The sequence below is a fragment of the Xenopus tropicalis genome, chromosome 8, assembly GCF_000004195.4.
Source record: "Xenopus tropicalis strain Nigerian chromosome 8, UCB_Xtro_10.0, whole genome shotgun sequence".
NCBI lineage: Eukaryota > Metazoa > Chordata > Amphibia > Anura > Pipidae > Xenopus > Xenopus tropicalis.
Window position 1 is genome coordinate 68,747,543 of NC_030684.2, and position 133,324 is coordinate 68,880,866.

General features: G+C 38.8%; 2 protein-coding genes across 12 annotated transcripts; one reads left to right on the plus strand and one right to left on the minus strand.

The window, feature by feature from the left end:
- Positions 1–18,498: 18,498 nt before the first annotated feature.
- On the plus strand, positions 18,499–63,016 carry fhl1 (four and a half LIM domains 1). 4 transcript variants are annotated; one of them, XM_012968216.3, is made up of 8 exons: positions 18,528–18,592; positions 19,757–19,791; positions 30,366–30,432; positions 50,705–50,886; positions 53,117–53,291; positions 55,552–55,721; positions 58,688–58,874; positions 62,391–63,016. In XM_012968216.3, the coding sequence occupies exons 4-8, from the start codon at positions 50,731–50,733 to the stop codon at positions 62,543–62,545; spliced, it is 843 nt and encodes a 280-aa protein (XP_012823670.1). In that variant the 5' UTR covers positions 18,528–18,592; positions 19,757–19,791; positions 30,366–30,432; positions 50,705–50,730; the 3' UTR covers positions 62,546–63,016.
- Positions 63,017–64,080: 1,064 nt separating this feature from the next.
- Positions 64,081–108,071, minus strand: map7d3 (MAP7 domain containing 3). Of its 8 annotated transcripts, none has more exons than XM_002932621.5 (21): positions 107,943–108,071; positions 101,201–101,299; positions 95,497–95,577; positions 93,121–93,284; positions 91,561–91,675; positions 89,372–89,467; positions 87,803–87,901; positions 81,323–81,421; positions 80,108–80,206; positions 79,164–79,289; positions 78,363–78,487; positions 77,431–77,564; positions 74,760–75,010; positions 74,171–74,306; positions 71,477–71,657; positions 71,061–71,165; positions 69,540–69,593; positions 68,532–68,595; positions 67,837–68,047; positions 67,343–67,638; positions 64,081–66,426 (listed from the first exon to the last, which is right to left on the minus strand). In XM_002932621.5, the coding sequence occupies exons 1-21, from the start codon at positions 108,040–108,042 to the stop codon at positions 66,419–66,421; spliced, it is 2,643 nt and encodes an 880-aa protein (XP_002932667.4). In that variant the 5' UTR covers positions 108,043–108,071; the 3' UTR covers positions 64,081–66,418. The 8 variants fall into 8 exon arrangements, with proteins under 8 accessions (XP_002932667.4, XP_004916993.3, XP_004916996.2 ...); XM_004916936.4 differs by having other exon boundaries at positions 67,837–68,044; positions 78,363–78,511; XM_004916939.4 differs by having other exon boundaries at positions 67,343–67,635; positions 78,363–78,511.
- Positions 108,072–133,324: the final 25,253 nt, after the last annotated feature.

Genomic DNA, 133,324 nt, shown 5'->3' on the forward strand with positions numbered 1-133,324 from the left:
CATATGAGCTTGTTTGTGCAATGTATTTTTATAGAGACCTACATTGTTTGGGGGTATAGTTTTCCTTCAGAGGAGCTAGCAATTTGCTTCTGACTTTTTTGTGATTTACACATATTCATAGTCATTTTGTTGACAAGATCAAGGTTGGGTACTTGTGTTTAATAAACCTAATGGGAGTTAATCAAGATCATCATTAGCTGATTAATGTTGTATGAGTTTGAGGAAAGTTACAAAATTTTCAGTGTGAATGATTGGGTTCTAATAGATGTGTCCCCATCAGTGGGATAACCTTGGAAACACTGCTTTTTTTTCCAGTTTTATCATACCGAAAGTCGCACATTGCTCTTCTTTGTGGCAGTTAAAAGCAGAGCTGTACCCCTAAACAGACGCTGCCAAACTGCATCAAAGTAATTGATGATCCATTGGAATCAAAGAGAAAAAGGGATTTAGGAATAATAGTGGGTAACAACGTTCTTAGCAGGATGTGGCACTGGACTGTAGGGGACCCTGGAAATTTGAGCCCAGAGGTAGAAGTGTGCTTTTCATTGTATTCTGGCGAGACAGCATCTTCTTTGGAAATTGTTTGCTTGTTTTGTATACGTGCCTTCACAGTTTCATCAGGTTGTCCCATCTACAGTTTATTATGGCTAGACTATTGACGTGTATTTTTTCTACATTAGAAACAGGGCTGACAGGTGAATCACATTTACATTTTTTTTTCTAATCCAGCACTTTTTACTTTACTCATCACTTATTTCTTGGTAGTTTAGGATTCCACAGGTTTACAGACCAGTAAGAGGGTAGTTAGTAATTTCAATGGCTGCAGCCCGTGTGTTTCCAACTTGTTAGTGGTCACCCATAGGCGAATACATAAATGTTGTGAGCCTACAGGGGTCTTTCATCTTTATTTTCTATTTATCCATTTGAGTTCAACGCTCTCTTAGTTTCCACATATCCTATTTATAGTAGATGTGTCAAAGTGCTGTTAAGTAGGGTGTCTTAAGTATCTTACTATTTTTTTTAAATCATTATATTTCATCTCTGCACTGGTTACTAAAATTTTCTGTTTATTTTTGATATTTCAGGAGAGTGGTGTAGTTTCCCTTTTTGTGTAAATATAGATGTGCTTTACAGCAATAGGGAATGCAATAGGGACTGTATCCTAAAAAATCTACACTGAATATATTTTCTATAAAAACTTAATGGGTGACACAGTGACTTGCAATTATTAGCACTTCCGCTCTGCAGCTCAGGGTTCCTGTTTAATTCTGGCCTGGGCATTATCTGCCAAGTGCTCTGGCTTCCGCCCACACCCCCAAGAGAGATGGAAATGATTTTGGACATTTTTATTGGCAGTTATCCAAGCTGTCTCATATTCTCCTGCAATATTTATTCACTTTCATTCTGAGTGTGAGCTGGGGGTTAGAATAAGTATTAAGTGGTCACTTTCTTGTAATACCTCAATGAAAGATATTCGTTGTATTTTTTTTAATCTGTAAAAAAAACAGCACAAGGTAATGCATGTTTGTGGTACAAAATCATTATTTAGAAAAGTAGGCTTGAATCATTCAAAGCCAAGAAAAGTATTTGTACAACAGTGTAGTTGTATTGTTTGTATATTTTGTTATTGGCCTTTAGTACTGATTCTTTAACTTGCTGCAATTTGTGGTGCATCTTGCAGTTAGCATCAGCCCAGAGAAGTAAGTTTGCTGGCCAGTGCTATTAACTTGGTGGTTTTATGCTGTTTCAGATATATATATATATATATATCTATTTTCTTAAGTCGTTATAATGTAAAATATTTTGAGTTAAAGCACTTACATATTTTCCTGCCACACATTGTTAATAATGTTACAAATTTCTCATATCACCCCAAAAAAACCTAAAATATAAAAGAATAGGTAAGACATACCCACAATGTGACTTATTAGAGTTGATATATTGTGCAACAGTAACTGGAAACTTGGGGGAGGGAGTGTATATCTCTACACAATGCCCTATTAGATGGAAAAATATGGATAAAAACAAGGGCTTTGTTCACTCAGTCTGAAAAGCCAGTGCAGGTGTTGTGCATGTATAAACATTGTCCCGGAAGTGGATGAACAAGCTGGTACATCTGGGTAATGAAAAGGTTTGAAAAGAAAAGCAGGAAGCAACAGAAGGTACAAGAGAGAAAAAATGAAAGTGTTGGAAGATAAGAAGGAGAAGGTGAAAGGAATAAAACATGAGACAGGGAAAAGGGCACATGGGGGGATAAAGTGAGTAAAAGAGAAAAGGGAAGATAAGAATAAGAGAATAAGAAAAATGTTATAGAAAATTGACATAACAGAATACCAAAGAAGATGAAAAAGGCTTGGGTTCCCTTGTATTTGTGTAGTACCTCAGATAATTGGTGCTTTAAAAAATAAGTCAAAATGGGTATGTAATGGTTTTCTCTACATTGCGCATCTCTCCAACATATTCCCAAGTATATGGCCCTCAGGACTGAAGAAGTTGATCAGCACTGGGTTACATCTTAAAAAACCGTTATTACAATTCCTTTTCCTTTTAAAATGCCCCTTTTATCCCTTTAAACACTATGTTCAAAGAAGAGGGGTTGTGGGGACAGTGGAAGGATAATAAAATATACAAGTACAATGGAAATGTGACTAACCAAATTAGCTAAAATCATACAAAAGAGAGGGGAGATTAATCAATGCACATTCCCTGGTCCCCTGTTTCGCTAGTCATTTAGTATCTGTGCAAGCTCATGCATTTTTAAAAACAGGGATTTTAGTTCCCCTTAATGGTAGTCATATGCCTTTAAAAAATAAATGTTGGTCTGGGCAATCGCTCTCTTTTATAAGTGGTAAGGGGGGAGTAAGCCTGTGAAACCAATGTTTTGGTCTTGGCAACCTCTCCCCTATAAATGCTTATGGCATGGGGGGAGTTTCAAGCCCAGTGAGACCAGTGCCTTGGTCAGTTGGCACTTATCCCAAGAAATGCTACTATGCAGGGAGGTGCCAGCCTTTGGTAATATGACCAGGGCAAATAGTTAGGCCCACCATATGGGGTTTGTGCATTGATCACCTCTCTCTTTAAACACTGTATCGGCTAGCTTTCAGCTCACATCTTCCACCTCTATTTGTAACCACAGAAGCATTCTATGTCAGATTCATCTAAACAATCTGAGCAGTGACTGATCTCTCACTTTCTGGAAGTGCAGCAACTGGTTCTTTGGCCAAGATGTTGTGCAAGCAGTGTAAACATTTTTGTGCTATCATTCTAGTTTTGGTAACTGAAGACTAATGGGAAAGAACTGTGATTAAGGAACTATGGCAGTGCAATAGTATTAATGGACTCTTGGCTGATGTAAAATGTCATGGCTGTACTGCAAACATACTGGAATGTGTTACTAAAATATTTTGTTCAAATTGGCCAGATAACCAAGGGAATTTCTGCTGCACTCTCTTTACAAATCCCCTGATCTGGGGCTGACATTTCTCAGTGGAATATATTTTCATTTTGATTCTCTTATCGCATAATATTCCTTTTTTTTTCCCCAATGCCATTTCAGGTTCTTACACAAGATAGACACACTATTCACACTATTCAATCACACACCACAGTGAGGCCACAGTCATATGTAGTGTACCATCCACTTCTCCTCCTGCATTTTACAGGAAATTGGAGTAGGGTTGCCACCATTTTTGTGATGTAATACCAGCCTTTGGAGTGGGAGTAGGAGTTGATGTCATGTGGAGGCGGTGGAATAGGCGGGCTGGGTGGGGAAATGGGTGAGGCTTAGGACTGTCCTTATAACAGGAAATCTGGTAGCAGAGAGGGTCAGGGAAGGAAAGAATTTATAGGGTATTACAAATAAACCGGCAATTACATTGGGGTAAATTTGTAATTCTGGCCACAGTCCTAGCTGGAGATTTATTGGCTGGGCTGGTCAGATACCATGCTTTGTGTAGCTGCCCTGACAGACACATACATGAAGTGGAATTCAGTCTAAAAACATGAACACATTAAAACAAGGCAGGACCCAATGTGCAGAAAACATTCAGAAAATGGATCAGCAAAAGCCAGGGTGCAGGGCTCAAGTTTAGTAGATGTTATTAAATCAATGTAATAGAAGCCTGAATAGCTAGATAAAATATTCATTTGATTTCATGCATAAAAAGACCAAACTGGGAAATTAACACAAGCAAAAAAAAAACACAGGACAAGCTTTTATGATTTCATGATTTTCATAATCCTGCTCCTATTATAATATATCAAAGGTATTTTGTTTGGCGCTGTTTCTTGTGGAGACCGTGGAGATCAATGCACCCTACCTAACCTGTAACTGTTTACTATTCTTATGAATGATAAATGTACTGCCAGCCGCAAATGGATCGTTAATGAAAAAGTGAGGAAAGGGTGTTCTCAGTGTGGTAGTTCTACTACGGCAGTGCTATTAATTTAATGTCTGTTACAGGTTTAATTCCTCCAGGTCATGGGTGGATGAAAATGATAATTCTAAAGCAACTGGACTTGCTTAGTATTCTTGAAAACATTTCACCACTCATACAAGCAGCTTTTTCAGTTCAACAAAGTAGCTGAAACTCAAAGCTTTGATGCCATTGCAATGGTACCAGGATTCTCATTGAGACAGTATTGATGTATTCAAGTTAAATGAGTAGCAGTGTCACAGGCTCCCTTCTCTGTTGAGTGATGCTTGTTCCACTATGGCATACTGTACATGGCCTCCTTCTCCCCTTTTTTAAAGTAGAAGGAAAGGCTAATAAAGAGTTAATCTCAAGCTGCAAGCATACCTTCAGTTCTCTCAATAGTGCCCTTAAGTCTCCCCATATTTCTCCTGTTCTGATGATCAGAAGCCTCATAGGAAAAAAAACACGCTGAGCTCTGTAAAGAAAGTTCCCATAACTCCGGTGTACGTGCTCAGTTTATAAGACTATGAGAAAGCTTCCTGCTGATTGGCTCAGATCACACATTCCTAAGGGGGGAGGGAGTTTTTAGCATTCATGAGGGAGGGGGAGCAGGAGAGAGCAGCGTGTCTCTGGCACAGGAAAACAAATCCTGTTTCTTTTGACAGAGAACTCAGTGCAGCATTACTGTGAGTGCTTATGGCTGTTTTACATAGACTTTTCTGATAAAGCTTACTTTACCTTTTACCTTTCCTTCTCCTTTAAACAATCTGTCTTCTCGGTCTAAAATATGCACATTGCTGTCCTCAAAGGAGTGTTCCTTTTAAATAGATTACAGATGAGTTAGTTACTAAGCAGTTGTTTGGCCTCCCCAGTGTATAGATCAGGGCATATTTCACTACACCAGACCAGAATACACCACATTACTTTGTGCTTAGGTATCACGTCTTTAGGGTGCATTTTCTTCAGTCCCCATATGTTGTTTGGTTTGAAAAAACACAGGAATGCAAAGTTTGTTAAAAATCCAGTTACAGCTTTATTCACATGCATTCCTCACTCACAGGCCTCATAACAACATCAATGATCTTTTGTTTAAAAGGCTTGTTTTCTTTCACAGCACTGCTGGTCCAAGAGAGAAAAGTGATTGGAATAGTAGATACAAATCTAGTCCTTAGTGTTGCAGAGTATTAAGGAAGTATATAACTTCTTTTTAGTTGAGACTAACAGCTGTCTGTGCCAGTATATAAAGTATCCAGTCCATTTGTCCAACTAAAAAATGCTCTCTCCTTTCCACATCTGTTTGGAAAATCTAACCACAGGAATTTAGAAATTACTCCTGTATCCTCCTTCCCCTGAACAATGTTGAACTATACTGATTGTTTTGAATAGTCTGCATACACAAAGAGCTATTACGTGGTAGAGAAATCAATGTGAATATTCTTTATCCCTAGAGGATACAGCCACACGTAGGACATTAAAGCAATGTATTTTTATCCACACTTGACGTCTGTATAGACACTATAAACCAGTGCACAGACTAATGGAGACATAGTTAGGATTCTGGAAGTCTTAATCAAGCCATACACTTAAAGCACTGGGAAAGGTAGATTCACTGGTGGGTTGCCAACCCCCCACCAAGTGAATTCACCTGTCCTTTTCCTTTAAACTAGGCATACAATTGTCTATATAAAGCTGCAGACTTGGTCCCTCCAGATTAAGTTGGCAGCTTATAAACCCACTTTTTGAACAGACAAAGACAACAAGACTTCTTTGCTCACCCATTATCAATATATATAGGACATTAAGACATTCTGTGCATTAAGCTACCAAGAAATGCCCTCCCCTTTAAGCAAAATAGGGATTGTTTGTCCATATATTGCAATATACTTTAAGCTGGTCAGTTCTCCACTTACTTTTATCTGATTCTTTAAGAATTCTACTATTTAATTATACCTTTTACACAGGGACTGAGTTTTACTGCAATTTGCTTGCTCTTAAGATTAAAACCCTCAAATGGTTGCCCTTTTATTGGCCACCACTGGGATCACCTGACTGTAGCTGGGAAGGGTGGGAGCTGCAACATGGAGCTGACCACTACTCATTTATAAACTATAGCAAAAAAAAGTTGTGCTCACCACTAAATTTTAAACCATTAAGTGGCGGTGCAATGAGGCTGTGACTTCAAAATTCATACAGACAAAGAAAAGAGGTCTTCTGCACTCATTAAGCTACCAAAAAAGCCCTCCCCTTTAAACAAAGCAGGGATTGTTTTCCCATATATTGCAATATATTTAAGCTGGCCAACTACATCAGTCATCCCTGCTCTGGCCAGTCGTACAATCACTTTTATCTGAAAATTCCATTGGGTAAGGACCACATTTGTGCATTTAGGCAGCCCTCTTCCAAAAGTCTCCAAAAGCCCCCATTATGAACATATTGCTGCCAAATTGGTGCTTGTTTGGTTATCAGATCTTACAATGCATGCCAAATTTAGTGATAAAATCTTACAAATCAAATCATTGGATTTTTAAATGTAAAGGTTGACTGTATGATCCCGATCGATAAATATGTACCATGGATCTACCATGAATCCTGTTGAGAGGAAATGCCTGATGGGTTTAACCGACATACAAAGGGCTATACACACTATGGCTGCATTTCTATGGTTCTGATCATTTGGTAAAGAGCCCGAACAATCAGAACAGCAGGAAGTAAAAGGAGGAGCCACAGTCATACATGCAATGAAAATCAAACAATGCCTTACTTTGTATGATTTTATTGGTACTTGTTCTTCAGTCTCCATTCATGATTTTATGCTACCTATGTTCTCAAACCAAAGCTCAGTGTAATCCTGTGCCTCTTTACTCATTATTACTGAAATTGTAGCAATACAATCTGTCATACGAGTGGTATAAACATAGAAATGCAAGTTGGAAGGATGCACCCTATGGGCATTGTGGTGTCATTTTAATGCATATATTCTTACACATTAATATTTGCACAATAAACTTTTATTGGAGGATGTTAATGAATGAACGCTCACATGAATTCGACTGTGATACAGATAGGAACAGTGCACTGAATTTTGGTAAACAACGTATTATAAGTTAATTATTAGTTCAGGAGTGGGTGCGACCAACAGAACCATACATCCTAATGCTAGTAGTGCTTAGGGAGACAAATACAGGTCCTTCTCAAAAAATTTGCATATTGTGATAAAGTTCATTATTTTCTGTAATGTACTGATAAATATTAGACCTTCATATATTTTAGATTCATCACACACACCTGAAGTAGTTCAAGCCTTTTAGTGTTTTAATATTGATGACTTTGGCATACAGCTCATGAAAACCCAAAACTCCTATCTCAAAAAATTACCATATTTCATCCGACCAATAAAAGAAAAGTGTTTTTAAAACAAAACAAGTCAACCTTCAAATAATTATGTTCAGTTATGCACTCAATACTTGGTCGGGAATCCTTTTGCAGAAATGACTGCTTCAATGCGGCGTGGCATGGAGGCAATCAGCCTGTGGCACTGCTGAGGTGTTATGGAGGCCCAGGATGCTTCAATAGCGGCCTTAAGCTCATCCAGAGTGTTGGGTCTTGCGTCTCTCAACTTCCTCTTCACAATATCCCACAGATTCTCTATGGGGTTCAGGTCAGGAGAGTTGGCAGGCCAATTGAGCACAGTAATACCATGGTCAGTAAACCATTTACCAGTGGTTTTGGCACTGTGAGCAGGTGCCAGGTCGTGCTGAAAAATGAAATCTTCATCTCCATAAAGCTTTTCAGCAGATGGAAGCATGAAGTGCTCCAAAATCTCCTGATAGCTAGCTGCATTGACCCTGCCCTTGATAAAACACAGTGGACCAACACCAGCAGCTGACATGGCATCCCAGACCATCACTGACTGTGGGTACTTGACACTGGACTTCAGGCATTTTGGCATTTCCCTCTCCCCAGTCTTCCTCCAGACTCTGGCACCTTGATTTCCGAATGACATGCAAAAGTTGCTTTCATCCGAAAAAAGTACTTTGGACCACTGCGCAACAGTCCAGTGCTGCTTCTCTGTAGCCCAGGTCAGGCGCTTCTGCCGCTGTTTCTGGTTCAAAAGTGGCTTGACCCGGGGAATGCGGCACCTGTAGCCCTTTTCCTGCACACGCCTGTACACGGTGACTCTGGATGTTTCTACTCCAGACTCAGTCCACTGGTTCCGCAGGTCCCCCAAGGTCTGGAATCGGTCCTCTTCCACAATCTTCCTCAGGGCCCGGTCACCTCTTCTCGTTGCGCAGCGTTTTCTGCCACACTTTTTCCTTCCCACAGACTTCCCACTGAGGTGCCTTGATACAGCACTCTGGGAACAGTCTATTCATTCAGAAATTTCTTTCTGTGTCTTACCCTCTTGCTTGAGGGTGTCAATGATGGCCTTCTGGACAGCAGTCAGGTCGGCAGTCTTACCCATGATTGCGGTTTTGAGTAATGAACCAGGCTGGGAGTTTTTAAAAGCCTCAGGAATCTTTTGCAGGTGTTTAGAGTTAATTTGTTGATTCAGATGATTAGGTTAATCGGTCGTTTTGAGAACCTTTTCATGATATGCAAATTTTTTGAGATAGGAGTTTTGGGTTTTCATGAGCTGTATGCCACAATCATCAATATTAAAACACTAAAAGGCTTGAACTACTTCAGTTGTGTGTAATGAATCTAAAATATATGAAGGTCTAATGTTTATCAGTACATTACAGAAAATAATGAACTTTAACACAATATGCAAATTTTTTGAGAAGGACCTGTATAGGGCAGCAAATAGTTATTCTTCCCAAAACTCATCCTAATTGACTTTCAATTTTGACAAACAAATTTGGGTTAGCACTGGAGTATTTAGGCGAACAAATGGGCATAAATCTCTCCCTAACTGTACAAATGTTTGAGCTTCAGTAACCACTGCTCCAAGCCCCCCTGAGGGGCAATGCCAACAGTTTGGGAACAAGTGCCCTAACTGATTATCCTGTTAAGGGCAAAAGCACACAGAGTGGTCTTGGCCACCTTGCTTGTAGTTTTTCTCCGTACTGTAAATGCTGCTCTAAAATGTTCCCTTCCATTGCTTCCTATGTAGAACTGCAACAAAACACCTGTACTGGCATTTACCTACTATTTACATAGGCTCCAGTGTGGGAAAAGACATGGCAGAGACAAACCCCAAAAAGCCTCTATGTGCCATTAGCCAACTGCCATTCCATCTTTTTCCCTTTTGTGTGTGCATCAGAGTTCAGCCAAACAAATTGTGAGCCTGCATGCTATTAAGCTATTTCAGGTACTAATGAATCACATGTTTTCTTGTATTGTTTTTATTAGAAAATGTTTTTCTGCTTTTCACAATCTCTGCCAGAGTAAACAATGTGATGTATAAATAATTACTATACTGGGAGGCCAGATGGATCTGGAGGCTTTTCATTCCTTAACTAGGCAGTCATGCACATAAGGCCTAAAGCAGATTGGTTTATGGTTTATAGCAAGTCAGCATCTATATATAAAGTAGGTCTAATGTTACTAACATGACATCTCCCATCCTTGACTTTAAAGCCCACAATATACATACAATTTCAGCAAGTTTTGTTTCCTTTAGAACCAATAAAATGAGTAAATCATTTCTCAGCTGTTGGAAAGCACAAAAGTCCGGAGCATAGACTTATTATATGGTATAGCCTTATTATATGCCTTCTACACATTCCTGCTGAATGTTCCCCCTGAGTGCTGCTGATATGAGCTCTGTTAGGCAGGACCCTCCTTACCCCTTGTATTGCTTATGGGTTATATTTTTTGCATGTATCTATATCTTTAATGTATACACCCTTCTATTGTACAGCGTTGCATAATATGTTGCAGTTTTATAAATAAATATTATAAAAATAATAATAATGAAAAATCATTGGAATATATTCTACTTAGGAAAGCCTGAAAGCCCATGCAAGAAACAGCTGAGCTACTAAAGAATGCACTGAGGATTATGAAAAGGAAGAGGATCAGATGCAGAATATAAATAATGATGAGTATTAAAATGATGAATAAAGTTTTCTCAGAAGCTTGACATGTTTTTTACTTTGTGGAGCAGACAATTAATTTCTAAGGTTCCTTACAGACACATGTGGTTTCTATTTGCTGCTGAAATGTTGAATCTGTTCATTGCTCTGTTTCTAGAGTCCACTTGCAGATCCTGAAAGCTTATCTGTGTGCAACATCTGTGCCTATGTTGCCCATGCCAATCGAGTAATGTACTATCCCCCCAGGTAAAATACTACTGTGTTCCATAAGTCAAGGATCTGTCATTGTCCATTCTTTAGACATAATATTTATATGTTTCTTAGTGGCACCCAAACCCCCGTCTCTCCACCTCCTTACTATTGTTTGGGACTGAGCATAATTCATTCACAAATGATATATGATGCATCCATTATGCATATCTGCCCCCCGATTGCCAGATGTCTGGCTTAATGCAAGAAAGCTCACTTAACTTCTACATCTTTTGCACCAAATTTCTCAAAGTTCTTTAATGATCTGGTGGTTACTGGCACAATAAACTCAGTAAGCGTGCCTGCCTTATTGTAAGTGTTGGGTGTTGGGTGGTTTCTCTTGTATGTGTAGATGGGACACTGCCACATGTCCAGGGACCTACATAAACTCTATAAAACTATTTTTTGATAAAATAAAGAGAGTGCAAATGTGATTTTTTTTTTTCTTTTCAGAAAAATGTTCCAGACATTCAAGAAGGTTTTATTATTTTGTACAATAGATTGAACTGCCAGGAATTTTTCTCAGTTCCCCAGTTTGATCTGTAATAAATCAGCCCTTAAATCACTCAAAACCCATGAAGAGTAAAAATAACAATTTATTATAAATTGCCTTTGAGTACAACTTTCTTTATCATGCTAAAATGGATTTAAAGGTGAACTGCCTCTTTTTGCAGTTTACTAATATTGCTATATATTTGTGTGTTGCTTCCTAGTTTAATTTCACAAGTAACATTTCTTATCAGGGTTCAAGGGGAGCCCTATAATGATTTTGCTGCAGAGACCAGTAACTTCTAGTTAGATCTCTATAGAGCGAAGGCAAGCTGTATGTAAATGATTGCTGCCTGGGGTACAGATTTGCAGGACAAACTGAAATCAATGTATGTTCCCTAAATTGTACACATTGTCTTCAGGTGTTAAAACAAATCAACTTTAGTTTAGTAAATAAACTTACTACTGTTGCTGGAATTCTGCCTTTAAGATTGCATCACAGTTAACATGGAATAACTATTTATCCAAATTATAGCAGATCTCCCGATAGGGCTCTGGCATTGCTACGTAACTGATTTAGTATAATGTTATTTCCTGCTTCAATATTTGTACAAATAAGATTAGCTCCTGTGTAAATATTGCCCTGGGTTTCCTTGTAAACTCATTTTGTGTAATGTTATTTGGTTTCTGGGTGGCGAGGGCACAATAGGGAGCTCCTTGGTAAACAAAGGGATAATAATACAGTTTACAGACCCTACAATGGATAGGGGTGGAGGCAACTACTGTTGCTATCAATTCATTTTTATTCCTCTGTTTCCCTTTTGTAAATAAATGGAATTTTCTTGGTAAAAGTAATTTTTCTCACACTTTGATATGTGTTTTACCTTCTATTGGCAAGAGGCGTTGGCACAAAGAGACAAGATGGAGATCAGACAGGGACATCACTATATCACTTTAATTACTTGTGGAAATTTCTTCTTGCTTCTTTGCCGTCTCCCATGCAGTGGGGATGGACACCACCTGCAACCCATACTGGCTGGGGAAGGGATGAACTGCACAGGAATCATTAACAGTGGTGGTCTTTTTGTGTTGAGGCTCCCCTTTGTTGAGCCACTGGACAGCTCTACAGGCTTAGCAAAGAGAAGGAGTTGCAATGTAACAATGTACTACTGGTCAGCAGCTGTGGTAACAGAAATACAATCTTTTATCCCCCTTTTCTCCCTTACTCTCCTGTACAATCAAGCTCTTGGTGTCTAGAACATGATGTGAAGCACTTTTAGAAAAGCTCTCTTTTCTATGCACATTTAATTTCACTCCTTGCTGCTGTGGGTGTAATAAGATTCCACTGCTGTGGTTTGGATTAACATGGCTAAGTGCAGCCTTTGGATTGATTTCCTGTCCCTGTTTATACAGGGAGGAAACAATAATCAAAACATGCTGAAAAACAGTAATGGAATTGAGCAAGAAAACTTATATACAGAAAGCTGAACAGAGATGGATATAAGGGTCTGGATCTGCAAAAACGGGAATGCGTCTGTATGAGTCTGCATGTTTTCCTGCTTCTAGTGTTTAAAGGAACAGTAACGCCAAAAATGAAAGTGTATTAAAGTATTTAAACTATAATGTACTGTTACCCTGCACAGATAAAGTTGTGTATTTGCTAAAGTAACGGTACTATAGTTTATATAAATAAGCTGCTGTGTAGCCATGGGGGCAGCCATTCAACCTGGAAAAAAGCAGAAAAGGCACAGGTTACATAGCAGATAACAGATAAGCTCTGTAGAATATAATGGGGCTTTATCTGTTATCTGCTGTGTGCCTGTGCCTTTTCTCCTTTGAATGGCTGCCCCCATGGCTACACAGCAGCTTTGTTTATATAAACTATAGTAGTCTTTCTGAGGCAAACACACCAGCTGTACCAGTGCAGGGCAACAGTACATAATGGGCCCGATTCACTAAAGTCCGAAATAAGGAGTGCTATTTATAGCATGCGTTAAAAATCTTATCACTTCTTATTTTTCGCTCGATTCACTAAAAGGACACTTGTCATAATTAAGAAGCGATGTTCTTGGCGTTATTTATCTTGCGACGACATATTTTCAAGCAACGTGCTGCGTAATATGTTGTGCGCTGCGTAATATATTGCTTGAAAATATGTTGTCGCAAGATAAATAACGCCAAGAACATCGCTTCTTAATTATGACAAGTGTCCTTTTAGTGAATCGAGCGAAAAATAAGAAGTGATAAGATTTTTAACGCATGCTATAAATAGCACTCCTTATTTCGGACTTTAGTGAATCGGGTCCAATATCGTAATTATTTTTATACACTTTCATTTTTTGGTGTTACTGTTCCTTTAAGGCAGGCAAATACCCAGGCACAATCCAAGCTGGTGGCCAGTTGATTTAAATGGCAATAAATTCAGATACATCTATCCAAGGCCTTGTGTCTCTGCTGTGCATCTGCTGGAAGTCTCTTTTATGGACACAGAAAAAGATAATGGAAATTATGATAATACAGAATTGAATGTGTGCATAGAAGAATAACTTCTCCAAAGAATTTCTCTTTGCTGAGCAAAATGAATGGTAATCGAATATAGTAATTAGAAATTAAAAAAAAAGGCCACTGCCAAATAATGAAATGAAATATGTGAAATACTCTTGACCAGAAAGACACACCATGATTTCAAAGAAGCTGTGAGAGGAATGCAAGTATAGAGAAATGCTCCAAAAATACAAAATGGATTGCTCAATGAGCATTTCTTGTCCTAATGTTTAACCAATAATTTACTCTGATCAAGTAATTACTTTTTATGCATTTTCCAGCACCTGCCCTGGCTTTAATTGCCCTTTAATAGGCATAAAATGCGCACTGCAAGCAAGAGTACTTCAGCACAACTGGTTTGCATTTGGGGAGCAAAGGAACACAAATTACCATGTTCTTGACCCTAGTGGCTGCACCTTCAATAGTACACGAGGCCCCATTCTTCAAGGATATTGCCCACTTGAGAATGGTTATAAATATATCAAGCATCAACTTGGCTAGTGAGCCACAAAGCGAAGCTGGCCTTTGCATCAGGTCTGTACTGTAAGGGAGCAAAGGGAGGATAGATTACAAATACAACTTGATTTGTAGCAGAACCTCACCAAGACCTTGGTGAAGCAAAAGACATCTATTTTAGTTGAATTTCCAGTAGTTTGCTAAGACTCGCAGACTCAGTACTTAAGTCCTAATCCACCTCTGCAAGGCACCTTATTGGCTATATGGCTGCAACAATCCTACATCTTTCTGCCTGGTATATATATCCCACTTGACATAGACACACGTACTATGATGTGTAATTTCTAAAGTTTTTTTTTTTTTTTTTTTTTTAAACTGCCTTCCATGTGCCAAAATTCTGATTTTCCAAACTAAATTTTAGTGGAAAATGAACATTGACAACTTTCATTTCTTATTGCATATCCTATTTCAGTTATTTGCCTTACCCTTCTGTATCTTATAAGCTTGTAATTTAGTAAACTAAAATATTTAAAACACAAACAAACACAAAAGATAAAAAGACATTCTCTAAAAAGATATTACAAAAAGGCAGCTCCATGTAACGCTAAAATATTTTCAGCCCAGTGTATTTGGGATCAACTCCTTTTATTTCAAAAGAATAACTTTTTAAATGAGCATGTTGGAGAGTATAGTATATGTTAAACCACAGCAACTAGATAAAAATGTAACTTCTGTAGGGACCCATAGGGTTAAGCTCCCTATGGCTTTATCCCCTACCTCTTCACATCGCTACTGTTACATAGTTACATAGTTACATAGGGTTGAAAAAAGACCTGTGTCCATCAAGTTCAACCCATCCAAGTAAACCCAGCACACCTAACCCACACCTACCAATCTATACTCACATACATAAACTATAAATACAACCACTAGTACTAACTGTAGATATTAGTATCACAATAGCCTTGGATATTCTGATTGATCAAGAACTCATCCAGGCCCCTCTTAAAGGCATTAACAGAATCTGCCATTACCACATCACTAGGAAGGGCATTCCATAACCTCACTGCCCTCACCGTGAAAAACCACCTACGCTGCTTCAAATGGAAGCTCCGTTCCTCTAATCTAAAGGGGTGACCTCTGGTGCGTTGATTGTTTTTATGGGAAAAAAGAACATCCCCCAACTGCCTATAATCCCCTCTAATGTACTTGTACAGAGTAATCATGTCCCCTCGCAAGCGCCTCTTTTCCAGAGAAAACAACCCCAACCTCGACAGTCTAACCTCATAGTTTAAATCTTCCATCCCCTTAACCAGTTTAGTTGCACGTCTCTGCACTCTCTCCAGCTCATTAATATCCTTCTTAAGGACTGGAGCCCAAAACTGCACTGCATACTCAAGGTGAGGCCTTACCAGGGACCTATAAAGGGGCAAAATTATGTTCTCATCCCTTGAGTCAATGCCCTTTTTTATACAAGACAGCACTTTATTTGCTTTAGTAGCCACAGAATGACACTGCCTGGAATTAGACAACTTGTTATCAACAAAAACCCCTAGATCCTTCTCCATTAAGGAAACCCCCAACACACTACCATTCAGTAGATAGTTTGCGTTTATATTATTTCTACCAAAGTGCATAACTTTGCACTTATCAACATTGAACCTCATTTTCCAGTTTGCTGCCCAGTTATCTAATTTTGTCAAATCGCTCTGCAAAGCGGCAGCATCCTGCATGGAACTTATAGTTTTGCACAATTTAGTGTCATCAGCAAAAATAGAAACAATACTGTCTATGCCCACCTCCAGGTCATTAATAAACAAGTTAAACAGCAAAGGCCCAAGGACTGACCCCTGCGGTACTCCACTAACCACACTGGTCCAATTAGAAAATGTTCCATTTACAACCACTCTTTGTACTCTATCCTTCAGCCAGTTCTCTATCCAATTACAAATATTATGTTCTAGGCCAATATTCCTTAATTTGATCATTAACCTTCTGTGAGGTACTGTATCAAACGCTTTAGCAAAGTCCAAGTAGATGACATCAACTGCCATTCCAGCATCAAGGTTCCTACTCACCTCCTCATAAAAGGCAACTAAATTAGTCTGGCAAGATCTGTTACGCATAAAACCATGCTGGCACAAACTAATAGTATTGTGAACTGCAATGTATTCAAGTACCCTATCCCTTATTACCCCTTCCAAAAGTTTTCCTACTACTGATGTCAGACTAACAGGCCTATAGTTTTCAGGCTGAGAACGGGATCCCTTTTTAAATAACGGCACCACATTAGCAATCCGCCAGTCTCTTGGCACCATGCCAGACCTCAATGAATCCTGAAAAATTAAGTGAAGAGGTTTGGCAATCACAGCGCTCAGCTCATTTAATACCCTGGGATGAATCCCATCCGGCCCTGGACCTTTGTTTACCTTTACATGTTCAAGTCTCTTTTGAATTTCCTCCCGAGTGACCCATGCGTCAGTAGCTAAATTACTAGAACTGGGCATATTACAAGGGAAGCCTTCATTATCTGGCTCCTCAGATGTATAGACAGATGAAAAATAAGAGTTCAAAATTTCAGCTTTTTCCCCGTTTTCATCAACCAACGTACCCCCCCGTGATAATAAAGTTCCCACCCCTTCTTGCTTCATTTTTTTACTATTCACATAATTAAAAAATAATTTTGGATTCTTTTTACTCCTAGCAGCAATATCCCTTTCCATCTCTATTTTAGCTTGCCTGATAGCTTTTTTGCATGCTTTATTTGCTTCCTTGTACCTGATGAAAGTTTCTGCTGTCCCAGCTAACTTGAATGCCCTAAAAGCACGTTTTTCTTACCAACCTCGACAATAACACTTTTATTCAGCCATAAAGGTTTTGCTTTGCGATGCCTCTCCTTGCTTACTAGGGGGATATACTGTTGCGTATACCTACAAAGCAATGTTTTAAAGATGTTCCATTTTCCTTCTGTGTCTAACCCCATGAAAAGCCTTTCCCAGTTGACACATTGCAGAGATGCCCTTATACTGGCAAAGTCTGCACGTCTAAAATTGAGTGTTTTAGTTACTCCCTTATAGCGCTGTCTCTGCAGCATTATCTCAAAGGAGACCATGTTGTGATCACTGTTCCCCAAATGCTCACCCACACAAATGTTAGAGATAAGTTCATTATTATTAGAAATCACCAGGTCCAAAATAGCGTCATTCCTAGTGGGTTCTTGAACTGCCTGAAATAAAAAGTTGTCATTTAGCATATTTACAAACCTACTAGCTTTTTCTGACTTAGCCACCCCATTACTCCAGTCAATGTCCGGATAATTAAAGTCCCCCATAACAACAACTTGACCCAGTTTTGAAGCCTCCTCCATTTGCAACAATAGCTGGGCCTCATCCCCCTCATCTATACGGGGTGGTTTATAACATACACCAATGATCATTTTCTTTGTGACCTTCAGCCCTACTGAAATTTCTACCCAAAGAGATTCGACGTTTTCATTGGGCAGAAGCCCTTGTACTTCTGCCAAATAGGGGCAGAAGTACAAAGCCATAGGGAGCTTAACCCTATGGGTCCCTACAGAAGTTACATTTTTATCTAATTGCTGTGGTTTAACATATACTATACTCTCCAACATGCTCATTTAAAAAGTTATTCTGCCCTTACCTCTACCAAGAGAAGGGATTAACCGGTGAGCTGCCTCCTACCACTCTGTTGGCTGTCTTACCCTGCCCATACCTCTTCATGAAAAGGGATAAACCGGAAGGCACCATACTTCATCTGCTTTAACATCATTTGTGCTATCGAATACCTGTTACCTCATCTGAGTGAGTATTGATATCCCTGCATTTACAATTCGGTCTTGGAGAAATAAACCGTTCCTTTGTTTTTCAAGAGCTCCTGGCATCCAGTTTCTATTCTTAAACCTGCATTACCATCTAATACACTACACAGTGGCAGTGGGAGGTATAGTTCAACACCATCCTCCAGTAACTTCTCCCATTTAGCGGAGGCCCATCCTGATGTATGAGAGTCCAATGTACCTACTAGCCTGGTTTTGGTCCAATATAGCCCAAAATAGTGTTACACTTCCAAACTGGAGAGCTGTAAAAGAAGGAAATTAAAAACACTTAAAAATCAATAATATGGATCTATTGCCAATTGTCTTTGAATATCACTCTGTAAACCTCAGATAGTTTATAGGTCAGCCTGTTAGAACAGTCAGCACTGACGTGACACATTTATGGAAAGAGGTAATGATATGGTTTGCCTTTATTAGGCTTGCACAAACTTGCACAAACCTCAGTTGCATTACTAATGGCAGCCAACAGGGGGCAAGGAGCTCATTCTAAACGGAACTCTTCCTCTGTTTCACTCATTCTCTGTACTTGGAACTAACAGCACACAGTAAGTTTTACTCATGCAGATTTACCAGCTACCCTGTACATACTGCAGAATACTTCTTTCACTCTTTATGCTTTAGCTCTAAATGCATGAGTGCCTGCTTTATAATGATATGCCTGTGGTGTCTGCTTGCTTATACACAACCTGCTGGGCATTTATGTAAAGAAAATACATATGTGTGTGTGTTGTGCCCACTTAGTGTCTTTTTTTTTAATACAACTTGTAACAAATTTGTATTTGTGCAACACAAAATCTCCATTTGTATATTTTAACCTCAGACAATATATGGCCATCTAGAGCTTGGCAAACTACAACTCACATCATGGTTTTTGGAGGATGCTGGGAGTTGCAATTCAGCAGCAGCTAGAGGGTCACAGGTTACCCAGTTCTGACATATAACGTTATATATTGAAGATATAGGCCTATATACAGAGCTGCATGAAATAGGTAGAGTATTAATATAAGAGAATAATAGGAGAGGGGTATTATATATATATATATGTGTGTGTAAGTAATGCATTTTTAATTTTAGGCCAGAGATTTTCTTCTCAAAATGTAGTCATATGTGTATTTATAGAGTTCCACTGAGATATTTATTGCTTGGCTCTAAAGCTAAACACCATATCATAACAGATAGGTACATACAACCATGTAATTACAAAACTGTTTGCATGGCTGGAGTTAAATATGAGGGGGACTGCAAGACAGAGGGGGAATTCACAATAGTGGAGTAAACTGAAACTGGAGTAAGAAATATTATTGGAATTAAATTGGAGTTAAAAGAATATCAAATTCACAAGTGCCTTAATCTATTTCATGACTGGAGTGGTTTTAAACTCTGTGGAGTTAAATTGTATTTCCAGAATGCCAGTTTGCCTTAGCTCCACTTTTGTGAATTCCCCCAGTGACTTTGGACTGCAGTCTTGGATATAATGACTTAAGGGCATTTCTACCTTCCAGCTGTTTGGGAACATTAATGGGAGGTTCCTCTGCCAGCGTATTGCAGCTGGGATTTGTAGTTCATTATAAGACAATGTTTGCAAGTTGGGTTCCTTATGAATAATAATAATGACATAATAATATGTCATTTAAAATTTGGCCCCTCTGAAGCTAAAAGCACAAGGCAAAGTCCCTTCATTCCTGAAAAGCCAACCTGTTTTTTTCTAGGGTGAAGCTGGTGTCTGGAGAAAACTCCATTCAAGGTGAGGGATAACCTATAAGGGCATATTTGTGCCATAACCTGGGCAGAGACAGAGAGGGTTATATATTTAACTGGCTAGATGTCTCATTCTTTTACTGTATTAGCAACAGATAGTGGCAATTACAAGAGATGACTGGATTCATTTGGAGCAATAACATACTTTCTAGCTCACACCGTAACATTTACCATTAAGCACTGGTGCTCACCATGTCCAAAAGCATCTCCAACAGTGCCCCGGTGATTAAAACGTTGTACCAATAAAAAAAGGCTATTGAGCTGGGCCATTCTTGGTTAAGTCTACCTAGCTCATTTAATTAAGCATAAGACACTGTGGAAGCATTGTGACTGGGGTATTAAACACCCTTTACTTTGTAGAAAATGTCTGTGACTTTGCTAGTTTCGCCACACACCCCTGTATTGCAGTCCATGATTTTACACTTGTGCAAGAAAACATCTAAACGCCTCTTAAAGGCATTTTAAGAGTTATTAGAATTCTATTTTGGAAGTATAAAGGGGGGTGGGCTCTTGCTCTTTTATCTCCCCTGTGAGGAAAAAGATCCCCCATTATCTGTCTGTATTGTCCATTCTCAAGGGCCTTTTCTCCAGAGAAAACAACCCCAACCTTAACAGTCTTTCCTCATATTTTAAATTTTCCATCCATTTTCCCAGTCTAGTTGCCATAGGCGGATTTTCAATAAGGCTTGGGGAGGCTAAGCCTCCCCAAACCTGCTCTGGCACCCTAAAAATAAAAAAATAAAATAAAAAAACCTGGCTCCGTTTCTGCGCTGTCCTGCAAATCTTCTCCTGTCCCTGCAAGCTCCGGGTTCTGCTCTAATCAGCTGTGCTCTGATTGGATCTTTCTTCTTGTACATTCTCCAATCAGAGCACAGCTTTCTTGACAGACAGTAAAATTGACCAATCAAGACACAGATGCAGACAGGGATGGGAAATTTTGCAAACTGCAGAAATGAAGACTTAAAAAAGAAGAATCTGCAGACTGTAAGTTTACCCATGAACGAGCTTTGAACTTTGCTGCAGTTTTCATCCCACAGGTACTATACTGTATATGTTCTAAATGCTGACCCACTAGCTGGAATTAAATTGTTTTTTGTTATCTGACATCTATAATATCCCCTACCCTAACAGATGGAGGGTAAGTTAATTTTTCCCCCTGACAAAGCTCATTGTGCTTTTATATATTTGTTATGGTTTTTTGCACATTCTATTTTTTTTTTACTTTTGTCATTGTTTTTTTAATTTATAGTAAGTTACAGTGGGGCCAATGCTGTGTATCAGTGCCAGTGTTATAGTGCCAGGGCCTGAATATCTGCCATCTGTACCCACTGCTCCTCATGGCATATAATGTGCTGGTTTTGTATATAAAGACTGTGTCTCGCTGTATATAACGTGCCTGGGATGTCAGTACCTGCTGCCTCACTTTCTATAAAGCTAACTTAAACACATCTAATGGGGAGGTTCACTTTTAAGTTAACTTGTAGTATATTATAGAATGGCCTATTCCTAGCAACTTTGCAATTGGTCTTCCTAGTTAATTTTATATAGTTTTTAAATAATTTGCCTTTTGCTTCTGCCTCTTTCCAGCTTTCAAATGAGGGTCACTGACCAAAAAGTATTGCTCTGTGAAGCTACAGTTTTATTTTTCCATGCAGGCCCCTTAACTATTCATATTCCCATCTCTTGTTTAAACCACTACCTGGTATATAAGACCCTAGCAACCAGATAGCTGCTGAAATACCAAATGGAGAGCTGCTGAACAAAAAGCTAAATAACCGAAAAACCATTAAAAATAAAAAAGAGGACCAATTGCAAATTGTCTCAGAATATCAGTGTCTACATCATATTAAAAGTTAATTTAAAGGTGAACTACCCCTTTAATCTAACTGAACACAAATGTATAGAGAACCCCTAACAGAAGTGCACGTATGAATGCTTTTACATCCTAAGCATTTTAGGGTAAAAAAAATTCCCCCCACCCGTACTTTTGCACAGTATCCCTGGGAGTCAGTGGGAACTGCCAGAGGTAGTTGGGAGGTTAATTTTTTACACCAGCAGTGAATCCACTAAGTGTCACATTAGCTGTAGGTCCGTCTGTGTATGGGCCATCTTTAGCCTCCCCAAACAAAAAAGTCACCCTCCGCCTATGCTAGTTGCATATCTGGGCACTCTCTCCAGCTCATTATTATGTTTCTTAAGGACTGGGGCCTAGAACTGCTCTGCATAGTCAAGTTAAAGAAGAAGGAAAGCTTAAAACACAGTGGGTGCCAAATGTAAGGCACCCACCCAGTTATTAAAATCACTTACCTAATGCCCTGGGTTGGTTCTGTTTTCTGCTTATAGGAGCAACGTTCCAGGGTATCAGGTAATTTATTATAATCATTGGGGGGAAGACAACATTTGGCGCCCCCTAGTGATTTCACCTTTCTCCTAATTACCTTTTAAAACAAAATGATGTAAAGTAGAGAGCTAACTTACATGTAATTTACAGAAGCAATGACTGCATTGGTGTTGCCTGCAAGCACTTTTGCCTGGTGGTTTTTACAAAGCTCTGTGCAAGCTAATTTTATATTATCCATAATGTTTCTGCAGCTCTTTCATATTTTGATGTCACTGGCCCATTAAAACTATAGTAGCTGTAGTACAACAATTACTAGATAGCTTCATGCTAGATACACTGTGTAAGATTAGAATAGGGTGTATATTTGTTTGTATGCTGTAAAAGTTAAACTTGAAGAAGATATATTAATGGGGTTATGAAGTAACTGGGCAAAAGTATCCCACGGAAACCAATCAGATTCTAAATGTTGTGCTTTAAGTATCTACTGAATTTCAGAAAATACCTATATTACTACCAACCCCCATTGTGCAGGAGATGAGCTTCACCTCAGGTCTCTACCGCTGTAAATCACTTTATTTGTTTCAGCGAGCATACAAGATACGGTATATGGTAGATATTATCTCACATTCTTTTGAAAATCAAAGATCTCTATTGATTGCTTTATGTTACTGGTTACTAATATACAGAAAAGGTCAGAAAACAGAATGTAAGGTTACTTACTACCAGGTGTTTCCAAGCTAACCCTGTTTCTGATACTTCCATGTGATCAACAGTGACACAATTATTTCATAGATATTTTTATTATTATTTTCTGAATGCTGTGAAAAAACAAAATTTTTTGTGTAGGCACCCTTGTGTGCGCATCGCATCTAAAAATGTGCATTTGGAGGGGGAAGGGGGCTATTTGCATGTTCTCCCAAGGATAGTGCTGTTACTGGATTCTGTAATGTTGCAATAAGTAAAACTATAGGTACAACTAATACCTAGAAGTAACCAAAAGAAAGATATACTTAGGGGCTGATTTACTAATCCACGAACGGTCCGAAGGCGTCCGAATGCGTTTTTTTTGTAATGATCGGTATTTTGCGATTTTTTCGTAAATTGTCGCAACTTTTTCGTAGCCGTTATGACTGTTTCGCAAATTGTTGCGACTTTTTCTTAGCATTACGACTTGCGCGAATTGTCGCGACTTTTTCGTAGCCTTCGCACCAAGTACGAAAGTTTCGGATTCATTTAAGCTTCAGTATCGTGACTTTCCTTGGGCCAGGTTGGAGCTGCAGAGTGCCATTGAGTCCTATGGGAGGCTTCCAAAATCATGCAAAGTCTGAAAGTTTTGCCCGCCGTTTACGAGCGCTCAATACGAAAAAGTTGCGACAATATACGAGCAATTCGTAATGGCAACGAAAAAGTTGCGACTTTTCGCGCAAGTCGTAACGGCGACGAAAAAAATTGCAGAAAATACGAAAAAGTCGCAAAATGTTTCTTTCCAATCCAAATTTTTCCCATTCGGATTCGAATTCGTGGATTAGTAAATCAGCCCCTAAATGTTATTGTCAGTACTGCTAGAAATAAGCTGTTTGTAACAATATTAGAGGTGCTTTGTGAAGAAATTCAAGGCTAAACTGTTGCCTGGGTTGATGGAAAACTATCCTACAGCCAGCTACTATTATTTGCATAATAGGTCCCATACTTGTATTAAATTGAAGGTTTCTAAGGGAGCAGTAAAGCATACACTGGGGAAGTTTTCACAAAGCAAGACCTGCCAAATGTAAAGTGAGCAAATCATCTGGAGATCAATATATCAAGCTAACTTTAGAATGAGACAGAACAGGTCTATCCCATTTAGATAAAGTAGTATTAAATGTTTATAATCATGGAGCAAATAATATTCACATTTAAGGCTGACAACTAGAAGAAAGCCTGAAGTGTGTGCTCATTCTGAAGTTCTCCCTAACAGCTTTGAGGCAGTTAAGATGCAGAATTGCAAGAAAAAAGATCTATCAATTAAGTAAAAATGTTAATATTTTTTTTTACAATGTTTATTCTTTACCATCAGTGCAGATTGTACTCAACCCTATCCATAGTTATTTAAGCACAATAGGTCCTGTGCTGTGTTGGTTTAATGTAAGTTTGAAAGACCCAGGAGCTGACCCTGGATACTTGCCAGTGCTATGCCATGCATAATGCTACTCTGGCGTATTGTGTTTTGTATTCTCATGCCATTCAGGAAACAGGAAGGAAAAGATAAAGGCAGCAGTGAATAAATACTTGTGGCTCTCAAGCTGACGTTGAATTCTAGCTAATAAAGGCAGGAGTGGTAGAGAGTATTTGACTTGCTGGTTGTTGCCACGTTTATTATCAGTATGTTTTGCTGGTGTTTACCTATTGCCCGGGAAAACACATTTTAATAGCCTTTTGCTCTGAGGCTCTGCTTGTTTTGCAGTTCCCTGAAAGGAGCAAGGCGTGGGCTATGCTCTTTAAAATAGAAAGCAAGACAAAGGGCCACTCCACTTGAAACCACACACCCTTTCTCTCACCAGAGCCCAGTAACATGCTGATAATAAAAACCAGCTGAAGCATTAAAAGGGATATTCCATCACATATATTCCATAATTAAAAAATATGACAAGCTTATTTGAGCAACGGGGTTAAGTTGACTTGTGTGCCCTTTACTATAGTAGTTTGAAGCCAGTATTATATTTATTATATCATTTGTTTGTTGAATTTGCCCTTTTGTGAACTTTGGAATTTGTAGGGATGGGCAGAGCTCTGTTAATGAGTCAACCAAGAGGATAATTCATGAGGATAATTCCTGTGAATAACCAGTGTAGAAATAGAGCTATTTTTGTTAACTGTGTTTATAAAATGCCAACACATTTTGCAGCAGGCTTATTTATAGTATATAAAGTATAATCACTGGTGGTTGTTATATACAAACACTATGTCATAGAAATCAGGCCAGTACAAATACCAAGGAAGCAGTATTCAAAACAAAATTAAAGTCTGCCGTTGCTTTTGAAATCCCTAAATGAGTAAGTACAGGTATAGGATCCCTTATCCGGAAACCCGTTATCCAGAAAGCTCCGAATTACGGAAAGCCTGTCTCCCATAGACTCCATTTTAATCAAATAATTCAGAATTTTTAAACTGATTTCCTTTTTCTCTGTAGAAATAAAACAGTACCTTGTAATTGATCCCAACTAAGATTTAAATAATCATTATTGGATGCAAAACAATCCTATTGGGTTTAATTAATGTTTTGTTGATTTTTTAGTAGACTTAAGGTATGGAGATCCAAATTACGGAAAGACCCCTTATCCGGAATACCCTTGGTCCCGAGCATTCTGGATAATGGGTCCTATACCTGTACCAGTAATGCATCAAATATTTGGTTATGATCATTTCATTTCATTGTAGGCATTTAATATCTACAAATCAGAAGGGACTTACGCAGCATTTAGAGCCTATAAAGCTTTAATCAAGAAGGCATTTTGCTTCACTTGCAAAGATCAATATATTAACAATATAAACACATATGGGGAGAACATGAGTCCATAAAAATGTAATTATTTTGCTTAAATGGAACTCAAAAAGCAGCCAATTATAACAAGTACATAGCAGTAAGCCACCTGATAAACAGGTGACTAATGCCCTAGATCCTGAATTAACAATATAGTAATACAAATAGTGAGCAGTTTCACACATGGACTGTTTATTTGGTGCACAAAAGTGTATCAACAATTCAGAAAAATGAACCATACCAAAAGGACACCTCAGTGATCCGTGGTCCCCGAGCACCTCCCTCATAACATGTTTAGTGTCACTTGATGCTTTATCAGAAGTATGTGATGAAGTGTCCAATGACTTTAAAACCATTAGGAGGGAGGAGCTCAGGGACCATGAAGCACAAAGGTACTTTTGTCCTATTTTATTTAAACTTATATACATTTATGATTGTTTTGTGCACCAAATTAAAGTTTGATGTGATACTACCAACTATATGTATTCATAACACTAAAAACTGTGTTTGGCGATTTCAGCTTGTTCTCCATCTTGTCACACAGTTGAGATCTGAGAATGTGCCTATTTATAAACTCCATAAAAAGCAATGTAGAATTACAATGTACATTTCAGTACATCAGATCTTGAGTATAAAAATGCATGTAGTTATAAAGCTGCCTACTAGTTACTCACAATATTATAACTACAAGAAAAACTTGCATACAAAAAGTTACACAACTTGGCACAGAAACTGGTTGCATTGAAAAACTTATGTAAAAACCTTTTGATTTTAGTGGGTTTCTCTCAAAAGTCTAGAATCCAATGTGGTGTAAAACAGTGGCATAAAAACATGCTTGTTTTGGCATTTGAATGTCTATGACTAGGAAAGAGGCTGCTATTACATATGAAATTTACATGCAAGAGAACCTTGCCATTCTTTTGGAGACTTTGAAGGTACTGGTACTTGGTAAATATGCAATTGATTTGGCATTATTGTTTGGTGTTAATATTTTTAAACGGACTATGATAGACAGGTCAGCTTATAACAAGGCTTAACCAATTTATATTTCCAATTTATATGGAAATGAGACAAAAAAACATGAAATGGGATTTCTGGGATTGACAATATTATAACTGATGAGGTGACCAGTGGGTAGGGAGTAATGTGCTATAGGAGCCTCTCTGCACACAGTTTTACATATATGAGTTAGAAACTAAGTAACTGCACTTTCTATCACTTGGAGTATAAGTAAAAGTTAACTTTCATTCTTTTAGGGTTTTTTGCAGTAATGTCTTTACGGCTGCCAAACCTCTTCATCATGTCGTGTATATCTTAAGTGTGAGAAGTGACAGCAGACATTTTTTGTGAGACACAGTCAATTGTCTAACATAGTAAATGCTTGTTTATTGTGTTTCCCAAAACTGGGCCTGCGACACTAAAATGGAATTAGCTTGTTTAAGGCCAGCATCATGATAGTTGTGACCTAAGCCAGAGTCTCGCCTTTTCTCTGTTTACACCTCCAAAGAAACTTTTAACCAAATATGGTTTATAAAACTGCTAGCTAATTCAAGCTAAAATTCCTCATGATCCATCCAAAAAAGCAAGCTGTTTGAAATCCCGTTCCACCAAACAGTGCATTCCAAAGTGATGTCATTCTGAACTGCAGGATTTGTGTATTTAGTTAAATCACCAGAAAATTCTTTAAAATGTTTTTACTATGAGCCTTGCAAGCATTCTTCTCCTCTAGCAGGATTCTTGCCACGGCCAGTAAAGCAAAGAAGGCAAGGCAACAGTATGGGACTTTGAACTTGAAACTGTTATATCCTTTATGTTACTTTACCTATACCTTATTACCTAGTCTAAAAAATACAAACTGATCAGTTCTTTCTTAGCTAAAAACATAATATTTGGCCAATATTTCTCCACTGTAATTATTACTATTCAGTAGTAAAAAGAAGGGGTACTGTGCTTATTTCTATTAAGAATTCAATTCTGGTCTCTACATATAACTTTTAATTGGAATAGTTACTTTTTTCAGGGTATTTACATTTTTATCTCAAAACCACCAGCATTTCTAACAGGAAGATAAGTTACTTTTAAATGCAACTAAGGTACTCCATGTCAACCCCTGTACTATATAAAATGAATAATGCTGAGACTTGAGAAAGCACTCCCATGGTCTATTATATAAACATACACTATATTTATTCATCATAAACCAGAGTAATTGGATTTTCAGTATATTTTCAGGAGACAACTTATTGTGTTGTGTTTCATTTGTGCAGAGAAATCAAGGATATAGCATCCTGTTAGCAGAATGCTCCTACATTGCCTATTAAAAAAATCAATCATTGTTGTCACAGGTACTGTACCTTTGCAATAACAATACAATACCTTCTAACTGCTGTTAATCAACAGAAATGTGGATTGTATGGCATCAGCACATTGCCTGCTACAATTTTTCAGTTTTGTCACAGGAAAATTTTTTCACAAATCCATTCTACAATGTCTATATGCAGTCTGTTTTGCCAGGAAATAAAACATGGTTTGTTGCACCGGAAAAAAACTGCCCCTTGCCTCCCACATGAAGCCTTTGGATCACAGCCCTCCAGCCCTGTGTATCTAAAGAGCTGCCTGAGCACCTTGTTTTGAAGAAATTGACAAAAGGGCAGCTGTTTTTTCCTATGAAGAACAGCTATAGCATAGTGAAAAGGAGCTAGGTATGCACATCGTGTCACACATAGCTACATCAGATATTGAATATGGTCAGATTTATTTAAATTAACAAAATATACTGCTAAGTAGCTTTAAATGCCAATGAAATGGGTCTCTATACTGATGGTTTGTGGTCAGGTCAAGCATAACTGGTGACTGCAGCTTGTTCAGTTGCCACACATGCATACCTTTCTGCAAGTACCACCCTGTTAAAAAAACTTTTGCTAAAGGGGTAGTTCAATTTAACTTGTTATAGAATGGCCAATTCTTAGCATATTTTCAATTGGTCTTCATTTGTTTATTTTGATAATAATTTTTTAATTTTTTTGACTTCTTCTGACTCTTTACAGCTTTCAAATGGGGGCCACAAAAAACTAATACTCTGTGAGGCTACAATGTTGTTGTTATTGTTACTTTTCCATACTTAGCGTTCTATCCAGGCCCTCTCCTATTCATATTCCAGTCTCTCTTTTAAATCACTGCCTGGTTACTAGGGTAATTTAGATCCTAGCAATGGCACCCAAAGCTGTGCCATTAGCCTATGAAAATGAAGGCAGAGAGAAGCAATGCGCTCCCATCCACTTTCTGTGTCTCTGTATTTACAGGCACAACGTAGATATCAGTGTGAATTTTACACAAGACGAAGCTGTGCCAATAATGCTTAAACTCTTCACTGAAGCCCAGCCCGGTGTGCCATTAGTAGTACAATGCATTGTATTGGTGCCACAAAATCTAATATAAAAAACACTGACAACCAAATCAGCCACAGGCTCAGACTCAGATTTATAGAACCTGAATAACAAGATACCTCCTGTTCCTACTGACTAAAACTCCATGATGTGTGATGTTGTATGAGTGTATTTGAGGCATGACTAACTTGTCATCAATACAGAAGAAATATTCTTGCTGTAAGGAATTGGTGGTGGTGGAGGGGGGCTAGTCCTTTCTCAATTTTTTTTACCAAATTAGGTAGTGTGTATTTGTTTGGTTTGATGTTTAACTAAGGTTAACTACTTGCAAGATTTCTAAGTGAGGGGAAATAAAAGCTGCTGAAAATTGAGTATTTTTTGGCAGAGAGCTTGAGGCAGGAAAACAAACCTAATGTTCCATTCAGATTACACTCATTTGGGAAGAGATTGCAGCCAGATGGCTCCGCAGGCCCTGCACTACTAGGGCTTTCGTGGATATATAAAGTAAATTTCACATTTTCATCCAAGCACACCCGCATCCAAAGGAACTGTATGATTATCAGAGCTGGAAGCCTGCCATGTGGGTGAAGTCATGTTTTCCACACAAGCATGACCCATAACATAATAGGCTGAACAATGAATGTACAGGTGGCTAGGATACATTACAGCTACTCTCTGCCCATTATTGTTACAAATATTGCCTACCTGTTATTCTTAGATTAGAGATTAACCAACTCCCTCTGCATGTGATCTCTCCCAGCAGCAGTTAGCTCTGCATTGCATCAAATCTACAGAAATTTCTGCCGAAACTTTTGAAAATAGTTGTTTCCCCTTTGTCTCACAGCAAAACATTGTAATATTCCTGTCTTGCTGTTGTTTCCCAAATAAAGTGGCCAATTACAAATTTTCAATGGATCATTTTAATGAGCTAACTAACTGGTCAATGGACTGATCAATTTTGCAAGGTACAGTATTACGTGCATGCACCAATATTTACAAATGCATTTTTTTAAAATGTAATTAAGAAAATTATATTTTATATTAGAAGCCTGTCCTGGGATATTCTGAGAAACTGAAATCTGACTTGTTCAGTGCTCTGCCCTTACACAGTTTGACCAGCAGGGGGAGCAAAGGATTGAACAAAACAGTAGTGTATTGATCAGCACATATATACAGTATACCACCGCAGCGCAGTTCTGCAGCCCCTTCTGTTTGTTAGGCTGCCTTTGCTACATTTGCTTATCTGTAGGAAATATGAGTATGAGTTGTATAAATGAAATGTCACTGCTAATGTCTTTGCTCTTTCTCTGCAGGAAGCCCTGTTATCCCAGTATACTGCAGGCCAGTGATTAATAGCGCAGGTTACATTCTCCCTATCAGGTAATCAAGTCTAATCTTATACTAAAATGAATTTAATGGCTTATTTATAAAGCTGTGTAAAGAACAAAGCCGGAACAAAACAAATAACATAATACAGTAAACCTTTACTGCCAATCAATCCCATGAATTTATAGAGCTATGTGATGAATTTATTTAAATATAACCGATCATAAAATACTGTTAGAAAAAGAGGCATTACTGTGAAAAACCCTGTGAAAGGTGCATTTAGTGCCCCTGCTTTTTCTTCACCACTTTTCATAACAGAAATTATTTGCTGTGTGAGTTTGTCCTTTGGACTTCAATGGTTTATGCCAGGGCTATACTGGTATTACATTATACTTAGGCATCAGTCAACCATAACAAATACTTACCTTTATTATAAAGAAAAAAAATATTTAGCTGTTTGCCATATTTCCATGTCTGACGTGCATGCATGTGCAAGACCAACAAAGTTTTATAAAAATACCATGTATTTTATACCAGTTTTTTTCAGCACAAAATACTCTACACTTCTTTATAAGAACTTTTTCCTGAAACTTCAGGTGACTTAGGCAAATTGTGGCTCCGCCTATGCCATCCCACCAATGATTTACATTCTAGCCGGTGGTATGGCATCGCGGAGAGATTTGTCACAACGTGACTAATCTTCCCGTGTACCTCTGCCCTTAGTGTTCAAGTTATCCTATACATTTCCACAGGCTCTTCCTTAGCAAACACTACCAGTCTACCAGCTGGCAAAAGAAGGGCATTTTAACAAATCCTGTCATAGTTAACTCTAGCAGCATAAGATAATATATATTTTGTGTCACTGATAGCACACAGTAGGGCTCATTAAAGTGATACTGACACCAGATTAAATCTTTTTTTACATCTATCATAACATTGTCTTTGCAAGAATTTTATAATTTTGCCATAAAAATATTTGCCTGAGGCATTTACATAACCTGTCTGATCCCCCGTGTTCCTCTATGAGGGGGCTGCCATATTTGTCTGTTAGCATTAGAAGCTGTAACTGACAGGCTGAGAAGGGACAGTCAGGCTGGCAAAACAGTCAGGTGAATGAACTTCAAGTAACAATTACTTACAAAACCAAACCTGTCAGCGAAAAACCGTCAACACGACCTATAGGTAGCTTTTTATATATATTCATATTTTGAAAAGTAGTTTTTTCTTGTCAGTATCACTTTAAGGAATCCAAGCACAATTGCAATATTGAATGCAATTTTGCACTCTTAATACAATTATCAAATGCCTGTAAATGCTCCCTATTGCTGGTACATTATGCCAATGTGTAGGCCTAGCCCATACCTCCCAACTGTCCCGCTTTATGCGAGACAGTCCCGATTTCTCCACCCTGTCCCACAGCCCCGGATTGTTCTTCAAATGTCCCGTTTCCTCCGGCTGCGTCCCCCGGCTCTTCTTCTCCCCGTGACGTTACGTCTCTCGGGAGCACCGCTTCTTCTGCTCAGTTCCATTCATTTAGGTGAATGCGGTGCAGAAGCTGCTGTGCTCCCGAGCAACGTGAGTGTGACGTCACAGGGAGAAGAAGAGCCTGCGGGCACAGCCGAAGGAAGCAGACAGGTGGTGGGGGGAGCAGGGGGAGCCGCAGGAAGCAGGGGGGCGCTGAGGAGGAGTTGCGGGGGAGCTGGGGGATGCTGGAGAGGATGCTGGGACGGAGCCGGAGGATGCAAGGGGGGAGCTGGAGGAAGTTAAGCGCGGCAGATATTCTTGTCCCTCCTTCTACTTTTCAAATGTTGGGAGGTATGGCCTAGCCTGCCCTACAGGGCACATGGACACAATGGACCCCTGAAACTGGAATTACTGCCTATTTTTAGGAGTGTTGTTCCTATGCATGATACTGACGTGCACCCGATGAATTGTACACTACAAATTATTGACACTTTGAGCATTTGTGTGCTGGAAGTCATGCCGTTTGTTTACAAAGAGAAAAAAGGCATGCTGGAACTTGTGCGTCATATAATTTGTCCTCAGTTTGGTCTTTGCAGCAAGTTGCAATCAAATATGCATATGCGTATTATTGTGCATGTTTGCAGTGAATGCCATTACAGTTGGGTTGTGGGAAAAACATGGCAAACTGCCCGATTTTTTGCACTTTGCCCACATTCTACATGCCATCCGGGGCTGAAGCATAGAAATGATAACCTTTCTCTCTATATTCCATTTGATTCCTATTTAGTGGATTACAACCCAACAAAGGGCACAAAAGGCATGTGCATGCAGCAGCATTGATAGACTGTAAATAGGTAATAATTGGCCAATTACAAGAATGTTATGAACTCAGTAGAGGCTACAGACCTTTAATCTGTGGTACCTGGGGGAAGTGGGGAGCATATGCAGAGTATTTGGGATAGAAGAAGTATGTAAGTGCACTGTTGAAAATAGGTTTATTGGTTATAAGTGTAGTATTGATTTTAGATGGCAGAGTGAGCCAGTGAGTGCAGGGATATGCAGATAATGGTTGCCAGATGTCTGTCCAGCTAATTGCAAAACACATGGGTATCTTTAGGTAATTGATATTAAATGGAAAGTGGAGATGGTTATAATAGTCTGTATGGGAAAGTATTAGAAAACAGACAGTGTATTAGATGAGCAAAGCAAAATGTAGCTAGAGGCTATAAATGTGAGCTGTTCAAAGTACCTGTCCTTCTGCATGATGTGTTAAATGACATACTTTATGATAAATATTTGTTGTTTGTGGTTTGTTTATGTGAGTGTATGTACCGACACACATTACCATACATTTAAGAACAAAATCATTCTGTAACACTTTGTTATCTCCTGCCCCATAATGTGGCAGATACATGCTACAATTATACATAACACTGACTCCTCTTTTCAAGCTGAACCCACAGAAACGCTTGCTAGCACATTAAATAATGTCTGAGAGAAAGCAAAGCTTGGAGTCGCTAAGTGAATGCATTTTGTATCACTGAGAAGAAAGCTTAAATGTGGATCTGTTATGTGCAGGCTGTTTCACATCGGTGTTTATATAAAAATGAATATGAATGAAAATAGATTTGAAATTTAGAACCCAATTGTTATTTTATTCCTGTTTATCACATAGGGGTGCCTCTATTAAATAATATGAGCAGGCTTCCTGCAGGGCTACAGCACTATGTAAGGTGCATGGAGGTGCCTGAACAGTTCCAAAGCCAGGCAGTATGTGCAGACTCATTACTAGTAGGGTACCAATAGGGGAGGCAACATTTGCTAAGTGGAGAGGTGGAAGACTTGTTATGCCATTAATCATTGCAGCTTGACTGAAAGACAATTGATTTACCCCGGTAAGATGTGTATGGGGGGGGTTAAGTGCATGGCGCCATTGACCACTTCTGAGTGATAAGCACCAGATAAAAAGTGCACCAACCTAATTGCCAAATAAAGTGGCAATTCAGAGAGGGTAGTTTCCATTGCCATTGCCCTTAGCCAGAGGGAGGATTGATAAGAGAATCACTATTAGCAGTCAGCACTTACAGAATTATGTCAGCTGTTGTTCTGCTAAAGGGAGACTGCAATCAGTAAGGAATGACTCCTACAGCCTGTCTGGCTTTGGAAATGTTTGGGTACTTCCATACGTCCATGGAGGCACCCCGAATGTAATAAACATCCGGATGATTTTGGGGTCATTTATAAACACTGGGCAAATGTGCACCTGGGCAGTTTTTACTGTTCTGCTAATTTGCCCTATGTTAACAAATGAGCTTGACAGACAAAACATTGAAAATCTCTAACATTTTATTACATAGAAACATTGTTGTGGTAACAATACATATTTATTTTTCCTTGCTCTCAGTTAGTATTTTCAGTTTCAGTCTGGAAAGAGCCAAAACACATAAACATAACATAAATAATGAAGACTAATGGAAAAGTTGTTTAGATTAGGTCCATCTGTAACATACTAAATGTTAATAATATAAAGCTAGTGTTCCCTGATTACAGTACAATATAAAAAAGTAATGTTAAAATAATTTAAGGGGATTAATAGGGGTTAACAACACTGGTGGGAGGAAGGGGATAAAGTGTTAAAATAATTTTAGAGGAGGGCTAGAGGGGCAAGGGAGGGAAGTGCTAAAAGAAAAATGTGGGGAGGGGGAGTAGGGATTAAAACAATGACTCACGCTGCTCAGTTTGGTCATCAAAGGAAATACCTTCTCTTGGGTTATTTATAGAGAGATCTCAGATAAAAAAACATTTCTAAAAATTAAAAAGGGGAAAAATGCAAACCAGATATTTGCTCTAAAAGAAGTACATTTATTTTGTAGCTTGGTGTGATCCATCGCTCATGATTGCCTGTTATCCTTCTATATTACTGCACTCTGATTTACTCTATGCAACTGCAGTCACACCTGCTCATATACCACAAGGGGCTGTACAAATAACTGTTTTATTGGGGACAGATTTAATTTATTTTTAGAGGTAATCAAGTTTATGGGGCAAATTTATTAAACCAGGAACTAGGCTTGTTAGAGCAGGCACTCACGATATACCATATAAATAGGCACAGTAAAAGTAAAAGATTAACTTTTTTTGATTTTACAATGCCTGTTTATATGGGATTTCATGAATACTGTTTATCACCTCTCACAAAGGGCCGTGACACATGGGGAGATTAGTCGCACCGCGACAAATCTCCCTGCAATGCCATCCCGCAGGCTAGAATGTAAATGGCCAAAGTCGCCGAAGTTTCCTCTCAAGGCACGACTAATCTCCCCGTGTGTTACAGCCCTAAAGGTCTGAGGCATCTGGACCCCACATCACATTTGCTGAGCATCTATACACTTTGCTGCATTATACCTTTACAATTCATTCTACAAAGGCATCAAATGTCAGGAAAACAATTCTTTCTTTTCACATTCTATCACCAGGGGGAAAAAAAGGACCTAAACTGCCATTATGGCTAAACTACCCAATCAGATGCTTGTATGGCCAACAATATTAGATTTATCAAAGCTAACTGCTGATCACATTGTATGGGTTAAATTGGTCAGTTCCCTTCTGATTTGCTTGACAGATTTTCAGACTCCGCAAAAGCATTGCATACTTTTTTTTAAACTTCCTTTTGAAGAGCCCAGGTGTATCATACTCAGATCAGGGAGCTGTTTTACGGCATGAAATGGTCCTCAAAAGGCTTATGGCAGCTTATGGCGTATAATCTAAAATCAGTAGCATACATACTGTCTGCAGTGGCTGCTTCCTCATCATCTACATGTGACTGTGGTTCAACAGTGTTAAGATGATTCATATACTGTGCAAAGGAACTGAGTGACAGATTTGAATGCAGAAGCAGAAATACATAATGATCTCATTGACTCAAAAGTGCAGTAGCTCCGATTTAAAGGGATTCTGATTTAAAGGGATTCTGATTTAAAGGGAAAGTGAACCACTGCTTGGCTACATGTTTATGCAGTCCCACCAGGTGCGCAGCACCTCTCTGTATCAGTGTTGTTTATAATATATTATGCAGGGATTTTTGCTCCAAATGACCAAAATAGGGTTGATTTTGGTATAATAACTCTAGGAATGACCATGTTCTATTAAAGGGGCATTTTATTTTTAAATAAACTTTTATCTGGTCTCTGACCATGACACATGGTCATTTCTTCCTCTATCGCCCTGCAGCGGATGTCTCCTGCATTACTCTGCAGCAGTGTGCAGCCCATTCTTCCACATCTTTCTGTTATGGGGCAGTTAGAACGTGTATTTCCCTGTGTGAGAGAACCCTTCTGATTTGCCACTAATGTTCATTTTTAAATTTTCTTGTGATTTTTCAGTTATTTACTTTTTTTGTTCTGCTGCTTTCTAGTTTGGAATTTGAGCAGCAGTCTGAGACTGGAACATGTAACAATAACAATACAATTGTAGCCTCACAGGGCAATAGTTTTTTGGCTGCTGGGGTCAGTGAAAGCTAGAGAGAGACAGAATAAGAAGGCGAATAATTAAAAAATTAGGGATGTTCCAAATCCCAAATTAGGTTTAGGAATCTGGGCAAATTCAAGCCTTTTTTTGGCAGAATTCAGCCTTGCAAAACCCTAAAAACCATATGATTTTAGATTACTGCATAACAGAAGGTGCTGGTTTTCTTTTGCACTTGCTAATTTTTTTCTTTGAGGTTTAGCAAATTCATATATGCTAATTAAGGTTCAGATTTGGCTAAATCTTTAGGGATAAGAAACATGGAGTTACTTTTTGCCAGCTACTTGTCATGGCTACAAAATAGACAATACTGATAATTACTTATCATTTTATCTAGGTGTGATTTAGTGGAGGCACTTATCAGTATTGTGTATGGCAGGGTATTTTCTGGTGCTTAGTAGCCGTGACAAGTAGCTCCATATGTCTTAGGGAGGTGGCAGACGGGAAGATCCCCACCAGCAAGAATGTAAATCGCTGGTGGGTGTGTCGATTCGGTTTTCCAAATTGCCCAAAGTTTCCCTGTGAGGCAACTTTGGTGAAAACTGAACCCATGCGTATGCCATCCCAATGGCTGTTTACATTTTTGCCGATGGGATGGCATTTCAGGGAGATTAGTCGCCCATGGTAATGAAGAAAAGAAAATTTTGTCTAGTTGTGCCTCCACCCAGAAGCACTGGGTGCAGGCACATGCAGCTGATATTCGCCAAATAACGTGAGACTTGTCTTTTGTTGGTCAATATCAGCTGCGTGTGCCGGGGTGGAATTTTTAAACATACAGGTGGATTGTCAGCCTTCACTTATGGGCCAAATGACAATCCACACTGTGTGCCCTTATGGTGGATTTGGTACACCCTTAGGGCTCTGGCACACGGGGGAGATTAGTCGCCCGCGATAAAACTCCCTGTTCACGGGCGACTAATCTCCCCGAGTTGCCTACCCCTGTCATCCCACCGGCGAACATGTAAGTCGCCGGCGGGATGGCAGACGCGGCGGGGCGATTTCCGGAAATCGCCGAAAAAGACTCACGAGTATTTTTCGGCGATTTGCGCGAAATCGCGCCGCCGCGACTGCCATCCCGCCGGCGACTAATCTCCCCCGTGTGCCAGAGCCCTTAGAAAAAATAACAAAAAATATGTTCAATTGAAATGGCACAATGCTATCAGCAAATAAGCCAAGCAGATTGCTGTGCTACAATCTGTAATCGTCAGCTTCTGTGGATTCTGTGTTTGTGCTAGTCTGTACAAGACAATATTTACTCTGCAGCTGTCACCGCACAGAATACTTACAGACATGATAAAAGTCTGAGGAATGACACACACAGAAGATAAGAATTGGGTCTAGCTATATTCAGAATAAGAGAAACTGCTGAACTAACAATTCCATCTTGCCCTATTTCCCAAGTGCATTGGCTTTTCATCTGTAGCAGTTAAACAGACCATGTTGCCTTTAGACCCATGCAATTAGGTACTGAGGGGCAGAACAGCACTTAATCTTAGTGACCTTCCTGATTGCAATCATCCAGCTCCTCCCTGCCTGTTACTAGTCTCTAGCATGACCTTCTGTGGTCAAAGATGCACTTTACAAGGAAGGTTGGACACATAGTGGCAGGATGCCTTTTTGGTGCCCTGACCTTCCACAATACAACAGGAAACCAGATTTAAAGCTCCCCCCCCCCAGAGTTATGGAGATTAGCAGCATCAGGTCCTTGAAATAGTATTTTAATGCTATCCTGTCAGCAGGATCTCAAAGAGAAAGGAATGTGTTTGCAAAGTGATCTGGATATAAATATTTACCATTTTAGCGTATTTGCAGCCCAATAGTTATACAGATCACAATAAAACACCTTTAAACTTGTAGACTGGCCCACAAGTAACCACTTATGGGGCTGGATAAAACCTGGTCTTGTGGAGTTATGTAATATTGATTGCTTTATATGTTACTCTGTATGTCAATGTATGTAACCCACCTATTGTACAGCGCTGCAGAATATTTATAAATAAATGTTAATAATAATAAAAATAAAAGTCTTTAAGTTTGCCCAGGAGCAGTAACCCATAGCAACCAATCAGCAGCATTTACTGGCCACATGTTTAAAAGCAGACTGATTTGTTGCTATGGGTTACTGCTCCTGGGCAAACTTAGTGCTTTCTATTACATATGGGGTTAATGTGCTATAATTAACAAATCTATCCTCCTTACCTTCTAATGCAGGGGTGTCCATCCTGCAGCCTTCCCTCCCCATCTCTTAAGTCACTTAAATCAGAGGCTCAAGTGCAAATGTGCAAAACAAATGCAAATATGGTTGTGTTATCACCTACAGCAACCAATCAGCAATCAGCTTAAATAATTTAACTGTAAATCAGTCATTGGAGGGAATACTGGGCTGTGACACTCAAAAAATCGCAGCAGTGAAATATACAACAGTTATTCAGCTTTTTAGCAACACGCATTGAATGTGATTTGTAACGGGGGTAATCAGTACATATGTCTTCCAACTGCATTCTTGTGATATTGTAACTACTCTGCACTGCGCCCCCCGCAAAAAAATCTTTTTTACAGAAAGCAGACCCCTCGGTCCAGCCTCAAAGTCTGCTTTCTCTATTGTTATTCTACTGCTGATAATTTATAGGGCTTTAAAAATGCTCTGTTGAATCCTGTGTAAGTGAGCCTATTGGTGCCAAGAAACACTGAATGTGATGGTAATTGCAGGGTCACACAATGGTCTTTGTTAAATCAGCAAAGTATTGCATGCAAATGTCATGGCTTCGAAAATGTTAAATGCAACTTGCACCTGACTTGCTACTAAATACTCATGCAATTGCATTTGATGCAATTGTGGCAGGCAAAACTACACACATAACTGCAGTCAGTGGGAAGGGTCTTGTGCCATGTTGTTATGCCGCTGGTTGCAATGATGTTGGAACTGTGGGGAAAAACTGCATTGTGCATAATAGATATGGTCATTTGCATCCAAATTTGTGCACTGCACCTGCAGTTGTAACTGGTGCTTTATATACAAACAGTTGAATGCTACAGTTTAGGCACCCCATGCCAAACTAGATATTTAGTTTATTTTGTACAGGTATAGGATCCCTTATCCAGAAACCCGTTATCCAGAAAGCTCCGAATTATGGAAAGCCTGTCTCCCATAGACTCCATTTTAATCAAATAATTCAGAATTTTAAAACTGATTTCCTTTTTCTCTGTTGTAATAAAACAGTACATTGTAATTGATCCCAGCTAAGATATAAATAATCCTTATTGGATGCAAAACAATCCTATTGGGTTTAATTAATGTTTTATTACATTTTTGGCAGACTTATTGTATGGAGATCCAAATTATGGAAAGACCCCTTTCCGGAATACCCTTGGTCCCGAGCATTCTGGATAATGGGTCCTATACCTGTAATACAATATAATAAGTATAAACTATGACTGCAGGAATTGGTGTGCTAAAACATTTTTGCAAATGTGAATGCACAATTACATTTTATTTTACCAACTACAACATAGCAACAAAGAAAATAGTAATTGTGGCATATGCCACATGTGCCTTCCACTTGTCTAAGGTCTATGTAAATACAGCCATAAGCACTTAAAGAACTGCGAGAACTGAGTTCTCAGTTAAAAGAAACACCACATTTCTTTTGTTTTATTGTATCTTCATGTTCTTCTGTATCAGACTTCCTGCTCTCAGAAAAATCCTTCAGGGCACAAAAAAAAATTCTTCAGGCATTGCTCAGTTTACCCTCTCTCCTCTCCTCTCGCCCCCCTCCCATCTGCTCTCTCCCCCTCTCATCTCTGCTCTCTCCACTTTCTGCTGTAATCTGAGCTACCAGCAGCCAGAGTTGCAGCATGGAAGTAACTGAGACCAATCTCTGGCACACGGAGAGATTAGTCGCCCGTATTACAAATGTCAATGTCTGAGGTATACAAAACAGCACATAGACTATCCAGGGGCCCTTTGGAAACAAGTGCTGTGTAAGAAAGATGTAAAAACTGAACTCTGCGGCCACAGTCACCTACGGTTTTGTTTGGAGAGAAAAGAAGGAGCAGCATTTTATAAAAAACACCTTGCCAACTGAAAATAATGGTGGGTGCATTATTCCACCAATTATCAGCAAAGTCAAATGCCAATGTCAAACAGTCATACACAAGCTGTAGCTGAAAAAGGTTCTAGATCGGGGTTCTGCTAAAGCTACCATGAGAATTAGTGGGCAAAAATATGACATTATAACTCCCACACACTAGATTTACAGTTTTGCTCCAAAGTATTTTATTGTTTAATTCATAATTATTGTTATTATGAAATCCCTTAGCCCACAGATCATTCTACTTTTAGATTTACCTTGCATTGTTGACTTTATAAATGTAGCTAATTCTATCACCGAACAATAAGTAAAGGTGGCAATTGCCAGATATAAAAAAAATTGAATGGCAATAACAGAATTAATACTCATGTGCAGCTTCAATTCTCCATGGAAATAGAGGTAAAACATAACCATAAAGCATTATTTGTAGTTACAGAGAATCATTTATTTAGTTTTGTGCACTTTTAAAGGATATAAAATGATTTTAGGTCCAGTAACAATCTGTTCCTCAGAGGGAGTGGGCCAGTTGGCAAATACATGCTTTGGTTTCATTTCCCTGTCAGCTACTGGTGACAGTATTGGAGCCAATTTTGCTCCCAGTGTCTTAGGTAGCAGTTAATCTGTGGGCTCTGCAGTCACAGACTTTCTGCACTAAAAAATGCATATGTATAGGGTTTAATGGACAAAATATTAACCCCTCATTGATAACAGATTGAGATATATAGTTCCAAAGACTGGTTTTATTTTCTGTTTTCTTGTCCTGTTCAAACACAGCTGTGCACTGCTTCCCTTCTGTACAATGGCATGTCAATTCTTAGCACGCAGTTTTGGCAGCCATGATTTTCCAAGCATGAATGCTTAATGTCAGGCTGCTGACTCACAGTTCTTCAATAGAACTGGCATTTAGTACTGATCTATGCCTGCAGCACTAAAAAGATCCCATCTTATCTGTCTACGTCCCAATTGCAGTATATATTTCCTCCTTGGCTGTGGGCTTCCCAGGAGTTATTTATACTTTAGTCTTTTGTGCCAGAACTATTATGATAAACTCGAGGGGGCACATTTACTAATCCATGAATCCGAATGGGAAAAATTTGGATTGGAAACGAACATTTTGCGACTTTTCTGTATTTTTTGCGATTTTTCGTCGGCGTTACGATTTGCTTGTAAATTGTCGCGACTTTTTCGTAGCCATTACGATATGCTCGTAAATTGTCGCGACTTTTTCGTAGCCGTTACGATTTGCTCGTATATTGTCGCGCCTTTTTCGTATTGAGCGCTCGTAAACGGTGGGCAAACATTTCAGGCTTTGCTTGATTTTGGAAGCCTCCCAACTCAATGGCACTCTGCAGCTCCAACCTGGCCCAAGGAAAGTCACGATACTGAAGATTGAATGAACCGAAACTTTCGTACTCGGCGCGTCGGCTACGAAAAAGTCGCGACAAATCGCGCAAGTCGTAATGCTACGAAAAAGTCGCGACAATTTACGAAAAAGTCGTAACGCCTACGAAAAAATCGCTAAATACTGATCATTACGAAAAAAACGCATTCGGACGCTTTTCGGACATTCGTGGATTAGTAAATGTGCCCCCAGGTGTTACATTCCACTGTGGGGGCGATCAGAAAACATATGTTAAATTTACTTTCAATAGCTACCATAACTGACAGCTAAAAGTATCTTGATTTTTTTTTGATTCTGTGCTGTGATGAGAAGTTGTAAAAACAGCATGTGTACTGTGGTGGCCCCACTAAGAATCAGTTACCAACACACACAGGATAGCTCTGTAAAGTACATTACCTAAAATAATTATATTAGCCACACATATGAATTCTCTGACGTTATGTTAGGGTGAAGTGTTCACCTTTTTAAAATGTAAAATGTGTACTAAATTATGTGTCAGGATACTTGTTTAGAATTGCTCGTGGCATGTATGGGGATGTTTTTATTCTATAGACTTCATTCTAAATTTCCTGCATTGCCCTGGCACTTGCAATAAGCATTCAGCATAAATCCCCTAACCAGTAAACGAGCTATCTAAAGAGATTTTCTTATATTCCTGTAATATTACAAATGTGATGTAGAGCATTTCTCATATATAAAGTAAAACTATAGCTTCCAGTAGCTCCAAGAATCAGAAGATGCTGGTACTTAACTGTTCACCTTTGGCTTAACTTTTAGTATGATGTAGAGAGTTATATTCTGAGACAGTTTGCAATTGAAAGCTGCGAGGAGTTAGAAGAAAACGGCAAATAATTAAAAAACTATAACAAGTAATGAAGACCAATTAAAAAGTTGCCTTGTTATAAAATTGGCCATTTTATAACATACTTAAAGTTGAACCACCCCTTTAAAAAAACAGTTTAATGGTCTCAGGGCAGCACTGAGATAAAATGCAGTTGAGGTTCCACACTTTTCCCTACAGAGAGTTGCATGTTAAACCACATTTAGTAAATTTACTTGCATAAAAATGAACTCTTTGCACTTCCCTATAGTTGCTTTTGACACCAATCAGTCCTTCCTGATTCCATTTCAAACTACGTGCTGCCGCGCGTACTGATGCAGGGTGACCCTGGAGAAACCACCACCTCCTGACCAGGCAGTAGCTCCAGGGTTCTCTTTACACTCAGCATTAATAGGTGCAGCACAGTTATGTCACAGATGTTACCATTCATCTAATTTGTTACTAAATGTGCACACAGTTGTATTCATTTTAGCAAACTGCAGTGTGGGCAGAAAAATGGTGTCCTATATACCAGCACTCTATCCAAATATCTTGTGAGGTGCTGGGTCAAATAATTATGCATATGTAGATACAGATGGATCAGCACTCTCTTGTGTGATATTTATCTTACATAATGAAACACAATCACAATCCAACATTTTGGTGACAGTTAACTACAAAATAGATACTGTTAAAATGCACAACTGTGCTGAGGGAATAACATTAGAGGACTCACTGGTACATTAACATGTAGGCAGAAATATTATTAAAATAGACAATACATGTTACAACGTAACTAAAAGGTAATATAGAAATATGCTGATTAAAAGTCATTGTCTATAATAACTAAATATAAAAATATAAATAACATTACTGGCAAAATAGCACATTACAATTTTGCATTATATAAGCTATAGTGGAAGAACCATCACTGTAATATCCAGCCAACAGGACCAAGGTAAAAAATGTACCTTTATGTAATGCACAAAGGAAACTAACCTAGTGGACATTATCCATTCCTGTCTTTTATTGCAGGGATCAACAGAACATGAAGGAGATCAGAGTAGTATTCAGAACTGAGTAGAGGCTTGTCAGAAATAGGGTGGATTCTAGGTGCACGTGCCCCACACCTTTAGTACAGGGGTGATAAATATTTATCCAAATACCGTAAATAGTAATAACAACGGGATACACCAAAACTGGAGTTCATGCTAAGAAAATTGAATAATTCATCCCCTGTGCACCATGCACATGCAGAAATGTCTTTGCATTAATGTTCTTTCACTGGCTGTGAGTTTAACCCACGTGCTTGTCCCACTAAGCTCAATATGCTCTATGAAGTAGAAGTGTGACATTTATAACATGTTGTTTTATACATATATATATATATATATACTGCAGTTATCGGCATTCATAACTTAAAAAAAATATATAATTGTTGCATAATGTTAAAATTTCCAGATGGAAATAGGAAAATTAGGTTTTTATTTGTCATGTATCTTTAATCTTTGATTTTACTTTGTACTATATTGTGTATCTACTATGCCTTAAGTGCTCTTATAGTGAGGAGTGATAGATTCATAATTATGTACAGCTGGATGAGTACAATTCCCATTTCTGTTATTATTATTTGAACATCACTCTACTTAACTAAAATATCTTAGCCTTTTTGAGGGGCCCCATCTACAATCTTTTTGTGGGATAAGAGAGGGTGCTGTTTCGTCCATCTAATGTATTTTATTTTTTATTACTATTGTATATTGTTTAGGGATTGATTTGAGATCTCTTTCAATAAAGGTATTCATATTGCACTTCATATCCATCCAGTGTTTGTTGTTGGCGATGCAGAGCACAGCATTTTACATTTGTTTGGCCTTTGGCCATTGTTTAGATGATCATAAAGCAGTTGCTACTACTTGTCCTCTTATAAAGACAGGTCTGTTAAAAGGTTAAATCAGTTGACTCAGCTTCATATTGTATAGTTTATCACTCAGTTTCACTATGGTAAATGTATTAAGAACAGTGAGGGTCTCAACCCAATTTAAGAAAAGCACTTCATATCTTATACTCCAAACAAAATAAGGATGTATATACCTGGCAGAAATCTACAAACACTGGAATATTATTTTACAGTGGACTTGTGTCCTGAACTTTCATCTGAGGCAGGGAAAATGTTCTGTGATATTTAAGTGGGGTGTTAGGTTTCCTTAGGGCTTGAACTCCTGTGTTTTCATGGGGTGGCTAATTTAGAAATCTGAGTAGTTGCATGGGCATTTTATGTGTACACGATTTTTTCTGGACTCTATTCTTCTCTCAAAAGATAACCAAAAATGGTCTTGCTTTTCAAGTAGGATTAAACAAGAAATCCCTGGAGGGGGGTGTGAACATTTTGCATCTGACTCCTTATTAATAGCTCCCTGTATACATACATTATCAAACAGTACATTTGGTATCAACCAAAGAACAGACCACTTGGCTAAGGAGGCTGCTTGTGAATTTCTCGTTCCCAAATGGCATTTGAAAGGCATTCAGGTAAATAAATGTAGAACTTCCTCTGTTATTTTATTAACTCATAAATAATTTGTGCAGTGTATTATACATGAGATTTAAATATGTGACCAAATGACAGTGTTTACATACTGCAGCAAATATTTATGAACAGAATATTGTTTTAAAGTGTATCCTATTATATTCTACACAATTTTTATGTATTCAGACAGGATGCAAGTGGGGGTTTGAGGTATCTGTTGCAGATTAAATTTTGAAGCATGGAGACTAATTTTCATTTTGTGTATTTAAAAGGGATATTAGGCACAGCTAGAAGTAGTGATGGTATAGCTGAGTAAGTTAGTGTATTTTAGAGTTTGATTTTTGCATCAACGTGTCAATGTGTTACACAGCTGAGACACTAGAACAGCAGATAAACATGATCAGATTACAATAACCTGTGTGTGTTCAGACCACAAAGTGCTAAATTGCTTCCAATGGGTTTCTGTAGCATAGCTATAAATATATGTGTATATGAGTATATATATATGTATATAAATCAAAGGTTTCACACTCAACAGGAATTTTACAAAAAATCAAAAAGGCTTTATTTAAATTCCCAACGTTTTGGTCACACCTAGTGACCTATATCAAGGGAAAACAAAGAATAAATATAAATATACTGTATGCCATTACAGATCAGACACATTTGATGTTTGTATCTATTGATCATTCATTTAACATTTTCTTACACTCCACCTAACCCCTTAATGACTGAGTAAATGGTGTGGTAAAGACATTTCTGGTGATTGCCTTTTCCTCTGTTCTTACTGATACTGCAATGAGCCTGTTTAGCCTTTCTATTGTATCTGTAGTGTCTCAGGCCATTTTCCCTGTATATCAGACCCCTATATAAGCCAGTGAGCTCTTTGAGCTATTCCAGTGATCCCCGAACAGTGGCTCGTATGCAACATGTTGCTCACCAACCCCTTGGATGTTTCTCCCAGTGGCCTCAAAGCAGGTGCTTATTTTTTAATTAAGCTTTTTTAATTTTTTTAATTAAGTTTTTGTTGCATAAAAACCCCAGTGTAAAGCCAAACAGAACCTTCTGTAGGCTGCCAGATTGTATAGGGGCTACCAAATAGACAAACAAACCTCCAGCACCCCTGGAACTTTTTTCATACCTGTTTTGCTGAGTTTGTAATGCACATGCTGATTAATAAGTCAAAATTTCTACTAAAGTATAGTTACACTAATCCTTCCTTGCAGTAAGGCTTATTTATCTGTAGATTAGTGTTTATTCATATGACTTACGCTCTGAAGAGAATAAACATAAGGTCTTTAGGAGAATGTGGGTCTCATCTATTAATGGGACACAGTGTGGAATTCCAGTGGAAACCAAGTCTGCTGTGCCCTCACCTGCACTACAGCATATCACTCTTGGAGCTTAGCGTGCTCTCAGTACTTATCCTTTATATTGTGTGATTGATTCTTTTATAGATTCAGTTAAAACCTAGCATGTAACCTGTTAGGGAATATATGAATAATAGGGCAGTAATTGGCAATAAAGATGACTTCATTGTTCATAAATGGCAACTGAAGCTCCACAGTGCAAGGTTTAGCTGTTGTCTGGGCAACAGGCTGAAGAGCAAACATATCCTAAATAAATGACTCTGATATGGAGCGGACAAATGCTGTGTGGGGTTTATCATGCAGCCTGTGACAGCTCCGTCAGAACTCAGGCACGCCATTGTTTGTACTGCATCTGTCACTTTTCTCTAGATATCCTCTGACATAAGGCAAGCCTTCCAAGCAACTGGCCAGGTTTTTATTTGGAGCAGTTTGTTGTTAGGATACAAAGAGATGTCAGGGGATAAATTGTTTGCGATCTGCAAGTCCAGGCCAAATTTACATAAAGGGTTAGTTCATACTTTTATTCTGTTATCGAAGCCCTTTTTGTACTCTAAAAGGCAACCTCCTTTAGTCAAACCTCATGGGATGCCCTTGTATCCTCTGTATTGTCCTTCCATATAGTCATAAATAGTGATCCTAACTCTAAAAGCACTGGTTCTCCTTTGGAACAAACCCAACTTGGCCAGTATTTTTTTAATGTCTTAGACTTTCCATATCCTTTGAGTTTTGTTACTGTTTTCTGAACCTTCCTTTATCAATGACATCCCTTTAAAAAAACTGGAGACCAAAACCACACAGTTTCTTATAGATGGGCCCTTTTCAGTGCTTCTTAAAATCACTAGTTACCCTTGCAGGACTGAGGATGTTTAGCAATGTTGGACTGAGATGCCAGGGGCCTACCAGAAAGGCTTGGATCACAGCCCTACTGTCTATACTTTTGATTTACTATTTACTCACCTTATTTATGTTACATACACTCATCTATCCTGCTCTCCATAGTTTCTATATCCCCTTTTCTCATACAGGAATGAGGAATGGCAGTGATATAGGCATACAAAACCACCAATCACCTGGGTCCACCAAGGGGTTTTCTTGGCACCCTGATAGGCCAGGCATAATCAGAAGGAACAGATCAAGATAAATAATAAGAAGTTACAGGAAGAACTTTGGAGACGTAGAATTTATTTTTAAAGGAGAAGGAAAGGCTAAGTCACTTGGGGTGCCAAAATGTTAGGCACCCCCAAGTGAATTAAATCGCTTACCTTGTACCCCGGGCTGGTGCCCCTGTTAGGAGAAAACAGCACCAGCCCGGGGTACCTGCAGCAAGCGATTCCTTCTTCCGCGTTTCTTATGCCGGCAAAATTCATGGGCCGGCGCGCAAAACTGGAAGAAGAAAGCGCTCGCAACTACCCCGGGCTGGTGCTGTTTTCTCCTAACAGGGGCACCAGCCCGGGGTACAAGGTAAGCGATTTACGTCACTTGGGGTGCCTAACATTTTGGCACCCCAAGTGACTTAGCCTTTCCTTCTCCTTTAAAGTGCTGTACATATTGTTGGTACACTAAGTACAACTATAACTGGCAGTTTTCTCAGTTTTTCATGTTGCTTATCTATCATAGTTACATAGGGTTGAAAAAAGACCAGAGTCCATCAAGTTTAACCCTTCCAAGTAAACCCAGCACACACAACCTATACTTACCAATCTATACCAACACATACATAACTATATATACAAACATTAATACTAACTGTAGATATTAGTATCACAATAGCCTTGGATATTATGCTTGTTCAAGAACTCGTCCAGGCCCCTCTTAAAGGCATTAACAGAATCTACCATCACAACATCACTAGGAACGGCATTCCACAATCTCACTGCCCTCACCGTGAAAAACCACCTACACTGCTTCAAATGGAAGCTCCGTTCCTCCAATATAAAGGGGTGGCAGAAGGTTATAACAGGGCCCTACACAGAGGCACGTTGCTAAACTGTGCTCATTTACTGTATTAGTTGCTCTTTAAAAAATAAACAGAGTCACAGAGTCATGCTGTACGATTGTGTGTTCCAGCCCCATAATAACAGAACCACCTTCCTCTGTAATGAAGGATCTGCTTCCCTCCGCCCTGACATTACCATGCATTACCATGGCAGGCAAGGCATCATCTCTGCCCTAGCAGGACAATGCTGTGCCTATTGGTGCATAGTGATGCTGGGGTGGAAAGAAGCAGTTTGGCTGTTATGCTCCCAGCGTAGATATGAAAGTTGAGAAAATGGCTGGTGTGTCTTGGCCATGATCTTTTAGGTTCAGTGAAATATTGTTTTTGTCTGTTTGATAAATCATACCCACAATAAAAATAACTGAAGTGTCTCCCAGCTTACTGATTTAACATAGAATTCCAAAGTAAATGGAGGTCACGTTGGGCTCAGTAACAGTTGCCTAAAAGTTAATTAAAAGAACAGTTGCCAAGATTAATAAGAGACTGAGCAGACTGTCTATATAACACGCTGCACACTGATATAAGGAAAACAAAGGCACAACCTGTGCATTCACCTTGATCCTCTGGCCAAACTATCCACTTTCTGACTATTCTGAAATTAGTGCTGGATGGTATGTATTTTTCTATTTACAGGCTTCCATCAGATATTTGTACCCAGATAAAGCTACTAGTAACTGAACAAAAGGGAGAAAAAAATCATAAATCTGTCACCCAAGTGTTTTCCCAATGACACAATGCATATTTCTGTGCGGTGTGTCATGTAAATATGGCAGTTAAATAATTCCTTGCCTAATAAACCTGGCATTGTGCTGAGGGCTCCTGTAATGTGGCAGCCAGCTATTGTTACTAAATGAATGTAAATATTGTGGGTCAGGTTATTACAGTGTAAACATGGGCTGGGATGGAATGAGTTTATTTAGCTGAAAGTCTTTATTACCCCTGGGGTGGTATGAAGTGTTTATAAGGGGCGATGTCTGATGTTCTAAGTGCAGCTGTTATTAAGGAATAGGAACCACAATATGTCAGTGCTGACTTTAACCCCGTCACTGCTGGAAAAATTTCACTCTTAATTTGCACTTACTGAAAAGCAATTTTTGAACATATTTTGAACATATAGCGATAGCTGTGTGCTGGGCCCCTCCAAAGATTTTTTGTGGAGGGGGCAGCACACCCTAGTTGCGTTACTGGTGGGGATATTTCCTAGCATGGTTGTGGGGGGGTTTAATTTAGTTTACAAAGAAAAAACAAATATATATATTTATTTGTATATTTGTTGTACACATAATTTTCTAAAGAACCACTCCAGGAACCTGCCTACTTTAGTTTTTGAGGCCACAAATTCAACAGTAGGGTTACCCCTGAAAATCATACAATCTTTAATAAATGCCCATTGTGACGGGTGCAAAATGGGTAAAAATTCCTTTCTGCTGCACACTTCCAAGCTGCGGTTCTTTCCTAAAGTTTTTATTGCCTCAGTACCAAATTATGTGGCATGTAGGGACCCCAAAATGTAAATGGTGGATAAAAAAAATACGGCTGTGACTTCAGCTACTGCAAAATCAACACAATTACTGAATAATATGTGAGTTAAAGCCACAAAAAGTGACTTTATCCCAAAATCCATACAATATGTCTTTTTACTCTAAACTCCCAAAATGCAACGCTTTCTTATATTTGATTTTGACTATATTTTTGACAATTGCCTCAAAACTACCACTTTGCAGTTTCTTATCTTCCGCATATCATTAGGTCCCACAATAAAAAAGACAAAAGAACCTTAAATACAAATGCCAGGGATCCACTAAACAGTGTGATGCTCATGTGTTTGGGTTTACCAAAATATCTTGACACGTAGGGACTCCAAACAATGCCTTTAGATTACCAGTATATAAACCCTTCCAATTCATTTTGTTCCAACTGTTTTGTCGCAACTATTTTTGCCCTAGTTAAGTCATATGACACTGGCATGTACAGATTTCATTTCACCATACACTGCTGCTTTTTCTTTTCTAAAGGGCATTGTTTAAATAAGGATGATGGAGGGTAAGTCCACATTGATTGGTCAAGATAAATGACATATGTATTGACATGTTTGAACCTTTATTGAAATATAGTGTTTGTCTCTCAAGGTCCGCGCCACTACATCGCGGGCACCATGGCGGAACGCTTTGATTGCCACTACTGTAGAGCCCCGCTGCAAGGGAAAAAATATATTGAGAAGGATGGGCACAACACCTGTGTGAAGTGCTTTGACAAAATATGTGCCAACACCTGTGCAGAATGCAGGAAGCCTATTGGAGTGGATTCCAAGGTGAGCATGATAAAAGCCTATTTCTTTTCATTCTGAGACACACAACATTCCATGGTTACTAGACAGAAGCTAAAAGAGAATCAGGGTTCTGCTAGGACATCTTTGAATGGCACAACAATGATAATCCTTAAAAAGTTTTAAAGGAAGATGTTATGATGGTATGAATAACAATAATAGGCTTATTGATCAATTTTCGAGTTGAATTTGAGAGGATAAACTAGAATAAACTCACATTTTAAAAAATTGGAATGCTTGCTTATTTATTAAACTGGAATAACTCAAATTTGCACATTTACAAAAAAACTAGAAAAACTTGAAAATCTCAAATAACAAATATGACTTGACTTTGCCTAGGACTACTCCCATTGGTTTCTACATAAACTCACCAGCTTTTCGAAAATAATTCAAACATTGATAAATCACCCCCTTAATGTTCTATAATACTTTATTAGATAACACCTAAGTCTATGAAAGATTATGGCTATAAATTCTGTATTTTATGTACTAAATTTACTGTACGTAAGTTTTCTAAGCCCCTTCAAGCAGTAACGTTCCATACCTTGTCTACAGCAGATTCCTATAGTGTATGTGCCAGTGGCACTGCACATGCTCATTGAGCTCAAGTATCCTGCTGAGAAGCTGATTTTAGGAAAAAAATCACAAAACCACTAATAAAATGTGATATAACATTGGTCATAGTAGCTAATGTTTATGGCTACAGGGCTCATTGATTCTAATGCAGAAAGCCCTGGGCTTTATACTGACATATAATTATAAATAATATACTAATAGAACATATCATGACTTGAGAAAGGGAGCAGCACAAGAAAGACATTGGCATTCTCCTTTCAATTCAGGACTTGGCTTTAGGCTTTAAGTGTTTGTGTTTTGCCTGTCAGGTCAAGGTCAGATTGGGATTGGTGAGCTGGGCTTGGATAGAGGGAAGCTGCTCTGTCCCTGCCAAATTCAGTACAGAAGAGAAATGCTAGGGAACAGAGAGAGTTATATTCACAGAGAGCATCCAGTTAATAATACAAATATCATTTATTTGGAGAGTTTGTGCTCTTCTTCATTTAACTCTGCATACTGATATCTGCCAAAATACAGAAGTTATTTCCATGATAGAGTAGATCTTACTTCAGATAATAATTAAAAGGAAAAATCAGATAAGTGGTAGAGTAAATGCATCTGTATTGAGCAGTGTTTCCCTCATATCGCACTAATGTCTCAAGCAGTTGTTGAATGGTCTTATGATAACAGACTTGTTTCCTAGAGAATAACAAGCCGAGCACATGCCATCCATATGGGTGTCAGGGCTCAGATATAATGCTGTAATAATATATAGAATAATGTGGAAGAAGTAAACAACATCGCTCTCAAAAAATTACTTTGTGATGTATTGCTTAATTTTCTTATTTTAGAAATCTAGCGTTAAGTGTTACTAAAGACTGCCATCCAGTGGCAAATTCTAGAAGTTTTGGTGGAAACCCCCATATATTACTATTCTATATAGATGGAAGATAGGAGTTCAAAATCAGATGGTGTGATGCAGGTTGGACATCCCAAAGCCAATAATGTAGGCTGCCTTATAATCAATATGGCATCAATTATGGTCATCCTATATAGCATTCAACAGCGAGTGATCATCATTCACAGTAGTCCCTGCCCCAGTGGGGCACAATCCCAGGTGCCTGTAACAACACATTCACACTAGGGAGCCAAACATACCATCAGTTGTTGGAGTGTGGGAAGATCCTGTCACAAAGGGGAGAACATACTGATGCAAATAGTGCCCTTATTTCACCCATGGCCCCCACAGGCCCCCAGTGGTTACATGGTCTGCCCCCTCGACATATTATAGGTTAGTAACATGAGGGCTAGGGAGAATGTTAGCAGCCTTTACTGGCACTTAACTGTAAAGCCTGAAATGTGGCAAAATCAAGTTAAAGCAATTCCAACACTATCTGACAAGTGTTGCTGGGCCTAGGAAATTCCAGCTAATTATTTTGTTCTGTTAGAGATGGGATTTGTCACCTCAAACCTAATCTGTGCTGTGACAAAGCATCGTAACTTCATACCTACAGTACTTCAGTGTCTTGGTCAGTATCAGTATACAGCAGATAGCTGGCCGAGGGAGCTGGAAGGTGTCACAGTGAGTCTTTTGCAGGGAGAGAGTGTGGATGATAGTGATAATGGGTTAAACAACTGATATCTCTCATCCCCTGCGTAGGAGCTGCATTATAAGAACCGATACTGGCATGATAACTGCTTCCGCTGTGCTAAATGCTATCATCCTCTGGCCAATGAGCAATTCATTGCTAAAGACAATAAAATCATGTGTGCCAAGTGCACCACGAGGGAGGACTCCCTGCGCTGCAGTGGCTGCCACAAGCAGATCCAACCAGGTAACATCAAATCTTCATCATTCCTCATTATAATGTCAGCTAGCAATGCTAAATTACCCTTTTTAGAAGCAATTTTATATGACAGTACACTTCAGCACATTTCTGTGCCCCAAATATAGAACAAGCAGCCCTTCCCACATCTCCATTGCAATATTAAACCACCTATCACTTATATTGACTCCAGTAATAGTAACCTACCTATCGCAGATATTGGCTCTAGTAACAATAATCCATAGCGATTAATCTCAAAAAGGACATTTTTGGAATGCTGTTTGAAAGCAAACTTCTGACTGGATGCTTTGGAATGCTAGATCTGGAGTAAACACCTGCCATGACACTGACCATGTCGAAATTGATATTTTTTTCAGCTTTATTCACAAACCATTGAACACAGTGCAGTGCATCATGGGAGAACATAGCAATCCCTGTGTGCATACAGCCTAAGGCTAAAAGTACCGTATTTTTCGGACCATAAGACGCACCGGACCATAAGACGCACCAGTTTTTAAAGAAGGGAAATGAAGAAAAAAAGATTCTGAAACAAATACTGTCCTAAAATATTTTATGTGCATTAAAAGCGAACCTGTACCAGCAGCACCCAACATATTGCCCCCCACCTGTACCAGCAGCACCCAACATATTGCCCCCCACCTGTACCAGCAGCACCCAACATATTGCCCCCATCTGTACCAGCATATAGCCTACAGATATACTTTAAGAAAATGTTTTTACTTGCCCGTGTGGTATCCGTGCAGGGCCCTCCTCTATTTACCGGCGCTTAGCTGTGGCGCTGTGCGCATGCACAATGACGCGCATGTGTATGGGCATGCACGTCATTGTGCATGCGCACAGCGCCACAGCTAAGCGCCGGTGAATAGAGGAGGGCCCTGCACGGAGACCACACGGGCAAGTAAAAACATTTTTTTAAAGTATATTCGGACCATAAGACGCAGGGACTTTTTCCCCCCACTTCTGGGGGAAAAAAAGTGCGTCTTATGGTCCGAAAAATACGGTACATCAAAATATCTAAATATAGAAGCATGAGATGGCTGCCACTTCATTTGCAGATCTTGTAGCCTTTACTTGCATATGGAAATACAAAGTTACTGAAATTAACTCTATGCACAGTTGATCCAGGGATTGGTCCATTGGGATGTGTATGGAGATGCATCATGTGATGCAAGGCACAACATGCATGGGATGTGAAATTACTTCTAAAGATGGCCATACATGCTCAGATTTGGTCAGCAGCATGGTCCAAAGCTGGCCATCTGGTCATGAATTCCCAGTCATGGGACCCCTGAGACTGATAATCCCAATGAAAATTTCCATCAGTCATGATAAAAAAAAAGTTAAAAGGAGCCCCATCTTTGTAGCTCCTCCCTCACTTCTAGCTGTTGGGGTGTCAGTCGCAATGAAGGGAACAATGCTTGTGGGGCAAAAGTGTGTCTTGAGCAAATATGTATGTATGTATATCTTTATTTATAAAGCACTACTTATATACGCAGCGCTGTACAGTAGAATACATTAATACAAACGGGGTTATTAAGATAATAAATACAAAGTATTACAAGAAACACAAATAAATAAAAGATACAGTTGCAATAATATATGAGTCACAAGAGGATGGAGGTCCCTGCCCCGTAGAGCTTACAATCTATATGGGAGGGTAACTTACAGACACAAGTAGGCAAATATAAGTGCTGTAGGTCACAGTGGGTGACTCTACAATGTAAGTGCTAATTTCCAGATCAGGTGCTGGGTGAGTGCTCCAAAAGGTAGTCTATAAAGTCTATAAAGACACATTAGGCCCAGCATATAACGACAGTGACAGAACTATAAAATGACCCATTAACCCCCATTTCTGTTAATTATGTCTCTATCATTAGCATAATAAGAAATAGTTACTTCAGAATATTATGGTACAAGAACCTCTATATACTACAAAACAGTGGCTACCATTGCATTATGGCACTGGCCCAATGTACATCAGTACATTACTATAGCCTTTGTGTTGTGAATTTAGGAATTCAGGTGGAAAACACCCTGTGTATGCCAAATTTTGGGAGGTAACTTTTTGGATTAAGCACACGTTTTCTTTTTTCTTGTTTTTTGCGTATTTACTATAGCCTTCTCAGTGTATCCACAGAAAAAAGCTCATTACACTCTTACAAAGACAGAATTCCATGCTTCTCCATTACCTGTATATTTATATGGTGACAATCCTGAGTAAGCAACCTGTGTGTTTTTCCTGCTGCAGGAGGCCGCAATGTGGAATACAAGGGAAGTGCCTGGCATGAAGAATGCTTTACCTGCAGTAACTGCAAGCAGGCCATTGGGTCAGGAAGCTTCTTTCCTAAGGGAACCGATGTCTACTGTGTGACTTGCCATGAGCAAAAATTTGCAAAGAATTGTGTAAAGTGCAACAATGTGAGTAGCACCATAATGCAATTAATCACTATTCCTTGTGCTAAACCAATGTTCCCTGATATGTCTAGGATGCAGGCCTTATTGAAGATGTGCCATATTGTACAATGTGCTCTATCTCCCCCCAAACCCCTATACACAATAGCAAGTGATTTTAGTGACACAGGGTTCTTCCCCATCAAGTTAAGATCCAGCACTGCCCTAAAGGGATGTTTCTATAGTGCCACAAAAAGGATGCCATTGCCCTGTAATAATAATTCCTAAATGGCAACTACTAAAATATTTAATTTAAAAACATTTTTTTTTACTCATTTTTAATTAGGCCAAAACAAATATTAACCAGCCACTATATACATCTTTATGTCTGAGCATAGCTGGCCATACATATTGATTTGGCTATACATGTGCTGGCCATGCGGCCAATGCTGGACAAGGATTGCATCAAGGCACTGATGAGCTCCTCGCCTGAGGGGAAATTCAAACCTGTGCATCAGGTATATGGAGGATTTCTGGCCAGATAATGGTCAGACAGGGCCTCCCAACAGCCCCAGCTGGAAGCTTTAATTTGCCTGTGTATGGTTACCTTAATTTCCCACTTTTGTTCCCGAGCCTACAGTCTCAGTCTTTCCCATAGTTAAATAACTGCCTGGCCACAATCTTCCATATCACCTCCCAGTAACATAGATATCTCATTTTTCACATACAAGATAGCAGCAGGGCATATCATTAGTGGGTGAGTGAAGGTGAATGCTGTTTTTTCATTAATGTAGCTTCTAAACTGTACCCACCCCTTCAATGTGCTCATAGATTAAAACCAGTGATGCCCAACCAGTGGCTTTCGATCAACATGTTGCCCACAAACCCCTTGGATGTAGCACCCAGTGGCCTCAAAGCAGGTGCTTATTTTTGAATTTCTGCTTAGGAGGCAAGCTTTGATTGCATAAAAATCCAGTGTAATGCCAAACAGGGTGTCCTGTAGGCTGCCAGGGGCTACATGCGGGCTACCAGATAGCCAATTGCTCACCCACAAACTTTTTTAATGCTTGTGCTGCTCCCCAACACTTTTTTCATTTGAATGTGACTCATGGGTATAAAAGGTTGGGGATCTCTGGATTACTCAAAATACAGAAAGTATACAGTGGTGTGAAAAACTATTTGCCCCCTTCCTGATTTCTTATTCTTTTGCATGTTTGTCACACTTAAATGTTTCTGCTCATCAAAAACCGTTAACTATTAGTCAAAGATAACATAATTGAACACAAAATGCAGTTTTTAAATGAAGGTTTACGTTATTAAGGGAGAAAAAAAACTCCTAATCTACATGGCCCTGTGTGAAAAAGTGATTGCCCCCCTTGTTAAAAAATAACTTAACTGTGGTTTATCAATTTAAATTTTCAATTTCAATATCAATTTCTGTAGTCACCCCCAGGCCTGATTACTGCCACACCTGTTTCAATCAAGAAATCACTTAAATAGGAGCTACCTGACACAGAGAAGTAGAGCAAAAGCACCTCAAAAGCTAGACATCATGCCAAGATCCAAAGAAATTCAGGAACAAATGAGAACAAAAGTAATTGAGATCTATCAGTCTGGTAAAGGTTTTAAAGCCATTTCTAAAGCTTTGGGACTCCAGCGAACCACAGTGAGAGCCATTATCCACAAATGGCAAAAACATGGAACAGTGGTGAACCTTCCCAGGAGTGGCCGGCCGACCAAAATTACCCCAAGAGCGCAGAGACAACTCATCCGAGAGGCCACAAAAGACCCCAGGACAACATCTAAAGAACTGCAGGCCTCACTTGCCTCAATTAAGGTCAGTGTTCACGACTCCACCATAAGAAAGAGACTGGGCAAAAACGGCCTGCATGGCAGATTTCCAAGGCGCAAACCACTTTTAAGCAAAAACAACATTATGGCTCGTCTCAATTTTGCTAAAAAAACATCTCAATGATTGCCAAGACTTTTGAGAAAATACCTTGTGGACCGACGAGACAAAAGTTGAACTTTTTGGAAGGTGCGTGTCCCGTTACATCTGGCGTAAAAGTAACACAGCATTTCAGAAAAAGAACATCATACCAACAGTAAAATATGGTGGCGGTAGTGTGATGGTCTGGGGTTGTTTTGCTGCTTCAGGACCTGGAAGGCTTGCTGTGATAGATGGAACCATGAATTCTACTGTCTACCAAAAAATCCTGAAGGAGAATGTCCGGCCATCTGTTCGTCAACTCAAGCTGAAGCGATCTTGGGTGCTGCAGCAGGACAATGACCCAAAACACACCAGCAAATCCACCTCTGAATGGCTGAAGAAAAACAAAATTAAGACTTTGGAGTGGCCTAGTCAAAGTCCTGACCTGAATCCTATTGAGATGTTGTGGCATGACCATAAAAAGGCGGTTCATGCTAGAAAACCCTCAAATAAAGTTGAATTACAACAATTCTGCAAAGATGAGTGGGCCAAAATTCCTCCAGAGCGCTGTAAAAGACTCGTTGCAAGTTATCGCAAACGCTTGATTGCAGTTATTGCTGCTAAGGGTGGCCCAACCAGTTATTAGGTTCAGGGGGCAATTACTTTTTCACACAGGGCCATGTAGGTTTGGATTTTTTTTCTCCCTAAATAATAAAGACCCTCATTTAAAAACTGCATTTTGTGTTTACTTGTGTTATCTTTGACGAATAGTTAAATGTGTTTGATGATCAGAAACATTTTGTGTGACAAACATGCAAAAGAATAAGAAATCAGGAAGGGGGCAAATAGTTTTTCACACCACTGTATATAACTGCTTACTGACCCTGGAACAACTAGGGAAGCAGCTATGGGCTTTAGTGTAATGTACTGGCCCTGCCTTCACTCATTTTTAACTTCAGTTAATCTGCCAATCTACTGGGACTGTTTGTAAAAGTTTGCAGACTCGTGTGTAACATTGAGCCATAATAAACACATTAATACCATTATTACATATTATTGACAGCCCATCACTTCTGGTGGCATAACATACCAGGACCAGCCATGGCATGGCGACTGCTTTGTGTGTGAGACCTGCCATAAGAAGCTTGCTGGGCAGCGTTTCACTGCAGTGGAGGATCATTACTATTGTGTGGATTGCTACAAATCCTTTGTGGCTAAGAAGTGTGCTGGATGTAACAACCCTATCACAGGTACATTTTCTGCTACACTTGTATGTATGTATGTATAATTTTATTTATAAAGCACTACTTATGTACGCAGCGCTGTACAGTAGAATACATTAATACAAACAGGGGGTTAATAAGATAATAGATAAATACAAAGTATAACAATAAATACAAATAAATACAAGATACAGTTACAGTTGCAATAAGTTAAGAGTCAAAGACACAAGAGGATGGAGGTCCCTGCCCCGTAGAGCTTACAATCTATATGGAGACCTAGAGGCACTAATGACTAATGTTTCTGATATATAAACCTATAAATATATTTTAATTATTTATACACAGAGAGCCAATAGCGTGGTTAGAAAAGGAACTCTGGCATTCCCTTGGCTACATGATTTGCTAAGAAATGCACTAATCAGCCTGCAACTTCCCATACAACTCCTGTCTGTGACAGGATGCGCCATGCCCCAAAAAAGCCAATTCAGCTATGCAGCTGCTATTTCAATGGGGCACTGTACTGAGCAACCACAGCTGCTTCAATGCACTCCCTAATGCCCATTCACCAGCTGAACGCTGTTATCATTGAAAGCAGCATATCCGGGCTCATTGTAAGGCTGAATTGTAACTGCACAACCAAGCTCAGCACTCGTGCTTATAATTATGGGAGCTTTGGAGCACACATTTCTCATGCTATCTGGCCTTCTTATAAAAATAACTTGGATTCAAAAACATGCAGTTCTATTTCTATGCAAAGCAGAATTCAGTGTCAGGATAAAACGGATGGGAAACCAGCAGCTCTGCGACACCATATCGAAAGCTGCACAGTTAAAGATACGAACAGACATGTAAGCACTTGCCTGCGCAGACAGACCTCTTAGGCTGATGTCAGACGTACGTCCCGCTACTGTAAATGTGTCCTACCTGCACCCGAGCATATCTCATTAATTCCGGTGCATGCACAGGTAGGATGCATTTACAGTAGCGGGGCGTATCCTCGGCAAGCGGTTTTCAGCTTGCCGAGAATACGCAACGTCTGACATCCGCCTTAACTCTTAAAGCTCAAGGAGCAGATACAGGTATGGGATCCATTATCCAGTTACTGTATATACTCGAGTATAAGCCTAGTTTTTCAGCATGCAAAATGAGCTGAAAAAAAGTCACCCTCGGCTTATACTCGAGTCGGGTGCCATGGGTCCCTCTAGACTAGCACCCTCTCTCCTTTGTGTGCAAATTAGGCCACCTGCAACCAGACCCTCCAGTGCCCTGGCCTAGGCTCCCACTAGCGATATTTATTTCCCTTTACATCTCCTCCGGGAGCGGGTCTGCTGCCAGTTTGCCAATGTGCAATGAGCGTGGGGTAGTACTCATATTGTTTTTGTTGACCCTCTTCTCCACTTACAGAGCTAGTTTACGGTTTTTCTTTGAAATAAATATTGAAAAACATATACCCCACTGATGCCTCAATTAATGTAATTTTGTAATTTTATAGGTATTTATTTTGATGTTAAAACCTAGCAGTAGCTGCTGCATTTCCCACCCTAGGCTTATACTCGAGTCAATAGGTTTTTCCAGTTTTCTTAGGTAAAATTAGGTACCTCGGCTTATATTCGGATCAGTTTATACTCTAGTATATACGGTATCTACAAAGCTCAGAATTAACAGTACATTATACTTGATCCCAACTAAGATATAATAAATCCTTATTGGAGGCAAAACAACCCTATTGGGTTTAATGTTTAAATGATTGTTTAGTAGACTTAGTATGGAGATCCAAATTATTGAAAGACCACTTTTTAGGTGAAGATTCTCCTAACAGTTCAATTGCTTGTGAATTATTTATTTAAGCAGGTCATGTTTGACTAAGTCAGAGATCAAAATGCATTTTAGTAACCCCTTCAGTGCCATAAAGTCAAAGAAATGTTTTTTTTTTTTTTTAGAACATTCCTATAAGCCACTAAATCTTTAAATATTGCCTCAAAACTTCCCCTTTACAGCATCTAATGTCCCACGTTCTAGGGTACTGAGATAAATCAACATACATCTGAATGCCAGGGGTCTAAACAGTTTGATGGGCAATATTCATAGCATTAACAGATTATATGTCCGGTAGAGACCACAAATTAGAAACAGTTTATAGCTCACAAGCTGCTTTAAACACACATCCCCTAACAATAGCTTTGTTGGTTGGTTTTCTAGTATCCGCTGTTATGGGGCCATTATTTTTGAACGGTACTTTAAAATTAATGTGCTTGTTTATTTATACAAGTCAAGAGTTTTCATAAAACTACACATATTGAGGTAATAAAAACCTTATTGCAAACAGACACATCATTGGACCATAACATCGGTGCCGTCATCACCCTGCTTAGCAGGACCAAAATGATTTGTGCAAACAGTGCAACACAGGCCATATAGGTATAATTGGCTCATTGTGAGCAGAAGGCTACTTGTAATGAGATCATGTTTTTACTAATTGTTGTGTTTAAATATAATAAATATGGACACAAGCAACATAATCATTTCTGCAAGCTTTCAGCGCTATAGAGGCCTCTGTATTAGATTGCCAAAACACCCAGGTGGCATTGAATTTCATTGCAGAGATCAAAGGACATAAAATCCCAAAGGAACCTTGAGTGGCCACTTAAAAAAGTATAAATATTAAGACAGACAATCTCTCTGCAAAGCATTTGCATAGCCTTACCCAGAAGTAACTACAGTAGCTCCCACATTTAAAGAAGCATGACAGAGGCAGGCAGGGGCAAACTCCACTGACCAACAATAAATTAAAAATAATTAAGGTAAATTCCACTGTCACCAATAAACTGAATGCCTTATTAGCACATTAATTATTCATTTTAAATTTTTATATAAACTGCTTATTATAGAGTAACAGTTTTTTATATTGGGAGCAATTTACTGAATTATATGAGCATCTCCTACATAAACTTTCCAGCAGGGGTCATCACAAATTACTAAGCAGAAAATGAGATTCCTCTGTCACTGAAGCTGATGCTGCAGGGCTTATTATTAAGTTTTGATGTCTTAATTTGTATAATTTACTAATCAGCCTTATATTGTGACATTTATAATCTAATGATACAATATATTGTGAGTCGGCCCCTAAGCTCAGTAACTGTCAGCAGCACAGAGCATGTACAGTGAATCGGCAGAAAAGAAGATGGGGAGCTACTGGGGCATCTTTGGAGGCACAAATCTTCCCTGCTAAAGGGCTGTGGTTGCCTTGGGCTGGTACAGAAGCACAAAAGAAGCAACATTTCTATACTACATCTTTGGTTAAGCTTTAGTTGTCCTTTAAACAATATAGGAGTAGCCATATTTTCTCCTGGCCTGTTAGCAGCTGGTTTCTACTACATTGTTTCAGGAGTCATGGCCAGAAGTACAGAGAATGTAAACAGACACACAGATGCTTTCAGTAGCAATTACATCTGCATTATGTGGAGTTCTCTTTTAAACAGAGGTATTTTAGGCAATTTATGATTAAGAAATGAATGATTACAAAAAAGTTTTCTTCCATAACAGGGTTTGGAAAAGGATCCAATGTTGTCAACTATGAAGGAAATTCCTGGCACGAATATTGTTTCACTTGCAAGAAGTGCTCTCTTAACCTGGCTAACAAGCGCTTTGTGCGCCATAATGAGCAAGTTTACTGTCAAGACTGTGCCAAAAAAATGTAAATGGCCTTTGGGAAGCGCCCAGATGATTCTCTTTGCTCTTGTGGTTACCAAATTTAAGGCTTATTATACATTACACAACTTCAATGTTACTGTTTTGTAGTGTTTTTCTGTGAATAGAAATGAAAATCTGCATGGCTTTCTTTCTCATTTCCATTACAGTGGCTCTAAATCTTCTATATAAAGTAATAATGAATGGCTTTAACTGTACAACCTCATTTTTAAAAACACATTTCTATTGATTTGCTGCAGTTATCTCCTGCTTTTCCATCAGCATAAAGAAAGATACCTACCCTGTGTATGTTAAATATAGATACATATATACACACACATACACAGATTTAGTAGGATTTATTAATGATGCCTGAAATTATTGTACTGTATGTTTGCAATTGATATATCTGTATAATTTGCATGTATGCCATAGTTCTTAACAACATTAATAAAAAAAAATAAAATAAATGTCAACCATGATAAGAATGAATAAGTAATAAAACACAATAGACTATAACTATCTATCTCTCCAAAACAAGGGTAATACAATTTTAGACAATAAATGGGCGGGTACCATAGCATGGCCTCTCACCTTCCTTCAGTTTAGCCAGATAGATTTAGACACTGTACTCAAAATAATTCCAAAATGTAAATCTTTAAACAGTTATTTTTTACTTTGGGAATTGTGGTTTCCAATGGGGCTTCTGTTTGATGCTTTTACTTAATTACATTTTACTTACTGGGAACTTCATAAAGCACAAGGTCAAGCTATGTTACCTGATAATAATCACCCCTTTATATTTTGGTTCAGATATGGATACAGTATATTTGCATCTGTTTCAATGTGAATATGCATGCTACCTATAGTGGCAGAATAACGGTAATTAAGGTGCTTGAAGACAAAGACACTCTCTCTTTAACAAAACAACAAAGATGGTGCAAGCTCCCAGTGGTCTTTTACACTTCACAGGGTGGGAAACTTTGACGTACCCCAAGCAAAAAGCAACAGGAGCTATGGGAATATACTAAGTTTGTATTGACACAATCTGAGAAAATTGCTGCAAGAAAAAGCCTGGAGTGACTTGCAACTGTTTCTACCCATTACTCAGCATAGGGATTGTCAAGTCTATAGTACACAATAAAAAGTATCACAAGAAAGCACAAACATCTGCATTCTCCTTACTCCCACTGAGCTACTATGGGCAGCTCTAATTTACAGTACAATAGCAAGCAGCTGCTTTTGGTTCCAAGTGAGTACATTACAGTCTTAGTTGGCATTACACCGAACAATGTGGCACTCATTGTGTCCCTGTCCTTACAGGAGGTTAAACTATTACCGAGTTACAGTGCTGTGTACATGAGTAGCGCTATATAAATAAAAATACACATACATACAGAATTTAGAAACCGCATGAAATTGAAAAATACTGCAGCGCACAAATTAGGTAGGTATGCCCTGTATATATGAAGAGAAACTGAAACAAGGCATTGCTTAGGAAAATCACTTTAGTACCACACGCACAGATAATATAAAGAAGATTCAATTGTTTTAGTTTGCAAAGTTTATTGAACAGTACACGCATATTTACATAATTAGCTGTAAAGAAATATTTAACAAGTAACAGTTGCACACAAAATATAAGCATTTTATAGGTTAGATTGTCTTTGCTAAAATTAAGCAGCGTTTATACAAAAATACATTTTGTTTACCTAAGGCACTGCTCCATTAGGATCTTCATACTAAACTGTAAAGCTGGCCGCACACCAAGCCGAAAGCTGAATCCACACTAAATGACGTCACTGAACACCAAATATTAACCTTGATCAGGAGCTAAATTGGGACTGGCCAATAATCACATCTGTCAGCATATAATATCTCTCAATAGACATGTTATTGGCCCTGGTGCTACAATGCTCTGATCTGTGCAATGTGAGCCACTGCGTGTATGGCCCAGTTTGTACAACTGTTTGGTGCTAAAAGTTTCGATCTCTATGTGTTTGGCCAGCTGCAGTAGGTTTTGCTGTTACAAGCTCAGAGAAAATAGTTGTTGGTGCAAAACGGGATATACAAATTAATTAAATTTATCTTAAACAAAGAGATACATTCAACAAATAAATACCTGCATAAGCATACGACCAAGACAGAGGTTTTAGGCAATAAAATTTAAACAGTAGTAATATTTTTGTTAAGGTTGTATACATTTTTTTTTTTAGTATCCATTTTTAAATACAGTACTCTGATTCCAATCTCTCTATCTATTATTCATAAATGGCATCACTGCCACTAGGCAAAAGCTTATATCTCATATGGAGAATTGTTGTTGCCAACTTCACTGCTATCTGTCAGATAGGTAAGCGGGTGAAACTGCCATATATTTTTGAATATGGCAAACAGATTATAAACATAAATGAAAAGGGGCGATATTTTAAGTTAACTTTTTGTTATTTAATCTATGCAACTTTTCAACTGGTCCAAAATTTTTAATTTTTATGGTTTCAATTCCAGTGGCTTCAATATTATTTGTATTGCTTATCTTTCTACCAATTTTATTATGGCTCAGAGGGAGACTAATTGCAACTTGTCTTCAAACACCACACTAAGGGGTGTATTAACACTGAAGACAAACATCACTGGTGATCACTGGCAATTAGATTTTAATATTCACTTAAAAGTTAGAAAACATAATCAAATTGCTGAATGCTATGGGCAACATCACTGGTGATACTTGACTACAGTGTTAACTAAAAGTTACTCACCTAAAAGATAATTCCAAGCAAAACTAAATGGGCAAGAGGGGGTTTAGCAACAAACACAATCATAGCTGTCCCTATGAAAAACATTATGGGAAATCCAGTGTTCAAGAGACTCAAGCTCATTTATTGGTGACTATCTCCACTAGCAAGATGCTCATATACTCTACAGGTATAGCGGAGGTAACTGTAAATACAAACATCCCACCAATAGCATCTGCCTGGATGTAGTTATAGTAATTTGCTGCAAAGTGTCTTGACAACAAATCTCCACATGACAAATTCCTTATCAATTGCTGGATACCTGTGTGTGTCCAAACTGGTTTTTCTGGACAGGTCTTAGCAGGAACAGATATGCAAAGAAATCCACTGTAAAAACATGCTACAATATAAACAGAGAACTCAAGTAGTATGTTATAATACTGCTTTTGTATGTACACAATAAAATAATACTTACATATGCAACTTAAATACAAAATTTGGATAGCAAAATGAAATGTTTAAAATAAAAAACAAAACAAAAAAAAATAGACAAAAAGCCAACAGTCACTAAAGACGCTCTTCCCAGTGAACATTCATTTCTCTTTGTATTACTCAAGGTGTACTTACTCAGTACTGTGCATGCATTAACTGAAAGGAGGGGAGGAGTTCAGAGCACTTTTAAAGCCTACAGGAACATTAGTAATTTTAATAAAAAAAAAAAAAAAGCAAAAACAATTAATGGATGGAGAAAATCTCATTAGCTTTGGGATGACCAGTAAATTATAATAAGTGCTTACAAGATTTGGTTAACAATGAAACAAGTTTGTTAGTACTTTCTGATATACCAGCGTATATCTAATAGAACAAGTAATATTGCATTACTAGTAACTGAAACATAACATTCTAAAAAAATCCCCCGATATCCTGTAAATATGAAAAACGACAAAAAAAAAAAAAAAAAAAAGAAGGGTCGCTAACAAATTGTCCCTGAAGAAATGTTAAAAATGAAACTTGGTTCCTTCTCTTGCCAGGTGAGTCTTGAATTTTATAAGGAATATGTTGCAGTAGCAGCTTCTAACGACAAGGCTTCAGCGTTTTATTAAATACTGGAGAGCGAAGTGCAATCTAAGGAGTTTCACTGCTGGGATTTCACATTTCTACATAAAAGAAACATAATACAATATACAATCACAACAAATTAAAAAGGACATAACACAGAGGAATTCAACAAATAGTTACATAGCATTTAGTAATGAGTAAAACAATGGTAAATTGACAAACTGTCCAGCCTTTTTTTTTTATTATTTTACTGGAGCCTATGGGCATGAATTTAGTGGTCTCTCAGCTCAAGTTTAAATATAAATGCATGGGACCAGTTATCCAGAATTCTGGAGACCTGGGGCTTTCCAGATAAGGGGTCTTTCTGAAATTTGAATTATCAGACCTGAAGTCTACTAAAAAAACATTTAAACCTTAAATATGCCCAATACAATTGTTTTGCCCCCAATAAAGAGGAATTATATCTTAGCTGGGATCAAATACAAGGTGCTATTTTATTAATACAGAAAAAAATTTCTGTAATCCAGAGCTTTCTACATAAAAGGTTTCCAGAATACAGATCCCATACAAGTTATTGTTTAACTGAACATTTATAGAAAAATACAGTACATGCATATTCTTGCATGTCTTTATTTACTTCTTACGCATGGTATTGTGCAATGGAAAGCAATTTGCAGCTACAAAAGATGTGCCTGAAATATCGCAGTTTGCCCAATACACACAGCAAGCTCATTTTTATTTCCTACACTGCTGTCTGTAAAGTTCTTTACTTTGTATACTTTAAGTGAAGGAAATAGCAAACTGCTACATTTAACTTTTCACAATAGCTTCATATAGGAAACCTCAAAGGATGTGATAACGATGACCCTTTAAGATCAAACTACAAATCAGAAAGCAAAAAAGATGACAAAGGAAATGTGGTTATTTAGGTATTTGAGACCAAACAATTATTTTCTATAATTTAAATTCTGGTATCTTATTTAATACAAAATAAAACAAAAAAACATAACTTGCCTGCAGCTGACTCAATGGCTGTGGATAAAACATTCATTTTCCCATCTTCAAAGGCCAACTTTGGAGCACCTGGACTAGTAGCATCTTCTATGTAGCTCTTCTTACAAAGGTTCATGTTAACAGAATCAGAGGACAAACTAGTGGAATTGGAGTGGATTTCTAAATCAAAAATCTCCTCAAACATCCATGCGCCGGATTTCCCATTGACATTATTTACCAATACCCTTAATTTATCATCTTCATTAAATGGGGGTTGAGCTTCGCTGGACAAAGCAGTGTCAGAATCCACATGGCTACTGTTAAAGAAACACATAAGTAAAAGCCTTCAGCAATAGCAATTGCTTTAAGAAATGGTAAGGGCACATGTTAAAAAAAAAACAGCAGCTTCCACATTAAATAACATTTTTATTCTAAAGTAAAATGGTTATCCAAACTACAGTTAAATCATTAAAGGACACTGCTGAAACAGAAGGTGTGAGGAAGGGAACACTGACCTGAATTCATTTGGAGGTACTGTTTCTAAAGCCTGTGCATTCTCTTTCTGCACAGAGCCTGGTTTGTCCCCATTAATAAATAATTCATTTTGCTCTGGGGCAGAAGCATCTGAGAACAAAGGATCTGTTGAAGTCAGAGCAGAAGATTCCATAAAGCAGGTCTTTCCTAGTTCATCTGATTCCTCACATGGATAAACTCCATTTAGCCCTGCTAAAACAATGAAATCTACATAACTTTTCATAAAGATGTAAGTAATACATTTATGTTATACATTTCTAATAAAACAAACAAATGTTGTAATCCTTTCAAACCTGGAATGATTTAAAACTTGCAAAATGCTTAGGTATATAGCACAATTTCTCCACCAGCTCACTGGCCTGATATACAGAAACCTTTTTTGACCCGAAAACTCACTTGTTCATTTTCAGTCTCGCATGCACCTGCACTTTTTCCTTATGTGAATAATAGGTGGCACAGAGGGGTAGAAAGCATTTGAAATGTAAGTGTAGCATTGGCCTTTATTCAACATATCTAGTTCTAGTCAAAACTAGCCTGTTTATCCAAATGTAAAATAACCCACTGAGATATTTAGAAAAATAGATCATTCTGTAAAGAGGATCCTCCTACCTCTAGTACAAAAATAGACTAAATAATGAAACATTTGCAATGCTGATCATGCTTTCATATCACATACCATCCATATTTGTATCAATCAGATCAATCTCATCATCTTCCTCTAGGCCAGATCTATCTTCATTCTTTACAAAACAAATACCTTTAGTTAACGTATAGCAATGTACCAGTAAAGCAAATGCAATATTTTCAGTGGCAACAACCTTACTTTGTATTTTCAGCCTAGATTTGTATTAAAACATGAATGAAAGTGTATCATGGTCATCAGAACACAAAGGAACAGTTTACTCTCATTTTTATTTTCCCTATATTGCTGCCTACAAGTAATAAAATAACATTAATATATATTTATATCTACTTGTTTTACTGTAACAATGATTCTGTGATGTGGCTTAGCCTAAACTTTGTCTAAAGAATCACTACAAAAATGCTAACTGTGACAAACATTTAGCTGCAATAACTTACAGCCTCCACAAACAACATAAAATAAACCATAAATATAAGCACATTTTGGTAATTACGTTCAGCATATACAGTGCTGTGCAAACATATTTCCCCCCTTTTGGACTCCACATTTTGTTGTGTTACATCCTGGGATTTATATAAATATGGTTCTATGCCTTGCACCCTCGTACTCTGTGCTGCCCCATGCTCCTTTCTTTTAAGCTTAATGAAGCACTTCAAAATGTCTTTCCACTTGCCGGTGGAAATACCATTGCTTCGTTATTGCGTAGTTGCGCAAAGTTGCCTGCAGAAAGAAACTTTGTGCAACTTTGGAATAACAAAGTGATGCGATGGCCTTTCCATCAACGATTCCTATGGTTGCTGGTGGAAAGGCATTTCGGAGCAATTAGTCGCCCGAGATAGCAGAGATCTATCATGGGCAACTGAACCACTCCATAGGTCCTTAGCCTAAGCCTGACAACCCCATTACAGTATTCACCAGGTGTGCTAAAACCACTGTATTCTATCATATCTGCCATTTGCTATACAAAGCAGGTATAGCTGTACATAGCTGCTTCCTCTGCTACAAAGGCCCTTATTAATATTACTAATATGAAGATCTTACTCTTGCATCCATTTGATCTGTCTTCCTAGTTCTTTTCATGATTTCTTCAATTCTCTAAGAATAAACACACAAAATATGAGTCTGATCAGATGTATAAAATGTAAAAATTAAAAGTCAAAATGCAGTTTTAGACATTTATAAAAGTGATTTTAGTAATAACAGCACAGATTGTAATTGTATGTGGCAAATGTATACCAGCAACTTATACAAAAGTATTTTGATATAAAATATTTTACTAGGGATGGACTGAAACCAGGATTCGGTTTGGGATTTGGCCAAGGTTCTGCCTTTTTTTGTTTGCAGGATTCGGCCAAATCCATGCTCCTGGCTGAACTGAATCCTAAAAATCATGTGACTTTTTCTCGTGTAAACACAGAAGTTAAAATGTTTTCAACGTTTAACCCTTTTGTAACCTAACATATGCTAATTCAGTTCGATAAAAATGTGGATTCGGTGCATCCCTATACTTTACACACATTTTAAAACAGCAACCCACCATTACATTTCCTTATTCCAATTTTCTGCCCACCCCCATTTAAAGATCTGAGAAGGAAAGTCATTTTGGCATTTTACTGCCAATAGATTAGCTATATTAGTGCCACCTAGAATGCTATATTTATTCTGAAAAAAGCTTTAGGGCTCTGGCACACGGGGAATGGGGCCATGTATTGAGAGATTTTGAGCAACAACCTCCTTCCCTCAGTCAGAGTATTGAAGGTGGGTCGTGGCTGGGTCTTCCAACATGACAATGACCCAAAGCACACAGCCAGGATAACCAAGGAGTGGCTCCGTAAGAGGCATATCAAGGTTCTGGAGAGGCCTAGCCAGTCTCCAGACCTAAATCCAATAGAAAATCTTTGGAGGGAGCTGAAACTCCGTGTTGCTCAGCGACAGCCCCGAAACCTGAAAGATCTAGAGGAGACCTGTGTGGAGGAGTGGGCCAAAAAAAAGTGTGCATACCTGGTCAAGAGCTACAGGAAATGTTTGATCTCTGTAATTGCAAACAAAGGCTTCTGTACCAAATATTAACACTGATTTTATCAGGTGTTCAAATACTTATGTGCAGCAGTACAATACAAATAAATTCTTTATAAAACATACAATGTGATTTCCTGATTTTTTTTTTAAATGCTGTCTCTCACAGTGGGAATGCACCTACAATGTGAATTTAATACCGCTCCATGATTTCTAAGTGGGAGAACTTGCAAAATTGCTTAAATACTCATGTTCCTCACTGTAATTGAATAGTAACATACACATCTTGTAAATGACACTGCAGTGCATCTGTAAATGTATATGTTAAACCTTGTCATGTATTTATTAGCAGTGTACTTCTGATTTTTGGCTTTAAATAAAGTAGATACAAAAATATAGTACTATTCTAGATATTGCCTGAGACAAGCAGTAAAGTCCTATGCAGCAAAAGAATTCCCTTTGCAAACAAAAATTGTGCTGCTTTATCTAAAGTCCCTTCATATATAATAAATGGGACTAAGATTATTACCTTTTAGCGATACATACCTTTTTCCTCTCAAGTCTTTCCTGCATATTTTGCTGCATGATTTTCTCTCTCTCTTGCCTTTGCTTTTCTGCTTCTTCAAGAGCTTTAGCTTCTGCTTCCTCCTTCTGTATACAGGAAAAAGCTTGACCATTTAATAAAACATACACTTCATTTAAAAATCTTTGTAGCATAATTATATGGCACCAAAAAAAGAAGTAGTCGTAAACACAGGCATGTACTGTACAACAAATTTCCAGACAAAGCAAACACCAGACTTCCTTCCATGTTTTATACTGTCATTTTGGTGCTAAATACACAAATTACATTGATGTGGTTTTACATTAAGGTGACAATGTAAAGTTACCAGGGTTTACTTGAGCCTGGCACACACAGTGTCTCCCTTACATTTCCATGTCATATAATTTTTTAGACAAACCTGCTGCTGAAGTTCTGCCAAGCGCTCCTGTAGTTCAATTTCCTTCTGGATTCTCTCTTCCTCTGCTTTTCTTTGCTCCTCCTCTGTCTCTAGTTTCCTCTTTTCTTCTAATATTTTGGCTTCTTCTATCTGTTTGGCCTTTTCTTCTGCTGCTTTTTGAGCCATTTCTTCCTGTTTAACTCTGTTGTGTAGCAGAAGTATTGTGTTCATTACACATAATATAAGTTAGTTTGGTCTCTAACATAACATAGAGTTTCAAAAATGTTAAATAAGTGGAGTATTATTTGCTATTAGTAATTTGGTCATACAGGTTTAAGATCAGTTTAAGAAAATTACACATTCACTTAAACATAAAAATTAAACTGAATTCACATTCCTTTGAACTATATTGTATTACATCCAGGAACTTAATACTGGTGAACTGAAAAAGCCTGAAGTTATTAAAGTCAAAGATATCCTGAAATGTTTTAATATTTTTTCTATTTTGACAATTTGTATTATTCTTCTCTCACAATTTCTTTTAACAGATTTGAAAAAGTGGGAATTTTATTCCGTTACATCTCTCAGACTTTAACACCCCTAGCGCTTGGGCCATTTTTCAAAGAGACAGGAGGATAAGGAGATTTTGTGATACTGATTGTTTAATCCTTTCATCTTCAGGGACCATGGGGTATAATACCTGCCAGCAGGAAGCAGGACACTAGAAGAGGATGAAACAAACCCCTCCTCCCTGCTACTATACTCCTCCTTAATTCCTGATCTAGTCCGTTTTGTCTAACAAAGAATATTTTGAAGCAGAACCGTAAAAACTATGTACAGAATAAGTTTAACAGCAGAATAAAGGCAATCAGAGCAGTCTGCTTCTAGGGAGGGAAGTCTGTGTCCCACAGACGGATGAAGAGAGATGGATTAAACAATGACTACCACAAAATCGCTTTTTCTCTTGCATGAGTTTGTGGGACATACCAAAGCTGTCCCTTAATCTGATGGGAGGGTAGAAGCAGGCCTAACTGCCTAATGTACAGTGGCCTGCAGCACCTTTCTGCCAAAATGAGTGTCTGACACTGCAAAACCCTCCACACCTATAGAATTTGGTGAAAGAGTAAATGGAGGGCCAGGTAGAGGCCCTACTGACTTGCTCTGCTGATGCTTGGTTCTGAAAGGCCCAAGAGGTACTGATGTCTCCGGTAGATAGAGGGTAGAGATCTGTGATTTCAGTGAGCCTTCATATCATCTCGAATCGAGAAAATTTTCCCTTCGCTGAGGGATTGATTATCCAAAGGAGTAGCATTATTAAGGGAGTCTAGAAAACTACCCTTCTTTGAAGATAGGGGGCATGAAGTTCACTGGGCTTGGGATGGGTATCATAGACACCTATAGATAACTGTACTGCCCAAGCCGCTGGATGTAGAATGCTGGGCAGGGATATCCTGCAAGGCCAGAGGGGAAGTAGACATCTCTGGATCGATTGGCATGGCAGGGGCTGCCGGCTCCTGGGCCTTTGGCACCTTATCAGTGGGCTATTTTGCACATACAGAGCATAGAGGGTCTTGTCTGCCTGCTGGGAGGTGTTTGCAGCATCTAGCACAGGCAAGGTATTTAAGTGAAGTGCTAAGCCCCCTAGAAAAAGGGCCTTTCACCATTTTATGTGATAAAATAGCTTAGCTGAAGGTTTGGTATTGGAACCACAATATCAGCTCACAATAGGATTGCAATGATAGTAAAACATTAACATTAAAAAGCTTTAATGAATGTATTAACAGAAATAGGACTATAGCCTGTTAATTTTGGCCCCAAATGCTGCGCAGAGTTCATAGCAAGCGTATGAGTGGAAGCAGCAAGAAATACGCATATGCGTTGCGACTGTTCCCGTGTAAATCAGGCCCAGTAATAGAGGGACACTGTCCGGGTCTGAATGGTGTGCTGGGTGCAGATCAGAGGGGGCAGAGGCAGGCAAGGGGAATTATAGGAATCAGAAGCCGACTAAGAAGGGTACTCTTTGTATAGACCTTCATGTTAGACTCAGCGATGGACCAGCTTATACACTGAGGTGTCACAGCTGGAAGTAGACATTTCTATGCAGCCTGCCCCTCAGCAGACTAATTGGCCCCAGTGCTGAGAGTCCCACATAGGGGGAAGCCAGTCAAGAGGAACTCCTATGTGCTCTTGGTCAACACCTGGTGCCAGAGATAAGCTGGCTGCACACATCTGAGAGTAGATTCAGTCTCCTGAGGACACTAGAAAAAACTGATTATATCAGGAAGTAAGGAGGGTTATAGTGGCAGGGTGGAGGGGTTTAATTTCTCTTCTAGTGTCCTGCCTCCTCTGCTGGTGGATACTATACCCCATGGTCCCTGTGTCCTATAGACACCTGCAAGAGAAATGTGTGTGGTGGCGTGTTCATTTGTAAAAAACAATGGCAGATCAGACCTGTCGGGTGATGACCAGATCAATCAAACTGCTGCGGCCCTTGCACAATGGCATTTTCAACCCTACCCAATAGATATTTTCCCTTATTTTTTTTCTACCAGATATCGGTAGGGTAGAACCTCCCAAAGGCCTCATACACAGGCCAATAAGATACTGCCTTAGTCTTGACCTTTAGACTTTAACAGCAGGGGTTATTTTTGCACAATTTACTTGAGGCAGCAGTTTGCCCCATAATGCACTATATCAAGGGATGCAAAAATTTACTTTTCTTCTTGCTGTCTTTGAATCCTTTCCTGTTCTTCTCGCTCTCTCTGCTCCCGTGCCAGGCGTCGTTTTTCAGCCAACATTTTAGCAGCCTCCTCAGCAGTTGTGCTTCCTGAAGAATTTTTACAATTGGATTCTGTAATAACAGAAATATGCAGCAAGTGCAACTTTAAAAATCTGCTTTGAATTAAAGACCATCATCTGATAACATTATTAGCCCAGCATTTGTGTGAGTCTAATAGCGTATGTTGAGATATAATTTATGCTCCTGCTATTTTGTTTTCTTATCTATACCATGAAGAATTAATAATTGAAAGGCTGTAAAAGGAATAGTTGTATAATGTCAGTTGTAACTGACATTATACTGTGATTTTTATTAAATAAAATACTAGTTAATGTGATAATATTTAATTCCTGTGTTTCTTTAAATCTATTAAATATATTTAATTTATATAAAAAACAAATTCTTCATGCATATGCAGTAAATATTGAATATGTGGTGCAGTTGACATAAGCTACAAAATATACCTAAACCATTCTTATTGTGCATTGTTTTACACACACACAAAAAAAAAGATCATGACCATACCATCTTTGGTCTTTGTTGTGCCACTGGTGTTTTCTTTCTCTGAGGTCTGTAAACTTTTTGGCTCAGCAAGGATTTCTTGAGTCTTTTCCTTTGGTTTGGTTTCTGTTTCTGCACTTTTTTTGGCAGCATTTAAGACATTGGGTGTAAGTGATGGACGTGGAATTGGAACAGGTTTATTTGTAACAGAGGGTGAGGAAGTTTTCTGTTTTGTCGCCACTGGAGATGAAGAATGGTTCTTTTGGACCTTTTTACTAAGAAAAAAAATAAAATAATAAGATAAGGTTTTGCAGAACACATTTTCTTCACTGTATAATGCAGGTGAAATAAACAGGAAAAAACAAAATGTAGATTAAGAAAGGGACACATAGCACTTAAGAATAGATTTATATTCACTGTCTAATTTACAAAAATGACCACCTGTGTACATTTGTGGTGCACAAATGGAAAAAAAAAAATTACAAATCTTAAAGAAGCATCTGGACTTCTAACCCCCAACTGATACACTACACATATTTCTTACTTAAATACTGTATATGAAAAAAAGGTATAGGTCAAGAACCAAATTAAATAGCAAATCCACCAACAAATGAAGTGAAACGTCTAAGCAGCCTTTGGTTGTAGACATTGTGGAACTAAAATGCTCAAATATCTCTGCATAAGCAGGGCTGGGGGAGGCATGTTAATACTATAGTTGTGCAAATAGTTGTGCAATTTATGGTGCTAATGCTTGCTTAACCCTAATCTAGGCTCACAGAACAAACGAGGACAAAGTTTCCTATGTACTATTTGCATTGTACAATGAACTTGAAAAAAGAGGAACACCGGGCCCTACAGAATTGTGCAGAAGGGTTTTTACCACGCATTTTTGTCCTTGTCAAAAACAAAACACGCTTAAACAGACATTTTTTAAGACAATTATATATTTGTCAGGAGATATCTTAAAAGCAAAAACTTTAAAAATGTTGCTGGTAGAAGTGCTCATACATCAGTAACATTTTGCCACAATGGCTGCATTAAATCTTTTATGGTGGGGATTTCACAGATTAGGACAATCGGTCAGATCTGTACTACCATAGACAAAAACCTTGGAGAGATATTTAGAGAAATTAAAATAAAAGTAGGCAATAAAAATTATCAATTTTCTCATGTAACAAGATAAATACACAAGGTGTATAGATTTGCTTTCAACTATGTAATTGGAATCTTTCACAAGGATATTAAAATAGGTTTTATAAATATTATAATAAACAAAACACACTGCATGTTTGTTAAATTGGTCAACAATGACAAACCTGCTACTTTCATAAAAGGATTTTGGACATTAAGTATGTGTCATGCCAGAGCAGTATTGTGCTGGCATTATAAGAATTAACACTGAAACATTTGGTCTCAGGCTCACAAAGAGGAGGCTGGGACAATTGATTTCTTTGATCTCTTGATTAAAGAAAGGAGATGTGAACCTAGAGCTGCCGGGGGAGCAGATATGAAAAATAGATGGGTTATAGGAAAAGATTAGTATCTCCTCTGATATAGGGTTCACATCCTCAAATCACATACTGGTTTTGAGGAGATCACATGCTTCCTAATCGTAACAGAGTCAGCCTATACCCACCAGTCAGGAGGAATGGTTATTGGGAGGCTGGAACATGAGACACCCTCTCACGTGTGGTATCATTCTGATTGCCCACATATGGCTCACCACATGCCCCTATTTTCATTATAATATTGGGTAATAGCAAGTACTACTATTATGTTATACAAAACTATACTGAAACCAAAAACCACCTACAGGGGGCATCAATGACACTTTCCTGGGCACTCCTACCTTATGCATAAGGTAATGAGGGTGAGGGAAGGTGTCCCAGCAGGCCATAAAAAGTGGGGAGACCTGGGATAGCAACTCATATTTGAGGACTCAGTTTCTGTTGGGATTATATTCCCAGTTTTTCCAAAGAAAAGAAATTCTAGTATTTTAATGTTACCTACTGTTTGTAAATCAATATTAATATGTCTTCTTTGTAACACCTTTTTTTGTATCCGTAAATGCACTGTTCACTTTAGTAATATTAACTATAAAATTTAATAGGTTTTCTGTTTTGCTTTAAATGAACTTATAGTCTGTATTAAAGCTTGCGCTTGTTTTGCTGTGTGTGTGGAAAGGGAAAGTTACTTATTGATATGCTTATTGATATGCTAAATAACTAGTACTGCTAGAGTGTGTTTGAATGTAATTTAACCCTTTGGCTGCTGGAGTACTTGTTGAATTGGTAGAAGCTAACATTGACTACAGTGAGAGTGTGTTTAATACATTTGCATATTATGAAATATTACCAGTTTTTAGAGAGTAGGGAGATAATCATATTAGGTTAATGATAGATGCCGGTAGCAGCAAGTACATTTTCTGGGTGTTGGTCTGTTTTGGGGCATCTGAAGTTAGTTTAACATGTGCGTAAAGTGAGTGAGTGTGTGTAGCCCCACCCTAGAGTCACGTGACGTGTAATTTTCATGACAATAAGAACTCATGCATACTACAGACTGTGCAAATTAATATACAACATATATTACACTCGTACTGGAGGGATAAAGCCATTGCTTTCTTTGAAAAAATGCTAAAATAAAAGGAATATGAATTTATGAGTAACTTTTGGTGAGCATCTGTGAACATATATACCTTTCAAGTGTTGGGGATGGCGCTCGTTTTGCAGTGTTGGCAGGAGACGGCGATCTCCTTCGAGAATTAATAAGTGCAGGAGACGGTGGGCGTTTTCCCAAAGAAGGCGGTGACTGCTTTTCATGCTCAGACTTCTAGCAGAGACACAAAAATCTCAGCATATAAAACATATAAAATGATTACACTGCTATATGTCTGGCACCTGCTCTTTAGACAGTGTTAAAAATTAATAAAAAAAAAAATATATATTAGTTATTAAAAATAAACTTTCCTGAAATTGCCACTAACTAACACTGACACTGCCAAAATATATTTTAATTGCTGTGATACCAATGTTAGTCTATGGCAAAAAATTACTTAACTGATACCCCAGGATGGTACTCCTGTTAGCAGAAAACTGCATCAGCATGGTGCCACATTTAGCACCACAGAGCAATCATCATCTTTTTTATTCATTGGCCTTGAGCCAACATACCAGTTGGTCTTTTGCCTAAAATCTGGCTTTTCACTTTGTGTATGCGCACCCACAAAAAGTAGAAAGAAGTGTGAACAAGATAGTTCTGTGGTGCTTGTCTAGAAATACCTCAGGCTGGTGCAGTTCTCAGCTAACAGGAGCACCAAACCCAGGTGTCAGGTAAGACATTAAAATCACTGGGAGATGCTTAACATTCCCATAGTAATTTTTTTTTCTTCTCCTTTAAGGGGTTTAGTAGACAGTAATACTCTTGCTTGCTACCTGCCATAAGTAGATTCCATTTTACCTTAAGACATGGGTTTGCGGAACACATTTTGTACACCAAAGGTGAAATGAAGAAAATATATTATGCTTTTATGCCTTCTACCAAGGCATGAGCATTATAGGGTTATGGGGTTGCCCTCCTTTACAAAAAGATATGTACTACACTAAGGAAAACAACCACCACAATTCCTACCTGGGAAGGAACTGGGGTACCAGTACAAGGTGATGAATTCTGTGGTGACTTCAATCTGTCAATGCTTCGGCTTCGCAATGGACCTTTAGGGACGGAGGGTGGGGTATTGATGGTAGTGGCTGAAGCTGAACGAGGACAGAGGTGAAATTCTGTAAAGTTAAGAATTTGACAGGACAAAACAGAAAGCCAAGTGCAGATCATAACAGAGGAAAAGGAGAAAAGAGAGAGAAAGAGACTGTGTATTAGAAACTGCAGAGAAGCTCCCAACAGGAAGCATGCAGTGCAGCGGTTAGACACAGAACAAGAACACCACAATTTAGTGTACACAAGCAAGGCTATCAGGAAGAAAGACCCCCTTGGAAGTGTGATCAGATTTGGAGAAAGGGCACATTTATTAACACTATATTAGAGCTTATTTGGAAGGTTTCTGTGGTAAGCTCCAATCTTAAATTTCGCTAAGTCTGACCCCAATGTCACTACTTTGTTTTTGGTTCTCTTAAATTTACAATGACTATGGAAAAACTAAAGCTAAAAAATTAATTTGAACTTATCAGGAACCATACAAAGGTATTACATTATTCATCTTAAAAATCCATAAAATACCTGTCTAGAAGGACAACTGTGCTAAACCATTAATCACAATTCTAATGCAATGATTAAAGTGAAATAAAAGTAAGAGTCATTCTTCTTGGTGCACCTTACAGGACACAGAATATAAAAACAACATTAGATGTACAAATGCTTCACATAGTACAAAAAGGCCAGGTAATACAATGGTGGTTTCCAGGCTCCTGGTATTACCTGGTAAATCTTTTCCATCAGATGACAGCATGGCTGCACTCTTACTCCTAGCTAGAGATGACTGCGTAGGGGCGAGGAGACGACTGATTATGCTACCATCTAAAGGACTGGTTGGGGGACGTTGAGCTAAATGAACAAAGCAAATAAGATTGTCAAAATAACTTAGTATGTTACAAATGGTGATTCTTAGAAAATGTGTAATTTTGTAGTTTGCTTGGATAAACGGAACCCTAAAATTAGTTAACAGTTTAAATTCTAACTAGGGAACTGCTTAACAAAGTTAAACAAGGATAAAAACAACAAACAAAATTAAAGAAGAAATGTACAATACAACTATCTTCATCATACAAAAATTAATTTCAAGATAAACACTATTACCTTCAATGCAAAAAAGGGAAATTAATGAAAAAAAAAACTATAAAAAATTACAGTAAATGAATTCAGGGATGCTGGTTAAAATAGGAAACAGATTTAGCATTTTTAGTTAAAAAGAAATGGGAAATATACATTTATAAAGCAAATACTGAATGTACATAGGTATAGGTTACCACATTTTGTCAAGAACAGGTTATTTTAGCATAAGAGGGCATACAATAAACATGCATTAAACTTTTCAGATGTTACTAGTTGTCAGGACACAGCTGGAAAAAAAAAAGCTTTATGAGGTAAGCTGCCAGAGATGTTTAGCTGAAAGCAATGGTCACTAAAATGCAAGCGCTCATGTTAGAATACAAAAAAAGCACGATTAAGGTTAGTTCACACACAAACACATTTTCAGTAGTGTAGTATTGTCATCCTAATTCCTCTTTTGCAGACAGTAGCATTTTTTTTTAGTATATGGAAAAAAGGGCAAGACTTTATTAAAGGGGTTACAGGCAACAAGTAAGTTCAGAACAAGCCCTATTCATTAAACTCATGTGACATGGAACACAGTTAATAGACACCTGTTTTTTCTTCTTTCTTCACATTATCTACATGGGGTGGTGTCGAAGGCTTATTACCCAGTCTGCTAAGGGATGAACTTCTCTTCTGGTTGGCTCCACCTAAACACCAAATCAAAACTATACCATATGCATATAAAAGTAATGAACAATATCATTCTAAAATAGGTTTGTTTCTAAGGAATTTAGAATACAGGGTATGCCTAACAGGGATAAAAAGCACCTGAAAAGCTCCATGTGCCATTATCCTTGGACTGAAGAATGAAAAGGCACCCAATCAAAACATAATGAGCCCAGAAACACACCATCATCATCAGGTAAAACCACACATTCACACAATAGCACTAGGAATATGTTCTTTTAGATTGCAATGTGATTCTGACAACCATTCATTTAGATTACAAGAAAAGCATCTGCTGAATTCAAGACTACAATGTGTGAAAAAAAACCGCATATGTACTCAGGCTAAAATATGAATCAAAACACATGAAAAACCTTTCTACTGAATTTTGATTACAGTTACAGTTAAATGCCTATGTATGCTAGTATTTTTTTTTTTAGCATTCCTCGACAGGCTAGGAAATATGGCAGCAGTTTGCCAACTCTGTTCAAATAATCAGATTCCATACTGGCTACTAGTAAAGCTGGCCACTAGTAAAGCTGGCCATACACATTCAGATTTTAGTTGTCTTACGACAAACATTCGGATATTGATTGTACATTTGATGCAACAATGTAAAACTAGCATTCCGATAGTTATTGTAGGATTAAAGTCCTTTATTAATAATTGCCAGACAACAATTCTATGAAAGTTATGTCAAGGAAATACATTGTAGGTCACCCATGGATATCGTCAGGCACAGATATTATTGTTGTCAGACAGAAATTTTCTAATGTGTCAACTAAAACAACCGATCACCATGGTAAGAAAATTGTTGGGATGATAAGTTAGAGCCCATGCGGTCTGAAAATCACACAAAACTTAAAAAAATAACGGAGGTTTGCAATAATAGCTTCATGAAAAGGTCAGATGTGACCCTTTCTTTGCAAGCCCCAGTATTAAAACTGGCCAAGAAAAAACACTCGGCCTGCAACTGGACCTGGAACACCTACACAAAATACAACAATCAAACAGCAGCATGGTCAGAAATGGCCATTACATTCAAACAGCATACAGAAGAGGCCCAACAAACAAAATAAAATGTTTGCAAATTGCACCTTTTTTTTCCAGGTTTGAGACGCTAGGTGAGTGTGGCTGTGAATTTAGAGGAGTTTTATTACTTAATCTGCTTAATGAAGAGCTTCTTTTTTTGGGACCTAAAAAGTGAAAAGATCACAACACATTCACATTAGACAAGCCTGTTGATTTACATTAGCAAAGAGATTCTAGCTATTACTATTAATCCATACAATGAGGGCAAAGTGGAAAAAAAAGAAAATAAAATTTCAGTGATTAATAAATAAAGCTTAACCTGATATATTATATTCACAAATAGGCAAGCTGATGTACGGTGTGCTAGAAAAAAAACAAATACATATACACAGTGCTTTGTAAAAGTATTCAGACCTTTAATTTTAAGAAATACTGTCACAGGAAAACCTATTTTAGTGCTGCTCCAGAAGAATTCTGCACTGAAGTCTGTTTTTATAAAAGAGCAAATGGGTTTTGTTTTTAAATTTGACATGGGGATAACCATTACCTTACTTTACCAGGTGCCCACAGCCATGTGACTTGCGCTCTGATATACTTCAGTCACTCTTTAAAGGAGCAGTAACCCCAAAAAATGAAAGTGTATAAAAGTAATAACAATATAATGTACTGTTGCCCTGCATTGCTACAACTGGTGTGTTTGTCTCAGAAAGACTACTATAGATTATATAAGTTAGCTGCTGTGTAGCCATGGGGACAGCCATTCAAAGGAGAAAAGGCACAGGTTACTTAGCAGATAACAGATAAACCCCCATTATATGGGGCTTATCTACTAGTTATCTGCTATGTAACCTGTGCCTTTTCTCCTTTTTTCCAGCTTGAATGGCTGCCCCCATGGCTACACAGCAGCTTATTTATATAGTAGCTTTTCTGTAGCAAAAACACCAGTTTTTTGCAGAGCAAAACAAACAAATCTTTTCCTGATCAAATTACAATGACTTGTATTGGAGCTGTCGGACCGCATCAAGGAGCCGATGTGGTCCCTGATCTGACGTAAAAATCGAACCTGCCTGATTAACAGCTGGCCGATTTTCGGGTAGGCAGAAAAATAGGCTGGTGACTGGATAGCAGCTCCCTGACACCACTGCTGAAAGATTCAGCTGCCTGAACTGATAGTGCCTCAATGGGCTAATAGCACTGCTAGTACTGTCCTGAATTCTATCAAGCACATAAACAGGTGAAATTGCCTCTCAAAACAGAGGTGGCTTTAGGCATTTCTCTTCCAGCTAAAATACACTGTGGAAAACCTGCCTCATGTGTCAATAGCCACAATTAGCTTGTACAGTAAAAGAGATAGATATATATATATATGTATATTCTGCGGCCGGCACACCCTTAAAATTTGTCAAAAGTTTATTTACAACATATTGTTTAAAAAGAATCCGACGTTTTGGTCCTCAATAGGACCTTTCTCAAGGATGCTTGAGAAAGGTCCTATTGAGGACCGAAACGTTGGATTCTTTTTAAACAATATGTTGTAAATAAACTTTTGACAAATTTTAAGGGTGTGCCGGCCGCAGAATATATATATATATATATATATATATATATATATATATATATATATATATCTTTTACTGTACAAGCTAATTGTGGTAAAATTAAAGGTAAAAGGTATGCTGGCCGCAGAATATTTATTGTTGAATACTCAGTTTTTGGCTGTGCACCCCGCTAAGCTATAAGCTTTGGAGTGCAGACACTAATAAGGACTGATTTTATATATATATATATATATATATATATATATATATATATATATATATATATATATACACACACACACACACACAGTATGCACATGTATGAGCAATAACTCCAGAACCTAAATAAATTATCAGAAGTAGCAAGACCCAAAATACATTAAATAAAGTAAGAGATAGAGGTTAGTGGTACCACAAATACATTAAATACAGTGAGAACTTTAGTCCCAAATACATTGGTGAGGCAGTCATTTCTGACACCCTTCCCATTCTAAAAAGCAGGTTTTATGAAGGATGGAGAAGATTCCAGCATTGTAGGGATCAAATATATACAGAAATTGCTTGCATTGCTTAACATGCTCACATGCCTAGTGGTAGACATGAGAGTAGCACCCAGGCAGGAGAAACCCTGGCTTGCTATTATGTGACTTGGGTCATACTGCAAGTGTATTGAGTAAGAGAAATAATAGCTTATCTGTAAGCCGTCCTATTGTAATGCTGGCTCCTACTAAAAGCTCTGCACTGAGATGGCTGCCTACACACCAATATTATCTAAAAAAATACATTCGTTGGTTTAAGAATACATTTTTAAATGGCAGAGTGAATTATTTGATATATAAACAATGTAATTTACAAATAAAAAGTACACCATAAAAATCAAGACCGAATCCTTTTAAAAAAAAAATTAAAAAAATAAATTATACAAGCCCATTTAAAAAAACAAAAAAAACAAACAAAACAAAAACACGTTTGGACATTGTGTAAAATGTAAATAAAGAGAATGGGATTATTTGCAATAACAAAGACAACATATCAAACACAAACTGAGAAATTTGTATTGTTTTCTGAAAAATATACAGTATGTTCATTATGAATTTGATGGCAATAACACATTTCAAAAAAGTTGGTACTGGGGCAATAAAAAAGACTGGAAAAGTCTTTCTGCAACTTTCTGATATATATTAATTTATAGTGGTCAATGGCTTTGAGTTATTTGTAAATGTAATTGCAGAAAGTAGCAAGTATGCTTTCAACTGTACTCTAGTTCTCTATATAAAAGACAAGCCAACCCAGAATATAACATATAATATAATTTGAAAACAAAATTCTAAGCAACAAATTTGTAATGGTTTTTGAGTTATTTGTATATATAATTACTACTTCTAATAGCGCTTGTCTGGCCTTTTTCTATTTTCTGCCCTGGTGGCTCTGGCGTTTGAAACAATGTAACACAAGCCAGCACCCTGACAGACCTGCCTTGCTGGAGGAGACTGACCTTTGTAACATTGTTTAAAAAGAAACAACCAGAGTTCAGCAAATGCTGCTTTTTTTAAATAGCAATTACATTTACAAATAACTTTTAAAGCACTAACCTTTATTTAATAAACTCATATTGGAAAGTTGCTTAAAATTATGTTTTCTTTTATTAGGGAAAAACTTATTTTGGGGTTCACATGTCCTTTAAGACATTTTGTGCATTAAGCTCCTAAAAATGCCCTCCCCTCTAAACAAAATAGGGATTATTTGTCCACATACAGTGGCTTGCAAAAGTATTCGGCCCCCTTGAACTTTTCCACATTTTGTCACATTACAGCCACAAACATGAATCAATTTTATTGGAATTCCACGTGAAAGACCAATGGTGGTGTACACGTGAGAAGTGGAACGAAAATCATACATGATTCCAAACATTTTTTACAAATAAATAACTGCAAAGTGGGGTGTGCGTAATTATTTAGCCCCCTTTGGTCTGAGTGCAGTCAGTTGCCCATAGACATTGCCTGATGAGTGCTAATGACTAAATAGAGTGCACCTGTGTGTAATCTAATGTCAGTACAAATACAGCTGCTCTGTGATGGCCTCAGAGGTTGTCTAACAGAATATTGGGAGCAACAACACCATGAAGTCCAAAGAACACACCAGACAGGTCAGGGATAAAGTCATTGAGAAATTTAAAGCAGGCTTAGGCTACAAAAAGATTTCCAAAGCCTTGAACATCCCATGGAGCACTGTTCAAGCGATCATTCAGAAATGGAAGGAGTATGGCACAACTGTAAACCTACCAAGACAAGGCCGTCCACCTAAACTCACAGGCCAAACAAGGAGAGTGCTGATCAGAAATGCAGCCAAGAGGCCCATGGTGACTCTGGATGAGCTGCAGAGATCTACAGCTCAGGTGGGGGAATCTGTCCATAGGACAACTATTAGTCGTGCACTGCACAAAGTTGGCCTTTATGGAAGAGTGGCAAGAAGAAAGCCATTGTTAAAGGAACAGTAACACCAGAAAATGTTATTAAAAAAAATTAAACTACACCCTCTAAACACTACCCATGCCCAGCTGCATTCTAGAGATTTACCTTAAAATTAGCCAAAAACATCTTCAATAAAACTGATTGCCATGCTGTGGATGCTGTTTTGAGAAATGGCGATATGGCGACCAAATCCTCTGTGCCCTGAAGCGTGCGTGTCCCCGATGTCTCTCCATGCGTGACGTCACTTCCGGCAGCACTAAGCGAATGGAGCAGAATGAAGCACTGAAAAAATGCTGCAATTGAAGAGACCAGTCACCAGGAATGAAAAACAAGCTGCAAGACAAGCGATGCAACCTCAAGACAAGCGATACCAGGAGACCCTGCAAGGAGAACCGATCCCTTCAAGCGCTGAGGAGAAAGTGAAGAGGAAGCCGGTTGCTGACAACATAGCTGGTTGCTAAGCGGCGTCACTTCCGGAAGTGACGTCACGCGTGATGTCACGAAGGCGGGATTTTCAAACTGAATACCAGGAAGAAGGTCTCGGCAGCGCGCACGTATCAGAGAAGAAGCTTGCTGGCCCTTCAAGATGGCGACGACCCAATGTACTTCACGGAAAACGGCGAATCGGATTTTTTTCTCATCCATTATAGAAAAGCAGCGTGCAGCAGAGTATTTCAAGTCAAAACTGTAAGTTGATTGTTATGGGCTCGGGTGTCTAAATGGTGTTACTGGTCCTTTAACAGAAAACCATAAGAAGTTTGCCACAAGCCATGTGGGGGACAAAGCAAACATGTGGAAGAAGGTGCTCTGGTCAGATGAGACCAAAATGGAACTTTTTGGCCAAAATGCAAAACGCTATGTGTGGCGGAAAACTAACACTGCACATCACTGAACACACCATCCCCACTGTCAAATATGGTGGTGGCAGCATCATGCTCTGGGGGTGCTTCTCTTCAGCAGGGACAGGGAAGCTGGTCAGAGTTGATGGGAAGATGGATGGAGCCAAATACAGGGCAATCTTGGAAGAAAACCTCTTGGAGTCTGCAAAAGACTTGAGACTGGGGCGGAGGTTCACCTTCCAGCAGGACAACGACCCTAAACATAAAGCCAGGGCAACAATGGAATGGTTTAAAACAAAACACATCCATGTGTTAGAATGGCCCAGTCAAAGTCCAGATCTAAATCCAATCGAGAATCTGTGGCAAGATCTGAAAACTGCTGTTCACAAACGCTGTCCATCTAGTCTGACTGAGCTGGAGCTGTTTTGCAAAGAAGAATGGACAAGGATTTCAGTCTCTAGATGTGCAAAGCTGGTAGAGACATACCCTAAAAGACTGGCAGCTGTAATTGCAGCAAAAGGTGGTTCTACAAAGTATTGACTCAGGGGGCTGAATAATTACGCACACCCCACTTTGCAGTTATTTATTTGTAAAAAATGTTTGGAATGATGTATGATTTTTGTTCCACTTCTCACGTGTACACCACTTTGTATTGGTCTTTCACGTGGAATTCCAATAAAATTGATTCATGTTTGTGGCTGTAATGTGACAAAATGTGGAAAAGTTCAAGGGGGCCGAATACTTTTGCAAGCCACTATATTGCAATACATTCAAGGTGGCAAACTACATCAAAGTCATCAAAAATCCACCAATCTTTCCGCAAAGGATTCAGAGAACTAATTTCTAGAAAACATATAATGAAACTGTGTAGCCTGACAGCAATGAAAGCTGCTCTATTTTCTTTTTAGATTTGAATCCTTTCGCTCCATCTACTGATGGATTTCTCTTCTCTTGTGGTTGCAGGCTTTATTTGAGACCTGGTAGTAGTGGAATAAGCAATAGGTTGTAGATACTGTTGAAATGGATCTATGGCCTATTAGGCACCTGTGTTACAAAAAAACAACATAGAACCAGTGGCATTATTTTAGAAGGCCAGTGGCATTATTTTAGAAGGCACAGATCCAGTGATATATACAGGGAAGTCAGGGCTCACCAACACTTTTGTCTGCATCAGAGGAGGGGTGGTTTTCTGGGTCACCAAAGTTATGCCCCAGGTGGGAGCTCAAGACAGAGGGGAAGAACATTTAAATGGAGAGCCATGCTGCCAAGAAGGAACGTGTACTAGAAAGCAAGACCTAATTGGCTTTCAATGCGTATGCTACTTCTGGTTATCCACTATTGGGAGCCGTACATTGCATATTATCTGGCTAGACATGGTAGCCTCAAACTCCACTTCACTACTCTGTGTTCTCAGCATAGGTACAGGGAAAGGGGGTAACTGCATGAAAATTATTAGAGGTGGCTCAGAAGCACGCCCTTTCTTGGGAAGGCACTTTTAGAAAGTAGTTAACAAGGGTCTCATTCTCCTTTAATAATATGAGTTAGACATGCTACACTTTTGTCTGCTAAGGTAAAAAAAATATAATGAAATTATGTCCTTTATAAACAGAGCAAATACACACAAAGAACACAGTTTAAGCATACACACATCAGTATATGTATTATTATGGCAAAATATAAATCAGTAATTATATTACCTCTGTCAGGGTTTTGAAGGGTGGCAGAAGAGGATGACAAACGCTTGTGCATCACACTCTCTGCCTGTTTAAGGTTAGTGGTTGAGGTGGAGCGTTTACCTGTACAGGTGAGAAAAAAACAATTTCAAATAATTATCATCATTCATTTTTACAGTGCAGCATATTATAGGATCTATTATACAGACATCCATTATGCAAAAGGAGCTGAAATATAGCAATACTATATTAAGAAACTCTTAACCTTTAAATGATTCCCTTTCTGTCTGTAATAATTAAACAGAACCTGTGTACATGATGCACCAATCCCTGCAGGTGGCAAAACATCCTATTGGGCTTTTTTAATGTTTAAATGTTTTTAGTAGCTGAAAGGTGAACCAATTTTGGCAAAGTCCCCCTCAGCTGCCCAGCATTGCAGATACTAGATTCCATACCTGTACTCTGCGCTTTACAAAGAATGTTTTATACCATCTGAAGCAGTTTCTGTCCCAGTGCTGAAACAGTTCACAATCCACTCTCATTTATAAATTAGCAATTTTGATATTCTGCCAACAATATGTATTGTGCAGCATATTTCTATTGTAAATATATAAAACAAAATATTTATGGAAATATATACCCATTCACATAATCATTAATTGCTCTTCTGTGCTGATAAAATCCCAGAATACATAAGCATTCCGAAACATGGTACCAAAATCCCAGAAGGTCAGAAATTATTTAAATCTGTTATGCTATGGTACAGGGACATATGCCAACGTCATTCTTTTCAGTAGCTTGCACAACTTTCAATATGTCATATATACTTCTCTGGTTACCTTTCCATTCTGAAACATACTGAAAGGAACCTGTGCTGGGAGTAAATCTTTTTATTTTAGCTTAGAAGGATTTTAAGCAAGGCAGTTTCTTTAAGGATGCATTACCACATACAGAGTCTTGAATAAAACAAACTTTAATTCATTTGTATTTGGGAAATACAAAATGCAACACCTGTCCACCCCACACACATTTGTGTCTGCAGTGTCCTCTAGCAATGTTGGATACAGAAATTACAAGGCAAGCTGCATATGCAAGTGCTGTGACCCCTTTCATGTTAAGCAATTTTTTTTAAGCAATTACTAAGTTACAAGTATCTCAACATGATCTATGCAGGCATGAGATACTGATACTGCAGTTCAGGGCAAACCCTGATCTGAACACATTGCAAGAGTGCAGTTTACAGGATTATTTCATGTTCTTGTCCAGGATGGCAAAAGCATGACAATTAATGGCAATGTTGAAACATCAAGGACTGACAATGTGGATTGCCCGAGAGGCAGAAGCAGTTTCCATAATGCAAGACATTACAAAAAGCATGCCAGACTAAACAACATATTTTATTCTAAGGGTGGTTATGCTCAGACAACATGCAACACAGCATGACAATATGAAACAGTCCAGTATTTTTGGACAGTTACTTTGCAGCATTAGTTGTTTTGGTATTAATAAAGGGGTATCCTTGTGTTCATACAGCAATGCAGATTGTTAGAGGTTAGCATACAAGGGGCAGAAAGTATTGTATTTAAAAAATACCGCCAGATCCATCTTTTTCTTCATTGTGAGGGTCTGTGGTGAAATGGGCTTTTTCAGCTATATCTACAGGACTAGGTGAACTATTTCCAGTTGTACCTGAACAGGAACAAAATATAAACAATACAAATCGCAATACATAGGAATATAGCCTCTTTCTAATGAAAGAACAACACAATGGGTCTCATCTACTAAATAGAACCCGAACCACAAAAAATGTGACAAAACTGCAGCCCTGCAGCAAGTGCTATTTAGAAACGGAAATAAATATATGCTGCTCTACATTTTATAAAACAATTGTATCTGCTTTAGTATAGGGAGCACAGATGCACACGAGTCTTGAAATTAACATATTCCTTGAGGAGGTATTACTTTTAGGGCTCTCTGTACAAGTTACTAACTTGCACCAAATGAACTTTTTAAGCTATGCATATTATCAGTTAAAATGCTGCAACGTTTAACAATTGCAAAATGTGAATGCAACTAGTCTACAATTAACCAAAGCAAAAAGTGCTAGTAAATCTTGCGCTGCTTAGTTTGCAGCTGTAATAGTACTAGAATTCTGTTAAATTATGTATTGTGGGTGCAAAGATATGGTGACATACTTAGTTGGTGATGTTATCTTAGCACTTGCTTTATTAAATGAGCCCCTATCTTTTGGATATTTTGATTATGGGTTATACTAGTAAAATCTAAAAAAAAATAGCTGTCTTAGACAATTAACAAAAACAAGATTTAGGAAAAACAGACAATTTCAACTGATAATTTATAGCCTGCTATAATTTTACCCTGTTAACAATAAGCAACTATTAGTAATACTGGGTCAAATGGTGCTTAGTAGAGACAGACAGTTCTATATCACTACCACTATTTTAATGTTAACTCCACACAAAACATTCTCATGTAAACCCACATACATTATGTATAAAAATGTGTTTTAATATAGCAATAGCTAAAACTGTATATTTAGAAATGTGAAGATCTTTCAGAGTGAGGCCTAGTTTATCAAAGGGAAACATTCTGACTAAGACTAATTTGATGCTTCATCAAGCTGCATTTTTCCTTCAGGCTCATTCCTTCTGGAAAGACAAAGCTGAGTAAAGAAACACCAAGCCTTACTGCTGACAAGAAAATTTAAAGAATATAGGAAAAGCCTGTTATCCAGATATAAAAAGGTTAGCTGTTTTACTATATCTTATCATTTACTGCATTACATTTACAAAATCCACAATGGGGTTTCTACTGTAGGAATGTAAACTATGTGAAAAAGAGGTTTACTTTCCTCTGGACTGGCAGAGTGTATTAGCTTTGCTGTTGATCTATAATCTAAAAGTTTCACCATGCTACATATGTTGACTATGTCTCATAATATACATATGAGGCAATGTAACAGGACAATGAAACCTTAAGATTAAAGTATTAATCTCAAAGCATCCTTTAAGATTCGGATTTTTGACACTGGTTCAAAAAAGTTGCAGTTTTGCAACTTTTCAGAAAATGTTCGACATTTGAGGAAATTAGTTTATTCAAATTTTTAAAAATAAAAAAAATGAGAAAAGTTAGGAGTTTTAGTAAATCTGCCCCCAGGAGTTGGCTGACGTCACTTAAATTTCTCCGCCCACTACCTCGGGCATCTGCTGACTTTTCTAACAGTGGGCATGCTTGAAAAATGAATCCTTAGTATTTTTAGCGCATATGCAGTAGTGCACTGTAGTTAAAAAACCCAGGATAAGAATTTGGAACACCTACAATGATTTAAAGGAAAAGTAACACTAAAATTTTTTTAGTAAAAAATCTATTCTATCCTGCCCCAATAATTGCCCTATCCTGCACACCATTTATTATTTTGAATGCTTTATTAGAAAATACCTGCTAAAACTTCCGTTCATTTGAAATAGGGCGATACAGGGCAGAATCCACTATGCGATCAATTGATCGATCCTAGCCTTCCTTCTGTATAGGAAGGAGTTAGGCTAGGATCGATCTTCGCATATATATATGTTATAGTATATCATATTCCACCCACTATTATTCAGCAGATAGTTTAAATTGCAGTGTTTTAAAGGAAAGGAAATACATGTTATTCTCATCAGTTGAAAAAAAGTACAACAAAAGTGACTAAGCATATCAAAATTCTGAAAAAAACACTTTTTTGAATTACTGCCAGTAAGTATACAACAGATCATCATTACCATGTTTGAGATCTCCATCTGCCACAGATCCACCACCCCAAGACCATCTCTTTTGTCGCTGGTCGAGTTGGCTGCTACGCTCCAGGGTCCTCCGTACATTAGCCTCTCGACGTTCCTGCCATTAAACAATCCTATCATGCAACCTTGAAAGGCTATTAAAGAGGAGGCTGAACTTTATATACTCTTTAACATGTTACATATCAAACCTGTTTTAACTGGTCTTTTTTAATGTTTTTTAAATTATTAGCCATCCTATTCTGCACTGCACAAGCCTGCAGCTAAAAAATTTTTTTAGTTGTCTGGTCCAGTGTCTCTGGCAATTAAAAACAGATTGAATGTGAAACCTCAATATTACAGTATAATTATTTGTATTTCTTCATGTTTTCAGATCCTCTATTAATCATATGCCATTCTGAGTCAAGCTTAGAAATAGCAGTTAAAATTTAAAGCCTGACAGCTGCACACAGTAACAATTGAGGAAGCATGTAAGCTTCCTCCATTTTTCATGTAAATCCCCAATCTACGCAGACTCCCTGATAGGAGAGCAATCATTTATAGGTGAGTGCCCAGGGGTGGGGAACCCACCAGGGCGAGGGGCCGGGTGAGTTTCCTACTCTGCGCTGGGCCCCTTAAGATTTTTTTTGCAAGTAAAACATGTAAATAATTTAAAACATTTAAAAAAAAAAAAAATAAGATCAACTGTCAATCATACTGTGAAATGCCAATGTTAGGAACCCCTCCAGTGAATCAAATCTTTTTTCCCCAGAAGAAAGCTGCTCCAGCTGAGGGAAAACCTGTCATCATACTTTATTTATCGGCATCCCCGGCTTGGGGTTATGTATGTGCAGTAGAGTAAAATTTAATTCTACATTACTGTACATGGGCAAATCTCAGTCAGTGCTAGGAATGCCTGGGAATGAAAAATGGTGGCATGGCCACCTACTACAAGCAGTACCACCACAGGGAAAAACTTGGCAATTGGATTCACTTTGCGGTGCCTAACATATTGGCAACAGAAAGGGGTATCAGGACTTCAAATCTTACTTGATGTGCAGGCTATGCTGTTGATTTTATTAATGCTCTTTTCTATTTATTGTTACATCATTGCTTTTGTTTTTATTCTAATGCACTGCATATCAAATTCTATTTAAGGATTGGAGACACACCCTTGCTAGAAGTTATAGTACAGGCTACAGTATAATACGGTAAAATTACATTTAACAATGATTACATTTGCATTTATTATCCTTTGATTGTAGGGTTTTTCCATGTAATCAGGGAGGGGTCCATAATATGTAAGAGATTTGGTTTTCTTAAATACCATTATAATAATAATTTCTATATTTAGATTAATCAATATACTTTGTTTGGTGGCACCAAGCTTGTTTCTTTACTCCCTCAGCTTTATTAGCCTACTGTCTGTGTGTAATTTGCTTTAATGACAATCATGAAGCTCCTTTCTTACACAATTATTTTATAGCCAATCATAACCATTTATACTTGACTTAGTTATTAATATGCAACCAGGCTATTAGATATTAACAAATATAAAATAAGAACCTTTTCTTCAAACAGTTTCTGCTTTCTTTTTTCTTCCACTGCTGCCCTTTTCTGCTCATCTTTAAGCCTCTGTTCTTCCAGCTTTTTCAGCTTTTCTTCTATTTGTTTCTCATACTGGAGTTTTGCTTTTTTCTCTTTTTCAAGCAACTGTGTTTCTTTGGTCGCTGCATTAAAAGAAAAAAAAAAAAAAAGCTAACCATACCCATAATTTACAAGAAAATTAAGCAGTAACTGTAGATATAATGGGCTACATTCAATTTATTATTGATTAAATGAAAACTATGAAGCTTTGGACTATACACTATGCCCCAAAACTCCTTCTAACACAATAATGAATCAGGGTCCAAACGTAATTGGTTTGCCAAGATGCAAACTGCAACAGCTGACTGCACAGTAGTCATATGACCTCAACCCTACTGAGAACTGTGGGATTAACTGGAACACCAAAAATCAGTGCCCAACCTCAATAATACTCTCATAACCAAAGAGAATCAAATCCCACCAATATGTTTCCAACTAACAATGTGCCAGTCATAGTTTTTTTTTTACCTTAACACAAGCCCAAGCCAAAACCTGCACACCCCATCTCTGGCATCACCAAAGGTGGCAGGACGGATCTGAGACAGGGAAGAGATGTTGGGGATTGACTGGTATGGTGGTGAAAATGCCTGCAACCAGCCTCTGGAGGCTACTGATTGTCCCAAACTCTCCTGGTCCATGGGTAAACCCAGGTGACCCAAGCATCTCTAGTTTGAACATCTATTGGCTACCTTCCAAATTGATAGATACTGTTATAAGAGCATATTACCAGCATTATTTTTGGAATAAGATGTAGGTGTCTAGACTTTTTTTAACTGAGTGTACCAAGTAGCAATGAAACACAGGATTCATTTATTTGTGACTGAAAACAACATTCAATCTGTAATGTTGAAGATTGGGCACATCACCAAACTCTGCAAACCCAATAAGTTTGTGATTGCAAATGAACTGTAAATAAACTGCAAATCCATACATCCAATATAATTGCATTTAGCCCTGTTCACTATCTCTATTTAACATGTACCCGTCATCTAGAAATAAAACTGTATAATAAAAGTACTTTCCAAATTAAACATGGAACCCAAACATCCATTCCTGTTATGCAATATTTAAAAACCCCAGCTGACAATCATATATTGCCTGTCCTGCCATCCAAGGAATTACACTTCCCCCCTTCTCACACTATGACACCCATATACTGAAATCCTGATTCACCAACCACAGCATAACATCCTTATAATTACCACAGCTTGCTCATAGGATCATACATTGCTGAGGATGCAAGACATTTTTGGGGGATAAAGATGCTACTTGCATGGGAGAACCCTTTTAGTGCAATTATTACAGGCACACAGCTTTGAGTTCATGGCATGCTGCAGTGATTCCCAACCAGTGGTTCGTGAGCAACATGTTGCTCACCAACTCCTTGGATGTTGTACCAGTGGCCTCAAAGTAGGTGCTCATTTTTTAATTTCTGGCTTGGAGGCAAGTTTTGGTTGCATAAAACCCAGTGTAAAGCCAAACAGAGCCTTCCATAGGCTGCCAGTCCACATAGGGCAACCTTTCTTACTTGTGAGGCACAGACAAATGTAAAAAGACTTTACAATCGCATCATAAAAGTTCATGGAGGTGCCAAATAAGGGCTAAGAGTGGCTATTAGGTAGCCTCTACACACACTATCAGCTTACAGGAGGCTATATTTGGCAGTAAATCTTGCTTTTATTCAACCAAAACTTGCCACCAAGTCAGGAATTCAAATATAAGTACCTGGTTTGGGGGCACCAAGAGTAACATCAAAAGGGTTGGTGAGCAACATGTGGCCCCTGAGCCACTGGATGGGGATGACTGACATTCCAAATAGCCAATTATAGCTCTTATTTGCTCTTTTTTCATGCTTGTGCTGCTCCCCAACACTTTTTTCCATTTGAATGTGGCTCACAGGTATAAAAGGTTGGGGATCCCTGGCACACTGTGTGTTTTAACTGCTGATCTGGCAAACAAACATCACCAATTAAACAAAGAGGTAATGGAGAACCACCTTCAAAAATTTTCAAGCTAGTATTTTTAAGCAGAAGTCCACCTATCTCCAGTTACTGTGCATCTGACCAGACGATTTCCATTCAATAGGACTATTGTCATTGTGGGCATTTTGGCTGCCTTAATTTTCTACCCTCTGCTAGTAAAGAAGCTAAAACTATTAAGCACAAACATAAATATATATGGGACAGACATTGAAAAAGAATACAGGAATACACAAGAAACATCAATTTCTTAATTCAGTTAAAAAAAACAAACCATAAAGAATACTTTAAATATTATCAAAGCAGTTACACTTACCATTCAGTCTGTCACGCTCTTCTCTGCGTTCACGTGCTAATCTCTGCCTCTCATCTGTTCTTAAAGCTGAACCATCTATTACTATAAAATAATGTAATCACACATGAATATGTTAACTTTTAGACCATAAGCACATTTAAGGCTAAAAAAGTTATATAGCAATGTAACAGGTTTAGCAGAACCTACAAAATGTTTTCTTTGATTCATTAAAGGGGCAATATATTCCCTTGTTCAATTAACAGGCATTGTTCTGAATTTGCTTTAATCACAAAAAAATATGGTAATATTTCTTCAGCTATCCTGGGCAAACAGGGAGATTAAAAATACTCTTTGTTTGGTTCTTGTGAGATAATTTAGCTCAGTGTAATGATAATCCCCTTGCATTATCACGTTATCTACCTCAAAAGAACCACACATGAAATAGCTTTAAATTCTTTGTTTGTCCTGTTTAGCTCAACATATAACAAAAACCATAGATTTTTCATGATTGCATAAAGAACATGTCCTATTCACTGAACTCATGTTTATTGAGAGGGGTATACCATTTTCCCGAAAATAGGACATCCTCCGAAAGTAAGGCACCCCCCCCGATTTTTCATCCCCCTCGGAAAATAAGGCACCCCCCGAAAATAAGACACCCACCTAGGGCTGGGCGATAAATCTCGCCCAAACGATGGAATAAATGTGTACTGTATTCTTCTTCATGGAAAAATAAGACATCCCCTGAAAATAAGACCTAATGCATATTTTGGAGCTTAAAAAAATATAAGACAGTGTCTTATTTTCGGGGAAACACGGGTATCACCCTTCCATTGGCAAAGGATTCTGACATATACAGTCTGCCTCCATAAGGGCGAAGACACATGGGTCAGTTAGTTGCTGTGACTTTTAAACTGTCCTAAGGGCAGTGGTACACAGGGAGATTAGTCAACCCATAAAAAATCTTCGATGTCGTGGGCGACTAATCTCCCCGCAATGCCATCCCACCGGCTAGAATGTAAATCGCCGGTGGGATGGCATATGCGTCGCCGTGATGTCCTGCAGTCGCCTGAAGTTGTCTTGAGAGAAGCTACTTCTTGTGGCTACTAAAATAGACAATGCTGATCATTTACTGATAATTTTCTCTACGTGTGTTTTAGCAAACGCAATTCTCAGTATTGTCTAGGGCAGGGTATTTTCTGGAGTTAAGTAGCCATAAAAAAGTAGCTGCTACTAGTAGCTCTGTGTGTCTTCATACTTCTGTGACCCCATTTCTGTGACGGTGACCAATCATGGCGACTGTGCCCCATTTGGTGCCCGACGCTTATGTTTTTAGAAGAAAATAAAGCAGCACCAGCCTGGGGTATCAGGTAAGTGATTACAAAAACCGGGGGGCCACATGTGTGGCCACCTTAAGGGCAAAGACACATGAGGAGAATAGTCGCCTCCTCGTGAGGCAACTTTGATTGACTTCGGAAAGCCGAAGTGAAGCATATGTTTTCCTACCAGCAATTTACATTAACGTCTGTAGGAAAGCATTCAGAGATAAGTCGACACCATTAAAGAAAATTAATCATGGAGAGACTAATCTCCTTTATGTGCCATGGCCCTAAACTGAAATCATGTGGGTTTTTTTTCTGAAAAGGGCCAATTCCAGTGCTGTCCTGCATTTCCCATTCAAATGAACTGGTGATGGCAGCTGCTGACTGAGCAGCAGAATAAACGTGTGCCATCTGTCTAGAGAGACAAAGTACAGAACAACATTCTAATATCTAATCTCCCACATCCTAGAGTCATGCAGATTTTTTATTTGATATGCAAATATACTATCATGCAAGGTCTATTTACTATACAACAGTGCTAGCATATTACAGAATTTGGACTCCAATTATTACAATCCACACAGTACAGGTATCCAGAATTTCTTTAATCTTTCCGGACCTTCATACCTTAAAGTGGACCTGTCACCCAGACATGAAAATCTGTATAATAAAAGTCCTGTTCAAATTAAACATGAAACCCAAATTCATTTTTATATTAACACACCCAAACCCATTATAAAGGCATTTAAAAATCACAGCTGTCAATCATATATTGCTTGCCCCACCTCTATGCCAAGGGAAACAGACTAATTTTCACCTTAGCCCTAACTGTCCTTTAGCTAATGTAAGCTGTAGAGGAAGAAGTAGTAATCTCCGCTGCATGCTGGCTAATGCGCGTAGCTTGTCGGGAAAAATAGGGGAGCTGCAGGCTATTGCATGTATTGAAAATTATGACTTAATTGGTATCACTGAGACCTGGTGGGATGAAAAACGCGACTGGGCTGTGAATTTAAATGGGTATACGCTTTTTAGGAGGGACAGAGGGATTAAAAAGGGTGGAGGAGTTTGTCTTTATGTAAAGTCAGATTTAAAGCCATGTAATAAAGACATTACAAATGAAAACGTTGAATCTCTTTGGGTAGAAATTTCAGTAGGGCTGAAGGTCACAAAGAAAATGATCATTGGTGTATGCTATAAACCATCCTGTATAGATGAGGGGGATGAGTCCCAGCTACTTTTGCAAATGGAGGAGGCTTCAAAATTGGGTCAAGTTGTTATTATGGGGGACTTTAATTATCCGGACATTGACTGGAGTAATGGGGTGGCTAAGTCAGAAAAAGCTAGTAGGTTTGTAAATATGCTAAATGACAACTTTTTATTTCAGGTGGTTCAAGAACCTACTCGGAATGAGTCTATTTTGGACCTGGTAATATCTAATAATACTGAACTTATCTCTAACATTTGTGTGGGTGAGCATTTGGGGAACAGTGATCACAACATGGTCTCCTTTGAGATAATGCTACAGAGACAGCTCTATAAGGGAGTAACTAAAACGCTCAATTTTAGACGTGCAGACTTTGCCAGTTTAAGGGCATCTCTGCAATGTGTCAACTGGGAAAAGCTTTTCATGGGGTTAGACACAGAAGGAAAATGGAACATCTTTAAAACATTGCTTTGCAAGTATACACAACAGTATATTCCCCTTGTAAGCAAGGAGAGGCAGCGCAAAGCAAAACCTTTATGGCTGAACAAAAGAGTTAAGGTCGAGGTTGGTAATAAAAAACGTGCTTTTAAAGCATTCAAGTTAGCTGGGACAGCGGAAACTTTCATCAGGTACAAGGAAGCAAATAAAGCATGCAAAAAAGCTATCAGGCAAGCTAAAATAGAGATGGAAAGGGATATTGCAGCTAGGAGTAAAAAGAATCCAAAATTATTTTTTAGTTATGTGAATAGTAAAAAAATGAAGCAAGAAGGGGTGGGAACTTTATTATCACGGGGGGGTACGTTGGTTGATGAGAACGGGGAAAAAGCAGAAATTTTTGAACTCTTATTTTTCATCTGTCTATACATCTGAGGAGCCAGATAATGAAGGCTTCCCTTTTAATATACCCAGTGCTAGTAATTTAGCTACTGACGCGTGGGTCACTCAGGAGGAAATTCAAAAGAGACTTGAACATGTAAAGGTAAACAAATGTCCAGGACCGGATGGGATTCATCCCAGGGTATTAAATGAGCTGAGCGCTGTGATTGCCAAGCCTCTTCACATAATTTTTCAGGATTCGTTGAGGTTTGGCATGGTGCCGAGAGACTGGCGGATTGCTAATGTGTTGCCATTATTTAAAAAGGGATCTCGTTCTCAGCCTGAAAACTATAGGCCTGTTAGTCTGACATCAGTAGTAGGAAAGCTTCTGGAAGGGGTAATAAGGGATAGGATAGTTGAATACATTGCAGTTCACAATACTATTAGTTTGTGCCAGCATGGTTTTATGCGTAACAGATCTTGCCAGACTAATTTAGTTGCCTTTTATGAGGAGGTGAGCAGGAACCTTGATGCTGGAATGGCAGTTGATGTCATCTACTTAGATTTTGCTAAAGCGTTTGATACAGTACCTCACAGAAGGTTAATGATCAAATTGAGGAATATTGGCCTAGAACATAATATTTGTAATTGGATAGAAAACTGGCTGAAGGATAGAGTACAAAGAGTGGTGGTAAATGGAACATTTTCTAATTGGGCCAGTGTGGTTAGTGGAGTACTGCAGGGGTCAGTCCTTGGTCCTTTGCTTTTTAACTTGTTTATTAATGACCTGGAGGTGGGCATAGAGAGTACTGTTTCTATTTTTGCTGATGACACTAAATTGTGCAAAACTATAAGTTCCATGCAGGATGCTGCCGCTTTGCAGAGCGATTTGACAAAATTGGAAAACTGGGCAGCAAACTGGAAAATGAGGTTCAATGTTGACAAGTGCAAAGTTATGCACTTTGGTAGGAATAATATAAACGCGAACTATCTACTGAATGGTAGTGTGTTGGGGGTTTCCTTAATGGAGAAGGATCTAGGGGTTTTTGTAGATCACAAGTTGTCCAATTCCAGGCAGTGTCATTCTGTGGCTACTACAGCAAATAAAGTGCTGTCTTGTATAAAAAAGGGCATTGACTCAAGGGATGAGGACATATTTTTGCCGCTTTATAGGTCCCTGGTAAGGCCTCAGCTTGAGTATGCGGTGCAGTTTTGGACTCCAGTCCTTAAGAAGGATGGAAGGGGATGGAAGATTTAAGCTATGAGGTGAGACTGTCGAGGTTGGGGTTGTTTTCTCTGGAAAAGAGGCGCTTGCGAGGGGACATGATTACTCTGTACAAGTACATTAGAGGGGATTATAGGCAGTTGGGGGATGTTCTTTTTTCCCATAAAAACAATCAGCGCACCAGAGGTCACCCCTATAGATTAGAGGAACGGAGCTTCCATTTGAAGCAGCGTAGGTGGTTTTTCACGGTGAGGGCAGTGAGGCTGTGGAATGCCCTTCCTAGTGATGTGGTAATGGCAGACTCTGTTAATGCCTTTAAGAGGGGCCTGGATGAGTTTTTGAACAAGCAGAATATCCAAGGCTATTGTGATACTAATATCTACAGTTAGTATTACTGGTTGTATATATATAGTTTATGTATGTGAGTGTATAGATTGGTTAGTATAGGTTGTGTGCTGGGTTTACTCGGATGAGTTGAACTTGATGGACAATGGTCTTTTTTCAACCCTATGTAACTATGTAACTATATAGAGGCGGGGCAGACAGTAACTTTAGCTTTCCATTCAGCACTTCCTAGATGTCACTGCACATCTCACTTCTCCCCTCCCTCCTCCTTATCTAACTGTGTAGCCAGTGCATGGGCCTGGGCATCAGGTCCCCCATTCTATCACTTAAACAAGATTTTGCCATGATACAAAGCTTGCCTTAATAACAGTGTCCACAAAATGGTGCCTGCCTGCTTGCTTTGATTGAGTAATTCCAAGACGGAAGGAAACAAGATTTATATTATTTATATAGAGTAAGTAAAGTTTATTTTGCTCAACTAACAATATAGAAAATAATTTGGACTTATTTCTTACGGTGACAGGTCCGCTTTAAGTCTACTAAAAAATCAATAAAATTTAATTAAACAAATTAATCCCACTAGGATTGTTTTGCATCCAAAAGGGAGTAATTATATCTTAGTCAGGAAAGGTTCTGTTTTATTAATACAGAAAAAAAGGTAATCAATTTTAAAAATCAAGAATCTGAATTAGTCGATTAAAATGGAGTCTATGGGAGACAGGCTTTCCGTAATTCGGATAACGGATCCCATACATGTACTACATTTAAAATTTTTACTGGATTAGATTCTCTTCAAGGATAAAATCACCTTACCTGGCTTTGTTGTTTTTGTAATCAAGGCAGGCTGAACTGGGACTTGGCTAGAACTACTTTGATTTCTTCTCTCTTCAGCCTGAGCCTGTGCTGCAGCAACTATGGGCAGAAGAAAAAAAGACTAGTATGAAAAAATATGTGACACACTTTTGAAAGAGTTTCACCTCCCTTCCAGAAAAGTTTTTAGGTTTCTCCAACTGAAGCATGGATTTATGCCCCAATCCAAATAGGTCAATTACGTTAAAAATAAACTGCACTTGACTTATACCTGTGCAGACCTGACCTTTCCAAAGCTATGGCCTATTTATACAATGTCCTGTTGTAGGCACATGAAAGTTATTGTTCAGGTGTTAAGCAGAATTAGAGTAGTAGAGACATTACAAATTGATAAGATATGAATGGAAGACCTAAAGTTGATACACAATTCACTATATCAGCTAGGAAAACATATAAACAGTTCACATTCATAAACAGAGTATATACCACATCCAGTGCACCATGATACATCCTGGCTAGTACCGGGTGTTTCTGATCTTTGCCCAAGGTGTTTTGGTGTGGTGTCCATGCTGAAAATTGCCTGAAAATGCAGGGGCTTTGGAGAGTACATTAAAATGTGTTTTTTTAGTCTTCCAATTTTCCCTGTTCCCTTGTTGATTATTGTTAATTTTCACAACTCAGTATAAAAAAGTTTAAGAAACGTCGGATGTTAAACAAATTCTGTGTATTAGTAGTGCAGGAAACCATTTTCCTCAAGTTCCAGTAGTATACCTAATGTTAAGAATGTTGTCTTTTTGCAACAAGAACTGCAATTCTGCACCCTGGGCGTTTCTGACCTTGAGGGGAGCAAACTCAGCATCCTTACTCTCTGCTCTATTTTGCCATTATAGATTTAGCCTACTAAAAAGTCATAGAAGGGGGACAGAATAGTCTATATGAAAGTAGTCGTTGAGTCATACAAAATGTGGGTCAGCTTTAACTGAGACTTTTGTTCAACAGCATTAACAAAAAAAAATAAAACTATATGGCATTCTCAATTCAGTAATAGCCTGGTAACATGCAACATACAAAAAGACCATTTTATTTCATTGTAGGAAATGGCAAAAAATATATATTATTTACAAAGGCCCTATTATTTAAGAAAAAAATCCCCACGGGGAATTCAAAAGAGCCTGCTGTATTCCAGTCATTATATCAATGTTGTGTCTTGCAATTATGTTATACAGAGTCTTATGTGTAAGTTCTTTAGAAAAACCCTGTTGGGAAATGTAATAAGGACAGGGAACTGGCATACATAGCTTGCAACCACCATATAAGTGGTGGACTGCTGGAGCAAGGAATAACTATGTAGTTACGCCTTAAACAGCACTGTATGCTGCACTGCTCACTGCCCCTCATGCTGAACAGCCAAGAAAAAAGACAACAAAAGGTGTAGAGAGCACTTCTCACTACAGCATCAATAGACACTTAATGGCTAAGTGAATAGCATCCTATGGGGTGCAATTTTGTGGCCCTTAATGCACAAGTTAATGTATCTTGTGGTTAAAGACCAAAAATATCTAACCCTGTGGCTTTACAGTTAGAATAGGCAAAAGGATAAAGTTGTCTCCTGAGATAATTACCAATAGATGTCAAGCAAGTTCATTGAAGGTATCAAGTATTCACCAGTGCTGCCTTTTCCTAATGCCGGACAGCAAATTATTACAAGGGGCAGCAAATACCAGGGCCAGCGTTAAAGTCAATAAACATATAGTCCTCACATAAATATCACTGAAAATCTGTGGTTAGAGGAACAGGTCAGTGTATATATGAAACTGGGTAAAATAGACAGCGCAAAATAAAAAATGTTTGCAATATAGTTAGGCAAAAACATATTCTATAACTTCTACTTCCAGTTTCAGCTCTCTAACCTCTTAGTTAGTCAGCACTCTAAGCTGTTAGTCAGTAACCAATCAGAGACTTGAGGGGGGGGGGCAGGCACATGGGACATAACTGTTCATTTGTAAGCACACAAATCAGATTCAAATGCAAACTAACTGAATAGTTATGTCACATATTGCCCCCCCCCCCCCAAGTCTCTGATTGGTTACTGACTGCTAAAAGCTTAGAGAGCTGTAAAGGAGGAAGTAGTGTTCTGGCCATTATGTTAGACATCTGCCCACTCCAGCCCTCATTTTTGCAATACTGAAAAAAAAAAATTATTTTGTGCAGTTTATCTATTTTGCATATTTTCATTTTTACACTGAACTGCTCCTTTAAACATCTTCAGTTCAGGATTCACATGAATCCTTTGTGGAAGATTTGGTATTTGGCCGAATACAGAAACACTGGATTCGGTATTTCCCTACAATAAAATGTAACTGTGCATTAACATTTGCAAATATGTTTTTTTTTTTTTTTTTTAATGTGCTTATTTCTACAGTAGTTGTTCACTACTAATTATTTAACTTGGCCAGGAGTGCCCAAACTTTTGTATTCAACTGTAATTCTGCATATAGTTCTTGGTACACTCTTTGCACTGTATAAGAATAAAAACAATATAATAATGTAATAACGACATTACTATATATTAATGTGTAAAAGGGTAAAGATAGATGATGCAAAGGCATTATAAAAATGGCATTACTATATATTACTGTGGAAAAGGGGAAAACGTTTTTTTTCAAGAAACATAGTGCTGTCCTTGTGTCATCATTTCAGAGGCAAAGCAAGTATAAAGCCAGATGATACAAAGGGATTATTCTGTTGTAATTAGAGTATTTAACCTGACATATGGAAAGCGAGGTTAAGACACAAACTACAATAGGGATTAGTGACTGAGGTGGAGCAACAGGAGTGAAGACAGTGAGTGGATACCCCTTGTAAATTGGGGGGACAGCTAAACTGTCTATACTAACTGCTGTGGCACTTCATTCTAGTCATATATAGTTTTCCTTCCACCAAAGAAAATTAAACAAAAATAAAATCATAGTTAAGTAAGAAAATTCAAATAGCTTAACATCACAATTTTATATAAACTTGTCATAGGGACACATAACATGTCGCTATGCCTATATAAAGGTTCCCAGCATGATCCCACAATTATAGGTGTGTAGAACTAATTCCACATCCTTGCATTCCCCGCCCTCCACTACACACCTCAATCCCTGTCACAGCTTCAAGGACAGGGAAGTTTTTGGGTCTGGGAAAATACAGACAAACTGGAGTACGCATACAAACAGTGCCTTCTCACCTATTGGCACTCCAATCACAACTTGTCATTCCCTGTACATGAAACTAGTAATGTGCAGGTTGAACTATAACACACGGTTTTACCCTTAGGTCATGTGGGTTAGGGCTAAAATTTGAGTGACCATTCAATTGTATGACTTTTTCAAATTGATGTTTATTCACAATCCCATACAGGCAAGCTGTGTTATTGCTTTTCTGGAATTTACTTTGTTTTGGCATGGCCCCCTGGAAATGTCAAAGTTGGGTTCTTCCCCACCAAAACAGGACCTTAAGACTGCTGGATAATCAATTAATTTTATCATTTTTTTTGGGGGGGTGGGTTGCTGTAAATAATTTTACATATACTAAATTATTTTTTATACATTGCAAATGTTCTACTTATCTTGTTTGTTGTTTTTCCAGAATGTAGGTTAAACAAAGTATTGGCATACAGGTGCCTCTAGCAGTTGGTCAATACTGCAGAATGGGTTAGACCAGGGATCCCCAACCTTTTATACCCGTGAACCACATTCAAATGTAAATGGACTTGGGGAGCAACACAAGCATAAAACATGTTCCTGGGGTGCCAAAAAAGGGTTGTTATTGGCTATTTGATAGACCCTATATGGACTGGCAGCCTACATAAAGTTGTTTGGCAGTACATCTGGTTTTTATGCAACCAAAACTTGCCTCCAAGTCATGAATTCAAAAATAAACACCTGCTTTGAGGCCACTGGGAGCAACATCCAAGGGGTTGGAGAGCAACATGTTGCTCACGAGCCACTGGTTGGGGATCACTGGGTTAGACTGAGGTCTGTCATTTTTTTTCTTTGTTTTAGGTACAGATTATGAAAAGTCTGAATACCTCAGATTGAGATAATGTGCGAAGATTTTAACCCACATTATGCCCACATTTAAAGAAGAAGGAAAGGCTAAGTCACTTGGGGGTGCCAAAATGTTAGGCACCCCCAAGTGACTTAAATCGCTTACCTTGTACCCCGGGCTGGTGCCCCTGTATGGAGAAAACAGCACCAGTCCGGGGTAGCAGCGATCGCTTCCTCCTTCCTCTTTCGCTGCGCGCGCATGCGCAGTAGAGTGAAAAGCCGAACTTTAACAGAGAAGTCGGCTTTTTCACTCTACTGCGCATGCGCCGGACTCGGAGTCCAGGGGAAAGGGAGGCGGAAGGAGGAAGCGAATCACCCCAGGTGCCCCGGGCGTACCAGCCCGGGGTACGAGGTAAGCGATTCAAGTCACTTGGGGGTGCTTAACATTTTAGCACCCCCAAGTGACTTAGCCTTTCATTCCCCTTTAAGGCTTCACTGTCCCCTATAAGAATGCAAGGCGCCTTGAACATGGCTCTGAGCACAAGTTGGTACAATGCCTATACACCAGTGATCCCCAACCTGTGGCTCGTGAGCAACATGTTGCTCACCAACCCCTTGGATGTTGCTCAAGTGGCCTCAAAGCAGTTGTTTAGTTTTGAATTCCTAGCTTGGAGGTAAGTTTTAGTTGCATAAAACTATGTGTACTGCCAAACAAAGCCTTCTGTAGGCTGCCACTCCACATAGGGGCTACTAATTAACCAATCACAGCCAATATTTGGCACCCCATGAACTTTTTTTTAATGCTCGTGTTGCTCCCCTATAAAAGGTTGGGGATCCCTTCTATACACAGTCTAAATCAGTGATCCCCAACCAGTGGCTCAGGGGCAACATGTTGCTCCCCAACCCCTTGGATGTTGCTCCCAGTGGCCTCAAAGCAGGTGCATATTTTTTTAATTCCTGGCATGGAGGCAAGTTTTAGCCAATCATAGCTCATATTTGGCACCTCTGGAACTTGTGTTGCTCCCCAACCCCTTTTCTACTTGAATGTTGCTCACAGAGATAAAAGGTTGGGGATCCCTGGTCTAAATAATACTTGCCTCCAAACCTGCTCACAGACTGCTCAAGTTGGAAAAATACTGCCAAACTTTACCTTAAAGGACAAGAAAACAACTTAGTGCCCCAGTGATTCTAGTTGCTTACTTCAGACCCAAGATAGGCAGGGGATACTTTTCTTCTCAGCAGTGCCATTTCTCTTCTGATGCCCCAGCATCCTCTACATCAGTGATACCCAACCAGTGGCTAGGAGGCAACATGTTGCTGGCCAACCCCTTGGATGTTGCTCCCAGTGCCCCAAACCAGGTAGTTATTTTTGAATTCCTGACTTGGTGGCAAGTTTTGGTTGAATAAAAACAAGATTTACTACCAAAAAAAGCCCCCTGTAAGCTGATAGTGTGCATAGACACTGCCTAATAGCCAATCTTGGCCCTTTTTTGGCATCTCCATGAACTGTTATGATGCTTGTGTTGCTCTCCAAGTCTTTTTACATTGTCTGTGGCTCACGAGCTGCTCTAAATGATCCTGTCGGAGCTGTCATTAACTGTAACAGCCTGGCTGACATGTAGCAGGTATACATACAGACATACACAATATTATTGTGGAAATAGTGCCCTTAAGAGATTCCAGTTGTTAGTGGTGTATCTGTCCATGCCTGTAACCCTTGCACGCACCCCCATACCTACTCCTCTAAAACCGTAAACAGCTCAAGGGCAAAAAAACATTACAGCAGGGTTGGAACATTACAAATACATTTTTAGACATTTTATTTCTCATCATTAAAGTGAAGTTGAAATATGCAGAATAACTGCTTTAAACACTGTATTAAACAAAAGTCGTTAGCCCTTGTGCTTCATACAAAGTGTGAGCCTGTATTATTTCACAGATAGAACTCCATCTGAATAGTGATAACTTTAAACTGAGAATTTAGAAATCTCTCTCATGTCCCTTTCCTGGAAGAAAATGGCAACTTCCTGTCACAAATGTTCCCACACGCCCCGCTTACAATACTGAAACGTTACACTCTGTAGTAGTATACATTTATTCTCGATATGTCACATCATTTTGCATTGGCCTCATACAGATCTAAGTTTGCATTTTCTGCAGCGGCCCCCAAGCTATTGCCGAACTAGAATACTTCATGGGCAGAGAACGCATGCAGTAATTATGATACCCCAGAGATTCTTATTTGACGTGGGGCTTACTGTTTAGACGGACCAATAGTGGGGAAAAGACTATATTTTACCCCAGAATACGACAGAAAAGTTTAGTGTGGAACGAAAGACGATGCTACAAATCAGAGTCTCTGAGTGCTAAGGCGCCCGTGTCACAAGGCACAGACTGTACCAACAGCACGGGGGTGGGGTCACACACTACTCACAGGGTTACTTCTCAGTATAAAGGCTCCCCGTGTAAGGTAGTCGCCCCCCCCCCCCCCCACTTCGACCATATCTTCAAGGTCCCCGGACAGCAGCCCCCCCACTACTCTTTCTCCATAACAGGCCACGTCCTTCTATGTCACTCAGTTCCCCTCCCCTATATATCGGCCCTGCTTCCTGCCACTTTGTATAGTAGCCGGTCAGACATTAGAAACCAGGATATCAATTCCTCTCCATAATACATCAAAATATAGACTTTGCCCTTATGCATGATCTTACCCATCTGCTCCCGAAGTCCCTTCAGCTTGCCGCTTCCATCCGCCATCTTTCCCTCCCCCCCGGTACTGCCGCTCTCTGGCGTCCGCCCAGCTCCACGCATGCGCTTCAGGCAATCATGCGCCCGGGTTGTTGCTGCTGCTGTTGCTAGGGAGAAGTTACTGATTAGGGATTAACCCACTCGGGACCGAATCCTACACTTCATCAACGAGATTACAAAATAGCTTAGTCCTTCGATGTAGTGGGTGCAAGGACAAAATACTCATACGCTAATACTTAGATTGTAAGCTCTATGGGGCAGGGACCTCCTTACTGTGTCTCATACCACATGCGCATATTCCCTGTGTATTTATACTTATTTATTGTATTTATTATAACACTTGTTCTCCCAGTGTTTTAATTGTGTATATTGTAAGATTGTACAGCTCTGAGTATCCTTGTAGCGCTTTATAAATAAAGTTATGCATGCAATACTCTTCATTGAGCCATTTTGCAATGCCCAACTCTTACTGGAGTTACAATTTACAATAGCAACTCTGAGCTAACAATTTTAGTGGATCGTGGATCCACCATTATATCCACCATCCGCTAAGATTGTTACATATATATGATATATACATACCCCCCAGCTGTCCCGCTTTCCGCTGGACTGTCCCGGTCTTGATAGCGCATCCTGCTGTCCCGATAGTTTCATGAATTTCCCACATTTCCGCAATAGATTGTGCAGCGGCGACAGGCCCTTATAAGGTTGCGCCCCATGCGTATTGACGTCACACTTACGCACGGGGCGCAACCTTATAAAAGGGCCTGTCGCTGCTGCACAAGGAGCTGCATAAGAAGCAGGAGCCGCTGAAGAAGAAGGAGCGTCTATGGGGGCACTGTGTATGGGGGGTACTGTCTATGGGGTCAATTGGGGGCACTGTCCATGGGGTCAATTGGGGGCACTTTCTATGGGGGCACTGTGTATGGGGGGTACTGTCTATTGGGGTACTGTCTATAGGGGGTACAGTCTATTGGGCCATTGGGGGCACTGTGTTTTGGGGGGCAAAACTGGTACATAGTTATAACTCACTTATAAATGATTGCCTTCTCTCTATATTGTATTTTATTTGTAGGAGTTGCTATATTGTTTTCATTAGGTAGTACAGTATGAGGGCATAACACATTTTGAGTCTGATCCCACCATTTCAGTTTTTTAGCTGCTGGGGTCAGTGGCCCCCATTTGAAAACTGGAAAAAGTCAGAAGAAATAAGCAAGTAATTTAAAAACTATACAAAATAAACTAAACTGAATTGAAAAGTTGCTAAGAATAGGCCATTCTATAGCATACTAAAAGTTAACCTGAAGGTGAACCACCCCTTAAAAAAAGTATGAACTGTGTTTCAATCATGTTTTAAATAAAGGGAACATTGTATGTACTGTATTTCACTTTCCCCAACTAAAGACGCAATAGCCACATATTTAATTACATTTATTGCTAATTTAGTGTCCCTTTAAGGCAGCTTGAGAGCTGATGTTTGTTTTCATTGTATGAATTCATAAAATGGATAAAAACAGCAGATGCCTGTAAAAGAGAGTATGTTAATTGTAAGAATAAAAAAATATTTATTCAATAGATTACATTTTAATGCTGACCTAGGTTAGATGTAACATTATGACCATGTAAAGTGAAGCATTATATTCCTTTGTTGCTATGCAGGTTCTTATGTTGTTCTGCTGTTTTACTATAGAAACCACTTGTTGTCTGGGAACTGCTCTTTATCCATGTAGGCACAACTTGTAATGAAGAGAAGAGCAGCTACAATCTATCAAATGCTAAAAAGTCCCAGTATGAAAAAATGTATAATTTAAGGCAGAACTGTACAATAGGCCATCCAAGACACATCATTTGACAGATTTACAATATGTACTCCCACGCCAATTTTAACCCTTCAAACCCTTTCCAACATCAAATAATGCATCATAGCAAAAATTGTCACACATTTCTAACAATTACATATTCATACCAAAAAAAACCCCTAAGCCCCCAAATATTCAGAGCATCCATAAATAGTCTTTGCCTGACCAAATGAACAATACAGTTGTCTCCCAATGGGATTTTCTAACCTGTCCAATAGATACCTGACTGCTCCCTGAACAAATATTGATTAGGTAGGCTGTCCACTGTCCACATACATGGGCCAATAAGCTGTGGACTAGGTCTGGAGTGGCCAAGTTAGTAGCCAGTGATGGCCTGTGCTTGACAAATGCAACCTGCAGTCAAAAAAACAACTACTGTATTGTAAGGGAATCTTTTTGTCTTTTGTCTGTTTTGTAAGGGAATCATGTTAACTGCCTGGTCTGCTTCAAAAACACAATGCCTCGAAAACCTATATATTTTTTCTACAACAAAGTCTTCTTTTGTAAACAAAACTAATTTTTAGATTCAATGCTGATTAAGCTCTTCCATTGCAATCTGAAGTTTAGTATTGTACAGATTGAACCTGTCTCTGTGCTATGTCTTGCATAAAACATTGTGCTTCTACATAAATGGTATCAGAGAAAAACAAAAAAATGTTTTGCATATTCTACTATGAAAAAACAATTACAGGGTCCATAGAACCCATGCATTAAGGACTTGCAAACTGTGCTCTATGCCTTGCACTGGATTGAAAATCTGTGGCAAGGAGCAGACTGCATTGCAAGGGAGCCCTGTATACCAGCCCTAAGCAGGTACAGGGCCCAAAGTGCTTTGTATCCGCCTGCCATTTCTTCCTCGGGGGCCCTAAATGACATAATAGGAAGGATTGTGCCAGGCAAGCTCACATTCCACCCATGTACCTCCCTTAAAATAGAATATTCAGAATATTCAGATAACGTAATCAGAAGTGTAAGTAGTTATCTTTATTTAATTGATGCTACTTCAGCAAGCAAAGCTCAGCAAATTCCAGGGAACAATGTGGCAATGTGCCTGACACAATTGAAGCCTAGTTGTGCTAACAAATCAGACAAAATTCCTTTTAAATTCTTCAATGTTAACATCTGCAGCCAATTCTTTAGTTGCAGGTCCATTGACACAGGCCACCTTTACATAGTTACATAGGGTTGAAAAAAGACCAGTGTCCATCAAGTTCAACCCATCCAAGTAAACCCAGCACACCTAACCCACACCTACCAATCTATACACTCACATAAATAAACTATAAATACAACCACTAGTACTAACTGTAGATATTAGTATCACAATAGCTTTGGATATTCTGATTGTTCAAGAACTCATCTAGGCCCCTCTTAAAGGCATTAACAGAATCTGCCATTACCACATCTCTAGGAAGGGCATTCTACAACCTCACTGCCCTCACTGTGAAAAACCACCTACGCTGCTTCAAATGGAAGCTCCGTTCCTCTAATCTAAAGGGGTGACCTCTGGTGCGTTGATTGTTTTTATGGGAAAAAAGAACATCCCCCATCTGCCTATAATCCCCTCTAATGTACTTGTACAGAGTAATCATGTCCCCTCGCAAGCGCCTCTTTTCCAGAGAAAACAACCTCAACCTCGACAGTCTCACCTCATAGTTTAAATCTTCCATCCCCTTAACCAGTTTAGTTGCACGTCTCTGCACTCTCTCCAGCTCATTAATATCCTTCTTAAGGACTGGAGCCCAAAACTGCACTGCATACTCAAGGTGAGGCCTTACCAGGGACCTATAAAGGGGCAAAATGATGTTCTCATCCCTTGAGTCAATGCCCTTTTTTATACAAGACAGCACTTTATTTGCTTTAGTAGCCACAGAATGACACTGCCTGGAATTAGACAACTTGTTATCAACAAAAACCCCATGATCCTTCTCCATTAAGGAAACCCCCAACACACTACCATTCAGGAGATCGCGTTTATATTATTTCTACCAAAGTGCATAACTTTGCACTTATCAACATTGAACCTCATTTTCCAGTTTGCTGCCCAGTTTTCTAATTTTGTCAAATCGCTCTGCAAAGCGGCAGCATCCTGCATGGAACTTATAGTTTTGCACAATTTTGTGTCATCAGCAAAAATAGAAACAGTACTGTCTATGCCCACCTCCAGGTCATTAATAAACAAGTTAAAAAGCAAAGGACCAAGGACTGACCCCTGCGGTACTCCACTAACCACACTGGTCCAATTAGAAAATGTCCCATTTACCACCACTCTTTGTACTCTATCCTTCAGCCAGTTCTCTATCCAATTACAAATATTATGTTCTAGGCCAATATTCCTTAATTTGATCATTAACCTTCTGTGAGGTACTGTATCAAACGCTTTAGCAAAGTCCAAGTAGATGACATCAACTGCCATTCCAGCATCGAGGTTCCTACTCACCTCCTCATAAAAGGCGACTAAATTAGTCTGGCAAGATCTGTTATGCATAAAACCATGCTGGCACAAACCTATAGTATTGTGAACTGCAATGTATTCAAGTACCCTATCCCTTATTACCCCTTCCAAAAGTTTTCCTACTACTGATGTTAGACTAACAGGCCTATAGTTTTCAGGCTGAGAACGGGATCCCTTTTTAAATAACGGCACCACATTAGCAATCCGCCAGTCTCTCGGCACCATGCCAGACCTCAATGAATCCTGAAAAATTAAGTGAAGAGGTTTGGCAATCACAGCGCTCAGCTCATTTAATACCCTGGGATGAATCCCATCCGGCCCTGGACCTTTGTTTACCTTTACATGTTCAAGTCTCTTTTGAATTTCCTCCCGAGTGACCCATGCGTCAGTAGCTAAATTACTAGAACTGGGCATATTAAAAGGGAAGCCTTCATTATCTGGCTCCTCAGATGTATAGACAGATGAAAAATAAGAGTTCAAAATGAGGTAGAAGTAGCTCCAGGGCTGCTTCCCTGCATTAATTGGCACACTGTACATAATTCCCAATAGGTTGTGAGACAGACTAAAGGTGGCCATACACGGGCCTCGCCCGCGAGCGGATATTTAGTTGTAGAAAATTCAAGGAGCACCTTTAGGGCTCATATGCACAGGCATTTTCAGCCCCTGAGCCTGCAGATTTAATGAATGTTATATATTTGTGCAGTGACTGTGGCTTACTGTATAATGTGCTTGTTGTGGCACTGAACTTTAACAGATAGGCGTGGCATTTATAAGTGTTTGTTGCCAAAACTTGTACCTCACTAACGCTTACTTGACAAAGAGTCCATGGGTCAACACATGCTGTGTAATTAAAAAACATCTGAGCAGCTAGTCCTGAATTTTTCTTGCTTGTTAGAATGTGTTTATCTTTTGGTAATATTGTCACACCTGTGGGGGGGGGGGGGGGTCCCTGCATTTTCCTGCTTATCTGTTGCAGGCGTCCTGTAACACTAGTGGAGATAAGCTGAGGCACTCACTTTCACTCACTGAATGTGTAATATAGAGATCAGCCTGTCAGCGCAAACAATGTGTGATTTTGTGTGAAAATGCATACTTATTTACACTTTGTGTGTGCTGACGGGCTAATCCCCAGCCTGTTAGTGCATATACGTCGAGGGAGTGGAAGGCAGCTGATTGACTTCATTCTCTGTTGGCATATATACGCCAGTGGATAAAGCAACCCAACTGCCATTAATCTTAAGGGGAAAATAATATAATAATTCACTTCCAGTAACTACACTAAACAAACAGAAAGGGTAAGAATAATCATAGTATAATGTCCCTTTAAATACTTTTTGGTGAAAAAATGTAAGCACTTGGAAGAATGTCGCTAAAGAAATGTTTTGAGAAGCATTCATTTTCATTTATAACCATTGTGTTAAAACCAATTAGAGCGTTTAATCTATTACCATTTGTGCATTTTGGGTAAGTCTCAACAAGTACTACACTAAAAAAATACACTGGGTTCATTGAAACCTTCCAAGGTTAATTAGATTATCTTTGATCCTTGCCTTTTGCCTCTTTTTTTATTGTAAATGGGCATTTCTTACTTGGGGGGGTAAGTTGGTTGATGAGAACGGGGAAAAAGCAGACATTTTGAACTCTTATTTTTCATCTGTCTATACATCTGAGGAGCCACCTAATGAAGGCTTCACTTTTAATATGCCCAGTTCTAGTAATTTAGCTACTGGCCAGCAAACTGGAAAATGAGGTTCAATTTTGATAAGTGCAAAGTTATGCACTTTGGTAGAAATAATATAAACGCAAACTATCTACTAAATGGTAGTGTGTTGGGGGTTTCCTTAATGGAGAGGATCTAGGGGTTTTTGTAGATAACAAGTTGTCTAATTCCAAGCAGTGTCATTCTGTGGCTACTAAAGCAAATAAAGTGCTGTCTTGTATAAAAAAGGGCATTGACTCAAGGGATGAGAACATAATTTTGCCCCTTTATAGGTCCCTGGTAAGGCCTCACCTTGAGTATGCAGTGCAGTTTTGGGCTCCAGTCCTTAAGAAGGATATTAATGAGCTGGAGAGAGTGCAGAGACGTGCAACTAAACTGGTAAAGGGGATGGAAGATTTAAACTATGAGGATAGACTGTTGAGGTTGGGGTTGTTTTCTCTGGGAAAGAGGCGCTTGCGAGGGGACATGATTACTCTGTACAAGTACATTAGAGGGGATTATAGGCAGATGGGGGATGTTCTTTTTTCCCATAAAAACAATCAACACACCAGAGGTCACCCCTTTAGATTAGAGGAACGGGGCTTCCATTTGAAGCAGCGTAGGTGGTTTTTCACGATGAGGGCAGTGAGGTTGGGGAATGCCCTTCCTCGTGATGTGGTAATGGCACATTCTGTTAAGAGGGGCCTGGATGAGTTCTTGAACAATCAGAATATCCAAGGCTATTGTGATACTAATATCTACAGTTAGTATTAGTGGTTGTATATATAGTTTATGTATGTGAGTGTATAGATTGATAGGTGTGGGTTGTGGGTGCTCTGGTCTTTTTTCAACCCTATGTAACTATGTAACTATGTTACTTATGCTCTAATAAACTTCAGTCACACTGCTGCACTGCAAGTTGGATTGATATCACCCCTGTCCCTTTTCCCCCCAGCAGCCGATCAGCAGAACAATGGGAAGGTAGCAAGATAACAGCTCCCAGTAGATATCAGAATAGCACTCAGTAGTAAGATATCCAAGTCTGGCTTGCGACTCCTCCAGTTACATAGGTGTAAGAGAAACAAAAGGTTATCTGAAAGCAGTTCTAATGTATAGTGCTCTTTCTGAAAACTCAGGCCAGGCACAATGCACTGAGATGGCTGCCTACATACCAATATTACAACTAAAAACAATACATATGTTGGTTTAAGAATAACATTTTAAATGGTAGAGTGAATAATTTGCTATGTAAACAGTGTAATTTAGAAATACAAATTACACCATAAAAATCACCACAGAGTCCCTTTAACCCTTTTACTGCCAGCTGTTTTGGTCAAAGCGGAACTTGTATTGCCAGACAGTTTTTGAACATTTTGCACTGTTTCACTTTAGGGGCCTTTCCTCGGGGGGACTTTTAGTTTACCCAGGAAAACTATATATCGTTTTTTCAAAACAACCTAAGCTTTCAAAATATGGTGGAATTTTTGTGTAATTCCAATTCTGTAACAAGATATAGGCTTCTAAATGTCTAAAAATGCAAAAAAAAATCAAATTTTCCATAATATAAACACACATACTAGAAACAAAAATTATTTTATGCACGAATATACAACTGATTTGGAAAGTCCCATGTCTCCTGAATGTGCTAATACCAAATATATATAGTTTTATGGAGATTTGTCACTTGTATAGGTCAAAAACTCCCAGCAGTACACTACCAAATTTCCAAAGCACTGCTCCAGAAAGCTGCATACTTTAGATTTCAAGGACAAAATTCCACTAACAGAAGGTTTATCCCAGAAAATTGTACATTTTTGGAAAGAACAGATTCTGGGGAATACAGAATAGGCACAACTGTCTGTCTACTCCAAACTATCAAGTCGCAATGCTTTCCTAAAGTTATTGTTTTTTTAAAAAAATTGTGATTTTTTTAAAAAATTGCTTCAAAGCTTCCAGTCTATAGTATCTTATCTCCTACAGGTCATAAAGTAACCAAATAAAACACCCTAAATATGAACGCCAGGGGTTCACTGAACAGTTTGATGCCCAATATGTATAGGTTTAGCTAAGTATGTGGCATGTAGGGGCCCCAATGTGAACATACCCCCATATGATTTATCATTTCTGTCATTTCAGCTCCTGCAAAATCAACACATTTACATCATTATATCTGGGATAAAGCTAGTAAAAAGTACGCTCACCCCAGAAAGTCATATATTTTTGGAAAGTACACATTCCTCCGAATCTAAAATGGGTACCCATGTCTTTCTACTCCAAAGTACGAAGCCGCACAGCTTTTCTAAAGTTAGCAATTTTGACGACATTTCCAAAAATCCCCTCAAAGCTTCCAGTTTGTAGCATCTTATCTCCCACATAGCATTAGGTACCAAGATAAAACACCCCGAATTTGAACACCAGGGGTCCACTGAAGAGTTTGATGCCCAATATGTATAGGTTTACCTAAGTATGTGGCATGTAGAGGCCCCAATGTGAACATACCCCCATATGATCAATCATTTCTGTTATTTCAGCTCCAGCAAAATCAACACATTTACATCATTTATGTGGGATAAAACTAGTAAAAAGTACGCTCACCCCAGAAAGTCATATATTTTTGGAAAGTACACATTCTCCCGAATCTAAAATGGGTACCCATGTCTTTCTACTCCAAAGTACCAAGCCACACAGCTTTTCTAAATTTAGCAATTTTGATGACATTTCCAAAAATCCCCTCAAAGCTTCCATTTTGCAGCATCTTATCTCCCACATAGCATTAGGTACCAAGATAAAACACCCTAAATTTGAACGCCAGGGGTCCACTGAACAGTTTGATGCCCAATATGTATAGGTTTACCTAAGTATGTGTCATGTAGGGGCCCCAATGGGAACATACCCCCATATGATGGATCATTTCAGCTCCTGCAAAATCAACACATTTACATCCTTTATGTGGGATAATGCTACAAAAATAGTACACTCACCCCAGAAAGCCATATATTTTTGGAAAGTACACATCCCCCGAAGCTATAATGGGTAAACATTTCTTTTTGCTCCAAAGTACCAAGCTGTAAAGCTTTCCTAAGTTTGCAGATTTATATGACATTTAGAAAATCGCATAAAAATGTTGCAATTTGCCGCATTTATCTCTCACAATTTCTTGATAAAGATCAGATAAAGGCAAATCACCCCAAATAGGAACACCTATGGTCTACTGAACAGTTTGATGCCCAATATGCATAGATATACCCAAGTCTGTGGTATGTACTGACCCCAAAATGAAAATAGCGCATAAGGATTTCTCGCCTGCCAGCTCAGCTTTATATATATTTTTGGAAAGTACACATTCTGACAAATCCAACAAGGGTAAAGAGTCCTTTCTACACCAAAGTACCAATCTGCAAAGCTTTCCTAAACTTATTGGTTTTTATGACATTTCAGAAAATCGCCTAAAAATGTTGCAATTTGCCGCATTTATCTCACACAATTTCTTGCGTACAAAGGCAAGTCACCCCAAATAGGAACACCTAAGGTCTACTGAACAGTTTGATGCCCAATATGCATAGATATACCAAAGTCTGCGGTATGTACTGACCCCAAAATGAAAATAGCGCATATGGATTTCTCGCCTGCCAACTCAGCTTTTGCACACAGAGCCCCCTGACAGTGTATTATGTGCAGTAACCCCCCCCTAACTACACAGACCCCCAGAAAACCATATATTTGTGGAAAGTACACATTCTGATGAATTCAAAATAGGCAAAGTTATTTTTGTACACCAAAGTTACACCTGGCAAAGCTACGCTAAAAACAGATTAGGAACACTTATACAGGGATAAAATGCGATAAAACCACAAAAATTGTGCAAATCAGTGAAACAACAAAATAAGTCACATGACAGTGTAATTAGTGGTCAGAATATCTGATCCAATAGTCACGCTGTCAAAATAAACAGTTTTTAGGTAAAAGAAACTAAAAACAAAGTGGTAAAATGAAAAAAAAAAAAAAAAAAACCCCAAAGTGTTCATGTATACATGTGTGTACATGTGTAAAAGTTGTGTGATAGTGTGTAAGTGTGTATATGAGTGTAAATAAGTGTATAAAAGTGTGAAAATTTAAAAAAACAAAAACAAAAAAAACTGCTAAAATGTGTGCTGTAAGTGTGTGTAAATGTATGTAGGTGTGTATAAATGTATGTAAGTGTGTGTGTAAGTGTGTAAATGCAAAAATAAAAAAACTCCTTACCTGTCCTGAAGACCCGATCGCCTCCTCCTCAGTGGGCCGGTGCTAGGGGGGGAAGAAGGAAGCAGGAAGCAGCAGACGCGATGCGATTGCGTCTGCTGCTTCCTGGAGGGTCCTGCGACACAATCGCTCACATGACCCTCATGACAGCCCCCCTGGCACGTTGCCCAGGGGGGCTGTCATCGATAGAAGCACATGCCACCGCTGCAGAGAGCAGCCCTTAAATGCCAACAACGTATGGGACACGTCGTTGGCATTTAAGCCCTTTTACTGCCACAACGTATCCCATACGCCGTTGGCAGTAAAAGAGTTGAAGGAGAAGAAAAATCATTTTGGCATTTTACTGCTAATAGATTAGCCACATTAGTGCAAGCTAGAACGCTACATTTGTTCTGCAGAAAGCTGTACCATACCTGAGTAAAGAGCCCTAGAAGCTCCCTCTGTTCATTTAAGATAGCAGCTGCCATTTTAGGTTGGTCTTAGTAGCTTCCTGCTGCAGCTCTAGCCCTTGGTAGCTCAGATCACAAATTCCTAAGGGAGGGTGTTCTTAGCATTCTTGTGGGACAGGGGAGCAGAAGAAGAGAGAGAGGAGAGACATGCACAGACTCTGGCCCTGGAATGAAGGATTTTCTAAGAGAAGAAGTCTGATACTGAAGAACATGTGTACACAAAAAAAAGAAAATACATCCTGGGTTTCGTTTGATAGAGGACTCAGTGCAGTGTTTCTGTGAGTGCTTATGGCTGTATTTACATAAACCTTTCTGATAAAGCTTACTTAGTTTTTATCTATTAGGCTTATACTCGGGTATATACGGTAGCACCCCTGTGGATGGACTGATGGGCGGGTACCGCCGGCGTGCGTGGTGCTGGGGAAGCACTTATGTGAGTGATTAGGTTGTATATACGGTATGTAGGTTGTATTTACGGTATGTAGATTCTATTTATGTGGGTGCTTACTTGATTATGAGGTGGGTGATTATTGTATTTACGGTAGCAACCAACCGCCGATGGCATGCGTTTTTGGGGAATCGCCTCTGAGTGATTAGGTTGTATTTACGGTAGCACCCCCCGTGGATGGACGGGCGGACGAGCGGGTCCTGCCGGCCCGCGTGCGCGGTACTAGCATAGGTATTATCTCTTCTTAACTGTACCACTGCAGCTCTGCACTCTGACTGTAATTGCGGGCGGACGGACGGACAGACGAACGGGCGGCAGATGGGCGGACGGGTCCTGCCTGGTCCTGCCGGCGCGCGTGCGCATTTCTAGTGTATGTATTATCTCTCCTTAACTGTACCACTGCTGCTCTTCACAATTACATTCATCGATGGCTAGGCAATAGTAATAGGGAACAGCAATCCTACTGCAATGGTCAGCATAATATTAAGAGAAATGTTGCTATGTTAGAGATACTATATATGTGCTAATATCATGAAAATATACAGTTTGCATGCCTAGCTTTTCTGACTGAGACAGATATACCCCATAGTTCTGTGAAAAAACTAAGCAGGCATTACATACAGGGGTGATCCTGGTTCCTGTGCCAGCCTTTCCAATGCCACCCTTGTTGTCTTCATACTTAACTTTTTGGCATTGGAGAAGGGGCTGCACCTCTAGTGCAGAAAGTGCAATCATAGTGCATTTCACTCTGACAACCTAATATTAGGATCCAGCATTAATGCTAAATAGAGAACATGTGCAATCTTAGCTTAAGTATTTATGTCTTTTTTAATGTATTCACTTTCACCAAAAGTCCAGAACCAATTTTAAAGCCCTCGGCAACTCAACATAAAATGATATTGAGCATTGGGTTGGAGGATTCCCACTTGATCTGCTTATTCTTATATAGGTGGGAATAGTCAATTCCTCAGTGCCTCCAGGGGGAAATTTTCCAGCTGGGAAGAATGTGTCATGTTTGTGATGCACTATCACAAGTAGAAGCTTTGCTGCCAGTTGTACTGGGAGAAATGCTGCATTGCGATGGGAGCGCACACAGCAGGATGGCAAGTACTTGATACTTAGGGGCACATTTACAAAGGCACGAACGCTCGAGCGTATTTTTGCAGAATTTTTCGGGCGTCCGCACGACTTTTTCGTACGGCGCACGACTTTTTCGTACAGCGCACGACTTTTTCGGACGTTTGCACGAAAAAATCGGAAAGGTTTTACCGCTGTTTACAATTGTTTGGTACGAAAATTTCGTGACTTTCGGATCGCCAATACGATATTATTGTGACTAATACGATTTTTTTGTAAGCATTTTCGTGATATTTGCGATCTTCCAAAATTTTCGTTTCCAATACGATTTTTTCCCATTCGTGATTCGGATTCGTGGATTAGTAAATGTGCCCCCTAGTATGGCAGCTTCCTTAGCCATCCCAAACTTGCCTGACAGTTAAAAAAAAAAACACCCTAGGCTTATACTCGAGTCAATAAGTTTTTCCAGTTTTCTTAGGTAAAATTAGGTACCTCGGCTTATATTCGGATCGGCTTATACTCGAGTATATACGGTATATGCCCATGTATTGTACACTGCTACAAAATATGTTGGATCTATATATATATATATATATATATACAAGACTGAACGGAGCACACCCTATTGTAGTTCAAATGCCCTGGGTGCTGGCAAAAACAAGGAAATATAAAGGCAGATAGCCGCACACACAGGGACTTTGCAATAAGTGAAAAATTTATTGAAAAAAAATCCAACGTTCCGAGCACAGTGCTCAAAACGTTGGATTTTTTCAATAAATTTTTCATACTGTATATATATATATATATACACATGTTATTAGTAATAATAATGATAATATCTAACCACAGAAAAATTCTGTACTCATTGGTTAAACTGATCAGGGTTTGAGTTCCCTTTATAGAGCTGCAGTATTTACTGCCATCTACAGGCTAAATATTGAATCTTTTTAGTTATCCATTTACAAAGAACCTTGCCAGTGAGGCCGGGTTTACTTTTACACTGCCCTAGGTGACTTTTTTGATGCTTCCCCACCTGTGCATTTTTGCATACTTTTCGTAAGGTTGTTAATGCATAATGTTTGCATAAAGTTGCAGTAAAAGCTGGGAATATGCTCTTACCAGTTGATATTACTATGTTTATACAGAGTAATTATTATTACAGATTTAACAGGTACAGCAGTACAGTGGCAGACTGGCCAGTAAAAGTACTATAGGATCTCCATTTAATTCCAATTAACCGTTTCTTGTTTCCACCATAGGTTCTCTACATCTAATTATTGTGAGAATTGGCTCTGAATATTTTGATGTTAGGCTCTCTGGTGGGCCCTAGGAGGCCCAGCCCAATATTGTTATAGTGAGGGAAAGGAAATATGTATTAATAAAGCAGTTTTTACACAATAATTGTAAACTCTTGAGGAATGCATTAAAAAAAGAATATCTAAGGGTGCCAAGAAGAGATGCTGATACAGGGCATGTAAAGAGTAGAGAAGCCCATGAATTACAAAGATCAGAAAAAGATGACTAGCAAAAGACATAAAGACTGATTGGGTAGTTACGGAAGGAATAAGGAGGACATATCTGTCATGTGATGCTTCCAATCTGGTAAAGTTTCTTTTTTTGTACTTTTTCAGTACTCTCCCATAGACTCCATTTTAATCAAATAATTTCAAAATGTGAAAACATCCTAATAACAATCCTAATAAAAAACATATGTCCTAATAAAACAGTACCTTGTACTTGATGGTAACTAAAAAAAAAAAAGTAATTTCCTTCCCCTAAAAACAAATTGTGTAGCAGTGAAGAGATCCCTCCACATACAGACTCAACTCACAATCCTCAATTCACCAACTGCATTTATCCCTCACAATTTAAACCTATAAAATGTCCCCTATATTGTTATTATAAATGGGTACACTGGACTGAGTCATAGAAGATAAGTATCTGTTGAGTACTAGTCTAAAGTGCTGGGACACGACCACTCTGGAGAAGATACACATATACACACATAACACACAAGACACACATAACAGTGGCCAAGAGCAAAAATTGCCCCAGTTTTGACTGTTTTCTTCAACCCAGTATTTTCCCCAAAATTCCAGCCTAACTGCACTGACTAAAAGATGGTACACAATTTTACATGCATCACTAAGCACTAGCTGAAACATATATTCCTATTTGCAAATATAATACATATTACACTTGCGACATTATGGGTGATACGCAGGCAAGGTATGGGAAGGAGCATGTAAGGAGATTAAAGAATTTATTTTATCATTGTAAATAGTTAACGCTATATGCAGGACCAGCCAGCAGGTGGCACCTAATACACCTAAGGGCCTGTATAAGGTAGTGCATTAGCTGTGCCACACGTCTTTTTGCCTGATGACATATTCAGGCAAATAGATGCCAATGAGTTAAACCAGATGGCCCACCCTAACCTTGTTAGGGTAAAGAGGTAGAAGGAGATAACTAGCTCATACTAGGAACGAGAGGCAGGATATTTAGTAAGGACAGCTTGGGTCCCCACGAGGATCAGATTCTGCGGTAGAGCCCCAGTGGTGATTTTACACCAGATAAGGGTTGTGAGGATAAGGGTAGCTATCTTGGAAGAAAGCGAGTGAGTGAGACAGCTATGTGAAGCTATGTGAAGCTTGGGCTTTTTTAAGGAGACAGAGGTCCTGGAGGCTTCAGAGAGAAGGTGTGTGAATTGTGCTTTTGACTCATTCTCGTGAAACTTATAGAAAAGTTTCCTGATTGGTTTACTCCAGTCTGTCCTGCTCTGCATAGTGAGAAGCCTGAATAAAGTTAGTTATGGTTCAATGGAATCCATGTGGTCAGGACTACTGTTCCATACCTCCCAACATTTAAAAAATGCAAAGAGGGACAAAGTGACCACGCCCATTTTTATAACCTCACCCCCTGAATACCACTCCCATTCAGGTTAATTAAAGTTTGAACACATTTCTAGGGGTTTTAGGGTCTTGTTATGTTGGGTTGAAAAACCCCAACATACTGTTCTTCGACTTTGGCTTATTCTTCCTCTTCTTATTCTTCTTAGAGCCCCCCATTTTCTAAATGCTACTCCTCCTACAGTTTTAGGAGTACAACACCCAAACTCCCCACACTTCTTCGCCCTATAGCGGAGCAGGTTGCTTGTGCTTTTCTAAGCGATTTCGCCCCCCCGTCTTTTGTGGTGCTGCTCCGGACACCTCAATTTTTCCATTGACTTTGACAGGGAAGATTTTCAAACTGCTGCCACTCTTACAGCTTTAAAACTACACTCCCCAAAACTTGAATAACATAATCATGGGGTCACCCCGAATAAAACAGGGTGACCCAAAGTGGGAGGGGCCAACAACAGCCAATCAAATTTAACCCATTGACTTTAATGGGGAAATTGAAACTGCTGCCAATCTTACTGCTTTGAGGCTACATAGTCATGGGGTTAGCCTGAATGAAAATATGATGATTGTTGGATGCCCAAAAGTGGGCGGAGCTGTGAACAGCCAATGAGATTTTACCTATTGACTTTCAATGGGGAAATTCAACCTGCTGCCATTCTCACAGTAATAACACCAGGGTCCCCAAACTTTTCACAGTTGGTCATTAGGGAACTGCAGTTTTAGTTTAGAAAAGTGGGCAAAGCCACCAACAGGCAATCAGATTTCACCTACTGAATTTTATTGATTTGATGCCAGGGTTCCCAAACTTTGCACAGTCAGTCACTGGGTGACTATGTACTCAAGGTTAGAAAAAGTGGGCGGGGCCGCCAAAAGCCAATCACATTTCTTTCATTGTTTTCAGTGGGGAAATTTTAACTGCTGCCATTCTCACATTTAATGTCAGGGTCCCCAAACTTTGCACAGTTTGTCACTGGGTGACTACGTTCTAAGTTTAGAAAAGTGGGCGGGGCCAAATCACATTTCACCTATTTACTTTCATTGGTAAAGTGTAAAATGTTGTCAGTCCCACAATTTTTATTTGCAAAGTTGGTCACTGGAGGGACTGCAGTTCAAAAATAGGAAAAGTGGATTGGGCCACTAACAGTCCATCAGATTTCATCCATTGAATTTTATTGGTTTAAATTTAAAATGCTGTCATTCTCACACTATTTATGCCAGGGTGTCCACTGTTTGTCACTGGGTGACTTCAACTCAAGGTTAGAAAAAAAGTGGGCACACCCACCAACCACCAATCACAATTTACCTATTGACTTATTGGTTTAAATTTACACTGCTGCCGTTCTTTAACTATTAATTCTAGGGTTCCTAAATTTTGCAGAGTTAGTCACTGGGTAACTGCAGTTCCAGGTTAGAAAATGTGGGCAGAGCCACCAACCGCCAATCAGATGTCACTTCTTGCCTTTCAGTGGGGAAATTTAAATTGCTGCCATTCAGACTCTATTAAAACCAGGGTCCTCATACTTTGCACAGTGGTTTTTACTATACAACTGTGGTCAAAGGTTAGAAAAAGTGGGCAGAGTCAACAGCAGATTTCAACCCAACATGAAGTTTGTTCTCAAACTTCTCTTTCTAGTTTTATGTGTTATTACAGTTTTGTTTAAATGGGAGGGCATTTTTTAGTGGCTTAATGCACAGAGGACCCGATTCACTAAAGTCCGAAATAAGGAGTGCTATTTATAGCATGCGTTAAAAATCTTATCACTTCTTATTTTTCGCTTGATTCACTAAAAGGACACTTGTCATAATTAAGAAGCGATGTTCTTGGCGTTATTTATCTTGCGACGACATATTTTCAAGCAATATATTACGCAGCACACAACATATTACGCAGCACGTTGCTTGAAAATATGTTGTCGCAAGATAAATAAGTGAATCGGGCCCAGAATGTCTTAATATCCTATATACATTGATAATGGGTGAGTGAATGTCTCTATGGATTTTGTGGTCATGGCCGCATTGCACCCCTGCTTAATGGTTTAAAAATGTATAGTGGTGACCCCAACTTTCCCTTTTCCTCTGTTTTGTTCAAACATTGCAGCCCCATTGAATTAATTTTTAAAGAACAAGAAAACCAAATTTTTCAGTTCCATGCCTCCATTTAATTTACATTTCCAAGGCATAGCTAGCACTTTTACTTTACTCTGCATGCGAAAGCCTAAATATGAAAAGAGAGCCTAGGAAAGGTAGGTAAGATGGTGAGCACTGCTTTAGTGTCCTCTCTGTTGTTTCACCAGATTTAAAGATATGCATCTTTACATCACTACATTCCGGAAGAATACCAATAAAAATGTAAATGGGCATGTGTGTGTAAAAGATTGATTTTACTCTTTACTATCTGAGATAAAGTGTAAAGAACAATATATTTACAGTTTTCCAGTACATTAGCTTTAGTGATATATGGCATTTATTGCTCATCAGTACAAAAGTACACTTGCATTTCAGACAACTAATTCGGTGGCATCTCCGCATGTGTTAGCAGGAAGGCATTTTAGTGTGCCATTACTCTCAGCACTGTTTTTAAGGATGTAGTCCCAAAAATCCATTTTATATAAAGTTTAATCTATACAATTACACGTCACATGTAGCATGGTTATGTGATATGAATGTGCCAAAATTGTCACATATTATTCCACATGTAATTAAATCAGTATTAGCCTTGAGGAACGTTTGGATTGTGCAGTATGTTTATCGTGACTTGACTCCTGTTGCCAGTTGGCGCCACACCTTACTGTACCATTCAAGCTTTGTGCCACTGATCCAACCCAAAAGGGCAAAATCTGCTTTAAAATGACCCTAGCCCATTCTAGTTTTTAAAAAACAGAATAACAGTAAAATTGGAATATACAACTCTAGGTGGCTTATGGCCAAAGGGATGAGTTGGCGACTTTTATTGACCCATATATGGGACCACCAATGTAGATCTAAATATAGCCACCTTTATATTCTCCCCAATTTTTCCCGTTATAGAGGTAATATGGGTCATTCTTTTGAAGACATCTAATATATCAGCCAGTACGACTGAATCAGGAAGGGAATTTTACAACTTCCCAGCTCTCACTGTAAAAAACCCTTTCCGAACACTTAGGCGGAACTTCCTTTCTTGTAATCGGAATGGGTGAACTTGTATCTGCTGGAAGGACCTACTGGTAAATTAAACATTTAGAGACATTATTATATGATATATTATATTATGTGGAACAATAACAGCTGCAAGTTTATTGTCTAAAAGGACTCTAAGGTTCTTCTCCATTATGGATTTGCCTAGTGCAGTCCCATTAAGGGTATAGGTGGCTTACATATATTTACATCCCAGGTGCATGACCTTACATTTATCAACATTAAATCTCATCTGCCACTTAGCCACCCTGATTGCCAGTTTGTCAAGATCCTGCTGCAGGGATGTCACATCCTGGACGAAATTAATTGAGCTGCAGAGTTTTGTAGGTGATAAAGGTGTGTGCAAACAGTGTTGGTGTGGTCACCAAAGATACCATGAGATGGGCATGGTCACATGGCGTAATAGCACACAGTTGGCATGGATGCCATGTTATTTGATGTAATGTTATGGAATGGGTGAGATAATGTACTTTTGCTTCAAAGATTTTCAGAGGTTTGTGGTCAAACACATTCAACACATTTAGTATTGTGCAATGCAACACCTAATACCATATATTAAAATATCACTGTAAATAAACCAGTATATCCAATTTGTTTCCCTTTCAGGTGCTTACTGAACGATAACTACACTATGCAAATCAGGCTTGTCACATCATTTCTAGGAAGATGAACAACTGATGGTGTTAAGGCAGTCTCTCATGTAGCCATGGTAACACTGCCATTAGAACTTATTATATGCAATATCTAATATTAGAGCAAAAGCAATTTTCAGTACCTGTGAAAAGAAACAAAGTTAGTGTTTAAAGACTCAGATGGCTCTTACTGCATTTTCTTTTTTATATTTTTTCTGCAATGCACAAAGTCCCTGTCAGGCTTAGGGGGTTATATATTAAAAGGCACTAAGTTTGTCAAAGAGCAGTAACCACAGCAACCAATCAGCAGGTTGCATTTACTGGTCACTTCTTTAAAAGCAAACATCTTATTGGTTTCTATGGGTTGCTGCTCCTGGGCAAACTTAGTGCCTTTTATTACATATGCAGTACAATACCAAGGACCCACAAGAGAACCTGGGGCCCACCAACCACTGACTATCTTTAATACGTTTTGTTTATGATGAGAAAAACTCTGTCATCTGGGGATGTTTCAAAGGTCAATTGTTTTAGCATTACTGCATTTTAGGCACTGTTTTTTAAAAACAATTTACTCGCTAGACTAGTGCTGTGTGCTAGCGCTGTATTAGTACATGATGACTAATACTATGTGGGAAGGTGAATTTTATTTGTTCTGTTTGTTGCATTTGTTAGTACAAGTGAGAGCTCAGAGCAATGCAATCGATATGTACAGACAGACTGCAGATTATCATCAGGTCCGGACTGGGAGTTAAAATAGGCCCTGACATTTCAAGTACACAGGGGCACAAAAGGCCTCCAGCAGGCCACTAAATAGTGACTGTCTATTGCATTTTACAGCAGCCCCTCTGGCATTTGCCAGAATCCACAGATTGCCAGTCCTGAGCACTGTATATAGCAGTTTATGCAGTCCAAACCTCATATGGTTCTTTTGGGCTGATTTATCTCTAAATCTTGCCTAATGAAATAGCTTTTATATTAAGATATTGGCGCAAAGGGCTGTTCATCTGCACTTTCATCTGCTGATGCTAACGAGTGCACAGGCACAACATCATTGGATTTCAGCACGAAAACATAAAAGAATCTTCTCCATGTTCCCCTGGCTTATGCTGCATGGTCTTGCGGCTAGCCTATTCTCCCCGAGTTTCTATGCGGCCAAAAAAACAGTGAACATGCCACTAGCCTTAATGTTCTACATTCTTTATATGAGGAAGGGCCCACTCAGACCAGGGCCCATGGGTAATTTCCCTGTATCCCGGTAAAGGTGGCCATACATGAGCAGATCCGCTCGCTTGGCGATGTCGCCAAGCGAGCGGATCTTCCCCCGATATCCCCACCTACGGGTGGGCGATATCGGGGAGCATTTAGGTAAAAAAAATAATAATCCGATCGTTTGGCCCTGGGGCCAAATGATCGGATTATGTGGGCGGCAAGGGACTGATATCGGCAGCTATAGGTGGCCCGTGTATGGGGACCTTAAGCCAGTCTTACTTCTATCAAATGTATCTGCAATTATTTTACATATCTTCATGCTGTAATAATTTAAATATTCAAAAATGAAAATATTAATAATAGAAACTGTTGAATATATGAGTTTAATTTCATAATGTATTAATATACAGATATTCTGCTATTCCTAATGCATTTGGCTTATTTAAACAGATGGTTGTAACCCACCGCTTAGAATTGGTTAAATACAGATATGCAGAACAAAGAAGGTGATTACAGGAGGTGATTGCTGATAAGCTCTAGCACCCATGTGCACAGCCCAGGGCCACTGCAAAGGTCCCAGGGCAGGAAAGAAGATGAGAGCACAGCACTTACTAGAATATTACCCAGTATTACCTGCTACAGCCCAAGGTAAGCTATTATGATCACTGGGGAGCATCTAACAAATTGGCACCCCAAAGTGATTAATGCTACCACGTGCTTTAAGTAATGGTTTGATATTTATTTGTAATTTAAATTGATACTGTTCACTCATATTAACAAATTATGTTTTAGTATGTTCCTTTTTAACCTGAACAGCTCTAACACAGTATTATTTTCCCATTTCCTTTTACTATTTTACTGTAGCCAAAAATTCTGGTCCTATTTCATAAAAAAAATATAATTGGTCAACAATGATAAAGCAAGTATATGGTATAATAAGGAAGTATTTGGAAAGTCAACTTCCTATGACTTATTAAGGAGGATATAATTAGTGGCAGATTTTTACTAGTTGTCAGGAGTTCTCTGTTTTATATGTATCTACTTCACAATAAAAAGCACAAGCCCTGTACTGTGCAATTTCTTTTTAACAGATTCAGAAAATAAATGAAACAGGAAGTCAGTAGCACCATAAATGTCCCGTCAGAGCACATGCTGTATGATTTCCTTGGTGAGTAGGAGGCCTGTTGTGCTTTATTACAGACAGGAGATAGGCCATAAATATAAAGACAGAGAAGAGATTACACAGGTTCAGTGTTTGAATCAGGATCAGAAGCACATCCATCCATCTGTTTTTTTTAACATAGCTAATATTTGTGCATTTGCTGAGGTACTGTAGCAGACTAATTAATTTGAATAAAAATAACCTTAAAAAGAAACTGCTAAAAATGTTGATACAGTTGCAGAAAGAGGCATCAAAATAAATAATATGTTAAGGCATATTGCCTCAACTCACCCCACCCCATCGACAACTCTTCTGCGGCAGCATTTCCACCTGCCTGCCCACTGCATCTCCCCATCTGAAACTGAGCACAGGGCCTAGATAGCGCCTCCCAAAATAGTGCTCTAGGCACGTGCCTCTTTTGTCTACCCCTAGTTCCAGCCCAGAGTAGTTTTGCTCCAAAGAAAATTTTATTTGTTCACTATAAGTTCTGAGTTGTGCGGATCTCTTCAGATAGATTTCTTCACATTATGAACTGAACCCAGGCTTTCTATGATTGGATTAAATATGACTGTACTATATATACAGATATATATGGGATAATTAAGGAAGAAACATGGTTTAATTAATTATTATTAATTATTTTGGTAGTTGGTAAACCCAGGCCACCTATATTAGAATGTAGCTGTATGTGGGTTGTTTTTAGGCATGATTTCCCTATGAAATTGTAGATACTTTTCTGTGCATATTAAGGAGAGTGATAGGCACTGCACCATTAAGTATAATAGGGTGGATTCCCATTTTTACCATTGCTCGCCTTCCCAGTATATAGTGGGTCCAACTTATTAAGGGTTTTGTTGGATCTCTGTCTGGAGCTGTCGAAGATGTGTTTGGTAGGTTTAGTTTCATGTAATTCGTTTGGAGAAGGTTCGGACTAGGATGCAAAATGGGCCTTGGCATTTCAAGTAGACAGAGGCCCAAACAACCCCTACCAGCCCAATAAATAGTCACTGTGGCATCTTACAACAGCTCCTTTGGTATTTGCCAGAATCCACAGATTGCTAGTCTGGGTCAGGTCTGGAGGATTCCGCTGGCAGTCCTCTTGTTGTAATTTGGTTTAATTATCTTACATGCAGGCTGACAATCCACCTTGTGGGGCTTTACCCTAAGGGCAAAGACACATGAAGCTACTTAATAGCAGCTACTTGTCATGGCTACTAAACGCCAGAAAAATACCCTGCCATACAATACTAAGAATTGCCTCTGCTAAAACACAAGAGACAATAATCAGTAAAAGATGAGCATTGTCTATTTTAGTAGCTGTGACAAGTAGCTGCTACTAGTAGCTCCATGTGTCTTCACCCCAAGTGCTGAGGGGCTGCTATAAATAAGTGGATCAAAGAATGGTATAAACAAGTTGGTAGATAAGAATATTTGTGGGTTATCATATCGTTATTATTAGGTTTATTGCTTTGAACCTGACTAAAAGACTTCTCCTTTCTGGCTGACTGTTTAGATTAGAAACTATTATCAACATTTTGCTTGTCACATTTCATATAATCACATTCCCAATAAATAACTTTGCGAATAGTTATTTTTATTTGCAGTCATTTTTCTTTAGTTAATATAAGTTTGATAATCATCATTGGCCCAGGTGGAATTTAGGTATTTTGCATTTCCATTCTAGCTCAATTAACACTTAGCTGATAAAGCTGACATTCATTTGCTCCTTGCACTGCTTGATGCACTCTAAATAAGTTTATACCAATTCATTTCTTGGGGTTTAGATCACCTTTAAGTGTAGGGCCCTTCTAGGGAACCTAGCTGAAGAAAACTGGGAAGAAGAGACTGATAATTTGTACCACTTTTTATTATCCTTGTAGGACAAACCTATTTAATACAAATGTACACGTTTACCTAACCTACCTAACTAACTAGATCATGGGAGATTAACAGGAGAGACAACCACAGGTTTTACAGTTGTCAAGCAGAGAAAACAGACTTTGTCCATTTGATTCGGAATCTGCTCAATATACAGCTTTTGAACAGAAATCACATCCTATTTGTCTACTCATTTAAAGCATCCTCTGGATATCACAGAAGGCTACACTGAAGGGATGGCGTCAAAACTATTGACCAGGGCTCTGCTTTACTGTGTTTGAAAATGCATTGTCCTGTGCTGAGCCCTAAACCTCCAAAAAGGGGACAGTGTGTTAAACTTGTAAATTGGGCCCTATCATGTATCAATCTTACCTACCTAGCAAATGCAGGTGGGGTCTCGTCCTTCTTCCTTGGCCCCATGGAGTCATGAGGTCTGCTGTATGTAGTTTCTACAGTGGCATCTATCTTTCTGAAATGTGTCCATGAGTCTATTAGTGGTTGCATTAGTGAAGGTGTGTTAATTACTTTTTCAGTTTAAGCAACATAATTAAATAATGTGGCAGTGGAGTAACAACAGTGTGCTGGCCCTTCCTCCCCATGCCTGCCCACTTGTGTCTCCTGCTTCCTGGCCAGTTGGGCCGGGGTGGAGGGATTGCTAAAAGCTATAAAGGGAGAAGACCCCTGTTTCCTCTAGTTACACCACTGTACTTTGCCCCACACTATAAATTTCTTAATTTGTTTTTGTTTAAATCTTTTGTGAGCTTACAAAACCTTTATGAAATGTATGCAAAGGAAAAAATGGTTTGTGCTACACAGTTTTTATTAAAACAAATTGTTATATTCCCCCACTAAACTTTGGCATGCTGCAGTGCGTTTTTTTGTTTTTTTTTTAAATGTAGCAGAAACATTTGATACAGGTGGATACACATATTGATACACAGAAGTGCTATGTACATTGCAATTCAATCAGTTTGTTCTGTCTCCAGTATATGTTTGTTCTTGAGCATAAAACAACATTTACATTTATAAATCATTCTGCATGGGACACATGACTGGAGTGAGAGAAATTGTTTGTTTGGCAGCTGACAGCAGGGATGCTTAACGGGTCATATACTTCCAAACTTGGCCCTTTTGTAGGTTAAAGCCTAAGGCTATTATGCAATGTGCACCCATTTTTTGTACCCAGCTCTGAACTTTGAAAGGAGGTCTTCAATCTTTTGTGGCATGTGGTAATATGTTTTTTATATTGTGAACAATCATATCGAGATCTACATCTCAAATGTATTGACAGGAAGCTGTTGCAGCACTAGCGGAATAACATTCTGGAGCGCAAAGACCTGAGCCTACAGAAAGTGCAGGCAGGGTGCAATGTGCAAAACACATGGTTTGCACCTACCTGTTTTTTTTTGCATTTTTATCCTTCACCATGCTATGTAAATGAGCCCTATGCCTGATTATGGCACATTATAACTCCCACCGATGAACAGCATGTATAAATGTTCTCGTTTGTGTCCCAGTGTTTTGATCTATTTTTCTTTAAAATGTTATTTCTGATGAACTGGGCAATTGTCAAGATGTACATAGTGTAATATTCAATATTTCTGTGACTATAAAATGACTGAAAAAAGTCACACCAAATCTGCAAGCAGGGCACAACTAAATCCTGAGAAACTAATACAATTTGTTCTTAGCTAATGGGTTATGACTCCACAAGGCAGATATAGAAAATGAATGATGTCCAGCTTTTGCTGTCTCCATAAGCATCTTACATAGTTACATAGTTACATAGTTACATAGGGTTGAAAAAAGACCAGTGTCCATCAAGTTCAACCCATCCAAGTAAACCCAGCACACCTAACACACACCTACCAATCTATACACTCACATACATAAACTATAAATACAACCACTAGTACTAACTGTAGATATTAGTATCACAATAGCCTTGGATATTCTGATTGATCAAGAACTCATCCAGGCCCCTCTTAAAGGCATTAACAGAATCTGCCATTACCACATCACTAGGAAGGGCATTCCACAACCTCACTGCCCTCACCGTGAAAAACCACCTACGCTGCTTCAAATGGAAGCTCTGTTCCTCTAATCTAAAGGGATGGCCTCTGGTGCGCTGATTGTTTTTATGGGAAAAAAGAACATC

Excerpts from the sequence above, each read along its gene's own strand:
- fhl1 (XM_012968215.3), top strand. The coding sequence starts at position 50,731 with ATGGCGGAACGCTTTGATTGCCACTACTGTAGAGCCCCGCTGCAAGGG. Across the intron at positions 53,292-55,551 it reads CCACAAGCAGATCCAACCAG|GAGGCCGCAATGTGGAATAC; the intron begins GTAACATCAAAT and ends TTCCTGCTGCAG. Across the intron at positions 58,875-62,390 it reads ATGTAACAACCCTATCACAG|GGTTTGGAAAAGGATCCAAT; the intron begins GTACATTTTCTG and ends CTTCCATAACAG.
- map7d3 (XM_004916938.4), bottom strand. The coding sequence starts at position 108,042 with ATGCGTGGAGCTGGGCGGACGCCAGAGAGCGGCAGTACCGGGGGGGAG. Across the intron at positions 81,422-87,802 it reads CCTTCAAAACCCTGACAGAG|GTCCCAAAAAAAGAAGCTCT; the intron begins GTAATATAATTA and ends TTCACTTTTTAG. Across the intron at positions 79,290-80,107 it reads GAAGAAAGAAGAAAAAACAG|CTCAACGTCCCCCAACCAGT; the intron begins GTGTCTATTAAC and ends TTGTTCATTTAG.